Consider the following 144,179-nt stretch of genomic DNA (forward strand, 5'->3'; position numbering starts at 1 on the left):
TCTTCATTTTTTCCTGCCTCATTTTAGACCCCATTGCTTCCTTACAAATTATGAACTATTTTGTGTATACATAAGATAATATATCATATATGTAAGGTATACATAATAATAACAAAATCTTTGATACCCCTAACCCAGTTGAGAACTAGACCATGGTCAATGCTTATGAAGCCACCTGTGTCCTCCTGATTCATCCCCTCATTTCTTTCCAGAGGTAACAACCATCCTGAATTGTGTTAATAATAACATGTTTTTTATATGTACACTGCACAGGAATGTTCCTTTAACATATTATTTTGTAATTTTTTGGAATATATACTTGTTCACTTCTTCCTTTTCCCTCGCATTTTATGTTTATCCACATTGATGTGTGCAGCTGCAGTAATTTTCACTGCTGTATAGTTATAATCCTATAATATATATATTTTCCTGTTGATGAACTTGTGAGATTTTTCCAGTTTTATGCTTTTGTAAATTATGGTACTACAAATGTTATGATATTAAAATCTATTTGATGAGAAGATGGTATGACAGGATTCCCCTAGTTTGCAGCCGATCTTTTAAAAAATACACAATATGAGAAAGTCTGCTCTCATTTGTGACAACCTCATTCCAAAACTTTTTCACTTGACAAATTATCTGTGGTCCATATTAGTGGTTTTCAAATCTTGGCATACATAAAATTTACTTAAAAGGAAGGCTGCTAAACTCCAGAATATTTGGAGCCACCCTATTAATGGACATAGCAGGTGGAGAAAAATCTTCCTTTTTAGCAAGTACGCTAGAAGATTCTAATGCAGGTGTACCAGTGGCGCAGAAAACCAACGTTGCAATGCCTAATACATTTTCAGTTTTGGTTTAATAAAAACAAAATGTTTGGTCAACTTGGTTCTAAACTGAATTGGACTTCTGTCCTAGTTTCAGAGCACTTTGAGGTTTCCTATTCACTGATGCCATGATTTCTGAATCTCTGTCTTGGCCTCTTCCCTCTCCAGAGTAACCACCCTACCTGATTACTACAAATTGGTTCTCTCCTAGTCAGCTCCTTGACTCTCATTGTGGAGCAGGGGTGTCTAACTCATTTTCACTGGGGGCCACATCAGTCTCGATGTTGCCTTCAAAGAGTTGAGTGTAAATTTAGGACTGTGTAAATGTAACTATTCCTTAACTAGGGGCAAGGAGCTCGGCACTACCACTGGGTAGAAACAAGGTGCTGGGCCACATAAAACAAGGTAGAGGGCCGGATTTGGCCCATGGGCTTTGTGTTTGCCACCTGTGTTGAAGAGTATTTTATATTTATTCTCTCTGTGCAGAAAAGGGTTGTATCACCTTTTTTAAAAAGATGTATTTGTTTATTTTTAGATAGAGGGGAAGGGAGGGAGAAAAATAGTGAGAAAAGCATCGAAGTGTGGTTGCCACTAGTGAACCCCCTACTGGGGACCTGGCCCACAATCCAGGCATTTGCACTGACTGGGAATAGAACCAGAGACCCTTTGGTTGGCAGGTCAGCATTCAATCCACTGAGCCACACCAGCCAGGGCTGTATCTCCTTTTTTGAAAACTTGCAACCCAGAATGCATGGTGCTGAGCTGAATACACAACAGAGATTTGCAAAGTTCAGTGTTGCCCCTCAAATGACCTGATTCTCAAGGCCCCACTTTATTAATCCCCAGATAACCAGAAAGAACCAAACACATGTTTCTGTAGAAGAAAATCTCAGTAAGCTTGCAGAGCAAGTCATAAATCAGCCTTCTAATTGGTGCCAATGATGTAATGGAACCCACTGCAAACACATGTCTGGCTGTTCTTCACATTGATTGCTCACTTCTACCTCTTACTTATTTCTATTTACAATTGCAACAATATTCTTCAGAATTACCACCATTCTAAGATGATTTTATTTTTCAGTCCTTGGTGCTTTGCTTTCTAAAACTCCCTAAACATCTCAGCAGCATTCAAATATACCCAGTCTCTTCTATTTCTTCATCATCTTTCTGAATTTCTATGTACATTTTTATTTGTAGAGATCACTGCTATCTCCATGGATCCACTGGAAAAAAATGTGACAAGGTCGCTATCCTTATAGAACTTATATTTTTGTGGATAGAGACAGATGATGCACACAAAAATGAACAAAATGATCTCACAGAATGATGCATGAACTGCAGAAAGAAAACATAGATGGTAAACATAGAAACCAAAGTTTAGCAATTTTAGATTAGAAAGAGATGATTAGAGTGAAGTGAAAATTTGAGCCATCCATCTGGAGGAGGACTATTCCAGTTAGAGGGAGCAGTATACCCTACATCCATGGGTAGGATTGTCTAGGTGTGCTGGAAGAACAGCAAGAAGGGAAATAGAGTTTCAGCAAAGTGATCCAAGGCACAGTGGAAGAAATTTATGAGATTGGTTTTGATTTATTTTTAAATATATGTTATTGATTACACTACTACAGTGTTCCCAATTTTTGCCTCTTTTCCTTCCTCCACTTGCTAACCTACTTCCTTCTACAAATCCCCCCCCTTACTTCATGTCCATGGGTCATGCATATAAATTTTATGGCAAGGATACTACATTACCTATACTGTTCTTAACACCCCCTTGTCCATTTTGTACCTACCAATTTGTGCTTCTTAATCCCTGCAACTTTTCCCCTATTCTCCCCTTCCCTCTTCTAGCTGATAACCCTGCAAATGTTCTCCATATCTATGATTCTGTTTTTGTTCTGCTTGTTTGCTTAGTTTGTTATTTGGATTCAGTTATTGATAGTTGTGCATTTATTGCCATTTCAATATTCATCATATTGATCTTGTTTTTCTTATATAATTCCTTTTAGCATTTCCTATAATAATGGCTTGGTGATATGATCTTAAATTTTAACTTGCGTGGGAAGCACTTTATCTGCCCTTCCATTCTAAACAATAGCTTTGCTGAATAGAGTATTATTGGATGTAGGTCCATGCCTTTCATGACTTCAAATACTTCTTTCCAGCCCCTTCTTGACTCTAAGGTTTCTTTTGAGAAATCAGCTGAAAGTCTCATAGGAATTCCTTTGCATGTAACTGTCTCCTTTTCTAACCCTGCCTCTCTTCTTTCCTCTTGCTGATTTTAAGATTCTTCTTATATTAATCTTGTGTAACCTAATTATGTGTCTTGGTGTGTTTCTTCTTGGATCCAAATTATTTGGGACTCTCTGCACCTCCTGGTCTTACATGTCTAGTTGTTTCACCAGACTGGGGAAGTTTTCCTTTATTATTTTGTTCAAATAATATTTAAATATATTTAAAATATTTAAATAATCATTTGTTCAGTTTATTTTTTTCTTTTTTAAAGCTTTTATTTATTTTTAGAGAGAGGAGAAGGGAGGGAGAAAGAGAGGAAGAGAAACATCAATGTGTAGCTGCCTCTCATGCTCCCTGCACTGGGGACCTGGCTGACAACCCAGGCACATGCCCTGACTAGGAGTCAAACTGGCGACCCCCTGGCTAATACACCAGCATTCAATCCACTGAGCCACACCAGTCAGGCAAGTTTTCAATTTCTTGCTCTTCCTCTTTTCCTTCTGGCACTCCTATGATTCAGATGTTGGAACCTTTAAAGTCTCAGAGGTTGGTTCCTAAGCCTCTCATTTTTTTTTGAATTCTTGTTTCTCCATTCTGCTCTGGTTGGATATTTATTTCTTCTTTTTGTTCCAAATTGTTGATTTGAGTCCTGGTTTCCTTCCCTTCACTGTTGGTTCACTGTATATTTTCCTTTATTTCCCTTTGCATAGCCTTCATTTCTTCCCTCATTTTGTGACCAAACTCAGTCATTTCTGTGAGCATCCTGATTACCAGTGTTTTGAACTCTACATCTGATATGTTGCTTAGTTATTTTTCTGGAGTTTTGATATGTTCTTTCATTTGGGACATATTTCTTTGTCTTGGTGTATCTGTTACATTGCAAGTGGCTAAGCCTTAGATATTAGTAAGGGCAGGGCAAACCACTTTGCTTCCTTGTGGTGTTGTATGTGGGGGCGGTCAGAGAGGGAAAAATGGTGCTTGCTAGATCTTTCTGCTGTCACCCCACTTTCCATCACTTCCCTCACTTCCCACAAGCAGACTGTTCCCTTTCAGCTACTGCTTCCCAAGTGGGTGGGTTTGTCTATATTCCAGGGTCCCATGGCCCTCTCCAAACTACTGTCCTGTGAGACTGGGAGTTTGTCCTGTCACCACAACCCCCACAGGTTTTTACAGCCCTAGTTTTTGAGGCTTTATTTCCCCACACTGGAACCCTGGGTTGCAGTTTTTCTCCCTCCCCAGTTGTTCCTCCTGGATTATCCGCACACGAATGTGAGAAATTCTGTCTGCCAGCTGCTGCCTTGCCATGTGTCCTCTCTGCCCCTACTTCCCATCTCCACCCCTCCTAACAGTCAGGATGAATGTTTCTTTTTTAACTCCTTGGTTTTCAGACTTCCATGCAGTTTGGTTTTCTGACATGTCTGTTTTTTTTTTTAATTGGTTGTTATCCTTTTGGATGTTTGAGGAAGCAAAGTGTTTCCACCTCCTCCTCCATCTTGACTGGAACCTGAGTTTATTTTATTATCAAAATGACATGTATGCGGTGCTAAAGCAAGATGGCAGATGCCAACAGCAAGCAGTACAGCTGGTAGTGTGCTCTTAAATCAGACACAATACTATATAGAACAACACCTCTTCCCTCCACACAAATAGTCCCCTGGGTGATATTTACCCTCATCCATAGGCCAATTGCTCCAAAAAGACCTCAATTGGGCATAGAACCTCTATTTTTAGCATAGTGGTCTCAGTAAGATCTTTTGTGTCTGCATTTCTGTTGTTCGTAGTTCTTAGAATTATAATACTGAAGATAGAGAGGACTTCAATGGTCAGCGGGCAAAACCATTAGAAACCTCTACATGAACCTCTCACCAAGTAGCAATGTAGTCTGTCCTTGAATAGTCCCAGAGATGAGGACCTCATTCTATTTTTGGCTTGTTCTGAGTATTATTTCTCTTTATCAAACCATATCAAACTATCATTGTGTCCCTACTCTATTCTACTGTGCAACTAGTCTTAGTGTATTAACTAACCTGACTTCATTTAATCCTTGCAACATCTAATTTTACAGTTGGAGAATCTGAGGATCAGAGAACGTGACCTGTCCAAGGTCACTCAGCTGTTGAATGGCAAAGCTGGGATTTGAGTTCCTAAGTCCATTGGACTTGGATGCTCTCTCTATTAGAATTTAGTCAAAGCCAAAGTCAGTCTGCCTGTAAATCTCACCAACTGGCAGAGTTATAACATCCCTTCCTGAAAAGAGGGTGGCTGTTTTGAGGTACCCTAGATCTTTTAGATCTAGGAAATGCAGTTCTTTTAGATCTCTTTCATCATCAAAACACTTGAGAAATGTTGACAAAACTATCAAAATAAAAGGCAAAATAGTTCTCAGATTAAAACCTTTGGAAAGAGTGACTTCCCTTACCTTCTCTCAACTCCTTCATACATGGCACTTAACCTTCTGCATTCTCAGTGCTCACCAGTGAGCCTTCTGCTCAACAGATCTGATAGCTGCTTCCAAGTACTCATCTTCTATGAGTTCAAACTTCTTGATGTCTCCTCCAATTTTAGTCCAAAAATATGATATGTGGTGTTAAAGGAAGACTAGAAATGTGCTGTGCAGAGAAGGGATATATCTTGTATTTGACAAAAGGGATCACAAGAGTGCATAAGATGGTCACTGGGTGAAAAAGAGATATTTCCAGGGCTCTTTCATGTAGGAGCCTTATACAGTGTGGTACCAAAACCCACTGGTGAGTCCCTGATATAAGTTACAACTACATTGAGGTAACATACAAATGTAAGAGTGACAAGATTATGAAAGTTGAAATGTTTTATGTAAAAAAGTTGTGTCCTTTACCTGAATGTTTTATGAGAATGTATATCATGCCATATGGAGGAATGCTTCCTTATCTAGTATTGTAAAAACCAAAACTTGTTGATAAAGTCCTAATGGAGGTACAGTTAAGAATGTATGTGTTAATGAAATCCATGTAAAATATTGTAGGAAAATTGACATATTTGAATATGCTTTATGTAAAGTGGCTCCCTCTCTTTCACCTGATTGTATTATAGGGATAGACATTGTAGCTGACTGAAGAATGTTTCCCTTACCTAGAATTGTAAAACAGAAGGCATGTAAAGTTGTCCTTCAAGCAATGTTAATTGGCTATGCTAAGTGGGAACCAGGAAGGTTTCCTGAGTCCACACAGTGTAGACTAGAAGCTGGAGCTCTGGTATGGAAAATTTCACTATAACATGTGGCCACACAGGCTGTGCTCTGCACAACCCCAGGGGCTACTATTCACCATATGTATAGGACTCCAGATTCTCACCCTGTTGGAACACAAGCAGAGTCAGGGGTTGAGTAGAGGCCAATCAACAACAGCCTCACCAAAGGGCAGGGTAGGTAGTTGCAGCTAGGACTCTCATGTAGAAGTAGAGGTCTACCCATTCGTGGACTAAAACCTTCACCCTTAGTAGAGTCTCTTCTCTATGCTTATCCCCTTTGTTACATTAAGCTTCTAAAGAAGGTTTTATTTGTAAATGTTAGCCTGGCTTGCTTGAATTCAGGGAAACAATTAGATAAAGAATCACATTTTGCAATTAAATGGTGAGAACTGAGGACCTCAGGTAGCCAGAAGTGGTAGTGACAACAGCCCTTCCATGTGGGTGATTGAGAAACAAGAAGGGGCTAAGGGAGTTAGGGGGTAGAATCCCAGAGCCAGGAAGACTGGATAGACAGGAATTCTCTTCTGTCAGGGTGGTTCCATTAACAAATAGGCATTATAATCACCTGCAATTTCAGATGAGAAATCTAAGATTCATAGGCTCTTCAGAAGATTCATTAGATCTTCAGATTTGTAGTCCAATGTCCTTTTCAGTGCACAGGTCCCTGGGATAAAAACCTTAGATTAAGTGGAACATTTTCCCTGCATTGTAAGGAAGGCAGATACTGCTAGAATATGCTATAAATGCTGAAATATAGAATTCTACAGGCTTTGGGGAGAGACCTCTGATGTACACAAATTATGAATGTCCACTAAATATGAAGAGAAACACTGCACAATCACAATAAAAAATCTAGCAATATCTCCCCTTGTGACACTTGATTCAAAATTGTTGGTGACATATTGCATACCAGAAATAAAGACAGTTTAATCTTTTTACTGTTGGGTAGATTTCTGATTGTCTTGAAATTAAGTAATGGAGAAAGCTTTCCTGCAGTCCTTTCAGTATCTTCTCTTAGACAAACAGTATTCTGTGGGGGCTTGTTATTGGATTCCCCATGTTTTTCTTCGAGTCCACCTGCCTGTGTGCACTTGTCCAAAGAAAGGCACAAAAAGGAGTTTGAAGTATATAAAGAAAAATAGTTTAATATTGAATTGGCTAATCCAGAGACAGAGAGGTAATGCTAAAGATCCAACTCTCTGATGGCATGTAGATTACAGATTACAGATTAAAATCAAAAGACACTGTGGTTTAGAGGTTCAGGGAGCTAATTGGTCAGAAGTGAAGTAAGGCTAATAAATCATTTCTTCAGGTCTTGAGGGAAGCTCTGAGGTCTTCTCTGGCATCCTTCTGTCTAGTGCCATGGGAGAATAGCCAGAGGGACTTTCCATCTTAGGACTTAGGGACTTAAACATAATTTAGGTCAAGATGTTACCTTTAGCCTGCCAGAGGTCAGAACCATGTGACCATTAGTCAGATCCAGCTACAGACTGTCTTCTGCTACCTAAGGGGTTGCTTATTATCTGGAGGAAAAAGGTAGGTTTCTTCTCTCTCTCTCTCTCTCTCTCTCTCTCTAGAGAGAGAGAGAGAGAGAGATGATTTCTAGAGCTAAGATTTAAAGCCAAATTTAATCAAAGTCATAAGAACCCTCACTTTCAAGTTTGAGAGGTTCTTATGGGTACATAAGGATGATCCTCAAACAATCAATGAATGAAAGATTTTGAGCAAGACACTTGCAATTCTTCTTAGAAGACTTCATAGACTGTTGTTTTTAGTTTACTTTGTTGTCAGGAAATTTCAGAGGTTTAGGGTACCACAGAATCTCTGATATAATTTGCCATATGGGGTAATATTTCTTCTATTATGTTTTTGACAAGTAGCCACTCATTATTTATATGAAAAGCTCTAGTAACAGGTAAAGAGTTCACTCCCTTGGAAGATAGATAGCCTATTGCAATTTAGTCCTTTTACAAATATTTATAACCCCCTGCAGAATTCTATGCTGGCCAAGCATAAATAATCCAGTGAGTGAATGCCCATAATCAAGCCTAAATAAGACACCCTGTGGACCAAAAATTGTTCATTTTATATACTTTTCCTTAGAAAGTTGGGTGGGGGAGATAAGTAGAAAGAAGATATTATACATAGACTCACTTTGATTCTGCTTTTTCATAGAAAGTTGTATAAAAGCCATTTCTCATTGCTTCTAGCATTTCACTTCTATATTAGTCAAGGCTCTTCAGAGAAACCGAACCAAGAGAGTATGAATGTAGGTATGTCAGCATGTATGTCTGCATTTATTTATTTATTTATTTATCTATTTATTTTATAAATAGGCTCACATGATTATGGAGGCCAAGAAGTCCCACAATCTGCTGTCTGCAAGCTGGAGAACCAGGAAGCCAGTGGTGTAATTCGATCAGAGTTTGTGACTATTAGTGTATCTCCCAGTCTGTGTCTGAAAGCTGGAGAGCCAGGAGGGTCAGTTTCCAAAGGCAGGACAAGACAGATGTCTCTCAGCTCAAGCAGAGAAAACAAATTGACCCTTCTTCCATGATTTAATTCTATTTAGGCCCTTGATGGAATGGATCATGCCCACCTGCATTGATGAGGGTGACTCTCTTGACTTAGCCTATTTATCCAAAAGCTAATCTATTCTCCAGGGGCCCTCACAGATATGCCCACGAATAATGTTTCTATCAGCTGCTTGTGCATTTTTTAGCCCAGTCAAGTTATATAGGGAATAGTCACCCCATTCAGAGTCTATGAGATAAGGGACACATAGGATGATGGCCTTTCATGTATGACAAAGAAAATTGGGAATAGCTCCTAGGTGTCAAGTTGCTTCAACAAATAGATTTACTAAAACTGCATTTAATTAATTAGGAATGAAAAGGATAACATCTTTATAAAAGTCTTTCATGATAAGCTTGAGAAAAAGGCATTCTCAATGCCAGATTCTAAAGGCTTATCTCCTTCTCCTTAACCTGTTCTGTTCCTGCTGAAGTATAAAATGTCATTATCACTAACTTGTATCATTAACATAGCCTTCTTTCTCTTTGGTTTTCTGAACTTTCACTATGATATGTGTAGGAGTAGATTTCTTTTTATTTATCTTGCCTATTATTTCCTGGGTTTCTATAATCCGTACATCTCTTCTGAAAAATTTTTGGCCAGCATCTCCTTCCTAATTTCTCTCCTCTGTCCTTCTGGGACTTAAATTAAATGTATCTTAGCTCTTCCTTGTCTATTAATTATGTGTCCTACTGTACACTTTCTTTTTAAAATATTATTTGTTTCTCCAGACAGAATTCTGGATTATTTTTTCTGATTTTCAATTCAATAATTCCTTCTTAGGTTTATTTTTCTTCATTGCACTTATCATTATCTAGCAGTTGTGTTTATCTTTCTGTTAAACATATCCATTAAACTATCATATTTTTAGTTTTATATGTTCTACTTGATTACTTTTCAAACTGATTATTTTTTATGATTTTTATGTTCCCTGCAGACATTTTTAAGCTTATCTTTTATTTTTGACTCATAGTAAACTATACTGATTATAGTCTGTGTTTCATGTCTGATATCTGAAATCTTTGTGAATTTGTTTTCATTGTTTATTTTTTCCTTCTGGCTGTCATTTACAATGTATTTTCCTTGTGTGCCTACCTACCTTTGATGCTGTGATGATATAGTATTGAATAATATGTAAGTAAGACTAATTTCAGGCCTAGGAACACAGAACCTTTCTGAAGAGATTATTTTAACCTGCTTCTGACAGATGTGTGGAAATACTGCCTGTTCAAGACCACTTAATCCAAGTTCAGGAACTGAAGCTCCTTGGTTACTCCAATGATGGGTATTTAGGCTGCAAGCCCATGCAAGGACTTATTACTTCTGGTTCAACAGTATCCTGAAGGAGTAGCCACTTTGTTCCAGCTTAAAGTGTCTGGGGGGGCTTGTTAGGTCTTCCAGTTTGGGACCTGGGCTTCAACTTTTGTCCCCTTTGCCCATGAGGTTATCAAAACCACAGCTCAGATCACAACTCTTTTTTCTAGATTCAACAAATGTCCCCAGGCAAAAGGAGCTTTGAGTTCTGGGCTTCCCTATCAGGGTTTCTGTCTTTTAGATATTTGCCTCATCATTCCTTCCCTCTTAATAAAGGTACTTTCTTTTTATATTTCATCCTTTTTTGTTGCTGTTGTCCTCACTGGGATGGTTAGTCCAAATTACTTAGCCTGCCTCTACCAGACCAGAGATATAAAACACCCTCCTAACTCTCCTCCTTGAAGTCAGTCTCCCTTCCAGTTCATCCTTGACAAAGTAATTGAAAGTTTCTTCCTGATTGTGTCATCCCCCTGCACAAATTCTCCAAAAGCTTACTTTTGAATGTAAAATAGAAATCAAATTCCTTAGTTTAGTCAATCACATCTAAAACTCTCTTTCTTGTTTTACTTACTCACTGAGCAATTATGTACTGTGCCCTGTGTGGCCTTCACAAGGCCAGGTGCTGCCTATTCTTTTGACCCTTAGCACATTTTACCTCTTGTATTACCGCCCCCCCCCGCCCAACTCACCTTATGCTCTTGCCAAACTGGAATATTTAGTGTCATGTGGCATAACTGGGTCAGGACACAGATGAACAGACTCGTAAGTCAGTGCTACTTCCTCTGCACTATGACCCCATATTCAGGTGTAAGTCCATTCAATCTACAAATTTATGCATATTCTATCTAATAAACTAACTAGACAAAAGCTGAACAAGTATAAATGATATTGTCTGTTTCATATTTCTTGATGCTTTGTGGGCTACTTTTTATTTTTACACATGCAAATTTTCATTACACGAAATAAATGAATGGACTGTCTGATATAAGTTATTTCAGAAGACTGCCCTTTGAAGATATACGTACAGGTGCTACTGGCCTTTAAGAAAGCTCTTCTTTTGAATCAGAGAAAACCCTATTGTCCTCAAGATGGTAGGTTTTTATCCCCAGTAATCTTTTTACTCCTTCCTTGCAATTGAAGATGTAAGTCAATATGTTCCTTTATTATGCACTGATACACTCAGATTTTTATAAAAAGCAGTTGTTCTGAGATTGAAATATGAATTATATTGTTAAGAAGCATCCTTTTACTCATTTTTTTCTTCCTTGTCCTTCCTTGGCCCTTTAATCTATTTTCAGTTCCTTTGTTATTCACATATCTTTTCATAGATTTCTGTCCTTCATAAGATTATGGTCTTCCTACATTAAACCACTTAAATATGTTCTAAGGGAAATGCTTTTTTTTTTTTGTCGTTAAGAAGGACATTGCTCTTCACATGACTAAGTTCCCCCCATTCTTTCATGTCACCTTTATTTTCCCACTGTCCACATTTTCCCTCAAATGCCACTTTATGATTTGCTTTCATAATAACATAGCCAGTATTATAATACTTGTTATTTATGTGGTGTTTTACAGCTTTATAAAGCATTTTCATTTTTTTTGGTTTATTTATTACATTTGCCACTGTAGAAAAAACAATATGGAATTTCTTCAGAAAACTAAAAATGGAATTGCCTTTTGATCCAGCCATTCCGCTGCTGGGACTATATCCTAAGAACCTTGAAACACCAATCCAGAATAATCTAATCACCCCAACATACACAGCTGCACAATTTACAATAGTCAAGTGCTGGAAGCAACCTAAGTGCCCATCAGTAAATAAGTGAATAAAAAAACTGTTGTATATACACATAGCTTTTTGAGGAAGATGGCAGTGAGGTAGGATGGAGCAGATTCCACTTCCCCTTACACATGGGAGAAAAATCTAGCTGATCTACAAAGGGACAGAGCAAACAGCCAGCAGTACCCGAGCATATATGATCATAGAAGACAAAAAATTGTAGAGGACATTGAAAAACCAGATGGTAAGCCCTGGCTGGCGTAGCTCAGTGGATTGAGCGCGGGCTGGGAACCAAAGTGTCCCAGGTTCGATTCCCAGCCAGGGTACATTCCTGGGTTGCAGGCCATAACCCCCAGCAACCGCACATTGATCTCTCTCTCTCTCTCTCTCTCTCTCTCTCTCTCTCTCCCCCACACACCACTCCCTTCCTTCCCTCCCTAAAAATAAATAAATAAAATATTAAAAAAAAAAAAGAAAAACCAGATGGTAAGGAGAGTATTTCAGGACAACAAGGTCCCAGGGACCAGCACAGGGACTAGGGTGGCTGCAGCCCCAGGCCTGGTGCCCACTGAATCTGCCACAGTGTTCTTGGGAGAGAGCTGGGTCAACTGATCCCTCCCCGGCCAAACAAGGTTTGAGCAGCACCAGGAGAGACCTGGTTTCTTGAAGTCACAGAGAAGGGAATAAAGACTAAGTGGCAAACACACAGGGGCTGTGAGCACCCATGGAGTCTATGGATGCCAGCTGGGGAGAGTTGAGAGTAACACCATGAAGGGCCCTGACCCCCATAGTCCCGAGTCTGGCTGGAGAATTGGGCTGTTTGAGAGGCCAGGAGTGGCACCTTGAGTAGGAGGAATTTATCAAAAAGAAAGAGAGAAAAAAGAGACACTGTTTGGGGAATTCTCCTGCAGCAATCGCTCTGGCCTCTTCCCCACCCAGCCATGCAGCGCTCCTGAGGTGGCACAGGAAGCCCTGCACACTTCCATAGCACTGGGAAGGGCATGCAGCTGAACCCGTGGGGCCAGAGGCAACCTGGCTGAGCATGTGAGCCCACAACCCAGGGAGAGTGCACTCCGAGGAAGGCCTGGATCCCACACCCAAGGCCCCACAGAGAGACCCCAGGCTAATTCTGAGGAGAGTGCAGGCTAGCCTTTGGGAGAGTGGAAGCGAGGCTGACTGAGTGTGGATCGGGAAGGGAGAAAAGCCCCTCAGCCTGCTGCAGCCAGCAAGACCAGAAAAATCAATGTGCCCAGTTTGAAACCAGCAAGAGGTTTTATTTTTTTTTTGTTTTATTTTTTTAATTTTTAGTTTTTATTATTTTTATCTCTCAATTGCTTTCTCCTTCTTTCTTGTTTTATTCCATCTTCCTTTCTTTCCAATTTTATCTCTTCTTCCTTCCTTTTTCTGCTTTTTTTTTCTTAAATACCCACAAGTGAGATAAAAAAAAAACAAACATGGAACTGTGAAAAGACCAGAGTTGGATGCAAAGAGGGGGCATCACAAGAGCTAAGACAGTGAGACAAATTTCACTTTGCTATTACAGAGAACCTGTAAGTTATTCCATATTTGTATTATTATTTTTTTCATTATTCTTACATCTTTCATTTTAATACTATTATGTATTCCTCTTCTGTCTGTTTAGTCTTCTTTGCTTGACTGGTTATATTGTATCATTGGACAGGTTTCCCCTGTTCTCCCTTTCATAGTGTATTGCTAATTTACTGTCCTTCACTTCACTTATGTTCCATTAGCACACTACTCAAGGTCCTATAATCCCTATTCTTGTTATCCAGATCACATAGATTCTGTCATATGATTGTTGCTCTAATATTATTGTAGATAATAGCTGTTTTATACAATTGTAAATACTACACAACACCCCTCCCAGATCTTAGCCCACTTCACAGTTTCCTGAACTCTATTACCGTGGTGGTTAACTCTATTCTCTCACACACTACACCTATTTACTATCCTTTACTTTCACCTGACCTCAGAATCTGACCTCCCACAAGCTCCCTCCCTTCTAGATCCAACTCACAACCTTTCCTTTCCCAACAACAGTCTTAACTTCTTTCTAATCCTTCTAAAAAGTGGCTAGTTGGGTGGAAGATCACGGTTAACACTATACATAGCCAAGGGATTTCCTATCTCTTCTCTACCAGCTACTGCTATAAATATCATAGAATACTCTCTTGCTGTCTTAAACTATTTGGCCTCCCCCCTCCAACTGATCACCAAAAAAGAGTAGGTGGAAGCTGTGAACACCAGGATACCCACTGGAAGAGGAAACCCACCAACTAAGGAACCACCAACAGATAACAACAGAAGAAGGTGAAGGAGGGAGTGGGAACCACACTAACCTCATTCCAGGACCTATCTGGAAGTGCAATAAATAGTGGAGAAATTTCCAAGAACAAACAACTGAACAAGAGCAAGAGAGAAGCCTCAAAACCTTGTAATCACAGAAGAATCAGATTCAACACAACCTGCCCTCACCAGCACAACAAAATACAAGAGGTGGTGGAAAGAGTGACATTCAGTTACCCAGCTGGTGGGAAGGACCCACCAAAGAAAGACCCAACAACAGTCAAAACCCAAAAACAAATGCAGAGCCAAAATAAATGACAGCCCAACACCAGTGAGCTCGGGAGATCAAGGAGTCTGTACCACTTAATTACACAGGTATTCTACCACAGAAGTGCACACCATAAACCCAGGGAGACAGAATAGATCAATTTAAGAAGCTGAGGCTCACAAGAAGAGTCTCACAAACAATGGGAAGACAAAGAAACAATCCCCACATGAAAGAGGGGAAGCCTCAGAAAGAATGCTAAATGAAATAGAGGCAACTCAACTATCAGACATTGAGATTAAAGCAATGGTTCTCAGGAAGCTCAATGACCTCACAGTGAATTACCAGAAACTACAGGGAAACTACAATGAACACATTGTGAACTATATCAATATGCCAAAGGAAATAGAAACTATCACCAAAGGCCAAGAGGAAATGAAGAATACAATACCTGAGCTGAAGAACACAGTAGAATGAATCAGAAGCAGGCTAGATGAAGCCGAGAATCAAATCAGCAAGTGGGAGGACAAAGTAGAAAGAAACACCCAGAAAGAGCAAGAAAAGGAAAAGAAACTCAGAAAGAACAAAGAGGGGTTAAGACAAATGCAGGACAACATGAAACATAATAACATCCATATAATAGGGATACCAGAAGGAGAAACAGACCAAGGGGTAGAAAACCTATTTGAAAAAGTAATGATGGGAAACTTTCCTAATTTTTAAAAAATACTAAAAATAGTTTGTAATATAATTAATTTCATTTTTAAATGATTTTATTGATTTATTTTTAGAGAGGGAAGGGCAAGAGAGAGAAACATCAATGTGTGGTTGCTGGGGGCCGTGGCCTGCAACCCAGGCATGTGCCCTTACTGGGAATCGAACCTGCGACACTTTGGTTTGCAGCCTGCGCTCAATCCACTGAGCTACACCAGCCAGGGCTTAATTTCATTTTAAAAAATCATTTTATTGTTGTTCAATTACAGTTTTCTGCATTTACCCCCCACCACTCCCACCCACTCCAGCCAAACTCACCTATGTCCCTTGCTTCTACCCCACCTTGGTTTTGTCAATGTGTCCTTTATAGTTGTTTCTGGAAATGCTTCACCTCATTATCCCCTATCACTGCCACTCTGGTTACTGTCAGATTGTTCTGAATTTCAATGTGTCCAATTATATTTTGCTTTTTTTTTCTTTTGTTGGTTAGGTTCCTATTAAAGGTGAGATCATATTGTGCTTTTCCCCCACTGCCTGGCTGCTTTCACTTAGCATAATGCTCTCCAGTTCTGTCCATTTTGTCGCAAAGTGTAGGAGCTCCTTTTTTCTCTGTGCTATGTAGTATTCTGTTATGTAAATGTACCATAGTTTTTTGATCCACTTATTTACTGATGGGCGCTGAGGTTGCTTCCAATATTTGGCTATTATAGATTGTATTGTTATGAACATTGGGGTGCATAGGTTCTTTTGGATTAGTGTTTCAGGGTTCTTAGGGTGTAATGGTAGCAGTGAAACTGCTGGGTCAAAAGGTAGTTCCATTCTTAGGAAAACATCCCTAATTTGATGACAGAAAAAGTCACACATATCCAGGAAACACAGATAGTCCCAGTCAAGAGAAACCCAAAGAGGCTGACTTTAAGACACATCATAATTAAAACGGCAAAAGTCCAAGACAAAAAGAGAATGTTGAAGGCAGCAAGGGAGAAACAGAAGTAACATTTAAGTTAGCCCTGTTAAAGCTAGCAGCTGAATTCTCAGTGGAAACACTCCAAGCCATGTGGAGAGCCAAGCAGGATAATGCATGTCAAGTGCATTGGAGTGGGCCTCGGGTTCAGCACAGCTGCCCTAGGCCATGGATAACTGCCTGATAACTTGTTGTAAGAAAAAAATGGCTTGGCTGATTGCTATATCACTGTACCAAGAAGGAACAGCAAATGTTCTTAAAAAATAAAATGTACCTAGCCTTGCAGTTTGTCTTTTCACGTTCTGCTTCAAAGCTGGCTCAATATATACAGCCTGACTTCACCAACAAACAGTTCCTTCCTCTGCATTCCAGGGAAGGGACTCCACCTAACCTCGCTTTGACTCTGTCTTTTTATTCTTAACCTCCCATCACCTTCCTGCATGACCTGACCGATCCAGCCTTGCTGGTCACCACAGGTGGTGTCCAGAATAGGGACCCTAATACAAAGGAACACCTCAGCCAGAAGACAAGAGGACACTCCCAAGTTGCCATGGTGCAGGAAGTGGGAAGTGAAAAGGATTTATAGCAATCGGGTGTAAAATGGGGAATTCTAGGTCCACCAAACCATGGCTGTATATACAAATGCTGCACTCCGTATTTCTTGCATGGGGCACTAAAGTACCTGCCACACAGCTGGAACAATTCTTAACCTTTGTACAGCAAACTTGTCCTTGGTTTCCTGATGAAGGCATGGTAAATGAACATGCGTGGGCTCTGGTAGGCCTGAAAATTAGAGAGAGATATACAGCAGATGGGCTTGTGTGCATTCCAATCTTTGCTTTCACTTTGTGTATCCTGATTAGTGAAGCTCTAGATCCTGAAAAAGAGGAATGTAGGATGCAAAAACAGTAGTTAAAACCCTCGCTGCTACTATAAAGGGATTTACTACTTTGAAGGCAACTGTTCCCCTGCTAGAGCCAGGTGACAGCCACTGCCATCACAGTCTGAACAAGAACTGGAATGGGAAGCTGCTCGGGACCAGCAGCAGAGAATGCAAGAGGATGAGTCCCCTAATAATTCTGATGAGGAGGGTTCAGTAGTAGGATTAGTAAAGCAAGTGTCAATTATCCTCTCAACACTGAGCTAAGCTCACTGACTTTCTCCTACTAGCCCCTCATCTTCAAAAGCTCCTCCTCCTTATCATAGTCCAGTGGGACCACCAGAAACTACTCCCTTACAAAAGGCTTTACTAAAAGTTGTGGATCCGGGAGAGGACATACATGGATTTATGCTATTCCCTGTGTTTGAGAGGCCTGGTCTGCAAAATCTTAACAACAGACAAAGATATCGTGAGGTCCTCTCCTTTAAAACTTTTAAAAGACTTAAAAGCTGCTTGCAGTATGTATGGGCCAACGTCCCCTTTTCCCCTTGCTCTTCTTGATACCATTGGCTCTGTAAGCCATGGCACTGAAAGACTGGATTGTACTAGCCAAAGCATGCTTAGTGGCAGGGTGGGGGATTACTTAATGTGGAAGTCTGATTGGTATGAAAAGAGCTCACAACAGGCAGACAGGAATCGAAATCATAACATTCCTATTACATTTGAAATGCTTACTGGGTCTGGATTATATGAGAATTTTCAGAATCAGCTAGGGTATACCTTACAAGCTTACCAACAAATTACAGCATATGCCACCAAAGCTTGGCACCACCTTCCTTCCAAAAGAGAAAAATCTCAAGACCTCACCAAAATCCGACAGAGGCCAGAAGAGCCTTATCAGGATTTTGTTTCCCATCTTCTCTAGGCTACTGGATGGTGGATAGGGGATCCCAAGTTTGATAATATATTAGTCAAACAGCTAGCTTTTGGAAATGCAAATAAGGTCTGCCAAATCACCCTAAGGCCGTATAAGAAGAAGGAGAATCTTACTGATTTTATTAGAATCTGCAGATATTGGCCCCTCCTATATCCAAGAAATTACTTTTGCAGCCGCTCTCAAAGGAACTTTAGGGACAAAAAGTGCTTGCTTTAACTGCAAGCAGAGTGGATACTTCACCTGTGACTGTCCGCAAAAAATGGGAAAAGGCACTGAAAACACAGGGCAAAAGGGTAAAACTTCTGTTGCACCAGTCCTTTCTCCTTGCTGCTGCCAGGATAAGCATTGGGCTAATAAGTGCCACTCTAAAACTGACATTAATGGTTAGCCCATTGGGGGACCATCAGGAAACTCCTCATGGGGCCTGGCCCAGCCCCGGCAAACAATAGAGGCCATGATGCAGGAATTTCAATCTCACAACTGTCCAGAGCCACCTCAGGAAGTGCCAAATTGGACTTCTGTCCCACCATCCATCATGTACTAATGCTTGAGATGAGTCCTAAAGTCATCCCCACAGGGGTTTTGGAGCCATTACCCTCTAGCACAATAGGACTCATTTTAGGGTGAAGCAGTCTCACTGCTAAAGGTTTTCAAGTTCTCCCTGGAGTGATAGATAAGGACTATACAGGAGAGTTGAAAATAATAGCTAGGCCTCTGTCATTATTCAAATATTGCCAGAGACAAGGATAGCAAAGTTGCTACTCTTCCCTTATAAGGCCATGGGAAAGGTTATCACCAATGAACCTAGAGGGAACAAAGGCTTCGGTTACTCTGATCTCACCACTTGGATACAAACAGTTAAAAAGACGCAGCCTCAAATGAACCTTACCATAGAAGGAAAATTATTTAAAGGTCTCTTAGATACTGGAGCTGAAGTTTTGATTATCACTCAATTTCATTGGCCACAGGCATGGCCTTTTCAAGAGGTATCTACTGAATTACAGGGTGTAGGACAAATTCAGACTCCTCTGCAAAGCATAAGAATTCTCAAGTGGCAGGATGCTCAAGGGCATTCAGGATGGTTCCAACCCTATATCTTTCCTTTAATCTCTGTGAATTTATGGAGAAGAGATATAGTATCTGAAATGGGTATATATCTATACGCCCCTTCTAAAACTGTAACTCAGATCATGTTTAATCAAGGATTGCTGCCCCATCAAGGGCTTGGAGTTAACAACCAAGGTAGGACAATGCCTGTTGAGGCAGCCCCTCGACCAAAACATCTAGGACTAGGGATGCAAACTCAACATTCAAATTTAGGGTAGGGGCCCTGGTAAAAGCTCCTCCTCTGGCAATCATGGCTGACCCCATTACCTGGTTTTCAGACACCCCTGTGTGGGTGGACTGGTGGCCCCTCATGGAGGAGAAATTAATAGCAGCTCAACAACTAGTAGAAGCACAACTGAAAGCCCACCATATTCAGCCCTACTATGAGTCCTTGGAATACTCTTATATTTGTCATAAAAAAGAAATCAGAGAGATGCAAATTAAAACCACAATGAGATAGTACTTCACACCAGTCATAATGGCCATCACAAACAAAGCAACAAACAACAAGTGTTGGAGAGGTTGTGGAGAAAAGGAAACCCTAGTGCACTGTTGGTGGGATTGCAGACTGGTACAACTACTATGGAAAACAGTATGGAATTTTCTCAGAGAACTAAAAATGGGTCTGCTTTTTGACCCAGCAATTCCACTGCTAGGATTATATCCTAAGAACCCTGAAACACCAATCCAAAGGTGTTCCTTTGATCCAAAGAACCTATGCAGTCCAATGTTTATAGCAGCACAATTTACAACAGCCAAGTGCTGGAAGCAACCCAGATGCCCATCAGTAAATGAACAGATCAAAAAACTATGGTACATTTACACAATGGAATTCTATGCAGCAGAAAGAAAGAAGGAGCTCCTACCATTTGGCACAGCATGGATGGAACTGGAAACTATTATGCAAAACAAAATAATCCAGGAGGTGAAAGACAAATGCCATATGATCTCACCTTTAACAGAAACCTAAACAACAAAACAAACAAACAAGCAAAATATAACCAAAGACACTGAAATTGAAAACAGGCTGACAGTGGGTAGAGGGGAGGGAATTTCAGGGGATGAGGGGAAGGGTTTGCAGGAACAAGTATAAAGGACACATGGACAAAAACTAGGGGGGGCAGAAATGGGAGGGAAGTGAGGAGGGCTGGGTGGGTGGGCTGGGATGTGAGTAAAAGACAGAAGACTGTACTTGAACAACAATTAAATTAAAATAAAATAATAAAATAAAATAAAATAAAATAAAATAAAATCAGGAGAGTGGCAATTGTTGCAGGATTTGTGCAAAGTCAATGAGACCATGCAAATTATTGGACCTTTACAGCCTGGTTTGCCCTCTCCTACAGCAATCCCTTGGGACTATCATTTCATAATCATTGATTTGCAGGATGCGTTTTTTACTATCCCGCTTTCGCCTGAAGACTGTCAGCAGTTTGCCTTTTCCATTCCTTCCATCAATCAACAGACACCCATGCAACGTTACTTTTGGAGGGTACTACCCCAAGGCAAGCTCTTTGTTAAAAGTTTGTGGCACGAGCCCTCCAACCTGTTCATGACAAATATCCCAAGGCTTATATTATCCACTATATGGATGATATTTTACTGTCTCATCAAAGTGAGGAGTTACTCCTCTCCCTGTTCCAAGAAGTAGTTCCACAACTAGAAAAGTGGGGCTTAAAAATAGCCCTGGAAAAAGTGCAAAAACAACACCCATTTTCCTACCTAAGTTACATTATTGAAGGGCAATGCATTTGTCCCCAAAAGCTACAAATGAAATGAGATTCTCTCAAAAACCTCAATGGTTTCCAAAAATTACTAGATGATATTAATTGGATCTGACAAACATTAAAATTAAGTACAGGACAACTCAGTCCACTGTTTAATATTCTTAAAGAAAGCCCTGACCCTTCCTCCCTGTGACAACTTGAAGCTGCCCTATAGGATCTGCAATTAGTAGAGCAAGCTATTCAAGACTCTCAGGTCACCTGGGTTGACCTGACTCAAGAAGTTTGGGTCCTTATCTTACCCACAACTTATCTTCCCACTGGGACTATTTGGAAAACTCAGGGCATTCTAGATTGGCTCCATTCCTCCCACCTCCCCACAAAATCTTTACTCCCTTACCTGGAAGCTGTCTGCTGGTTAATCAATAAAGGATGACAACAATGATGCAAACAGTTGTTAGGGCTGGAGCCAAATAAAATTAGTCTCCTATTCTGCTGCCCAACAACTACAGCTGTGGGAAACTGCAGATTATTGGCAAGTAGCCCTAACTGCTTATCTCAGATAAATAGATAATCATTATCCTGCTGATAAACTCCTTCAGGTTTTCTCAGAGACATCCCTTTATCTTTCCTAGGATTGTAACTTCAACTCCCACTTCAGGGGCAGCGGTCGTATTCACTGATGGGTCAAGTTCAGGAAAAGCTGAGGTTTATACCCCTCAGCAAACTTTGCTTGAAACTACCCCCTATTCACCTGCTCAGTATGTTGAACTCTACACTGTCTGTATGGCCTTAACTCATTTTGTTGCAGAACCTGTCAATATTTATAGTGACAGTCACTATGTCATCCATACTGTATGACATATTGAGTCAGCAGTCTTTGGACTCATTTGCTCTGAGGAATTGTTCCACCTCTTTACCAAATTACAATCTTTAGTCCACAAGAGAGCCTTTCCCTTTTTCATTGAACATATTTGCTCTCATAATCAAATACTTGGACCCTTAGGAGGAGGGCATTCATAATGCTGACCTACTAGTCTCTGCTCTTGTGCATACCCCTTTGCAACAAGCCACAGACATGCATGCCCAATTTCATGTCAATGCCACAGCCCTTCAAAAAATGTTCCCTATTACTAGGAAACAGGCTCAACAGGTTGTCAAAAAATGCCCTCGCTGCATTGTTCACTTCCCCTCACCTGTCATCAGGGTCAATCCTCACAGACTTTGACCCAACCATTTATGGCAAATGGATGTTAATGAATTCCTGTGTTTGGCTGATTGGCACAGGTTCACGTAACCATAGATACCTTTTCTCATTTTACATGGAGAAAGCGTTACACTGGAGAAAGCGTTAAAAATGTCATCTCTCACTGTCTCCAGATGTACTCTGTTATGGGATGCCCTACACAGCTCAAAACTGATAATTCACTTGCATACTGTAGCAGGACATTTCAACAGTTTTGTACATACTTTCAAATCGCTCATGTCACTGGCATCCCTTACAATTCTCAGAGACAAGCCATTGTAGAGTAAGTTAACAGATCTCTTAAAATCTATACTGAAAAACAAAAGGGGGAGGCTATACTAATACCTCCCAAAGATAGCTAGGACTAGCATTATATACTCTTAATTTTTTAAATTGTGATGAACAAGGGGTTACTCCTGCAGCAAAACACCAGTTATTTTCAGTTACCAAGGATCTAGTTTCTGCCAAGTGGAAGGATCTTGCCACAGGACAATGGCAGGGTCCTGACCCTATATTAACAAGGGGAAGGGAATATGTGTGTTTATTTCCTAGATTTGCATACCAACCTGTTTGGGTCCCGGAGAGACTGGTCTACATCTGTGATGAAACCCTACGAACTTCCACTCCTGAATACCATGGAGAAAAAGATGAAACGGCTCAGGATAAGTCCCACTGTGGGAAGCCACTCTGCATGGTGTGGGCCCAGCTCCCACTGGGAGATGCACAGGACCCTCACCCATGGATAGGTTCTCCCATGGAGAATCAGGCCTGCAATGTACTTAGGCCGCTATGAGTCTTGCTTCTTGCTAAAACTCCCTCACCCTGAATTGAGGATGTTTACTGCAAAGCAACTTCCTAAAAAACATGCTAAACCTTCCAAGGATGAGTGTAACCATCCAACTACTTTTGCCTTTTCATTTGCAAATATCTCTCTTCTGTGATGTGATTATCAGCATCCTTTCCTTTGTTTTCTGTATAAGGTAACCACCTAAAGCGAGCCTGTGCATAGTTAATGAGGACCATCTTGTAGTATGCCAAGTAAGACAATAAAAGTTCATTGGAGTGAGGGCCAAGGCTTTTGCTCCCCTTGAGAGAAAAGCCATGCCATCCCTTTTCCTCCACCGGATTCGGTAATCTGTGTGAATGTCTCACTTTCATCCATAATGACACGGATCCCACAAGCCAGGGTCTGCATCATTCCAGAAGACCCAGGGAGAGGGTGCCAAGGCTGCTGGCCCATAGCACCAGTCAAGCTGAACCTCCAACATGGGGACAACTGAAGAAACTGACCAAGCAAACACAAGGCTTGGTCAATCAGCAATCTGCCCCCTGTGATGCTTCTATCTTGTTTGTAGCCATGTTGTCTATCATTGCTACACAGGTGGTTATGGGAGTCACTGATCCTTTTTGGGCTTACCTTCCAGAGCCCCCTGGAAGGACCCTTGGTCCTGGTGTTTATAAATGACATGCATCTTGTGGGGGGTTCTAACTCTAAACATATTGTGCCACAGATCTCTGGGAATTATTAGTATGAGGGGCAAGCTACCAAGCCCCTTCTTTGCTTGTCCTCTGGCATACGCCCAGGGTGTATTTACCTACAACAGGAATGTAAAATGGCTTATGTGGGGGCAGACATTGCTAATATAACAGGCCCATGGGATGTTGCCAAATATATTATGACTGTGTCAAAATGGGGTTTTCCTAATACAACTTGAACTGTGAATGTTTCTCATCCACTGTTTCCTTATTGCCCTAATGGCTCTCATGTTACATGGAGTGGATTTCCTCCATGGATTGATTGTGCCAGCATCCTGCCTACGATGAATAATGTTTCTGGAACTGGATTCATACTCTATGATTGGAGCCACCCCTTGGATCTGGCTCATCCTAACATTCGGTACTGGACCCCCAGCAGTTTCATCTCCAATATCCTGACCACAGCAAAGGGATTTTCCAAAAGGACATTTGGCATCTTGGAGCAGACCTCTGCAGGAAGTGTTTCTGACTTGGGGATCCATTGGGCATATGGGTTGCAAGTCTGTGTCCAACTGCCTTATGTTATCATAGTATGGAATAAAATATTACTTTGCAGTACCAAACTTTCTTGGTCCAGTATCATAGTTGCATTCTTACTAATTGTGAATCTCATTACAATTAAAATAAGGCTTTATTGATTCTGCATCAACCCTCTTTCATTATGCTCCCTGTAAATCCGACTGGCCCTTTGTATGCAGACACAGAGCTTCAAGTCCAAGAAGAAATGGAAACAGCTTTAACCCACATGTGACAAGCCATTGGGCTCATCATTACAGGAATCATTGCTCTAATAACACTCATAGCCACTACTAGCACTGCAGCAGTTGCACTGATGCAAAGTATTCATAATACTGATCTTATTAACAATTTAGCTCATAATGTGTCAATAGCATTAGAGAATCAGGAAAATATAGATTTAAAATTGGAGGCCAAACTTAATGCCTTAGAGGCTGTAGTCATTGACTTAGGAGATAGGATAGAAGCCTTGACTCTCTGTTCCAAGCTGCAATGCCCTCCTCAATACACATATGTCTGCACAACTCCCGTCTCCTATAATACTTCTGTATGGGACTGGGACAAAGTGAAAAACCATCTAATAGGAATTTGGAGTCATGAAAACATAAGTTTAGACATAAAGCAATTACATTCTGAAATACTGCAAATATAGAATGCACATCTTTCTGTAATTGGTCCCACTCAAATAGCCCATAATCTGCTATGAGAATTGCAGGAATTTAACCCCTTTAATTTATTAAAGCATTCCTTATGGTATCTCATTGGCTTAGGTGGATTATTGCTAAATATGTTCTGTGCTTTTTCCCTAGTCTGCCAAAAACTGCGAGCCCAACTATTCCATACATGAGTAAAGCTGCATCAGGTGCAATTAGAAAAAAGAAAAGGGAGAGATGTGAAGAGCCAAGCAGGATAATGCATGCCAAGGGAGCTGGAAGAAAGCCTTAGGCTCAGCACAGCTGCTCTAGGCCATGGATGACTGCCTGATAGATTGTTGTAAGAAAATAATGGCTTGGCTGCTTGCTATATCACTGTACCAAGAAGGAACAACAAATGTTCCTAAAAAATAAAATGTACCTAGCCTTGTGGTTTGCCCTTCTCATGCTCTGCTTCAAAGCTTACTCAATATATATGGCCTGACTTTACCAACAAGCACCTCCCTCCTCTGCATCCCAGAGAAGGGACTTCACCTGACCCTGCTTTGACTCTGTCTCTTTATTTCTTAATCCCCCATCACCTTCCTGTAGGACCTGCCCGATCCAGCTGCACTGGTTGTAGCAAAGCCAGAAGGGATTGGCTAGGAATATTCCAAGTAATGAAAACCAAAGTCCTGCAACCAAGACTACTCTATTCAGCAAGGCTTTCAATTAAAATAGAAGGAGACATAAAGAGTTTCAAAAGACAAATGAAGCCTCAAAGAACACATTTCCTGCAAACCAGCTCTGCAAGAGATGCTAAAGGGTCTTCTTAAAAAAAAAGGCATAAAAACAATGAGAGAGAGAGGAACACAGGTGTGAAAAACTGGCAGTGAATAAGTACCTATCAATAATAACCTTAAATTTAAATGGGTTGAATGTCCCAATCAAAAGACATACAATAGGCAAATAGATAAGAAATCATGAACCACAAATATGCTGCCCACAAGAGACATACCTCAGACAAAAGACTTACCCAGACTGAAAGTGAAGGGCTGGAAAAAATATTCCAAACAAATGGACAGGAAAAAAAGCTGGGGTAGCAATATTTATACCAGTCAAAATAGACTTCAAAAACATGTCATGAAAAGAGACCCAGAAGGTCACTTCATAATACTCAAGAGAAGAGTCCATCAAGGAGACATAAACATTATAAATATGTATGCACCCAACATAGGAGCACACAAATACATCAAGAAAATCTTGGTGGCCTTCAAAAAAGAAAGTGACAGCAACAAAATTATACTAGAGGATGTTAACACCCCACTGTCAAAAATGGATAGATCTTCCAAGCAAAATAGCAACAAAGATATTGTGGCATCGAACAATGCCCTAGATGAAATGGACATAACCAATATATGTATATACAGCCCTTCATCCCAAAGAAGCTAAATACACATTCTTTTCAAATGCACATGGAACATTTTCAAAGATAGACCACATGAGAGGACACAAAAGAAGCCTCAAAAAAATTCAAGAAAATTGAAATCATACCAAGCATCTTCTCTGACCAGAAGGGACTGGAATTAGAAACAAATCTCAAGGAAAAACCCCAAAACACTCAAACTCATGGAGATTGAATAGCATGCTATTAAACAATTAGTGGGTCAAGAATGACATCAAGGGAGAAATCAAAAGTTTCTGGAAGCAAATTAAAATGAACTCACAACAACCCAAAACTTATGGGACTCAATGAAGGCAGTCCTGAGAGGAAAGTTCATAGCAATATAGGCCTACCTAAAAAAGATAGAAACATTTGAAACAAACAACCTAACCCTACATTTATAAGAACTGGAGGAACAACAACAAGGACACCCCAGAGCAACTAGAAAAAAAAGAAATAACCAAGATCAGAGCAGAATTAAATGATATAGAGACTAAAAGCACAATTCTAAAGATTGATAAATACAGAAGCTGTTTTTTTAAATATAAACAAATTTGACAAGTCTTTAAGCAGGCTCATCAATAAAACAAAGAGAGAGGACCCAAATAAACACAATCAGAAATGAAAGAGGAGAGACTACAACTGATACCACAGAAATACAAAAAATTGTAAGAAAGTACTACAAAGAACTATATGCCAAGAAATTTGAAAACCTAGGTGAAATGGACAAGTTTCTAGAATAATACAATCTTCCAAAAGTCAATGAAGAACATGCAGAAAGCCTGAACAGACCAATAACAGCTGATGAAATTGAAGCGGTAATCAAAAAGCTCCTGACACACAAAAGCCCTGGACCAGATGGTTTCACAGGAGAATTTTCCAAAGCATTTAAGGAAGAGCTAACCCTATCCTTTACAGACTATTCAAAAAAATCCAAGAAGGTAAGATTCCAAAACTCTTTTTATGGAGCCAGCATCATCCTAACCCCAAATCCAGATAAAGACACAACAAAGAAAGAAAACTTCAGACCAATATCACTGATTAATGCAGATGCTAAAATCTTGAACAATATGCAAAATCCAGCAATATGCAAAAAAGATCATACACCATGATCAAGTAGGATTCATCCCAAGGATGGAAGGATGGTACAATATTCACAAATCAATAAATGCAATACATCACATAAACAAAATGAAAGACAAAAATCACATGATCATATCCATAGGTGCATAAAAAGTATTTGATGAGGTACAGCACCCATTAATGATAAAAACACTCAATGAAGTGGGAATAGAGGAAGCATTCCTCAACATAATGAAGGCCATAAACTAGAGACCTACATCCAACATCATATTCAATGGGAAAAAACATTGAGCTTCCCCACTAAGATTGAGAACAAGACAAGGATGCCCACTTTCCTTACTTCTATTCAAAACAGTATTGAAAATCCTAGCAACATCAATCAGACAACAAAATAAAGTAAAAAGCATCCAAACTGGGAAAGAGGAAGCACAACTGTCATTGTTTGCAGATGACATGATAGTGTACATAGAAAATCCAATAGACTCTAACAAAAAAATTCTAGACCTAATAAGTGAATTTGGCAAAACAGTGGGCTAAAAAATCAATATTCAGAAGTCAAAGGCATTTTTATACACCAAGATTGAAATATCAGAAACAGAAATCAGAAAAAAAAATCCCATTTGATATAGTAAGAAGAAAAATAACGTACCTAGGAATAAACCTAACCAAGGATGTAAAAGACCTATACTCAGAAAACTAGACAATACTGAAGAAAGAAATCAAGGAAGACACAAACAAATGGAAACATATACAGTGTTCATGGGCCTGAAAAATTAACATCATCAAAATGTCCATACTACTCAGAGTAATTTATAGATTCAATGCAATCCCTTTTTAAGCACCAATGACATATTTCACAGATATAGAACAAACATTTCAGAAATTTATATGGAACCATAAATGACCCAGAATAGCTGCAGTAATTTTGAGAAAGAAGAACACAGTAGGAGGGATCACAAAACCTGATATCAATCTTTATTAGAAGGCCACTGCAGTCAAAAAAGCTTGTACTGGTATAAGAACAGACATATAGACCAATGGAAAAGAAGAGGGACCCAAAAATAAACCCAAGTATCTATGGTCAATTAATATTTTGCAAAGGTGGCAGCAGCATAAATTGGAGAAAAAATAGCCTCTTCAACAAATGGTGTTGGGAGAACTGGACAGCTACGTGCAAAAAAAAAAAAAAATTAAGCTCTAGCACCAACTTACACCATACACAAAAATAAATTCAAGGTGGATAAAAGACTTATATATAAGTAGTGACAGCATAAAAGTCCTAGAGGTAAACAGTGGCAGGAAAATCTGACATCCCATGCAGTAAAGTCTTCACTGATATGACCCCTAAAGCAATAGACATAAAGGAAAGAATAAACAAATGAGACCACATCAAATTAAAAACGTTTGCATGGCTAAAGAAAACAGCACTAAAATGAAAAGAGAACCACCTATATGGGAAAACATATTTGCCAAGATACGTTGGACAAGTACTTGATCTCCAAAATATATAAAGAACTCAGATGACTCCACTCTTGGAAGACAAGCAAACCAATTAAAAATGGACAAAAGACTTGAATAGACACTTGTCCAAGGTGGACAGCCAGATGGCCCAGAGGAATATGAAAATTTGTTCAGCATCACTAGCCATCAGAGAGATGCATATTAAAATCAAAATGAGATACCACTTCACACCCATCAGAATGGCCATCACAAACAAATCAACAAACAAGTGTTGGAGAGGATGTGAAGAAAAGGAAACCCTAGTGCACTGTTTGTGGGAATGCAGACTGGTGTAACCACTGTGGAAAACAGTATTGAATTTCCTCAGAAAACTAAAAATGGAACTGCCTTTTGACCCAGCAATTCCAGTGTTGCAATTATATCCTAAGAACCCTGAAGCACCAATCCAAAAGAACCTATGCACCCTAATGTTCATAGCTGCACAATTTACAATAGCCAAGTGCTGGAAGAAACCTAAGTGCCTATCAGCAAATGAGTGGATCAAAAACTATGGTGCATTTACACAATGTAATTATATGCAGCAGAGAGAAAGAAGGAGCTCTTACCCTTTAGGACAGCGTGGATAGAATTGGGCAGCATTACGCTAAGTGAAGTAAACCAGGCAGTGAGGGAAAAGTACCATATGATCTCACCTTTAACTGGAACATAATCAACAAAAGAAAAAAGGAAGCAAAATATAACTGGAGACATTGAAATTAAGAACAATATAACAGTAACCAGAGGGGAGGTGGTAGGGGATAATGAGGTGAAGGGTTTTCAGGAACAACTTCAGGACACATGGACAAAACCAAGGAGGGGTTGAAACAAGGGAGGGAGGTGGGTTTGGCTGGGATAGGGGGAGTAATTCAGACAACTGTAATTGTACAACAGTAAATTAATTATTTTTTTAAAAAAGAATCCTTATTTCAACTCTGCATCCTTTAGCTATGGGAGTAGGTGGCTCCTGGAGCTCAGTTTCTCTCTTGATGAAGAGTTACTCCTGTTGTGGCCAGAACTCTGTCATAAAACCCATCATTTAATCCCTCCTCCACCCATTCAGAGGTGAGGCCTTGGGGTTCATTGGAGGTTCACGGGTGTGGAAATGATCAGAAGCTGATTACCTCCTGATTCCCCACAGGTGTCCAGCTCTTCCAGAATGCAGATTCAGCCAGAATGGTCAAATCACTGCACTCTCTTCACCACAAAAAGCTATTTCTTGGGTATATGCTGTTGCAAGAGAAAAACACATATTTCATGTTTGCAGAGCTGAAGTGCAGGGTGTGGTACACTAAACAGCTGACCCCCAGCCCAGCTCTCTAGCAGCCATGGAGCTGGAGCTGGCTCAGGAATTATTGCAGAGGCTGGAGGAAGGACGGTGCTGGGCAGTACGCTGTCTGCAATATGAGGCAGGATCATACAACGTTTTTTCTTTTATTTAATTTTAATTGTTGTTCAAGTACAGTTTTCTGCCTTTTCACCCCACCCCTCCCTACCTTCCCAGACAATCCCACCCCCTTCCCGTGTGTCCACCCCCACCTTGTTATGGTCCATGTGTCCTTTATACTTGTTCCTGCAAACCCTTCCCCTTTCCTCCTGAACTTCCCTCCCCTGTTCCCTCTGGTCACTGTCAGCCTGTCCTCTATTTCAGTGTCTTTGGTTATATTTTGCTTGTTTGTTTGTTTTGTTGTTTAGGTTCCTGTTAAAGGTGGGATCATATGGTATTTGTCTTTCACCTCCTGGCTTATTTCACTTACCATAATGCTTTCCATTTCCATCCATGTTGTTGCAAAGGATAGGAGCTCCTTCTTTCTTTCTGCTGCATAGAATTGTGTTGTGTAAATGTACCATGTTTTTCTGATCCATTCATTTACTCATGGGCACCTAGGTTGCTTCCAGCACTTGGCTATTAATAGTAAATTGTGCAGCTATGAACATTGGGGTACATAGGTTCTTTTGGATTGATGTTTCAGGGTTCTTAGGATATAATCCTAGCAGTGGAATTGCTGGGTCAAAAGGCAGATCCATTTTTAGGATTCTAAGGAAATTCTATACTGTTTTCTATAGTGGTTGTACCAGTCTGCAATCCTCCCAACAGTGCACTAGGGTTCCCTTTTCTCCACAACCTTTCAAACACTTGTTGTTTGTTGCTTGGTTTATGATGGTCATTGTCAATGGTGTGAAGTGCTATATCATTGTGGTTTTAGTTTGCATCTCTCTGATAGCTAGTGATACTGAGCTTCTTTTGATGTGTTTCTGGATCCTCTGTATGTCCTCCTTGGAGAAGGGACTATTCAAGCCCTTTGCCCATTTTTAATTGGGTTGCTTGTCTTCTTAGAGTGGAGTTGTGTGAGTTATTTACATATTTTGGAAATTAAACCCTTCTCGAGGTATTATTGGCAAATATGTTTTCACATACAGTTGGCTCCCTTTTTATTTTAATACTGTTTTCTTTAGCCATGCAGAAGCTTTTTATTTTGATGCAATTCCATTTATTTATTCTTTTCTTTATGTCCCTTGTTCTACGGGGCATATCAGTGAAAATATTGATGCATGAAATATCTGAGATTTTCCTGCTTATGTTCTCTAGGACTTTAATGGTGAAACAGCTTATATTTAAATCTTTTATCCACCTTGAATTTATTTTTGTATATTGTGTAAGTTGGTGCTTGAGTTTCTTTTTTTTTCTTTTTTTGGCAAAACAGCTGGATACAAAGTCAATATCCAGAAATCAAAGGCATTTTTTATACCAACAATGAAACAGCAGAAGCAGAAATCAAGAAAAAATCCCATTTAATGTAGCAACAAGAAGAATAAAATGCCTAGTAATAAACCTAACCAAGGAGGTAAAAGACCTCTACTCAGAAAAGTACACAACATTGAAGAAAGAAATCAATGAATACACAAAACAAATGGAAATATATACTGTGTTCATGGATCAGAAGAATTAGCATCATCAAAATGTCCATACTACCCAAAGCAATTTACAGATTCAATGCAATACCTATTAAAGTATCAATGGCATATTTCGCAGACATAGAACAAAGACTTTTAAAATTTATGTGGAACCATAAATGACCCCAAATAGCTGCTGTAATTTTGAGAAAGAAGAACAAAGTATGAAGGATCACAATACCTGATACCAAACTGTATTACAAGGCCACTGTAATCAAAACAGCCTGACACTGGGATAAAAACAGACAGACCAATGGGGACAAAACAGAGGGCCCAGAAAGAAGCCCAAGTCTCTATGGTCAATTAATATTTGACAAAGGGGGCAGCAACAGGAGATGGACTAAAAATAGCCTCTTCAACAAATGGTGTTGGGGGAGCTGGACAGCTATATGCAAAAAAAAAAAAAAAAGGATCACGCAAATTTTTGCATGGCTTCTGGATTGACTGTATTGGCTAGGCTCTGTGGTGTGATTGGCTGAGCCAGCCATGCACCTGGTTTAGTGCCCTTCCAGTAAGCTGCTGTAAGTGGCTGCAGACCATGTGAACTTTCAAGCTCAGGATGCATCCTGGGTGTGCAGTGAAACCTGTAGAGCTGCTGGGTTGCTTCTCTTATCGCAGCCCCCAGACACCAGGCTCCTGTCCTACCCCCACCCATTGCTGTCTCATTAGAGGTGACTTTGTGGAAGAGAAAGCACTTCCTACCTAGCTTCCTCTATCCTTGCCTAGTGCTTTCCCACTCTCCTTTCCCCACTCCCTCATTCTCTTCCCTGTCCCTAGACATCTCCAATGTTCTCAGTCCTACAGAGCTACTATATCCACTACTGTTCATATGGATGTGACTCTTGAAGGACAATGACTTGAATCCCACCTCAAAATTGCACTTTGACCTCTCACTTCTCCTCTGACATTCCTGACATTGTTCTGGACCTCTTATTGGTAAATAGAGTCACTCAGCTGCCTTGAGGAGGGAGAGTAAGGAGAATGGTCGCCCTTTGAAAAGGAACTGGCTAGAGATTGTGGATGATACTGGCCAGCAGTATCCATCTCTGCTGTGGATGCTCACTGAAACACGATAAAAACATACACAGAGACAACCAGGTCCTGTGGGAAAATAGGGACAGAAGGGCCACTCTCTCCAGTGGAGAGCGCCATGGACACTCTAGTGGAGAGCACACCGTCTCCATTTCCAAGCAGATTTTTATTGAGGATACAGACTTAGTTTGTGGATTCAGTCTGGCAGAAAGGATCAAAAGAAGTAGGTGACTTACAAAGGTGCAGACAGAACCCCCACTGTCATTCGGGGCAAAGTTTGGGGTTTTAACATATGGAAGGATTACAGGCTCCAAAGGTTTCTTGTATGTGCCTTTAAATTCCAAGTTAATAACATCCTTCAGCAAACAGATCTCACAGGATCTTGCATATTCTATGTTCCAGGCCTGATTACCCTGGGGGTCCACAGTTTTTGGTCTGGGCTGCACTGCCCCTGCTATGTCCACAGGCCTGAGTTAACAGAGAAGACAAAAGGCAGCCAGGAGACTTGGATTTCTCACAAGGACTCAGGCTTTGACAAAACCGAGGGGGCAGGGTTTGATGCCATCACTCCTTCATATCCACAGCCCCAAATCTTTTCCCTTAGGGCATTCCCACGTGACCACTTCTGTCTTAGATTCATTCTCTTTCTTAGAGAATTGTTACCTGTCATTGACTGCCAATCATGCAATGAGAGCCAGGCATGAGAACAGGCAGTGTTCATGCCAGGGAAATAAGTTTTGTCTCCTTAGTGGCTTCTGGTCCGGAGGTCTTTCACTTAGCCTAAGTCATGGGGGGGTTATAGCTTCCTGAGACCAGGCAGGGCAGTCCCCAACAAGAGATGACATTGACCTGGATTTCAGGACTCCAGCAAACATGCTCTTCTTGCTTACATCTGGACAGGTTTGGGTTAGAAATGGAGGTGGTCAGTCAAAATGGAGTCCTGTGCCTCAGACTATATAGATTATGAGCAGTCCTGATGTCACCTGGTGTGTGCCCAAATCACAGGCGGTGAGGATGCCACCAACCCAGAGTCCATCCACCTATCTATAGACACTATGGTTCCAGACAGTTCTCAGTCATGTTTTCTGAACCCTGGGGGGTGGAGTATTGTGAGGTGAGGGCTTAAATTAATATTTTGTGCTGCCTCAATATCTGGTAAAATTGGGAGGGCCTTGAACAGCCTAATGGCAAGTCCCTCACCCCATTCTGTTCCTCCTGATAGACCACTAGCCAAACAACCCTCCTTTTCAAATGGGCCAAGTACATGCCTGCTTATTATCCCTGAGTAGTGATTTCATTTCCCTACTGACCAGCAGGAATATTTAAACAAACTAATCACATCCTCCCTCTGGGACCAGGGGGTACCTCATCCTCTTTAAACTTAAAAAAATATCCCCAGAGAATATGTTTTTTTAATGATTTTAGAGACAGAAGAAGGGGGAGAGAGAGAGAGACATCAATGTGAGAAACATTGATCAGTTGCCTCCTGTGCACCCCAACCAAAGATCAAACTTCAATGTAGATTTGTGCCCTGACTGGAATTGAACCTGCAAACTTTTGGTGCACAGGACAACACACCAACCAACTGAGCACCCGGCCAGGCTGCTCACCCTCTTAATTTAGGTCATCACATAATGTTATTTCATTTGATGTCATTTCATTTAACACCGTATCATTATAAAGTTGATGAGATGATGTAGGAACTGAATTCTTGTTTATATCAATTAGCCTATGGTAAAATTGATTTCATTATGTGTCATTTTGCTTACAGTCCCAGAACTTATCCACAAGGTTAAGTGAAGACTTGCTGTACTAAAACACCTGGGACCCACAGACTCTTCTGGTTCATTCTGTTCCAGAATACATCCCTCTGTGTTCTGCATGGCATGTGATGTCCTTGTCTCCTGGGTTGTGAGTGTATGTGAATGATAAACTATTGTCAATCTTTTTTGTCCAGTGTTAGGTTTTGTGGGTTCAGCCATCTCCACAACCCTAGGGTGGGACCCTTCACCAATGGTGTAAAGAGGTGTTGATTAAAACAATTTTCATCCCACATGGTGGCCAAACCACAATCTAAGACAGCTGGTCAACTTTTAACTAGCTGCTCCTCGGCAAACTAATAGTTCCATGATACAGAGAAGGCTGCCTGGGACAGTACCACCAATTGTTTGTGGGCTTGTGCTTGGCCAATGAGGCACTGTATTATCTCTTTGTGTATTACCATCTTTTCTACTCTAAAACATTATAATCCCCAAGAAAGAATTGTAGTTAATTGATTGTACTCCAGTGTAATGTGCCATTGAGTTTGTTTTGTGTGTGGGAGGTAGTCTCTGTGGCTCCCACTCATAAAAGTGGCAACAATACAGTGCTATAACTGGTCAGTGCTTGAGTCCCTCTTACTGGGGATTGGTTTGTTGACTTGTCATGCAGGGACCACTGCATCTAACCTGGTGACCATTACTGGTTGCTTGGGGAAGCCATATGGACACTGTGACTGTGTATTCCAGGGATGGCCCTTTATAAGGTTTGCTGAAAGGAAGGAGATCACTACCACAGGGAGAATTCAAGCATGACAGTCTGATTGTTTTAATAGTCATTGTTCAGGTCAGGGTATCAAACTTGCACATCTCCTGTGCTGCTGCTTCTCTTGCTGCTGTCCTGCACACTCTCTTAATAGCCAAGGTTATTGAAGTATACAGCCATGTTGGCCTGTGGTTGAGGAATTGATGAAAAAAGGGAAAGAAGCATTTGGTATTGAAATGTTCTCCCAATGCAAAACTGCTAGCAGTATTCCTTGACTTTGCTTATTGCTGGTACTTACCAACATACCACTGGGCTAATATTGTGATCACAAATCTTTATACTCCCCACCCAGGCCATAGACAAAATGACCTTACTGGTTGTGAAACCCAAAACTAGAAGAGGAGACAGTTGCATAAATGGTGGGTTACTGGATCACTGAACCTTTCCTCATAACTACTCATAAGGTTTGAACTACTCATGATTGGATGGAGACAAAACACAAAGATGAACATTTACACAGCTAGAAATGTAAAATATTCTGAGGGAAGTTTTACAGAGATAAAAGACCAAGCAAACAAAAAAAATTGAATACAATGTGGTGGGAATGGTGGAGGCTGCAGCAGAAGATGGTTCCAGTCCATTGGCCTTTGGACTGGGGGTCCCTTGATTTTTCACTGTGCTTCCCTGTTGGCCATGCCTCTGTTACAACAAAAGTCATGGTCATTATAGTTATAGGGAGAAATGCTCATGACACTCCTGTGGCACAGTGATGAAGTTAATTCAAACTTGACTTAAGCCCAAATTTCTTAAAGCTATAAAACAATCACTGCCATAGGGGAGCACCCTGATCCTAATGATACTGATTTGAGGCTCTCTATTGGAATAAATTTATAAATATAAGCAGAATAGAGAGGACTCCACACCAATAAAATATATCCAGTGACAAACAAAGAGAAGTAAAGAAAGAGAGAAAACAACAAACCTGAATACAGAGGGAAGAAACAAATTACATTGAAACAAAGGTCCATGATTTAATCCAATTGGAAATATAAAATGTACTGAAATAATTTATACAACAAAACAATAAAAGCCTCCAATAAAAATTTCTGGAATCTGTTCAGTTACAAATAAATGGACAATCACATTAGTATCTTGAGAGATTCCTTCATTGTGGAGGCTTTAGTAACCTCTTCTCATGACCTCTGGAGTCTTCGGATCACCCAAGATGGCTATAAGTTACCCATTGGATTCTGATGCAAGAAACTGCCCTTTTTGGCTTTCTACTATATACCCTTAAAGTGGCAATTGCTGTTCACATACAGAGATAACCTCAAAATAGAGGCTGTCACAGACCCTGAACCTGTGACCCTCTGTACCAAATTGCCCAATATTCCTTGGGTCATGGAATAAGTACCCCACAACTTCAGCATGGTAACTGAAGCCTACTTGATGCAGGATAGAGACAAATATGAGCCCTCTAGCATATCTCTCTCACTGGAGGGCACGGCTTTACCTGTCCTTAGTCCCTTGCCATATGCCATGGTAGTGGAAGAGTCCACCTTTCCCCCAGACCGCTTGACTACCTGTAGGCCCCGTGGGATTAACTGAATGAACACCACTGGGAGTTTGTACACTACAGGTTTTATTGTCAACATTACACAAATTCCTGTTTTCCATCCCTGAACCAGAATGTCCATGATAAAGGACAGGGCCAAAGGGTAAGCACAATTGACAAAACTTCAGGCAGTCATCTTAGCACCAAACCCTATGACCAATAAATGACTCTATTTTTACATTTTATAAATCCTTGGGTGATTGCCTAAGACCTTCACCTTTGGAGTAAAGAACTCTGGGAATCACTTTCCTCACAGATACCCAGAATGTTATGGATTAAATTGTGTAACCCCAAAATTCATGTGTTCAAACTCTAACCCCCAGTGTGACTATATTTGGAGATAAGGTCTTTAAGGAGGTAATTAAGCCTAAATGAGGTCTTAATGGTAGGGTCCTAATCCAATAGGACTAGTATCCTGATAAGAAGAAGACATGACACCAGAGTGCACTCTCTCTCTACATGTATATGAAGGACCACATGAGGTCACAGCAAGAAAATTACTATCTGCAAAGAACAGAGGTCTCACCAGAAAGCAACCTTAATGGCACCTTGATCTTGGGCTTCTAGCCATCAGAACTGAGAAAATGAATTTCTGTTTTCTAAGTCACTCTGTCTGTGCTTATTTTATTGTGGCAGCTCTAGCTGCCACACTAATAAATAGCATAACACATGTCTCTACTTACACAGTTAATTCTTGTTATTTGTGATAGTTATGTTCTATAAAGTCAGCATGAGCGCTGAATTTGTGAGTAATAAGGTATTGCTCCTAGGGGAAATATAGTTATGTTTCTTGAGCCTCTGGTCACAACAACATTTTCATCAATCAGTTAATGTTGAACTTGTCTTATGTGTATTTTTTTAAAAAACACCTTGTTTGATGTGTATTTTTATTCATTTACATTGATATTTAACATATATTGTTGATTCATTTACATTTAACTCATTTACAATCACTGTAACTCATGCCTGAAACATGTGTAAAACAAGTGACAGCCTTCTTGTGCTTAGGAACACTAGACAGGAATTTGGCACTACAGTTGGGGGCCATTTTAAACAGTAAAATCACTAAAAAAGCCCAGAAATTTAAACAGCATGACACTAAATATACTGCTGAAAAGTCCCTTGTTAACAGCACGACAGCTGAAAACAAGAAGGCAGACATCACCTGAGAATGTGTTCATAAGGTGATGCAAAATATTTGCAACTCTATACATGTTTGTAAATGATCACAAAAGCACCATGAACATTAATTTTGGGGTTCCCAATAAGTTTTAGTAGGCAGGAAAATTTGAAAATGCAGAATCTGCAGATAGAGGGTTAATTCTATTAAGTCCACAGTATAATGGGCTGTGATCTTATCTGCCCAGTGTCCAATTTTGCGTGTTTGGCCAAGAACCCCTCTCTCATCAATGTAGTAAATAGGAGGTGAGCAAAACAGAGCTATAGAGTGACAGGTAAGATACAAAATATAGACATGAGAGACGCCTGTTTTATCTGGATTTTAGCCCATTTTCAGGGCATGTGTTTGAGGGGTGTGGGTGCCCATTTTGATGTCACCAATAGAATTATTGACTCAGCTTCATTGGGGGCCCAGACAATGCAATCTATGGCTGCATATACATGTGGCCTAATATAAGTGTACTTTTCTACTTACTCTTGTGAAATTTTGGAAGACACAAGCTTTTATCTAACTTTGTTTTTAAGTGTGGGTTTGTGAATAGCTGAAGAGATGTTAGTCATCCATTTGCATGCAGATCGCATAGAAATATGTATTTGCAGTGGATACAAGATCCTGAGCACATGGATAACATGTGGTAGGAAACAGAAGTGGAGGAAATGCATTGCTTTAATTCAAGAATAGTTCATGTACACACTTTGTAATATTGTGAAGTGAAATCTTACTAAAGATAACCAGGAATAAGTTTTCAAAAGGCAAACCAGAAATGAATATGTACCCAGGGAGAAGGACATGGGCAAGGTTCTAGGCAGACAGCTCCACAATATCTATAACTCTGCATATCAAACCATGGCAGCAAACACATTCAAGTGTGGGCACATGCACAGATTTGCAAGGACTAATGTTCCTTGACCAATGTGTTAGAAAACCCAAGAGTCACAGGGATGTCCAGGACTTGTTTTTATTCACATACCCCTCTGCAGGGAAAAGGTCTTGCTGTAGGTCTCAGGTGTCTTGTATGAGTACATTAGAAACTTTTGGAAAGGCTTGCTGTCTGAGGGGTTATGGGTTGACACTTACATGTTCTTACCTAAGACATCACCTCCAAGATGTAAGCACATGATTAGTGGGAGAAATGACAACTTGCAGAATGAATGTCTTTGAGAATATAGTCCCTGAGGTCCAAGAATCTGAAATAGCTTTGTTGGGTGAAGGTCAAAAATGTCTGCTATATGAGCAAGGTTCTGTCTCTGCATCATATGACATACACTCAGCCTTAAAACAGAGGTGTACAAGAGCAAGATTGACATGACTTTTGACAACAAAATGCCTGGTCCCAGCCCAGGTAGGCAAAATGTAACTTTGAGCTAGGTAATGTAGAGTGGTTAGTTCAGGTCAGTAGGGCAATGAGGGTGAAAGATTACTTTTCCTGTGCAATCAGGCACCCTGGAAGGAGGATCCCCTACTAATCTCAAAGCTGTGTCCATGATGATTGTCATGCAGGGCTCTTTAGGGGGTGGAATTAATGGATTTTTTTCTGAGGGCTTCCACCTGCCTGAGTCTTACCCCTTGCCACTTAACAGAATACTCTCCACTACCCCTTCATCCTTCCTTGTAACATGGGCCCAGTCTTCATACCCCACTGTGGATAAAAACTAGTGGGGAAACAGTCTGCCTTACTCCTGTGCTTCTAGCTGATTCATTGTGGGGGCGGGTGGAGGAGAGATTGTGTAAATATATAATTATACATGTCTGCATGTTTGCAGGAGAAGGGAGGGCTTTTGAAAATTTCCATCTGGGGTGATCTTTGCTATTTGTTTTCTGAGAAACAATGTATCATTTACTGTTAAGCAGAAACTTCTCTGTTTCAACAAAAACTATGAGTGAAATTGGTTCAAAAAGTTTTGGACAGGGTGTTGATCAGATATGTCCATGTGAGTGCAAATTTTGGAGGTAAGGAGCTTCTAGACACTTGAGGTCTTTGCGTTAAGTTGACTAGAACTGAGACACAGAAAGCCAGCCTCACTGGGTAAGCTGACTGGTGGGACTTGCCAAGGTTCTATATGTCTGCTTTTCCAGATCCCACCTTCCTGACCTGCGAAGACTTACAGTGGAGCATAAGAGTGCTTCGAACCCCCAGGCCTTTTGCTTTCACCCTGGAGTTTCTCCAGCCCTTCTGGCTTTATTTGCAAGAGGACTTCTGCTCTCTCCACACTCCCTTGTGATGGCACCAAACCTTAAGTGCACTCCCTGGTGTGACTGCAGGAGCACTACCTACAGAAATGGGGGTGCAGGCAACAGGGTGTTGTGCTTCTCAAGCTAGAATTTTTTGCTCCATCTGTCATGCTGTATAGGGAGGGCTCTTGAGCACACATTCTGTGCACTCTGGTCACTCATCATATTCAGTTGGTTCAAAACTGAACACATGATCTTCTCTGTCCAGTTAACCTCAGGCCCCAGGTCCTTGCTACTCTCCCTCCCAAGACTTCAACTCCCCAAAAGTTTTATTGTCTCTGTGTCCAGAAAACATTGTAACTCTGTTTTTATTTTTCTGTTGATCATGTTTCCCCAAGATCCGGCTTTGGGCATCTTGCTACTGAATTACTGCAACAACATCCCAACCTCTGGTTTCCCTAATGCAGGTAATGGCCCATTCAGCTCATTTAACACACTGAAGTCAGTGTGATCTTTATAAATCTAGTCTGATTACTTCATAAACTACTGATGGCTTAATTTAACTGTCAAATAAAATCCAAACTTTTTGGCATAGTATTCAAATCTCTGGAGCAGAAATGGGAAGTGGAAAGGAAACTAAAGCACAAACCACTAGGAAACCAATAAGCTACTTTCTTTTGATATTTTTTCTAAGCCTTTCCATTAGAAAGGACAACTAACCAGGACCATGCAGCTTTAAATGACAGGAAACCTATCCTGAGCCCACAGAATAGAAATAATATTCTCTGGCCCAGAGGATGCTCAGGAAATCTAAATCAATGAAAGACAAAAGAAAGGGTATATTAAATAGAAGTTTTACAAAAGTTTGAAGTAGATACCAATTCTAAAGGATTAATGAGTGCTAATGGTTCACACTTGTGCAAATGAATATAGGTCTTCTGAACTCCCAGTGGCTCGACACTAAATAGCTCACAACAGTGAGCTTTTGGAACCTGAGGGTAGATACATAGGGCCCCCATGTCTGGCCTTGGAGGCACCTTAAAAACCAAGGCCATAGCCCTGAGCCCTGATCTTTGTGGGTGGCTCACCTGATGGTTGATTTCCCTTTGCTCCATTTCTCTCTGAAGAATGTGAGAGAATAAGGTGCACAGGTTACAATGTGAGTGTGTACATGGGAACTGGGAAACTGGAGTTGAGAAGGCAGGAGACAGGTTCTTTTAATAACTACTCTACAAGTAAAGCAGTGCCTCATCTAGCTGGGCACCCTAGGAAGGCCAAGACTCTTGCAGGAGTGAGGACTGAGTAGATGGGAATTCACGTTAGAGCACAACTAGTTCTTCCTTGTATGATACCAATGTTTAGATCAATTGGGCCAGACACTGGTGGGTGTCAAAGGAGTATCTACCTCATTTTCTCCTTTTCTTGTTTTTATGTATCTCAGCAAAGGCTAACCAACAACCATTTAAGTACACCAAGCACATTCTTCCACTGTTTCCAGACAATGTAGCCATCTCAACAGGCATCCAGGGTCAGGAGGAGAGAACAGTGGCAAAAGCCGACTTCTAGGGATGGTACAGTATGAATAGTCTGCATTAACTCTGAGGCATGTTACCAAAATCTTTAATGACTTTGAACTGTTTGTACCTGATACCTAAGGTGGGTTATGTTAAGCATTTTTTTTTTTGCAAGCAGACACCTGGGGTGTATGAGAAAAGTTGGGTCCCTGGATTGATTTGGCCAAAAAGTAGATGAAAGGGGAAGTGCAAGAACAACTGAGGACTTCTTTAGTCAGAAGGGAGCCCTTCAGGCTCTAAGTCTGGGGCTGTTGTGTGTGTATGTAGGGGATTCAGAACTGGAAGCAGCTGCAGTCTAAATGGAGTGGGTGGCAGGGATGATGGAAAGAGAACAAAGCAGAACACCATTTTTCAAGGTGTTCCTCTTATGAGATAGCTTGTCCACCCCACTTGGTCAACAACCATAGCATGCTCTAGAGAGGAAGCTCAGCTCAGGAGCAGAAGAGGAAGGTTAACACCTGGCAATAGCCTGTAGGTTCCACAGAGGCAATGTTAAAATTGCTGGGGGTGTTTTGGTGGGAGAAAAGAGGAAGTAGGTAGAGATTTACAACATGATTCTGGAATAGAGAGAGACTGCATGAATTAAGGAATGAATGTACAGATTTCATTTTGAACTGAATTTAACTGAAGAAGAAAAGATTCAGCAAGAAAATGAGGGCACAACAGAGATGAGTAGAGAAGCTGGGAAGGAGAAAAGAGGGATGAAGGCAAAGAAAAATAGTGAGGATAAGAAGGAAAACACTTTCCACAAGTAAGTAGTAGTTCATGTATCAACAGTACTTAAAACCCATTCAAATAATCTCTTGCTCCACAGGAAATTTGAGCCCAAGCCCACCTTAGGTATGTCAGGTCATTCTGGCAAGAAGGATACAGGCAGTGGTACCCCATGAGAGTTACTTGCCCCCATACCTATTTCTCTTTTCAAGCAGGAAATCAGGTAAAGGGTTTCAGAGTTTAGGGACCCCTACATGTCTCTATGAGGCCTTCCACCAGATTCAGAATTAAATTTCTCTTCATGTCTGAGTTGGAGTAGAATTTCAGTGCTCAACCCATTTTTTGTCCTCCCCTACAAGTTCACAGGCAAAGGCCTTAGCAACTATGTTCTGTTCAGGTTCAAAAAAGAGCTACATTTCTTCCTCGAGAAGGAAGGAGGAAGTGAGAAGAGAAAGAGGAAGAGGAGCCTGGGAAAACTACCAGAGCTGCTTCCCTCTGGGCAAGAGAAACCAGAGCCACAGTGTTGTGTAAAGCTGCTTTCTTAGGGCTTCACCCAGCTTAGCACCCACATATTGTAGAGTAAAGCAATGAATAAGACATTTTTATTTCTTCATTCATCTCTTCCTTGAGCACTGCAACTGTGGTACATACTAGGGAGGTAGAGGAGTTGGAGCAATGAAGTTTCTAAGAAGGAAGGAAGTGGTTACTTCCACTTTTCTTGCCTTCCTGAGCTGACTGGGTAGGGCAGTGAACAGTACATGGGGCTGAGACTATCACTCCAAATATGGATTTAGGCACCTTATCTGGAGGCTTATTGTCATAGTTATGGCTACTATACCAAATACCATAGATTGGGTGACAACAACAGACATGTATTTCTTATACTTCTGGTGGCTTGGAATTCCAAAATCAAGCTGTTGTCCATGTTGGTTCTTCATGAGAACTACCTTCCTGGTTTGTATATGTGCTTACACAATGAAGAGAGAGTTCTGGTGTTTTTTTCCTCTTCTTATAAAGGTACTAATTTCATCATGGGGAGCCCACCATCATGACGTCATTTAAGTTTAATTATTTCCCCAATACCTCACCTCCAAATACCATCACATTGGAAGTTAGGCCTTCAACATATGAATTTGCAGGGGACACAAACATACAGTCCATAAACATTTTTTTTCAGTATCATTTTAGAGATGTGAGGATACTTTAGCTAAGTTCTCATACCGATCATTGCTAGCACATAAGATGACCCCTCTGGACAGATAAATTAGAAAAACTTTTCCTTCTTCTGGGCCACATCTCTGTGCCAGGGCACATGGCATGGTGATTCCATTTCTGCTCCCACTTGATCTTTCACCTTGGGTACTTTGAAAAAGGCTCTGTGCTGACCTTTTATGATCTCTAGGATTCCACCAAAAGGGACAGAATTGGGTTAGTGGCACTGAATGGTCTAGAATGGGAAGTATGACCATGGGATTGGTGGAAGACCCAGACTGTCTTGTCCTGCTACATGTTGTTAACTGCCTAACAAAGGTTCCATCCTCTAAAGCTACTGGGGATCCTGAAAGGCTATAATAAAGAATTGTGTTATACAATTCTCTGTCACCACATTACCACTTGCTGGGGCTTATTCACAATATCCCTGAATACTAGAGGCTTTGCTATACCTTAACATGAAGACCATTTACATCTCAGTTGCCATTCAGGTAATTACTGCCAATAATAACTTGTTTTCTGAAACATTCAGGTTGGAGTAACACTTTTCTCTCTTTGCAGCTTCTGGGCGTTCATCCTGCAGTGAAGGCAGCAAGCTGAATCAGGAGGATCACACATGTTCCCAAAGCAGCTATGTGATATAATATACAAAGAATAATGTGGCTTTGTTACAGAGCTGGTTATAGGCAACTTTGACCCAATAAGGAATAAGTGTTTATATGTACATAGCACCTTACAGTTTAGTATTTATTGTTTTTAAATCCATGATCATATTTGAATCCCACCAGTGGACATGAGGGCCTTCTTTTCACAAATTTAGCTGCTCACATGCTCCCATATTCACTCATTCACATTAATACACTTAAGATTTACTCACTCAAAAAATAAATTGGTAAGGTTATCATGCATAAACACTCATATACATCCACATTTGTATGTTCACACATTCACTCTTTGAAACAAATATAGCACTGCACCACTTAATGACAGGGTATGTTCTGAGAAGTGCATTCGTTGTTAAGTGATTTCATCATTGTGCAAACATGAAAGAGTGCACTTACAAAAACCTAAATAGTGTAGCCTACTATACTCCTCGGCTATATGGTATAGACTATTGCTCCTAGGCTACAAACCTGTATAGCATGTTACTGTACTAAATACTATAGGCAACTGTAACACAATGGGGAGTTTTTGTGTATCTAAATATAACTAAACACAGACAAGGTACAGGAAAAACATGATATAAAATAATTTTAGAAATGATACACTTATGTGTAAGGCATTCACTATGAATGGAGCTTTCAGAACTGAAAGTTGCTCTGGGTGAATCAGTGAATGCACGGTGAATGAGTGTTAGGCCTAGGACATTACTGTGCACTACTATAGACTTTTAAAAACACTGTACATTTATGCTATACTAAAATTATAAAACAGCATGAGATTAAATCAAGCACAAGAAAAAATTATTAAATAAAGAGATACCATAAACATAAGATATCTGAAGCTACTGCCAGTGTTAAGATAGTATACTGTTTTACAGGAAATGTTTAAAAAAGGAGTAGAGTACACTCTAGAATAATGATAAAAGGTGTAGTATAGTAAATATATGAATCAGTAACAGTCATTTATTATTTTCAAGTATTATAAAATCTACATAACTGTATGAAATATACTTTTATACAACTGGCAATACAGTAGGTTTATATATATTAGAATGATCACAAACATGCCACGTTACTAATCTATGATGTTGCAATGTTACAACATCACTAAGTGATAGGAAATTTTCAGCAATATTATAATCTTTTTTTATTGTTGTTGAAGTACAGTTGTCTCAGTTTTCACCCCACCATGCCTCCTCCATACCTATCCCCACCTCCTTCCTGGACCTACCCCTGTTTAGCTTTGTCCATATGTCCTTTTTACATGTCCCTTGATGGCCTTTCCCTTTTTATCCCCTATTATCCTTCTACCCCCTCCTCTCTGGTTACTGTCAGTTTGTTCATTTTAATGTCTCTGGTTGTATTTTGCTTTCTTGTTTGTTTTGTTGATTAATTCCACTTAGAGGTGAGATAATATGGTATTTGTCTTTCACTGCCTGGCTTATTTCACTTAGCATTATGCTCTCCAGTTCCATCCATGCTGTTGTGGGATGCCCCATCCCACGGAGCTCTCCTGGCCGTCATGGATGAGAATAAGTTGTCTCAGATACAATCTGTTGTTCAGGAGGGAAAAGGGGCAGTGATTCCCTCTAGTGGAGAATGCTCTGAGCCCTTCTCTGAAACTGCTTTTATTGGGCTCAGTAAGTTCAGGGTTATACAGCATATAGGCAAAGCTCATCAAACAATGTCCAAAAGCTATGGTTATAAAAAACACATATTATTTATAGATGACAATTGAAGAAATAGAGATAGTCTCAGATCAGGATCTGTGAGACATGCTAATGCCAGATGGTTGCAAAGGCGTATTTCATCACACAAGGAGTTCACTCCTTATGCTTTGAACTTAAACATCTGGTTTATATAAACAAGACTATACTAAAGCAAAGCAAGCGTCAAAGGATACAATGTATACTTTAGGCCTGATTTCCCACGGGAACCTTTGGTGTTAGTATTGGGTCATGCCTGCCACCTGCTTCCTGACTTTCCAGGAGAGACTTACCGGCCTCTTTCAAGGCCTGCTGGTGCAAGGCTAAAGTCTCCAAAACCACACAAAGTCATCCCCAACAAGTTGTCACCAGGGTAGGAGTTCTTTCTTTCTTCTGTGTAGTCATCCATTGTGTAACATACCACAGTTTTTTGATCCACTCATTTACTGATAGGCACTAAGGCTGCTTCCAGCACTTGGCTATTGTAAATTGTCCTCCTATGAACATTGGGGTGCATAGGTTCTTTTGAATTGATGTTTCAGGATCCTTGGGGTATAACACCAGCTGTGCAATTGCTGGGTCAAAGGCAGTTCCATCTTCAGTTTTTTGAGGAATTTCCACACTGTTTTTCACAGTGACTGCACCAGTCTACATTCCCACCAACGCTGCACTAGGGTTCGCTTTTCCCCACAACCTTCCAACATTTGTTGTTTGTTGATTTGTTTATGATGGCCATTCTGACTGGTGTGTAGTGGTATTTCATTGTGTTTTTAATTTGCATCTTCCTGATGGTTAGTGATGCTGAGCATCTTTTCATATGTCTCTGGGCCCTCTGTATATCCTCATTGGAGAAGTGTCTGTCCATGTCCTTTGCCCATTTTTTAATTGGGTTATTTGTCTTCCTGGAGTGGAATCATGTGAGTTCTTTATATATTTTGGAGATCAAACCCTTGTCTGAGATATTATTTGCAAATATGTTTCCCCATAGGGTTGATTCTCTTTTCATTTTAATGCTGTTTTCTTTAGCCATGCAGAAGCTTTTTATTTAGATGAGGTCCATTTGTTTATTCTTGCCTTTATGTCCCTTTCTCTAGGGGACATATCGGTGAAAATATTGCTGTGTGGGATAGCTGAGATTTTTCTGCCTATGCTCTCCTCTAGGACTCTTATGGTGTGATGATTTATTTTTAAATCTTTTATCCACCTTGAGTTTATTTTTGTGTGTGGTGTAGGTTGGTGATTGAGGTTCATTTTTTTTTTTTTTTTTTTGCATGTAGCTATCCGGGTCTCCCAACACCATTTGTTGAAGAGGCTATATTTACTCCATTTTATGCTGCTTCCCCATTTTTAAAATATTATTAACCATAGAGACTTGGGTTTATTTCTAGGGCCTCTATTCTGTTCCATTGATTTATGCGTATGTCCTTATGCTAGTAGCAGATGGTTTTGATTACAGTGGCCTTGTAATAGAGTTTTACATGCAGTATTGCAATCCGTTTAACTTTGTTCTTCTTTCTCAACATTGCTGCAGCTATTAGGGGTTATTTACATTTCCATGTAAATTTTTGAAATGTTTGTTCTATGTTTAAAAGGGATTGCATTGAATCTATAAATTGCTTTGGGTAATATGGACATTTTGATGATGTTAATTCTTCCAAACCATGACATGATATATGCTTCCATTTATTTGTGTCTTCTTTAATTTCTTTATTCAGTGTTGTGTAATTTTCTGAGTACAGGTCTTTCATGTCCTGGGTAAGCTTTATTCCTAATTATGTTATTTTTCTTGCTATGACAAATGTAATTTTTTTCCTGATTTCTAATTCTGATCTTTCATTGTTGGTGTATAAAAATGCCTTTGATTTCTGGATATTGACTTTGAACCCCACTGTGAGGCCAAATTTGCTTATTAGGTCGAATTGTTTTTTGTGGAGTCTACAGGGTGTTCTATGTACACTATCATATCATCTGCAAACAGTGACAGTTTTGCTTCCTCCTTTCCAATTTGGATCCCTTTTTTCCTCTTTCTTGTCTGATCACTGCGGTTTGTACTCCCAATACTATATTCAATAGAAATGGTAAAGGCAGCCTTGCCTTGTTCCTGACCTTAGTGGGAAAGCTTTTAGTTTTTGCCCATTGAGTATGATGTTGACTGTAGATTTCTCATATATAGCCTTTATCATGTTGAGGAATGCTCCCTCTTTCTGACTTTGTGAGCGTTTTTATCATAAATGGGTGCTATACCTTATCAAATACATTTTCTAAATCTATTGATATGAGTATGTAATTTTTCTCTTTTCTTTTTATTTGATGGATTACATTAATTGATTTGCAAATATTGTACTGATCTTGCATCCTGAAGATTAATCTTACTTGTTCTTGGTGTATTATCCTTTTAATGTGTTTGCTGGATGTGGTTTTCCAATATTTTGTTGAGGATTTTGTTTAGCATGGTGTTCCCTGGCACAAGGCCCAACAACTTTCCAGTCTGCCTACAGAATTTCCTTACTGTCCATATTCTAATATTTTCTGCAATTTTTGACTTCCAAACTTCATGTAAGCTGGGATTCTGTTTGCTGTTCTTCCAGTTCTTTTAGTGTCTGTGTTCATCAGTGATATAGACCTGTAGTTTTCTTTCTTTGTTGTGTCTTTATTTTGTTTTGGAATTAGGATGATGCTGGCTTCATAAAAAGAGATTGTGAGTCTTCCTTCTTGAATTTTTTTGAATAGTCTGTGAAAGGTAGGGGTTAACTCTTCCTCAAGTGCTTTGTAAAATTCTCTTGTGAGATGATCTGGTCCAGGGCTTTTACGTGTTGTGAGTTTTTTGATTACTGCTTCAATTTTGTCTGCTCTTATTGGTCTGTTCAGGTTTTCTGCTTCTTCATCGAGTTTTAGAAGATTATATTTTTCCAGACATTTGTCCACTTCACCTAGGTTTTCAAATTTTTGGCATATAGTTCTTCATAGTAATTTCTTACAATCCTTTATATATCTGTGGCATCAGTTGTAATCTCTCCTCTTTCATTTCTGATTGTGTTTATTTGGTTCCTCTGTCTTTTTTTTTTCTTGATGAGTCTGGTTAAAGGCTTGTTGATTTTGTTTATCTTTCAAAGAAACAGCTTCTGGATTTATTGATTCTTAGCATTGAGCTTTTAGTGTCTATGGCATTTAGTTCTGCTCTTTTCTTGGTTATTTCCTTCCTTCTACTCACTCTTGGCTCTGTTTGTTGTTGTGCCTCACATCTTGCAAGGGCAGCATTAGGTTGTTTGTTTGAAATGTTTCTATCTTTTTTAAGTAGGCCTGTATTGTTATGAACTTCCCTCTCAGTACTGCCTTAGCTGTGTCCCAAAAGTTTTGGAGTGTTGTGTGTTCATTTTCATTTGTTTCCAGAAACTTTTTGATTTCTTTCATGATCTCATTCTTAACCTGTTAATGGTTTAATAGCATGCTACTCAATCTCCAAGAATTTTGAGTGTTTTTGAGTTTTTTCCTTGAGGTTGGTTTCCACTTTCAGGCCCTTATGGTTTGACGGAATGATCAATATGATTTCAATTTTCTTGAATTTGTTGAGGCTTGTTTTGTGTCCTATCATGTGGTTTATCTTTGAAAATGTTCTATGTGCATTTGAAAATAATGTGTATTTTACTTCTTTGGGTACCACCTTTTTTTTTTAATCCATCCTTATAATATTGGTCACTTTGGCTGTTTCAAGATTCACTATTGTAAATAATGCTTCATTGAACACAGTGGTGCATGTATATTGTTTGGAAGAACTATTCATTTTTGACAATGGGGTGTTACAATCCCCTAGTATAAGTGTGTTGCTGTCTCTGTCCTTCTTGAAGTCCTCCAAGATATTCCTTATATATTTAGTTGCTCTTATGTTGGGTTAATATATGTTCACAAGTTTATGTCTTCTTGATAGATTCTTCCCTTGAGTATTATGAAGTGTCCTTCAGTGTCTCTTTTTATGGTCTTTGTTTTGAAGTCTATTTCCTCTGATATAAATATTGCTACCCAAGCTTTTTTTTTCCTATCCATTTGTTGTAATATTTTTTCCATCCCTTCACTTTCAGTCTGTGTAGGTCTTTTGTTCTCAGGTGGGTCTCTTGTCAGCAGCATATTTGTGGCTCATGTTTTCTTATCTGTTCAGCTACCCTATGTCTTTTGGTTGGACCATTTAGTCCATTAACATTTAAGGTTGCTATTGATAGGTGTTAGTTCAATTTTCTCCCTTTGTGCCTGTGTTCCTCTCTCTCTCACTCTTTTTCTTCTTATAGCAGTCCCTTTAGCATATCTTGTAGTGCTGGTTTGGTGGGGGTGTATTCTTTCAGCCTTCTTTTGTCTGGAAAACTCCTTATTTTGCTTTCCATTTTATTTGAGAGCCTCGCTGGTTAGCTTAGCCTTGGTTGCAGGTCTTTGCTTTTGATTACTTGTAATATTTTTTTGCTACTCCCTGCTGGCATGCAGTGTTTCTGCTGAGAAATCAGCTGCTGGCTTTATCAGAGCTCCCTTGTGTGTTACTTTTTGTTTCTCCATTGCTGATTTTGATTCTCTCTTTGTCTTTAAAACTTGGCATTTTAATTCTGACACGTCTTGGAGTAGGCCTCTTTGTGTCCATATTCATTGGTACCCTCTGTGATTCCTGAACTTGAATGGCTTTTCCCTCTCCAGGTTTGAGAAGTCTTCTGTTGTTGTTGTTGTTGTTGTTGTTATTATTACTATTATTATTATTTTATTTATTTGTTTGTTTATCTATTTATTTATTTATTTATTTAGTCAAACAGGGTTTCCATCCCTTTCTCCTTTTCTTTCTTCATGGTATTCTTATGATTTGAATGTTGTTGCATTTCATGTTATCTTTAACTTCTCTTAAGGTGTCTTCATATTTTCTTAGCCTTGTTTCATGCAGTTGCTCTAGCTGGGTGTTTATTTCTATTTTGTCTTCCAGCTAACAATTTGGGCCTCTGTTTCATCCAGCCTGCTTATAATTCCTTCTAGTGTGTTTTTTATTTCAGAAATTGTATTCTTGATTTCTTTCTGGCTCTTGTAATTTCTATTTATTTTTTCATACTATTGTAGTTCTCACTCAGTTCCTTGTAGTTGTCTGTGAGTTCCTTGAGCATTCTTATAACCATTATTTTGAATTCTATATCTGATAGTTTGTATGACTGCATTTCATTTAGCTCTATTAGTGGGAAGTCTTCTAGTTCTTTTGATTGTAGACTTTTTTCTTTGTCTCCTCATTTTAGATGACTCTTTTTGTTTCTTTCTACATTTCATGATTCCATGCTTTGCTACCTTTTTTTGTAGGATGAACCTCTATGGTAGGAGTTCTATGGGATTCAGTGGCGTAGTCTCTTTGATCTCCTTGTGTGGATGCTCTAGGGTTGCCCTTTCTTCCATTTGTGTGGGCTCTTTTGTTGTACTTGGACTTTACCTTTTGGTGGTTTCTTTGTTCCTGAGTTCTCTCCTCCAGGAAGTTTACTGGGGTTCACAACTCCCACCTTACTTTGTATGTGATCAGTGGCAAGGTGAAGGCAGAATAGAATAAGAAAGCAGGAGAATGTTCTATTGGATGTATAGTACCAATAAGTAGAGAACAGAGAGGAGATCCTTTGGAGAAATACAGCAATAACTATGATATTTCACCCAACTAGCCACTTTTTATAAAAGTTGAAAAAGAGATAAGATTCTTGTTAGAGGGGGAAAACAATGTGAGCTGACTCCAGAAAGCAGAGTGCTTGTGCGAGGTTAGATGGTGAGATATAGTGAGAGTAAGATATAGAAACTTGGTGAGGTGTGTGAGAGAATGTGATTAACCACAACAGTAATAAAGCTCAGGAAAATAGTAAACTGGGTGAAGATCAGGGAAGGGTGTTGTGTTGGAATGGGAACAACAATAATGTGAAAAAAAAATCTATGATCTGAATTAAGATAATTAAAAATAGAAGACCAAGATAGTGTTTTATTGGAATACATGTGAAAGATGACAAATTAAAATGCAATATGAAAGGGAGAACAAAGAAAAGCAGTGATAACAATGAAATCAAACAAATGAAACAAAGAAAACTAAACATAAAGAAGAGAAATCAAAGTAATAAAAAATAGTACTAACAAAAATGAAAAGGAAAATCAAGTTCTGTGAGATAACAAGATGAATTTTGTCTCAGTTGTTGGCGTTAGTCTTCTGATCTCTCTCTGGAGCTGTCTTTGGTCCTTTCACAGCTCCAGGTCTTATTGTCTTACACTTAGAATTAAAACAAAAAAAAAGCATCCTGCTGACTTTAAACCCACCAAGTGGCTTCTGCTGGTCTTCCTGGAGGCTGCAGGCAGGGGGGTGTTAGGCTCTATTTTTTTTCCTTTCCTGTTGCTCTTCATTGTGGATTTGGTCTGGGCTACAATATTCACAGGTGTCCAGCCTCCAGCCCAAGCCCTTAGTGTGATGCACAGCCCCTACTGTCCATTTGCACCAGGCCAGTGCCTTTACTTCACCTGATTGTGCCACTCTTGATTAGTCTGGGAGGTGCACTGACTGGGAGCAACTCACACACCTCCTCGCTCTTTTTTGGGCTGGGTGCTGTTCAGTCTGAAAGTCCCTTCAGGGCATTTTAGTTCCCCTATTAAACTAAGACTCTCTGAGGACTGCTACCCCTCTGAGCCTCTGCTTCCCCAGTTTGATCAGTCCATGAGGTGTCCTGATTTGGAGCAAACATGGCCCTCTTTCTTCCTCTTAGCTGGCCAGGCCAGAGCTCACAAGAGTCCCTTAAACAGTGGCTGAGAGTCTTTTTTTTTTTTTTTTTTTAGCAAATTCCCCTTGTTTGCAGGCGTTTTTAAGAAGAGCCCCGCTTTTCACACAACCCAGCTCCTCTGACCACTCCTGAGACTCTCTGGGTTACTGTCAGTCACAGCCCAACTCTTCTCCCATGTCCAGGCATCTCTCTGCTTCCTGATTTCTCTTGTGCTGTCGAAACAGGGACCATGGACCAAACTGAGGAATACTCTCTGCTGTGTGTCTCCCACTGCATCTTCATTCCTCCAGAGACTTCAAGCATCCAGGCCTCTCCTGGGCTGTACTGGTTTCCCTACTTTAGGAGAGGAGGGAGCTGTGTAGTTAGAATTGCTGACCTGGCTCTCCTCCAAAACTCCTATGGCATTAGGGACCAGGACTTCAGCTGCCATGCAACACAGTGGTCCCTGGCTCAGGGCCTGGTGACTTTCCAGTCTGCCTACAAAATTTCCTTACTGTCCATTTTTTAACATCCTCTGCAATTTTTGACTTCCAAACTTCATATAAGCTGGGGTTCTGTTTATTGTTCACTCTTTCCTTCAGAAGATCAGCTAGGTGTCACAGTTGGGTGCAGGAGCAAGTGGGGTAAGCTCCCACTTACCTCGCCACCATCTTCCAATCTCAGCAATATTATAATCTTGTGGGACCATGTTCATACATGTGGTCCATCATTTACTGAAACATTGTTATGTAGTTCATAACTGTATGCTCACACCTCAATGTACTCACATTAGCATGATCACACGTTCATTTACTAGCATGAAGATGCTCACAAATTTATTCCAAACCATAGATATGTGTCAGATATACTCACACACTCACACTGACAAATTCATTACATTACACAAACATGTTGATATATTCACCCAATCAAATGATCATGGTCATTATTTCACTCATGCAGGGAAACAAATACCTGCACTCAGATGCTTCCACTCTGGCACTCAACTTATGTACATTTTGTTCACAAACAGGAACATGTTCACATTTGCAGAGAAACACACTCACACTCACCAAGAAGCTCAGACATTAATTATCACGAGATATATTTACATGTCCACATTTAAATATAATCACACATTAACCTTCTTACACAAATACATTACACATTTACTCACTGAAATGAACGTGCTCATATCCTTACACATGTGTACAATAATAGGCATACTCTTGAACATACTTCTGATATATTTACTTCAATATTCAAATATTGTTACTCTCATACACTCAAATATGTGCAAGTTTATGTAGTCACTTTTATCACTTTCATGGATGTACATACACACACATGTATATGCACACATACACACAGAGTAGGTGCTTAGTAGGAGTAATGACCATTTGTTGTTTGGGTTGCAAAGAATAGTGCCTGTGTGCTCCCTGAACTGAGTCTTCTGCTCAGCAAGGCCACCCTCATGGCCAGGGAGGCAGCCAGGTCCTGTTAGGCACCCCGACCCCTGCATCACCCATCATCCATATGTGTATGTGGGTATGTGAGCATGTCTGTTGGTAACTGAGTATACATGAATACACACAAATATCCACTTAAACTCAGATTTACACGCAATAAAATACTCTCACCCATGAACAGGCTAACACACACGCTGTCACACACAGGTAGATGTGTATGCTCACATGAATGCACATGATCACACTTTCCCTCATTCATAAAACAGGATCATACATTAATTAATACAAACATGCTTACAAATTTATTTACACACATAGATATAGAAACACTCATATGCACATATTTACATATTCACTAGTTTGCACAAACATGTTCTAGTATTACCTCAATCACATAAACATGCTCATGAATGGACACACAAAAGCATAATCATATTTATTCAGATGTTCACAGTAATACATTAATTTATATATGTGCAACAACATGCCCACAACTGGAACATGTTCACCTGTTAACTCATACACAGACATGTTCACACTCACCACAAAGCTCATTTACTCCCAAACATAAATTCAATCACACACTGACAATTCCCTTACACAGATATAACACACAAAAAAGCTCACACAAATGGATATGATTTGATCACATCTATACACATGATCACAATTCAAGCATACACTTTTACACATAAAATTTACTTAATTAGTGTACAGAAACATACTTTAAGATATGAACAAATTCAGATATTTACTTTATTTTACTTTACTACAAATGACTTGTTCACTGACAATTCATTTACTGATACTGACTGACTCTCACATTATCTCATTCACATGAACATGCTCACATATTCTCATACACAAGATACAGTCACATATGTTCACATACATACTTACCTATTTCTTCATGAACATATATTAGTACACTCCCAAATGGGAACATGTTCAGACATTCCCTTGAAACAAACATGTTCACAATTGCCATGATCTCATACATTTTTTCACATACATATATACACATAACCACATATACATCCACATATAAATACACTAACATATTAACAAGATCACACAAAGAAACATACTTATATATCCACTCTCACAAGAGACATGCTCACATGCATTCACATCCTCACATAATTTCTCACTCACATGGCTGTACTCAGAAATTACATTCATAGACACAGTTGTATACACTTAATTACAAAGAACCACACACTAAAATACACAAATCTAGTCAAATAACATGCTGTTTACATGAAAATGATCACACATTCTCTCACACGTTTGAATATACTAACACATTTACCCACATATATCAACACATCCACAATTCACTTACATACAAGAGTACTTGACATTAATATACTCACATATGCACTGATTCTACATTTACCCACACACATGCTCACCTGCATGTACTTTGGTCTTATATAAACACACTCACAAATTTATTCACTCACAAAATAATGGACATACACCTTCATTCACACCCACATTAACATGTGTGTGTGTATGTTAACATATTTACTCTCACACACATATATACTCTAACTTGTTCATATACATGCTCACTATGTACTCATACTTTAACACACACATTATTGGTAATTCACCCAAACACAAAAACATGTTCACATACCTGAAAACACAAATTCCATGACTCACATCACATTGCTCATGCTGTCACATATTTACAAGATTGTGCTGACAAATTTACTAATGCACATAGGTATACATGTGATCAAATCCATATGCTAACACATTCAATCACACCAACATGCTCACACATTATTTTCTGTTTTTAAAATATTTTATTTATTTATTTTTAGAGAGGGAAGGGAGGGAGATAGAGAGAGAGAGAGAAACATCAATGTGCGGTTGCTGGGGGTTATGGCCTGCAACCCAGGTATGTACCCTGGCTGGGAATCGAACCTGGGACACTTTGGTTCCCAGCCCATGCTCAATCCACTGAGCTACACCAGCCAGGGCTTTATTTTCTTATATGAAGATGCTCTAGAAATCACTCATGTGAACTTTCATTTACTTATATATTTACAGTCTCATACACCATAATTCACATAGGCATGCACAAATATTAACACACACATATTCTTATATGCATACACTCACATATTCCTTCACATGCATGTTACTCACTGATGGAGACATTTTCACAGTTCCACCACAAATAACATACTCATATTTACCATGAAGCTCTCACATTCACTCACACACATATATACACTCACATGAACCTGCTTATATATTTTTACTCTTTCAAATATATTTGTACATTAGCAAACTGGATAAGTGGTCACACTTATACATTCATACACACAAACATGCTAACATCATTACATATGCTCAGAAATTTAGTCATTCACATGAAAATGCTGATTCACTTAAAATACAAATAAATTGACATTGATACATTTCACATATGAAAAGGCTCACATATTCAGTCTCCCACAAACATACTGATAAACATGCATGTGCTCATACATTCATTTACATGAACCTTCTCACAAATTTACTCACACTTGGATACACTAACATATACATATACATATACATATACATATACTCACACTTTCACTCTCACACACAAATATACTCAAACTAACCTGCTCACACACATTACATATATAAGAAAATGTTCAAGTATTCATTCACACACTTAAATATGCTCAAGTAAATGAAATCATTCATGCATTTACTCATACATACTAATATATTGAGACATGCACTCACCAACACAAGTATACTCATTGTTAACTTGCTTATACACTCACATTTATTTACTCACACCAACATGATTACAGATTTACTTAAACACCAAGACTGCTCCACATATCATTTACCCACACTCACACAGTCACATTTACATGTTAATATGTCCATATATATAAACATATTAACTGTTTACTAACACCCACATACATTCTCACACATATGAACATGCTCACAAATTCACTAAGAATTTTTGTATAATATTTCTATAGAAAAAACATATCTGAGATATGTATAGGAATTTCATTAACCTATGGCTCATATCAAGAACTGACATCTTTTTTATGTTTAGTCTTCCATTTCATGAACCAGGATACATGTTTTTCCATTTATTTAGGACTTTTAAATTTCTTTCATAAGAATTTTGTAACTTTCGACTTCCGGCAAGATGGAGGAATAGGTGGATGCACCGTACCTCCTCGCACAACCAAGATTAGAACAACAATAATTTACAACAATAATTTACAGTCAGAATAACGCCCAGATCCAGCAGAGGATTTATCTGAATGGAAGTTGGGCAGCCAAGAAGTTGAAGTAGACGTGTTCATCCAGACTGGTAGGAGAAGATGAGCCAGGTGGGCACGGGGCTGGCGCGGGTCGGCAGCGCACGGACAGCGGGGAAAGTTTGGTGCGAAATTGGCGCGACAGCCATCCGGGGCGCAAGAATGCAGCAGTGATCCCTGAGTACGCAAGCTGCGGCTGGCAGACCCAGAGGGGTAGCGATTGTGGACCAGGGCAGAACTCATAGCCCGGGAGCCCAGAGAAGGGTCTGAGTCCAGAAGAACAGAACTACCACCATTGTTTTCTCCTGTTCCCGCTCCTGCTCCCACCCTGCCCCCACATACAACGTCACAATCTAGCGACTGGGGTGCCCAGCCCAGGGTGTGTGAGAGGCAAGTGATCAATGTTTTTCTCACACATTGATGTTTCTGTCCCTCTCTCTTTCTAAAATTAAAATATTAAATTATCGTACAGTTGGTGAGATAATACACTAGATGGGATTAATGGCAGATAAGACATTGCAAAAGAAAGATTAATGAATAGAAAGCAATAGGAATGAAACACACAAAAAAAGAACACAAATGTGAAAACAGCTTCAGCAAGCTCTAGAATGATTTCAAGTGACCTCAGATGGATAATTTGAGTCCCTGAAGAAGAGAAACAAGAGAGTGGAAAGAAAATTGGAAAAAATAATTACCAAAAATAAATAAATAAAATAAAAAATAAGATGTATTCTATATATTCCCTTTGTAGTTTGTGATACATTTTGCCACCACAGGCTCAGGTACCAAAGAGATACTGTACTCTGTTATAATTTTTTTCTTTCGATTTTACTTTGTATGGTTTCAGGTATACAGTTTAGTGGTTACACAATCTTATACTTTACATAGTGTTCCCCTCGGTATTTCTAGTACCCACCAGGCACAATATATAGTTATCACAATATTGTTGATTATATTCACTATTCTCTACTTTATATCCCTGTGAATTTTTGTAACTACCAATTTATACTTTTTTTGTTGTTCAAGTACAGTTGTTTCCTTTTCCCCACCACCACATACGCCTTGCCTCATCACCCATTTCCCATCCTCAATCCATCCCCCCTTTGGCTTTGTTCATGGGTCTTTTATACATGTTCTTTGACAATCCATCTTTTTCTTTCCCCCACATAACAGCTTTGTTCTTAGTTGCCAAGATGGCTTTTAATAGATGAATGGGTAAACACTGTTGTATATCCCTATAATTCTGTATTACTCAATGATAGAAATTAGCTATGAAGCCATGATAAGATGTGGAATAACCTTAAAATATTCCTACAGACAAAACCAAATGCTGGTGAGGATGGGGAACAATAAAATCTCTCATTCACTGCTGGGAATGAACTGTCATTCATTCAATTGGGAATGAAAAATGGTACAGTCATTTTGGAAAACATTTTGACAGCTAATTAATAAAATTAAACATATTCTTATTATGCAACTGAGCAATCAAGATCTTTTGAATTTGAGTAAAGAAGTTGAAAACTTATGACATCACTCTGTAATTGTTTTCTGATATATTTTAATGATGGCTGCATTAACAATCTTTTTTTAATTTTATTTTAATCATTGTTCAAATACAGTTTTCTCCTCTTTACTCCCAGTCCAGCCCCCCTCCCACCCCTCCTCACTTCCCTCCCATTACCACCCTCCCCCTAGTTTTTGTCCATGTGTCCTTTAAGTTTGTTCCTGTAAACCCTTCCCAACTTCCCCTGAAATTCGCTCTACTCTCCCCTGTGGTCACTGTCAGCCTGTCCTCCATTTTATTGTCTTTGGTTATATTTTGCATGCTTCTTTGTTTTGTTGTTTAGATTCCTGTTAAAGGTGAGATCATATGGTATTTGTCTTTTACTGCCTGGCTTCTTTTGCTTAGCATAATGTTTTCCAGCTCCATCCAAGCTGTTGCAAAGGGTAGGAGCTCCTTCTTTCTTTCTGCTGCATAGAATTCCATTGTGTAAATGTACCATAGTTTTTTCATCCATTCATGTACTGATGGGCATCTTGGTTGCTTCCAGCATCTAGCTATTGGAAATTGTGCTGCTATGAACATTGGGATGCACAGGTTCTTTTGGATTGGTGTTTTAGTGTTCTTAGGATAGAGTCCCAGCAGTGGAATTGCAGGGTCAAAAGGCAGATCCATTTTTAGTTTTCTGAAGAAGTTCCACACTGCTTTCCATAATGGTTGAACCAGTCTGCAGTCCCACCAGCAGTGTACTAGGGTCCCCTTTTCACCACAACCTCTCCAACACTTGTTTGTTGCTTTGTTTATGATGGCCATTCTCACTGGTGTGAAGTGGTATCTCATTGTGGTTTTAATTTGCATCTCTGTGATAGCTAGTGATATTGAACATCATTTCATGTGTCTTTGGATTTTCTGTATGTCCTTGGAGAAGTGTCTGTTCAAGTCCTTTGCCCACTTTTTAATTGGATTTCTTGTCTTCTTAGAGTGCAATCGTGTAAGTTCTTTATATATTTTGGAGATTAAACTCTTGTCTGAGATATCATTGGCAAATATGTTTTCCCATACAGTTGGTTCTCTTTTAATTTTGATACTGTTTTCTTTAGCTGTGCAGAAGCTTTTAATCTTGATGAGGTCCCATTTGTTTATTCTTTCCTGTATGTCCCTTGCTCTAGGGGAAAAGTCAGTAAAAAACTTCTTCCTGAAATATCTGAGATTTTCCTACCTACATTCTCCTCTAGGACTTTAATGGTGTCAGGTTTTATATTTAAGTCTTTTATCCACCTTGAATTTATTTTTGTATAAGGTGTAAGTTGGTGCTCGAGTTTTATTGTTTTGCACGTGGATGTCCAGTTCTCCCAACACCATTTGTTGAAAAGGCTATTTTTGTGCCATTTTATGTTGCTGCCTCCTTTGCCAATATTAATTGACCATAGAGACTTGGGCTTATTTCTGGGCTCTCTGTTGTGTTCCATTGGTCTATGTGCCTGTTTTTATGCCAGTACCAGGCTGCCTTGATTACAGTGGCCTTGTAGTAGAGTTTAGTGTCAGATAATGTGATCCCTCCTACTTTACCCTTGTTTCTCAAAATTGCAGCAGCCATTCAGGGTCGTATATGATTCCATATAAATTTTTGAAGTGTTTGTTCTATGTCTGTGAAATATGTCATTGGTACTTTAATAGGAATTGCATTGAATGTGTAAATTGCATTGGGTACTAGGGACATTTTGATGATATTAATTCTTCCAATCCATGAACACGGTATACGTTTCCATTTGTTTGTGCCTTCCTTGATTTCTTTCCTGAGTGTTATGTAGTTTTCTGAATACAGGTCTTTTACCTCTTTGGTTAGGTTAATTCCTAGATATTTTATTTTTCTTTTTGCTATTTCAAATGGAGTTTTTTCCTTGATCTCTGTTTCTGCTGTTTCATTGTTGGTGTACAGAAATGCCTTTGATTCTGTATATTGACTTTGTATCCTGCTGTTTTGCCAAATTCATTTATTAGGTCAAGCAGTTTTTAGTAGAATCTACAGGATTTTCCATGTACACTAACATATCATCTGCAAACAGTGACAGTTTTGCTTCCTCCTTTCCAATTTGGATGCCCATTATTTCTTTTTCTTGTCTGATTGCTGTGGCTAAAACTTCCAGTACTATGTTGAACAGAAGTGGTGAAAGTGGACAGCCTTGTCTTGTTCCTGATCTTCGTGGAAAAGATTTTAATTTTTGCCCATTGAGTATGATGTTGGCTGTAGGTCTCTCATATATGGCCTTTATTATGTTGAGGATTGCTCCCTCTACTCCCACTTTGCTGAGTGTTTTTATCATGAATGGGTGCTGTGCCTTATCAAATGCTTTTTCTGCATCAATTGATATCATCATGTGGTTTTTGTCTTTGCCTTTTTTTATGTGATGTACTACATTTAATGACTTCTGAATATTGAACCATCCTTGTATTCCTGGAGTGAATCCCACTTGGTCATGGTGTATTATCTTTTTAATGTATTGTTGGATGTGGTTTCCCAGTATTTTGTTGAGGATTTTAGCGTCAATGTTCATCAGCGATATTGGCCAGAAGTTTTCTTTCTTTGTTGTGTCTTTATTTGGTTTTGGAATTAGGATGATGTTGGCCTCATAAAAAGAGTTTGGGAGACTCCCACCTTTTTGGATTTTTTGGAATAGTCTGTGAAGGATAGGGGTTAGCTCTTCCTTAAATGCTTTGTAGAATTCTCCTGTGAAACCATCTGGTCCAGGGCTTTTGTGTGTTGGGAGTTTTTGATTATTGCTTCAATCTCTTTCGTTGTTATTGGACTGTTCATGTTTCCTACTTCTTTTTCATTGAATTTTGGAAGATTATATTTTTCTAGAAATTTGTCCATTTCACCCAGGTTTTCAAATTTCTTGGCATACATTTCTTTGTAGTAATTTCTTACAATCCTTTGTATTTCTGTGGTATCTGTTATAATCTCTCCTCTTTCATTTCTGATTGTGTTTATTTAGGTATTCTCTCTTTTTCCTTGATGAGTCTGCTTAAAGGATGGCCGATTTTGTTTATCTTTTCATAGAAACATGTGTTGGACTTATTAATCCTTAGAATTGTGCTTTTAGTATCTATGTCATTTAATTCTGCTCTGATCTTGGTTATTTCCTTCCATCAGCTTACTCTGGGCTGTCTTTGTTGTTGTTCCTTGAGTTCTTGTAGATGTAGGGTTGGGTTGTTTGTTTGGAATGTTTCTAACTTTTTTGGTGGGCCTGTATCGCTATGAACTTCCCTCTCGGGACTGCCCTTGCTATGTCCGATAAGTTTTGGGTTGTTGTGAGTTCATTTTCATTTGTTTCCAGAAACTTTTTGGTTGCTTCCCTAATATCATTCTTGACCCATTCATTGTTTAATAGCATGCTATTTAATCTCCATGATTTTGAGTGTTTTGGGTTTTTTTCCTTGGGGTTGGTTTCTAGCTTCAGTCCCTTGTGGTCTGCGTAAATGCTTGGTATGATTTCAATTTTCTGGAAATTCTTGAGGCTTGTTTTGTGTCCTATCATGTGGTCTATCTTTGAAAATATTCCGTGTACATTTGGAAAGAATGTGTATTTATCTTCTTTTGGATGGAGGGCTCTGTATATATCAGTAAAGTCCATTTCATCAAGGGCATTTTTCAATGCCACAATATCTTTGTTGATATTTTGTTTGGAAGATCTGTCCATTTTTGATAGTGGGATGTGAAAATCTCCCACTATAATTGTGTTGCTGTCCCTATCTTCCTTGAAGTGCTCTAAGATTTTCTTTATGTATTTGGGTGCTCCTATGGTGGGTGCATATATATTTACAATATTTATGTCTCCATGGTCGATTCTTCCCTTGAGTATTGTGAAGTGACCTTCTGGGTCTCTGTTTATGGACCCTTTTGGAAGTCTATTTTGTCTGATATGAGTATTGCTACCCCGGCTTTTTTTTCCTGTCAATTTGCTTGGAAGATTTGTTTCTAGCCCTTCTCTTTCAGCCTGTGTAAGTCTTTTAACCTGAGGTGGGTCTCTTGTAGGCAGCATATATGTGGGCCATTTTTTTCTTATCTATTCAGCTATTCTATGTATTTTGAATGGAGCATTTAATCCATTTACATTTAAGGTTATTATCGATAGGTACTTATTCATTGTCTTTTATGTACATGTGTTCCTCCCTCTCTCTCTCTTTTTCTTCCCTTCCTTAAAGCAGTCCCTTTAGAATCTCTTGCAGAGCTGCTTTGGTGGAGGTGTATTCTTTTAGACTTCTTTTGTCTGGGAAGTTTCTTATTTTGCCTTCTATCTTGATTGAGAGCCTTGCTGGATAAAGTAGCCTTGGTTGGAGACCTCTGGTTCTCATTACCTGGAGTATTTCTTGCCATTCTCCTTTGGCTTGAAGTGTTTCCATTGAGAAGTCAGCTGTTAGACTTATTGGAGCTCCCTTATATGTAACTTCCTTTTTATCCCTTGCTGCCTTTTAGATTGTCTCTTTCACTTGAAATTTTGCCATTTTAATTATGATGTGTCTTGAGGTGGGCCTCTTTGGGTTCCTCTTGATTGGGACTCTCTCTGTTTTCTAGATTTGTGTGACTTTTTCTCTCATCAAATTAGGGAAGTTCTCTTTCATTACTTTTTCGACTAGGTTTTCGATCCTTTGTTCTTCTTCTTCTCCTTCTGGTATCCCTATTATACGGATATTATTACATTTCATATTGTCTTGCATTTCTCTTAATCACTTTTTATTCTTTCTGAGCCTCTTTTACTTTTCTTGCTCTTTCTGGATGTTGTTTTCTGCTTTGTCCTCTAGCTTGCTAATCCGATCTTCTGCTTCATCGTTCCTGATTTTCATTCCTTCTAATGTTGTCTTCATTTCAGAAATTGTATTCTTCATTTCCTCTTGGCCTTCGTTGAGAGTTTCTATTTCCTTTTTCATGTTTATATAGTTTGCAGTGAGATTGTTGTAGTTTCCCTCTAATTTCTGATAGCTCATTGTGAGTTCATTGAACTTCCTGATAATCATTGTTTTGAACTCACTATCTGATAGTTGAGTTGCCTCTATTTCATTTAGCATTTTTCCTGAAGCTTCCTCTTTTCCCTTCAATTGGGGGTTGTTTCTTTGTTTTCTCATTGTTTGTGGGTTTCTTCTTGTTAGCCTCTGTTTCTTAAATTGATCTGTTCTGCTTCCCTGCAATTATGGTTCGAACTTTTGTGGTAGAATACTTGTGAGATTCAGTGGTGCAATCTCCTTCGTGTATCCTGGTGTTCACGGCTTCCCCCTACTCTTTTTTTGTGATCAGTTGGAGGAGTAAGGCGAAATGGTTTATGACAGCAAGACAGTGAACTATGATATTTACATTAGCAGCCAGTAGAGAAGAGATGGCTTATCCTTTGGCTCCTTATAGTGTTAACTGTGATCCTCCACCCCACTATCCACGTTTTAGAGAGGATGGAAAGAGTGTAAGACTCTTATTGGGGACGAGAGGATTGATAGTTGGATGTAGAAAGCTGTGAGGCTGTGGGAGGTCAGATTCTAAGGTAGGGTTGGATTAAAGATTAGTATATAGGAGTAATGTGTAAAAGAATAGAGAGAACCCTCACAATAGTACAGTTCAGGAAATTTCAAAGTGGGCTGAGATCAGGTAGGGGTATTGAGTAGTATTTACAATTGTATGGACTAGGTCTTATTAACAGTAATAGTAAAGTGACAGTCTCATGGCAGAATTGATGAGATCTAGATAACAAGAATAAAGAGTGTAGAACCTTTAGAGGTGTATTAATGGAACACAGATGAAGGATAGTAAATTATCAATACACTGTGACTGAGATACCAGGGGGAACCTATCAAATGACAGTATAACCAGCCAAGCAAAGAAGATTATACAAAAAGAAAAAGAATACCAAAATATTATTAAAATAAAAAATATCAGGAAGGTGAGAAAAAGATAATACAAATTTACAATAACTTGCAAGATTAAAAAAATAGGAAAAAATGCAGAAGGTGGAGTGCAGGAGAGATAAATTTGGAGTGAAAAGAATATCATTAGGATGAATGGAAGAGAAACATAAGGGATTGTGAGATATAAAAATAGTAAGAATTGAAAAATAAAATGTCACTTAAAACACAAGATAAAATCAATCAACCAACAACAGCCACAAAAACCAAACTAAACCACAGCAAACCAAACAAAATAAAAAAAACCTCTTGTTGGTTTCTAACTGGCCAGACCAGTTTTTCTGATCTTGCTGGCTTCAGCTGGCTGAGGGACCTTTGAAATGCTTCCCTCTCTTCCCAGCCAGATCTCTGCAAGTCTCTCAGAAACCCTGGGCACTCCCGAGCACACTCACTCTCCGGAGCTCACTGCCCCGTTCTTCCAGACTCCGGTGTCCCTGCAGGGTTCCAGCTGTATGATCTCAGGAGGCACCTGTGATGTTTTGGGATTCACTGGGCCCTCCCTGGGAGTGGTAAAAGGACGTACCCATCCACCAAACTTTTCACTTCTGGGCTACAGGAAGGCACTAAGCACCACGTCCCTTCTGGGATCACAGCGTGCAAGTCAAGATTCCCGATGGGGCGCACACCTCCCCAGAGCAGAACTGCTGGCTCCCGAGACCTGAAAACGCCCGAGTCCTTCTGATTCTGGGTCTTCCACAGATCCATACTCCCACCAGGCTATGGGTGTGGGAGCATTTCCCGGTTGCCCCTGGTCATGCCGGCTGGAGGCCCTCACTTCTCCCAGGTCTCTGGGTGGGTGTTCATAGTCCCTGGGTGATTTTTTCCCAGTCCAACTGGTCAATCTGTGCCTTCAAGCAACAAGTTCTCCCCTGGAGTTGCTCAACCCCCATACTCAGGGGAGGGAGCAGTGACTCCCCTCTCCCGGGAGCCCTGAGGCAGACCCGGGAGCACTAGGCCTGGGGATTGCACACCCCTAGTCCCCGCGCTGATCCCTGGATCCCTTTTGTCCTGAAGCAGTCTCCTTACCATCTGGTTTTTCAATGATCGCAATAATTTTTGACATCCTGCTTTCAAAAGTGATTTGGTAACCTAGTCCACTTGCTCTGTTTCTCCACCGAATCGCGAGTTTCCCTCCTCTTCACAGAAGCCAAGAAACACGCTGCCTAGAGTAAAGCCGCCATCTTCGAATCTGCATTAAAATTCTTATCAGATAAATTCAATATCTGATTCCTTTGTTGGTGGCATCAATTGACTACATTTATTAAATCATGTGATATTCTGGGTTCTTGGTATAAGGAGTGATATTATCTTGGCCCTGACTGGTGTGGGTCAATGGGTTGGTCATAATCCTTCAAATCAAAAAGTCACTGGTTCAATTCCCAGTTAGGGCACCTTTGGGCCAGGGCCCTGGTTGGGGGCATACAAGAGAGAACTGATTGATGTTTTGATTCCTCTCTTTCTCCCTCCTTTCTCTTCTCTCTAAAATTAAAAGAATCCTGGCTGGTGTGGTTCAGTGGCTTAAGCATCAGCCTGAGAACCAAAGGGTTGCCTGTTCAATTCCAAGTCAGGGCACATGCCTGGGTTGTGGGCCTGGTCCCTGGTTGGGGTCACTGGAGAGGCAAACACACATTGATGTTTCTCTCCCTCTCCTTCTCCCTCCCTTACCTTCTCTAAAAATAAATAAATAAAATCTTTAAAATAATTAAAATAAAAAAAATACTGTCCTGGATACCCTAGATTTTGTGAGATGTTTATCCTTTTTAAAATCCTGTTTAAATTTTGTAGTATTTGAGTTGGGTAATAAGCACATTTCCCCACTGGCCCCTGCTAACAAATGAGAGAAGAAAGGCAACATGATGACTCGTAAATGTCTGTTGCTGTAGGATTGGGGAAGAGTAGCTCTAACTGGGCCCTTCTGACACCAGGAATGGAAGAACAGATCTTATTTCACACTGCTCCATTTAGTATCCATGATGCTAAGTGGATGTGGAGGATCAGGAGCCCACTGGATCATACTGATGCTAGAGGCTTGGGAATATTGAGTGTCAATTGCTTTTTCTTCATGTCATCTTGATTCTCATTCCTGCCAGGTGAGGGTGGTGGGTCATACCTCCACCAAGCCCCTTTGAATCAGAGTTGTGGGGGTTGAACTTGAGAGCTGCCTGGCTCTGCTTCTTACCACCATATTTTAAGTTGTATTCCTTTCAAGCAGAGGTGTGGAGCATGTCATTGGACTCCTATGATTGCAAGTGAATTAATGCATCACCTGCTTTCTCCAGGGTAGAAGATCAGCTTCACATTCAGTGCTGCTAACAGTACCCATTGGCAAGGGAATCAAAGCCCCACAACTTCCTTCCTCTGGGCAGGGATGGAAGATTTACTCCCTACTTTCCACATGGTCACCATCTGGTAAAGGAATTTAAATGCTATGTTTTCTGCCTGGTAGGAAATGGAAAAGTAGATCTCTGCTGGATCTCACTAATACCAACACTTGCTTTGTAAGTCATGAAGAAGGGGTTGATAGTCAGATCTCCATTCAGCACTGCTAAAACCATAGAGTACATATCAATTTTTCATTAGTTGTCTTAAATAAGTTGGATATTGTTAAAAAGGTTTTCTATTGTTAGGTCACCTTTTCCAAATCATTTCTTTTATTGGCAGCCATCTTCTTGGAGGTTTTTGTCAGTGCTTGTTGGGGTTTCAAGGTTAGATGCCTCTGTGGTGCCCTGAGGTAATAAGAAACCCACGGGAGCTCACTGCTGTGTCGTTTTTCATGTCCTGAGATCTTGGCCAGTTCATTTTCTTTCAACATTTCAGAGTTTTGTTTGCTTGTTTTACTGATTATGTCCAGGTTTTTAAAAATTAATTTTTACTGATTGATTTGAGAGAGAAAGAGAGAGAGAGAGAGAGAGAGAGAGAGAGAGAGAGAGAGAGAGAATTGTTATTCCACTTAGTTATGCATTCATTGGTTGATTCTTGTATGTACCCTAACTGGGCCTGCAAACCAAAGGGTCACAGGGTGATTTCCAGGTACATGCCTGGGTTGCAGGCCAGGACTCCAGTAGGGGGCATGAGAGAGGCAACCACACAGTGATGTTTCTCCCTCATTTCCCCTCTGTCTAAAAATAAATATTTTTTTAAAAAAATTCAAAAATAAAGTTAATACCCTGCTTAGCTAAGATATGAAGAAGGAGCATTTTGTCAGTCATGTTATACATTACTGCAATGATTTTGGAATAAATGTCTATTGATATTTGTAGGGTAAATGGAGTCAGTCTGTCTTCCTCACCCAGGTGTCTTGGTAACTAAGGGAAGCAGTTTCCCACAACTTTGAATGGGGTTGATAGGTAGTGTTTTCATAGCTTTGAGACTGGGTCCAATAAATGGTTTCCGTAACATGAAATGGGCTCTTATGCACGGAAGCATAGTATGTTATACACTTCTTTGACTCTCTGCTGGCTTTGTTTGTTTCTAGACTTAAGAAGACAGGGGTTTTCCACTACTAGACATGCATCTTGTGGAGTGTGTGGTTCACCTACCCATGAATAAAGGCATGTCAAGCATCCCACATTTCCGTACATTTTCTTCCATCTCCCTGAATCTAGAGTGTACTGGCCAGGCCTTGACTGGATGCAAGACAACGTTTAAGGGTAAATGTAATCTTATTACTATTATAATGTTTTTCTCCCACCAATGATATTACAAATGATTACTTCCCCCTACATTCCATTTTGTAATATAAAATAACATTTTCATAATCATACTTTTTCAAAATTCTGAAAAAATAGGACCATTAGCTATAGTATTATTCAATGTTTCATTACTGTCAATACATTTGTATATTGCCTTCAATTCTATTTTGTATTACATTTTTTTAAAAAAATAATGTAATATTTTATCTGCTGATTGACCCATATACATATATATACTGTTTAAGTTTTAAATCAGCAATTTAAATTTTGTCTTTTAAATTTTCTTTTTAAAGAGATTTTCTTGATTTATTTTTAGACAGAGGGGAAGGTAGGGAGACAGAAAGGGAGAGAAACATCAATGTGTGGTTGCCTTTCGAGCACCCCCTACTGGGGACTGGACTCACAACCAAGGCATGTGCCCTGACTTGGAATCCAACAAGCTAACGCTCAATCCACTGAGTCACAGCAGCCAGGGCTGAATTTTCTTTTAATTTTGTTGATGTCCACTTTTCATAGACTAAAATTATAAATATTATTTGTACAGCTCATTATCATATCACATGTATATAGTCTGCTATAACAACTATTCAGATTTAGATATACAATTGTTCTCACATCCCTGATAGTTTTCTTTTCTACTTTTCCAGTCAGTAATAACCGCCCCAGAGGTAACAAATTTTATAACCTACATCACTATACATAAGTTTTACATGTTTTTGAACTTTATATATCTAAAATTGTATAACATGCACCATTTGTCTGATTTCTTTTGCTTAATATTTGTGAGATTCATCCATATTCATTTCATCAATAATTTCTTCTTTATTAGTGCTGTATAGTATTTCATGTTGTGAAATTAAAACTTACTTTTAGGAATTCTATTTTAAGAGAATTTTAGTTGTTTCCATTTCGAAGTTATTATGAATAAAGCTTCTTATTGATATTCATTTATATATCCTATTTATATCCAAGGAAAATGAGTATACATATATAAGTAAGTATATATACTCATTTTTCTTGGATATAAATAGGGATGTTGGGATGGTGTATGTTTCTCTTCATTAAAATTTTCCATAAAGCTTATATCTAATTTCACACTATAATTCACAATATATGATTAGTTCTTTGTTCTATAATTTAACCAACACTTTGTATTGTGACTTTATTTCAAGTTGATTTGGTGCATGTGTAGCGGTATCTTCTTGTAATATAAAATTGATTTTCTCTGATGAGGTATGATGTTTTATACCTTTACATGTGTTTACTGGTCACTTCATAATATTTTGTGAAAGCTGATTTTCTCATTTTTAAATTGGCTTATTTCTTTTTCCTCTTTGATTTGTAGATTTCATTCTTTATGAATTTTGGATACACTTCACATAAAGAAATTGAAAACATTTTACCCAATCAGAGGTTTCCATTTTCACTTTCTTAATAGTTTATTTTCATCAGACTTCCCCTCCAAATTTTGATGGAGTCCAATATATCGTTATTTTCTTTTTCTGTGTATTGACTTTTGTATAAGAAATTTCATTATTTTATAATTCATTTTCATTTATTTTTTATTTTAATCATTGTTCAAGTGCAGTTTTCTGCATTTTACTCCCATTCCAGTGCACCCACCCATCGCTCTCCACCTCCCTCCCATTTCCAACACCCTAGTTTTTGTCCATGTGTCCTTTATATTTGTTCCTGTAAACCCTTCCCATTCTCCCCTGAAATTCCCTCCGCTCTCCCCTCTGGTCACAGTAAGCCTGTCCTCTATTTCAGTGTCTTTGACTATATTTTGCTTCTTTCTTTGTTTTGTTGTTTTGGTTCCTGTTAAAGGTGAGATTATATGGTATTTGTTTTTCAATGGCTGAATTATTTCACTTAGCATAATGCTTTCCAGCTCCATCCATGCTGTTGCAAAAGGTAGGAGCTCCTTCATTCTTTCTGTGGCATAGAATTCCATTGTGTAAATGTACCATAGATTTTTGATCCATTCATTTACTGATGGGCACCTAGGTCACTTCCAGCACTTAGCTATTGTAAATTGTGCTGCTATGAATATTGGGGTGCATAGGTTCTTTTGGATTGGTGTTTCAGGGTTCTTAAGATATAATCCTAGCAGTGGAATTGCTGGGTTAAAAGGTAGATCCATTTTTAGTTTTTTGAGGAAGTTCCATACTGTTTTCTATAGTGCACCAGGGTCCTCTCTTCTCCACAACCTCTCCAACACTTGTTTGTTGCTTTGATTATGATGACCATACTAACTGATGTGAAGTGGTATCTCATTGTGGTATTAATTTGCATCTCTCTGATAGCTAATGATACGGAGCATCTTTTCATGTGCCTCTGGATCCTCTGTATGTCCTCCTTGGAGAAGTGTCTCTTCAAGTCCTTTGCCCATTTTCTAATTGGGTTGCTTGTCTTCTTAGAGTGGAGTCGTGTAAGTTCTTTATATATTTTGGAGATTAAACCCTTCTCTGAGGTATCATTGGCAAATATGTTTCCCCATACACTTGGTTCTCTTTTTATTTTAATACTGTTTTATTTAGGCGTGCAGAAGCTTTTTATATTGATGAGATCTCATTTGTTTATTCTTTCCTTTATGTCCCTTGCACTGGGGGTAAAGTCAGTAAAAATGTTTGTATGAAATAACTGAGATTTTCCTACCTATGTTCTCCTCTAGGACTTTAATTTTGTCATGGTTTATATTAAATCTTTTATCCACCTTGAATTTATGTTTGTGTATGGTGCAAGTTGGTGCTCGAGTTTCATTTTGTTGCACGTAGCTGTCCAGTTCTCACAATACCGTTTGTTGAAAAGGCTATTTTTACTCCATTTTATGTTGCTGCCTCCGTTATCAAATATTAATTGACCATAGAGACTTGGGTTTATTTCTGGGTCTCTGTTCTGTTTGATTGGTCATGTTCTTGTTTTTATGCCAGTACCAGGCTCTTTTGATTACAGTGGCCTTGTAATATAGTTTAGTATCAGGTATTGTGATCCCGCCTACTTTACTCTTCTTTCTCAAAATTGCAGTAGGTATTCGGGGTCATTTATAGTTCCATATAAATTTTTGAAGTGTTTGTTCTATGTCTGTTACATATGCCATTGGTACTTTAATAGGTATTACATTGAATGTGTAAATTGCTTTGGGTAGTATGGATATTTTGATGATGATAATTGTTCCAATCTATGAACACGGTATATGTTTCCATTTGTTTGTGTCTTCCTTGATTTCTTTCCTCAATGTTATGTAGTTTTCTCAATATAGGTCTTTTACCTCTTCAGTTAGGGTTATTCCTAGGTATTTTATTTTTCATTTTGCTATATCAAATGGGATTTTTTTTCTTGATTTCTGCTTCTGCCGTTTCATCGATGGTGTAGAGAAATGCCTTTGATTTCTGGATATTGACTTTGTATCCCGCTGTTTTGCCAAATTCATTTATTAGGTCAAGCAGTTTTTTGGTAGAGTCTATAGGATTTTCTACGTACACCAACATGTCATCTGCAAACAGTGACTGTTTTGTTTCCTCCTTTTCTATTTGGATGCCTTTTATTTCTTTTTCTTGTCTGATTGCTGTGGCTGTAGGTCTCTCATATATGGCCTTTATTATGTTGAGGATTGCTTCCTCTACTCCCACTTTGCTGAGTGTTTTTATCATAAATGGGTGCTGCACCTTATCAAATGCTTTTTTCCACATCTGTTAATGTGATCATGTGATTTTTGTTTTTGCTTTTGTTTATGTGATGTATTACATTTACTGATTTGCGAATATGCTACCATCCTTGCATCCCTAGAAAGAATCCTGCTTGGTCATGGTGTATGACCTTTTTAATGTAATGTTGGATGCAGTTTGCCAGTATTTTGCTGAGGATTTTAGCATCAATGTTCATTAGAGATATTGGCCTGAAGTTTTCTTTCTTTGTTGTGTCTTTATATGGTTTGGGGATTAGGATGATGTTGGCCTCATAAAAAGAGTTTGGGAGTCTTCCATCTTTTTGGATTTTTTGGAATAGTCTGTGAAGGATAGGGCTTAGCTCTTCCTTAAATGCTTTGTAGAATTGTCCTCTGAAACCGTCTGGAGCCAGGCTTTTTTTTTTTGTCGGGAGTTTTTTGATTACTGCTTCAATTACTTCTTCTGTTATTGGTCTGTTCAGGCTTTCTTCTTTTTCATTCAGTTTTGGAAGATTATATTTTTCTAGAAATTTGTCAATTTTACCTAGGTTCTCAGATTTCTTGGAATACATTTCTTCATAGTAATTTCTTACAATCCTTTGTATTTCTGTGGTATCAGTTGTAATCTCTCCTCTTTCATTTCTGATTGTGTTTATTTGGGTCTTCTCACTTTTTTTCTTGGTAAGTCTGTTTAAAGGCTTGTTGATTGTGTTTATCTTTTCAAGGAATCAGCTCCTGGATTCATTGATCCTTAGAATTATGCTTTTAGTCTCTATGTCATTTTATTCTGCTCTGATTTTGGTTCTTTCCTTCCTTCTGCTTGCTCTGGGCTGTCTTTGTTGTTGTTCCTTGAGTTCTTGTAGATGTAGGGTTAGGTTGTTTGTTTGCAATGTTTCTATCTTTTTTAGGTATGCCTGTATCTCCATGAACTTCCCTCTCAGGACTGCCTTAGCTGTGTCCCATATGTTTTAGGTTGTTGTGAGTTCATTTTCATTTGTTTTCAGAAACATTTTGATTGCTTCCCTAATTTCATTCTTGACCCATTCATTGTTTAACAGTATGCAATTTAATCTCCATGATTTTGAGTGTTTCGAATTTTTTCCTTGAGGTTGATTCCTATTTTCAGTCTCTTCTGATCTGAAAGAATGCTTGGTATGATTTAAATTTTGCTTGAATTTGTTGAGGCTTGTTTTGTGTCCTATCATGTGGTCTATCTTTGAAAATGTTTCATGTGCATTTGAAAAGAATGTGCATTTAGCTTCTTTGGTGTGGAGGACTCTGTGTATATCAGTTAAGTCCATTTCATGTAGATGCTTTGTTCAATGCCTCAATGTCTTTGTTCATATTTTGTTTGGAAAATCTGCCCATTTTTGACAGTGAGATGTTAAAATTCCCCACTATAATTGTGCTGCTGTCAATATCTTTTTAAAAGTCCTCTAAGATTTTCTTTATGCATTTGGGTGCTCCTATGATGGGTGCATATATATTTACAATATTTATGTCTTCTTGGTGGATTCTTCCCTTGAGTATTATGAAGTGACCTTCTGGGTCTCTCTTTATGGAGTTTTCTTTGAAGTCCATTTTGTCTGATATCAGTGTTGCTACCCCTGCTTTTTTTTTCCTGTCTGCTTCCTTAGAAAATTTGTTTCCAACCCTTCACTTTCAGCCTGTGTAGGTTTTTAACCTGAGGTGGGTCTCTTGTATGCACCATAGGTGTGTGTCATGCTTTTTTATCCATTCAGCTATTCTATGTCTTTTGGTTGGAGCATTTAATCCATTTACAATTAAAGTTATTGTTGATAGGTACTTATTCATTGCCATTTACATACCTGTACTCCTCTCTCTCTCTCTCTCCCTTCCTTTCTTTAAAGCAGTCCCTTTAGCATCTCTTGCCAAGCTGGTTTGGTGGAGGTGTGTTGTTTTAGACTCCTTTCATCTGGGAAGCTTCTTATTTGGTCTTCTATCTTGATTGAAAGCCTTGCCGAGTAAAGTAGCCTTGGTTGCAGGCCTCTGGTTCCCATTACTTGGAATATTTCTTGCCATTCTCTTCTGGCTTGGAGTGTTTCCATTGAAAAGTCAGCTGCTAGCCTTATTGGAGCTCCCTTGTATGTTACTTCCTGTTTCTTCCTTGCTGCCTTTAAGATTCTCTCCTTGTCTTGAAATTTTGCCATTTTAATTATGATGTGTCTTGAAGTGGGCCTCTTTGTGTTCCTCTTGATTGGGACTCTCTGTGTTTCCTGGATTTGTGTGACGTTTTCTCTCATCAAATCAGGGAAGTTTTCCTTCATTACTTTTTCAAATAGGTTTTCTATCCTTTGCTCTTCTTCTCTTTCTTGTATCCCTATTACACAGATATCATTGCATTTCATATTGTCTTGCATTTCTCTTAATTCTTCTTCATTCTCTCTGATCGTCTTTTCCTTTTCTTCCTTTTTCTGGGTGTTTTTTCCTGGTTTGTCCTCAAATTCACTGATCTGATCTTTTGCTTCATTGATCCTGCTTTTCATTCCTTCTACTGTGTTCTTCAGTTCAGAAATTGTATTCTTCTTTTCCTCTTGGCCCTTGGTGATAGTTTCTATTTCCTTTTTCATGTTGATATAGTTTGCAGTGAGTTCATTGTAGCTTCCCTGTAGTTTCTGGTAGCTCATTGTGAGCTTGTTGATCTTCCTGATAATCATTTCTTTGAACTCAACATCTCATAGTTGAGTTGCCTCTATTTCATTTAGCATTCTTTCTGAGGTTTCCTCCTTTCACTTCATTTGACGATTGTTTCTTTGTCTTCTCCTCTTTCATGAGACTCTTCTTGTTAGCCTCTGTTTCTTAACATCATCTGTTTTGGTTCCCTGGGTTTATGGTGTGAACTTCTGTTGTAGAATACCTGTGATATTCAGTGTTGCAGTCTCCTTCTGGTATCCTGGTGTTCACAGCTTCCCCTTACTCTTTTTTGTGATCAGTTGGAGGAGTAAGGCAAAATTTTTTAAGACAGCAAGAAAGTGTTCTATGATATTTACAGTAGCAGACAGTAGAGAAGAGATAGGAGATCCTTTGGCTACGTATAGCATTGACCGTGATGTTCCACCCCACTAGCCACATTTTAGAAATGATGGAAAGAAGATAAGACTCTTATTGGTGAGTAAAATATTGTGTGTTGGATCTAGAAAGCAGTGAGGCTGTGGGAGATCAGATTCTGAGGTAGGGTGGGAGTAAAGAATAGTAAATAGGAGTAGTGTGTAAGAGAATAGAGTTAATCACTACTATAATAGAGTTCGGGAAACCACTAAGTAGGCTGATATCTGAGAGGGGGTGAAGTGTGCTCACCAACCTGCAGTGAGTGCAGAACGCTGAGGATGGCTCATCGAAACACGAGAAAGACATACACAGAGACAAGCAATTTCTGTGGGGAAGTAAAAAAGGAATGGCCACTCTCTCCAGAGGGGAGAGCACCTTGTTTCCATTCCCAAGAAGATTTTTATTCTTGAATACCCATACCCTTTGCAAATTACAAGTAGTTAGCTTTGAAAGGTGCTGGCTGATCTCCTGCTGGGAACCTAAGCCAAAGTTTTGGGGGTTTTACCATTTAAAAAGACTACAGGACTTAAAAACTTAGTTTGTTTCCTCCCTGTGCCTTCATATTTTAATTAGAGTATCCTCCAGCAAGCAGATCTCACAGGGTCTTTCATATTCTATGTCTCAGGTCTGATCACCCTGGGTGTCCGCTGTTTCTGGTCTGGGCTGCACCACCCCTGCTATTTCCGCAGGCCTGAGTTAACATAGAAGACAAAGGTAGCCAGGAGACTTGGATTTCTCACAAGGACTCAGGCTTTGACAAAGCCGGGGGGGCAGAGGTTGATGCCATCACCCCTTCTTATCCAGGGACCTGAATCTCTTCCCTTCGGGCATTCCCACGTGATCGCTTCTGTCTTAGATTCATTCTCTTTCTTAGAGAATTGTTACCCATCATTGACTGCTGATCATGCAATGAGAGCCAGGCATGAGAAGAGGCAGTGTTCATGCCAGGGAAATAAGTTTTGTCTCCTTAGTGGCTCCTGGTCCGGAGGTCTTTCACTCAGCCTAAGTCACGGGGGATTATAGCTTCCTGAGACCAGGCAGGATGGTCCCCAGCAGAGGGGTGTTGTGTATTGTTTATAATTGTATGGAATAGGTCTTATTTACAATAATATTAGAGCAACAGTCATATGACAGAATCTATGAGATCTAGATAACAAGAATAGGGAGTATAGAACCTTGACTAGTGTACTAATGAAACACAAATGAAGGACAGTAAATTTGCAGTACACTATGAATGAGATAACAGGGGAAACATACAAATGATACAGTATAACCAGCCAAGCAAAGAAGACTATACAGAAAGAGGAGGAGTACCAAAATACTATTAAAATAAAAAATGTAAGAATAATGAAAAAAATATAATACAAATTTGCAGTAACTTGCAGGTTCAAAAGAAAGGAAAAAAAGCAGAAGATGGAATGAAGGAGAGATAAATTTGGAAAGAAAGGAATAACACTAGGATGAAAGGAAGAGAAACATAAGGAATTGAGAAATATAAAAATAATGAGTTAAAAAATAAAAAGTTAATTAAAAAAAGAGAAAGTCAAACAATCAATCAATCAAACAAACAAACAAACAAAAAACACCTTTTGCTGGTTTCTAACTGGCCAAACCAGTTTTTCTGGTCTTGCTGGCTTCAGCAGGCTTAGGGGCTATCCGAATGCTTTTCAACATTCCCAGTCAGAACTCAGTCAGTCTGTCACATATTGTCCCCAAGGCTAGCTGCGCACTCTCCCCAGAGCTGGTCAGGTGTCTCTCCGCAGGGCCCTGAGTGTGGGTCTGGGGGCTCCCAAGCACACTCTCTGGACCTCACCGCCACGGGTTCCCGGGCTCGGGATCCCGCAGAGCACTGGTGTCTTTTCCGGGTTCACGGTGTAAGCCCCGGGGATCCGAGGGGGTGCACCCTTCCCCCAAGTTCACTGTCGTGGTCTCTAGGTTCTTATGAGTACCCATGCCCTTTCCTTGTTCAGGGTTGTGGGGTCTGGGTCTTCCACAAAACCACCCTATCTCCAGGTTGGGGGTGTGGGTGGATGGCCAGGCTTCCCTTGGTCGCACAGGGTGGGGCACTCACTCTTCCCAGGGCTATGCGTGGTTGCTCACAGCCCCTGTGTTATTGTCTCTCAGTCCTCACTCTCTTCTCTGTGCCTTTACGCAAGAAGGCCTCCCCTGGTATTGGTGAATCCTTGTTCAGCTGGGGAAGGAGTAGTTGACCCAGCTCTCTCCCAAGTACCCTGAGGCAGACCCAGAGGCACCAGGCCTGGGAGCTGCAACCTCCCTGGTCCCTGCATTGATCCCTGGGCCCTTATTATCCTGAAGCAGTCTCCTTACCATCTGGGCTTTTAATGTCCACTATAATTTTTGATGTCCTATTTTCATAAACATTGTGATATTGTTGGCCTCTTGCTCTGTTCCTCTGCAGATTGGCCAATTTCTCTCCCATGCATAGGGAGAAGGGAAATCCACTCCCTCCTACCATGCCACCATCTTCCTCTCCCCCATTTTCATTTATTATTCAACTTAAATTAACTTTTTTATATGTGGATTATGGGACAATGTTATTTTACTCCATTTATATATTGAATTGCTCCAGTAGCACTTATTGAAAAGACCCCATTTTCTACCTAGAATTGCACTTGACACTTTTAAAAAAGATTTTATTGATTTATTTTTAGAGAGGGGGGAAAGAGGGAGAAAAAGAGGGAGAGAAACATCAATGTGTGGTTGCCTCCTGAGTGCCCTCTACTGGGGACCTGGCCCATAACCCAGACATGTGCCCCGATTGGGAAATGAACCAGTGCCTCTTTGCTTTGCGGGCAGGTTCTCAATCCACTGATCCACACCAGCCAAGGCACATTTGACACTTTTTATAAAATAAAATAATGATATATGTGTTTTTCTATTTGGGCTCTCAAGTAAGTCCATTGATCAATTTTTCTACCCTTTTGCAAATGATACATTCTCTTACTGTATTTTTTATAAATTTGCTGTCTGCTAGTGTAAATTCAGCAATGTTTGCATCTTCTTCAAAATCAGTTGTCCCTTCAAGCTCATTTGAATTTCCATATAAAGTTTAGAAATTATTTGTCAATTTCTACAGAAAATTATGAAATAATTTTTATTTATATTGCATTCAGCATGTTGTACATCCAGTATACTGCCGAATAGAAATGGTAAGAGAAGACATCCTTGCTTACCTGAACTTAGAGAGAAAGCATTCAATATTTAAACAATAATTTTCCAATTGAGAAAGATCCCTTATATTCTTTGTTGAAAGTTTTTATCATGAATAGTGGTGAGTTTTGTCTAATTAAATTTCTCAATCTGATAAAATTATTTTTATAATCATTTTGAGGTATAGTTAGCACACAGTGTATTTTTGCACATAATTGAAATGTATATTTTCATTGGATGTAAGATATGTGTTCATGTCTAAAACCATCACCAATATCAACATTACCAACATTTCCACCACTTCAAACTTAAGTGCCTTATCAACCCAGCCCTCTTTCCAAACTCATCCCCAAGTAACTACTGATCTACTTGATGTCAATCTATACATTTTCCATTCTCTAGACCTTCCTTTAAATGGAATACAGTATGAACAACTAAAAATACAACTAATGCTTATGAACATGTCTCTTGGTTAAATGCTCAGCAGAGTAATGGATGGGACATATGGAAAATGAAATTTTAAGCATTTAAGAAACTGCCCAGCCCTGGCTGGTGTATCTCAGTGGATTGAGCACTGGCCTGTGAACCAAAGGGTTGCCAGTTTGATTCCCAGTCAGGTCACATGCCTGGGTTGTGGGCCAGGTCCCCCATGGGGGGCCCATGAGGAGCAACCACACATTGATGTTTCTCTCCCTCTCTTTCTCTCCCTCCTCCTCTGTTTAAAAATAAAATAAATAGATAAAAATTTAAAAGAAACTGCCCAAATATATTCCAAAACAGCTACTTTTATTTTTCATTTCCATTATCATTGGATGAGAATTCCATTTGGTGCCCAACTTTGCCACAATTTAGTATTATCGATTTTTCTATTTTATTTTTATTTATTTTTATTTTTTTAATCTATTGCAGTAACATTGGTTAATAAAATTATATAGGTTTCAGGAGTACAGTCCTGTATCATCCGTATATTGTATTGTGTGTTCACCATCCTAAGTCAAATTTCCTTCCATTACCATTTCTTTCCCCTTTACCTTCTTCTACCCCTCCCTACCCCTCTTTCCCTACGGTAATCATCATATTGTTGTCTGTATCTATGAGTTTTTTCTTAATCCCTTTACCTTTTTCACCCTGCCCCCCAATACCCTCCCCTTTGACATCTCTCAAACTGTTCTCTGTATCTATGAATATGTTTCTATTTTGTTTGATAGTTTATTTTATTCACCAGATTCCACATATCAGTGAAATAATATGGTACTTGTCTTTCCATGACTGGCTTATTTTGCTTAGCAAAATACTCTCCAGCTCCATCCATGCTGTCCCAAGGACTAAGATTTTCCTCTTTTTCATGGCTGAGTTGTATTCCATTGTGCAAATGTGCCACTGCTTTTTTAAAAGATTTTATTTATTTATTTTTAGGGACGGAAGGAGGGGGGAGAGGGAGAGAGACATCAATGTGCGGTTGCTAGGGGCCATGGCCTGCAACCTAGGCATGTGCCCTGACTGGGAATTGAACCTGCGATGCCTGGTTTGTAGCCCGTGCTCAATCCACTGAGCTACACCAGCCAGGGCACCACTGCTTTTTAAAAATTATTTTATTGTTGTTCAAGTACAGTTGCTCGCATTTACCCCCCACCACTTCCCCCAACCCAGCCATCCCATCTTCCTCTCCTGCTTCCATTTCCCTTGGTTTTGTCTGTGTGTTCCTGAAAGCCCTTCCCCTCTCCCCCTCTCCATTATCCCTCCTCACCTCCCCTCTGGTTACTGTCAAATTGTTCTTAATTTCACTGTCTCTGGTAATATTTTGCTTGCTTGTTTGTTTTGTTGATTAGGTTCCTGTTAAAGGTGAGTTCATATGGTATTTGTTTTTCACAGCCTGGCTTATTTCACTTACCATAAGGCTCCTCAGTTCCACCCATGTTGTCACAAAGCGTAGGGGCTCCTTTTTTCTTTCTGCTGTATAGTATTCCATTGTGTAAATGTCCCATAGTTTTTTGATCCATTCATTTACTGATGGGCATCTAGGTTCATTCCAGCACTTGGCTATTGGAAATTGTACTGCTATGAACATTGGGGTGCATAGGTTCTTCTGGATTGGTGTTTCAGGGTTCTTAGTATAAAATCCCAGCAGTGAAATTGCCAGGTCAAAAGTCAGTTCCATTTTTAGTTTTCTGAGGAAATTCAATGCTGTTTTCCATAGTGGCTACAGGAGTCTGCAATCCCATCAACACTGCGAAAGAGTTCCCTTTTTTCCACATTCTCACCAGCACTTGTTTGTTGATTATTTGATGATAGCCATTCTGACAGGTGTGAGATGGTATCTCATTATGGTTTTAATTTGCATTTCTCTAATGATTGGTGTTGTTGAGCATCTTTTCATATGTCTATTGGCCATCTTTGTGTTCTCTTGGGAGAACTGTCTATTTAGGTCCTTTACCCATTTTTATTGGGTTGTTTGTTTTTTTTATTTTTGAAGTTGAGTTTTGTAAACACTTTTTGTTTGTTGACTTATGAATGATAGTCATTCTGAAAGGTGTGAAGTGATATCTTAATTTGTATTTCTCTGATGATCAGTGACATTGAGCATCTTTTCATATAGCTATTGAATATCTGTATGTCCTCTTTGAAGAATTGTGTATTCAGGACCTTTGCCCATTTTTTAAATTGGATTGTTTGGTGTTGAGTTTTATAAGTTCTCTGTAAATTTTGGATATTTACCCCTTATCAGATATATCTTTGGTGAGTATGTTCTCCGACTCAGTGGGCGTCTTTTCATTTTGTTTTTGGTTTCCTTTGTTGTGAAAAACTTATTTTGATACAGTCCCATCTGTTTATTTTTTCTTTTGTTTCCTGTGCCTGAGTAGTTACATCAGAGAAAATATTGCTATGAGAAATGTCTGAGATTTTACTAAGTTTTCTTCTAGGATTTTTATTTTTTCAAGTCTCACATTTAACTCTTTAATCCATTTGAGTTTAACTTGGGACATTTTAATTGGTTAATGATATCTCATTATGTTTTTATTTGTAGCTGCTTACCAACTAAGCATGTTGAGGATCTGCTACCCGAATAACATGTATTTTGTCTTATGGATGAGGTGTTTGTTTAAATGTTTTGCACATTATTAATATGTTGTTTTATTTTTGAGATTCTAGGTTATGTATATATTGTAATATCGGGCCTTTATTGAATATGTATATTGCAAATATTTTCTCAGTATTTGGTTTATCTTTCATACTCTTAACAATGTATTTTGAAGAACAAAAAGTTTTCATTTTGATGAAGTCTAACTAATTAATGTTTTTATTATATGGATCTTTTTGTTTTGTACCTAAGAAACCCATGATTAATACCAGGTCGCAATGTTTTTCTACTAAATGGCTTATAAGAAATTTTATAGTTTCAGTTATCACCTTTATGTGTTTTTTTTTGTTTGTTTGTTTTAATCCACACCAGAGGACTTATTTGAGAGAGAGAGGAATGGAGAGAGAGAGACAGAGAGAAAGAGAGAGGAACATTGGTTTGAGAAACATTGATTGGTTGCCCTCTGTCTGTACTCCATCTGGGGATGGAATCTGCCCCTCAGAATGTGCCCTGACCAGAAATCAAACCCCCAGCCTTCCTGGTGTATGGGACAATGCTGCAATCAATTTAGCCACCCTGCCAAGGCAATTATCAACTTTCCATTTAATTATTTTTTTCAAATTACATATTGTATATCATCTGTGAGGTTAGTGTTGATTATAATTTTTTTCCACCAATATGTCTGGCTGATCCAGAATACATGAAAGACTTTTTTTTTCCCATTGAATTTACTTAGCAACATGGTAGAAAATCCATTGACCATATATGTGTGGATTTCTGAATTTTTTTTTACTGATCTGTATGCCTTTTTGCCAAAACCACACTGTCTTGATGACTGTAGATTTGTATAAAGTCCTGAAATCAGGTAAGGTAAATTCTTCACATTTGTTCTTTTTATAATTGATTTTGTTTTTGAAAGTACTTTGCATATAAGTTTGAATTGGAGAATCAGATTTTCAATTCTATTTTATGAAAATAGTCTGGTAATATTCAGATTAGTTTTCAATCAATCTGAAATTAATTTGTGCATAATTGACTTTAACCATACTGTTTTTGCCAATCCATAGTCATGGTATTTCACTCCATTTATTTAGTTCTGTAATTATATTAGCAATAGACAAAAAATTTTAGTATAGAGTTATTTCTTGGGTGTTGTAGAGAATTTAGCTAAAATACACCATGGTATTGCTACCTTGGCATCCATTTTGTTTGATCAAATGCCTTGTGATGTATTAAATTCATACTAGGCCCTGCATGCAAGTTCACATCCTAGATTAAAGCATGCAGAGTCACAAGTAAATATATGCCTGATATAAGTTCCCCAATAGCCTTTATAAAAACAGTCTTTCCCACCTCCCAGGGCCTTCCTATTGTGCACCCCTTAGATAAGACCCTATGTAGCTTACCAAAGTTCTGTTTTTGTGGTTTGATGTTACTAGTCCAGCCTTAGCTCAGGAACTGCAAAGCACTCCAACCCAAACTAATAACATGTGCCCCGGATCCTGTTGCTCTCTCTGTCTGAATTCTTCCTCAATCTCCTATTATGGTACCTCAAGGCATGCTGTATACTATCTTTAGGACCTGTGAACAATAAACATCACTATTTCAATTTCTCTCATGGTCTTTTGTTGAACCATATTTCATCATTCACACCCTGTGTTAATTAATGTTAATTAAAAATAAAGCCATAACAGGCACATTTTGGTAGATGTATTCCTAAGTAATTCTGAAGCTATTATAAATGGATTTTAAAATTTTCATATGTTGATTTGTATGTACTAACCTTCTATATTATTTAAAACTTCCAAATCTCTGTTTATATTGCCCACCTCTGCATGCTGCTTACTTTACCAATTATAGACTTTATATAAATTTTAAGCATAGAAGTTTTTAAGCTGGGAAAGGTTTTTATTTATTGAACAATAGCTTCTACAGTGTATTTTAAAAAGCATGTACAGAGGTTTACTATAAAAAGTAGTAATTTTATTGCATTAAGAGTTTCCATTTCCTATGCCCTATCATTCAATTAAGTGAAATATGGCTGATACAGAACCTATAAGCCTGTGTGAAAGTAAACGTGTCTGTTTTCATTCCCACAGTATTCCCAAGCACTAGTTCAGCACTTGAAATATATTTGAGTTCAATAAATACATGTTCAATTAATTAGTACTTCAAATCCTGCTATGGTTAACTTAAAAGGGAATATTCAAATTCTTTTTTCATTTAATTACTTTTATTGTGTTAATTACTTTTTATTGTTTATACTATTACAGTTTTCCCAAGATTTGCCCCCCTCCCAGTTTTCCCAAACCTTCCATAGTCATTCCCTACACTATTATCTATGTTCATGGGTCCTTCAGATATGTTCTTTGACTAATCCCTTCACCTTCTTTCAAACAGTCGCTAACTATTTCCACCACTCTTCTAGCTATCAGTCAGTTCCATGATTATGCCTCTAGTTTTATTTTTCTCATTAGTTTATGTTGTTCATTAGATTCCTCTTATAACTGAAATCATATGGTATTTATCTTTTACCAACTGGCTTATTTCACTTAGCATAATAGTCTCCAGTTACATCCATGCTGTTGCAAAAGGTAGGCATTCCTTCTTTTCTTCTTTTGTGTAGTATTCTATTGTATAAATGTATCAAAGCTTTTTTGATCCACTCATCTACTGACGGGCACTTAGGTGGTTCCAAATCTTGGCTATTGTAAATAGCACTACTATGAACATAGGGATACATACATTCTTTAGAATTGGTGTTTCAGGATTCCTAGAGTATATTCCTAGCAGGGTGATCACTGACTCAAAAAGCAGTTCCATTTTTGATTTTTGAGGAAACTCCATACTATTTTCCACAGTGGCTGCACTAGTCAATATTTCAACCAACAGTGCACTAGGGTTCCCTTTTCTCTGTATCCTCACCAGCACTTGTTTGCTGATTTATTAATGATAGCCATTTTGGGAGGTATGAGGTGATATCTCATTGTGGTTTTAATCTGCATATCTCTGATGGCTAGTGGAGCTGAGCATCTTTTCATATGTCTACTGATCCCTCTCTAGGTCCTCCTTAGAGAAAAATCTCTTCAACTCATTCACCCATGTTTTAATTGGACTGATTGTCTTCCTGGTGTTGAGTCATATGAGTTCTTTATATATTTTGGAGATTAAACTCTTGTCTGATGTATCTTTGCCAAACGTGTTCTTACATACAGTCAGTTCCCTTTTGATTTTGATGATGGTTTCTTCAGTTTCTCAGAATCTTTTTAATGTGGTATAATCCCCCTTATTAAATTTTTCCTTTATTTCCCTTGCCCTAAGATATATATCAGTAAAAATATTGCTACATGTGATGTCTGAAATTTTACTATGTTTTATGCTAAGATTTATATAGTATTATGACTTATATTTAAGTCTTTTATCCATTTTGAATTTATTTTGGTTTATGGCATAAGTTGGTTGTCTAGTTTCATTGTTCGCATATAGTTTTCCAGTTCCCCCAACACTATTCACTGAGCATACTATCTTTATTCCATTGTATGCTCATGCTCACTTTGTCAAATATTAATTGACCATAGAGACCTGGGTTTGTTTCTGGTCTCTATTCTTTTGACTTGCTTTGGGGTATCTTTGTTGTTCTTCCTCGAGTTCTTGTAAATGTAGAGTCAGGTTGTTTGTTTGAAATGTTTCTATCTTTTTTAGGTAACCCTGTATCACTATCAACTTCCCTCTCAGGACTGCCTTAGCTGTGTCCCATAAATTTTGGGTTGTTGTGAGTTTATTTTCATTTGTTTCCAGAAACTTTTTGATTTCTTCTCTAATTTCATTCTTGACCCCTTCATTGCTTAATAGCATGCTATGCAATTTCCATGATTTTGAGTTTTTTGGGTTTTTTTTCCTCATTGGGGTGGGTTTCTAGTTTCAGTATCTTATGGTCAGAGAAAATGCTTGGTATGATTTCAATTTTCTTGAATTTTTTGAGGCTTCTTTTGTGTCCTATCATGTGGTCTATCTTTGAAAATATTCCATGTGCATTTGAAAAGAATGAGTATTTAGCTTCTTTGGGATGAAGGTCTCTGTATATGTCAGTTAAGTCCATTTCATTTGGTTATTGTTCAATGCCACAGTATCTTTGTGGATATTTTGTTTGCAAAATCTGTCCATTTTTGACAGTGGGGTGTTAAAATCCCCCACTATGATTGTGTTGCTGTCAATATATTTCTTGAAGTCCTCTAAGATTTTCTTTATGTATTTGTGTGCTCCTATATTGGGTGCTTATATATTTACAATGTTTGTATCTTCTTGGTGGATTCTTCTCTTGAATATTTTGAATTGTCCTTCTGGTTCTCTCTTTATGGCACTTTTTTTAAAGTCTATTTTGTCTTATATGAGTATTCCTACCCTGGCCTTTTTTTCTTGTTGTTTTTGTATGTTTGTTTGTTTGTTTGTTTGTTTTTGTTTTTTGCTTGGAAAATTTGTTCCCAGCCCTTCACTTGCAGCTTGTGTAGGTCTTTTGTCCTGAGGTGTGCCTCTTATAGGAAGCATATGTATGGGTCATGCTTTCTTATCCATTCAGCTATTCTATGTGTTTTTATTGTAAAATTCACTGCATTTATGTTGAGGTTATTAATATAGGTACTTATCCATTGCCATTTTCATACCTGTGTTCCTCTCTCTTTCTCTTTACCTTCCTTTCCTTAAAGTAGTCCCTTTAGCGTGTCTTGCAGAGCTGGTTTGGTGGAGGTGTATTCTTTTAGACTTCTTTTGTCTGGGAAGCTCCTTATTTGGCCTTCTATCTTCATTGAGAGCCTTCCTGAGTAAAGTATCCTTGGTTGCAGGCCTCTAGTTCTCATTACTTGGGATGTTTCTTGCCATTCTCTTCTGGCTTGGAGTGTTTCCATTGAGAAGTCAACTGCTAACCTTAATGGAGCTCCCTTGTATGTTACTTCCTGTTTATCCCTTGCTGCCTTTAAGATTCTCTCTTTACCTTGGACTTTTGCCATTTTAATTATGACATATCTTGAAGTGGGCTTCTTTGGGTTCCTCTTGATTTGGACTCTGTGTTTCCTGGATTTGTGTGACCTTTTCTCTCATCAAATCAGGGAAGTTTTCCATCTTTACTTTTTCAAATAGGTTTTCTATCCCTTTCTCTTCTGCTTATCCTTCTGGTATCCCTATTATACAGATATTTTACATTTCATGTTGTCTTGCATTTCACTTCATCCCTCTCCATTCTTTCTGAGCCTCTTTTACTTTTCTTCATCTTTCTTGTTGCTTTTTTCTACTTTGTCCTTGAGCTCACTTATCTCATCTTCTACCTCATCAATCCTGCTTTTCATTCTTTCTACTGTGTTCTTCAGTTCAGGTATCGTATTCTTCATTTCCTCTTGGCCCTTGGTAATAGTTTCTATTTCCTTTTTCATGTTGATAGAGTTTGCAGTGAGTTCATTGTAGTTTCCCTGTAGTTTCTGGGAGTTCATTGTGAGCTCATTGAGCTTCTTCATAACCATTGCTTTGAACTCAATATCTGATAGTTGAGTTGTGTTTATTTCATTTAACCTTCTTTCTGAGGCTTCTTCCTTTCCTTTCATTTGGGGATTGTTTCTTTGTCTTCCCATTGTTTATGAGACTCTTCTTGTTAGCCTCAGCTTCTTAAATTGATCTCTTCTTGCTCTCTGGGTTTATGGTGTGAACTTCTGTCATGGAATACCTGTGAGATTCAGTGGTGTAGCTCCTTCAGCTGTCCTAGTGTTTACAGCTTGCACCTACTCTTTTTTTTTTTTGATCAGTTGGAGGAGTAAGGCAAAATGGTTTAAGACAGCAAGAGAGTGTTCTATGATATTTACAGTAGCAGCTGGTGGAGAAGAGATAGGAGATCCTTTGTCTATGTATAGTGTTAACCATGATCTTCCACCCAACTAGCCACTTTTTAGAAAGGATGGAATAAAGATAAGACTCTTGTAGGGGAGGGAAGGATTATGAGTTGGATCTAGAAAGCAATGAGGTTGTGGGAGGTCAGAATCTGAGGTAAGGTGAGAATAAAGGATAGTAAATAGGTGTAGTGTGTGAGAAAATAGTCAACTGCCACAATAATAGAGTTCAGGAAATCCTGAGGTGGGCTAAGATCTGGGAGGGGTGTTGTGTAGTATTTACAATTGTATGGAACAGCTGTTATTTACAATGATATTAGAGCAACAATCATATGACAGAATCTCTGATATCTAGAGAACAAGGATAGGGAGTGTAGGACCTTGAGTAGTGTGCTAATGGAACACAAGTGAAGTGAAGAACAGTAAATGAGGAATATGCTATGAATGAGAGAACAGGGGAAACCTGTCCAATGATTCAATATAATCAGCCAAGCAAAGAAGACTAAATAAAAAGAAGAGGAATACAAAAATACTATTCAAATAAAAGATGTAAGAATAATAAAAAATAATAATACAAATATGTAATAATTTTAAGGTTCTCTGTAATAGCTAAGTGAAATTTGTCTCTCTGTCTCAGTTGTTGGGGTGCCCACTCATTGGGTCCAACTATGGTCTGTCCACAGTTCTGAGTTTTTTGTCTCACTTGTGGATATTTAAAATGAAAATATAAAATTTTAAAAAAGGAAGAAGAAGGGAGGAAAAAGAGATGAAATTGGAAAGAAAGGGAGAAAGAATATTACAAGAAAGAAGGAAAGAGAAGCAAAAGGAATTGAGAGATATAAAAATAATAAGAATTAAAAAGTACTTTAAAAAATCAAACAAACAAACAAATAAAAACTTCTTGCTGGTTTCAAACTGGCCAGACCAATTTTTCTGGTCTTGCTTGCTGCAGCAAGCTGAGGGGCTATTGGTTTTGCTTTTTCTCTCTTCCTGTTCAGCACTCAGTCATCTTCATGCATACTCTCCCCAGAGCTAGGCATGCATTCTCCCCAGAGCTAGTGTGGTGCCTCTCTGCAGGGTCTTGGGTGTAGGATTGGGTCTTCCTAAGTGCACACTCTTCCCAGGTTTATGGTTGTGGGTTCCAGGGCTCCTTAGGTGCATGTGCTTTTCCTGGACTTACGAGTTTGAACTCCAGGTCTCCTGCAGAGTGTGCTCACTCCCCAGGTTTAAGGGTGTGGGCTCCAGGTGTTCCACAAAGCACTCTCTCCCTGGATTGTGGGCATGGGTGCTTGGCCAGGCTGCCTTTGGTAGTACGGGTTCAGGAGTGCACTCTTCCCATGGCTATGAATGGATGCTCACAGCTTCTGTGTGTTTGCCACTTAGTCTTTATTTCCCTCTCTGCTACTTCAATCAACCTGGTCTCTACTGGTGCTGCTCAAACCTTGTCTGGCCAGGGAGGGAGTGGTTGACCCCACTCTCATCCAAGAACTCTGTATAAGATCCTGTGAGTGCCGGGCCTGGGGCTGTAGCCTCCCTGGTCCCTGTGCTGATCCCTAGGCCTTTATTGTCCTGAAGCACTCTCCTTACCATCTGGTTTTTCAATGTCCGCTACAATTTTTTTATCTCCTATTTTTATATATGCTGTGGTACTGTTGTCTGTTTATTCCTCCGTAGATCAGCTAGGCTTTTCTCCCGTGTATAGGGGGAATTGCAGCCTGCTCCCTCCTACCTCATCACCATCTTCCTCCTCTCCAGAAGAATATAGTTTAAAAATAGAATGGCAATAAATAAATACCTATCAATGAAAACCTTAAATATAAATGGATTATATGCTCCAATAAAAAATATGGTGCTTAATGGATAATACAACAAGATCCATATATATGCTGTCTACAGGAGACCCTTCTCAGAACAAAAAATACACAGATACTGAAAGTGAAGCAGCATAAAAAAATATTCCATGTAAATGGAAACAAAAAAGCTGGGATGACAATACTTATAACAGACAAAATAGACCTCCAAACAAAGCCATAAAAGAGACAAAGAATGTCACTACATAATACTAAAGGGATCAATCTAACAAGAGGATACAAATAGCCCTTGTAAATATGTGTGTGTGTGTGTGTGTGTGTAAACACCTAAATATATAAAGAAAATCTTGATGGACTTTAAGGAAGAGATCATCAGCAATACAGCCACAGTAGGGGATTTTAACACCCTACTTTCAATAATGGATAGATCTTCCAGATTAAAAAAAAAAAAAGATTAACAAGGCAACAGTGACGTTAAATGGCTCACTGGATCAGACAGATTTAATTGATATTTACAGAATTTTTCGTCCAAATGTAGAAGAATATGCATTCTTCTCAAGTGCCCATGAAACATTCTCATAGACCACATGGTAGGAAACAAAATTCTTTAAGAGCTTACCAAACTCAGGGTGGTGGTCACCAGTTGGCCCAAGACATTCCCTGGGTAGGGCATGGGAAGTTGCGGCTCCCGCAGGGACGGCATGGAACTTCCGCATCAGACTTGTGCGGAGAGCCGTATCCATGATTGCAGACTAGAGGCTCCCTCCCCACCCAGGGTGAGAAAAAATGCAGACCTGCCCAGAGAGGCTTGAGCACATAGTTTCTGGGGCACAAACAGAAGGTACACAGGGTGTACAGGCACACGTGCAACTGGCTTTGTAGCCAAGACCAGGTGGTTGTCGCTGTCTTGTCCAGGGTAGTGCCAGAGAGTGGTCAAGACCTAGATCTGGGAGAAGAGGAGAACTGCAACTGGCTTGAGATAGACCCAGGACTTGCCTCACAGATTGATCAACAGGGTGCAAAGTGAGGTGGTTTATACACATGCAAAGGTGCAAAGTGGAGAGTACAGGTCTTCAGAACTCTGAGGTTGTGGGCTGAAAACTGGGTACCTGTAATTATTATAGCCCAGAGTGAACCCACTTCCCTGCACAACCACTGCGAAGTAAAAAAGATCCCAACCCACACTGCCTGCAGGAGCCAGGAGGACCTGCAAAACAGGCCAAGCATATTTAGCAACTACCAGCAGGGGAGCTCTCTTTTTTCTTTTCTTTTTTCCTTTCCTTTCCTTTTTCTTTTTTTTTTATTCAAAAATAACACAATAATTCCTGGAGCTGAGGAAAAACCAGACAGATCCAGAACAAAGTCAGAAAGCAAAAAACACCACCTGAGACAAAGTTCACCTTGCCCTTCATTAGAACATGCATTTAAAAAAAAATAATTTCTCTTTCTTTTCATTTATATAGGTTATTCTTATTTATTTATTTGCTTTTTTCTGATTAGTTGTAGCTTGTTTTTCTCCTCATCACACTGTATCTTTTCTTCTTTCACTTCACTTATATTCCAAATAACTCACTACTCGGTCTTTTAATTTTATTCCTTTTATTCACATTATGTATTTTTTATCATATTATTGTTATTCCAAAGACCACACTTCAACCCTCCCCAGTCTTAATCCATTCCACCATCTTCCTGAGCTTTATAACTTTTGTGGTAAACTTATTTGCTCTCACACTAAGCTGACTTCCTATCCTTTACTCTCACTAATGCTCCTCCATCTAAACTCGCATAAATGGTCCTCTTTCTTAAGTCAGTACACATTCTTCTCCCCCTCTGACAAGAGCCTTGTTTCTTTTCCTCCTTATGTAAACAGTGACTAGTTAGATAAAATATCACAATTACTGCTGTATTGCTCCAATGGAAATCATACTTGTTCACTGTTGGTTCTTTAAGCCCTATAGAAAACCCTTCCCCTCTCTTACTCCATTTTGCCTTCCCCTTGCCTCTGATCAGTGGAGTGAGGAATCTTATTTCATTTTTTAAGTTATTTTTACTTATTTTGTTTCCCTTTCTCTCAACCTGGGATTTACTCCTTATGCTTCTTAGTTTTCTTACCCTATCCTATTAAAATCATTTACTTTATGACAGATATTTCATATTCAATTTTTGCTTTAAAATTATAACTTTATTCCAGTTCCACTTTTATCAAACTTCTTTCAGCTATTGTTTCTATTGACCCTACTGTGGTTTTTCTCCAATTTTGTTCCCATTGGTCCAATACCTTTTTCATTGTACCTCAGGCATCACAGTATACTTTTCCCTTTTCTTAACTTATTGTTCCTATCATCCTTATGTGTTTTACTTACACTTAAAATTTTATACTTTCCCTATCTTCTCCTCATTTCTATCTACACTCATCAATTCTCCTTCCTCTTACTGATCAATAAATTTCCCCACTTTTGATCATTTCATATTCTCTTTGTCATATCTTTTAATATCCTAATCTCTCTTCATGTTTATCAATATTGTTCAAGTGCAGCTGAGATTGCTGACATAGTAGGGCAGTCCTATTTGCTGGCATAGGTTCAGTTGCTTGGTAATACCATTTGTTAACCAACACATATACAACAGCATACAAAACAAGGTTGGAAGTGTGACCACCAGTAAACCTCTAGAGGGGAGAACACATCAGCATAGAAGGCACCAGCAAGTAAAGCCCAAGTACAACAAGAGAACCAAAACAAAAAGAAGAAAGGACACTCCTAGACTATCCATAGAAGATCACAGACACTACACAAACAAGTCATACAGAACTTATACCACAGAAGACCACCTTATGAAGATAGTTGACAAAGTAGATCATCCTGGTTTGCAGAAATAACCAAAAAGAGCCAACAAAAATGGGGAGACACAGAAAGAACCCCCAATCAAAGGAATGGAATAACCCCCCCCCCAAAAGAGCTAAATTAATTTGGGGCAAAAATCTATCTGACATAGAATTTTTAAAAAGTGGTTATAAGGAAGCTCAAGGAACTCACAAACAACTTCAGGGAAATAAGTGGGAATTACAACAATATAAAAAAGGAAATAGAAACTATAAACAAGAGCTGGGAAGAAATGAAGAGTACAATTTCTGAAGTAAAAAACACACTAGAAGGAATTACAAGCAGGCTGGATGAAGCAGAGTACCAAATTAGTGAGCTGGAAGACAAGGTAGAAAGGAACACCCAGGCAGAGCAGCAGCATGAAAAAAAAAAAAAAAACCCAAAAACTACAAGGAGAGCTTAAGAGAACTGCAAGATAACATGAAATATAAGAACATTTGAATCATAGGGATACCAGAAGGAGAAGAAAAGGAGCAACGGATAGAAAATCTGTTGGAAAAAATAAAGACAGAAAACTTACTTAAAAGGGAAAGAGGAAAAGCCATGCAAGTCCGGGAAGCACAGAAGGCCCCGATCAAGATGAACCCAAAGAGGCCTACTCCAAGACACATCATGACTAAAAGTGCCAAATCTTAAAGACAATGAGAGAATCTTTAAAGTAAAAAGAGAGAAACAGGTAATAACATACAAGGGAGATCTGATGAATCTAGCAGCTGACTTCTCCAACAGAAACACTACAAGCCAGAAAGGAATGGCAAGAAATATTCCAAGTAATGAAAAATAAAGGCCTGCAACCAGGACTGCTCAACCCAGCAAGGATATCATTTATAATGAAATGAAAATTAGGAGTTTCCCAGACAAAAGAAGGTTAAAAGAATAGACTACAAAACCAGCACAGAAATACGTGCTAAAGGGACTGCTTTAAGAAGAGGAAGAAAAAGAGTGAGAGACAGGAATAAAAGTACAATGGGAAAATGGTAATAAATAAAAAAAAACTATCCGTAATACTCTTGAATGTTAAAGGAATAAATGTTCAATTCAAAAGACACGGGATAGCTGAATGGATAAAAAAAAAGTGAACCACACATATGCTGCCGACAAGAGACTCACCTCAGAACAAAAGACCTACACAGACTGAAAGTGAATGATTGGAAAAAATATTCCAAGCAAATGGACAGGAAAAAAACCTACTGGGGTAGCAATACTTATATCAGACAAGTAGACTTCAAAATAAGGGCCAAAAAAAGAGACACATAAAGATACTACATAATACACAAGGGAAGAATCCACCAAGAAGACATAAACATTGTAAACATGTATGCACCCAACATAGGAGCACCCGCATCTATAAAGAAAATCTTGGAAGACTTCCAGAAAGATATATACACCAACACAATTATAGTAGGGGATTTTAGCACCCCACTGTCAAGAATGGACAGAACTTCCAAACAAAATATCAACAAGGGTATTGTGGCATTGAACGATGCCCTAGATCAAATGGATTTAACAGGTATACATAGACCTTTCATTGCAAAGAAGCAAAATACACTCTTTTCAAATATACATGGAACAGTTTCAAAGAAGGCCACATGAGAGGACACAAAACAAGCCTGAACAAATTGAAAAAAAAATTGAGATCATACTAAGCATTCTCTTGCAACAAAAGTGTTTGAAACTAGAAACCAACCTCAAGGATAAAACTAAAAAACACTCAAATTCATGGAGACTGAATAGCCTGCTATTAAACAATGAATAGGTTAATAATGATATGGAGGAAGAAATAAAAAAGTTTCTGGAAACAAATGAAAATGAACACACAACATTCCAAAGCCAATGGGATACAGCAAAGACAGTACTGAGAAAGAAGTTCATAACAATAGAAGCCTACCTAAAAAAGACAGAAACATTTCAAATAAAAACCTAACCCTATTTGACAAGAACTGGAGAAATAACAACAAAGCCCAAAGCAAGAAGAAGGAAAGAAGTTATCAAAATCAGAGCAGAATTAAATGACATGGAGATTAAAATAACAATCCAAAGGATCAATAAATCTAGGAGCTTGTTCTTTTAAAAGATTAAAAAAAATCTATATGCCTTTATCCAGGCTCATCAAGAAAAAGAGAGAAGACCCAAATACACAAAATTGGAAATGAAAGAGAAGAAATTACAACTGATAAAACAAAAATACAAAGGACTGTAAGAAATTACTATGAAAAACTATGTATCACGAATTTGAAAACCTGGATGAAATGGACACATTTGTAGAAACACATAATTTTCTGAAACTGAATGAAGAAGACACAAAAATCCCTGGATAGACCGATAATAGCAAATGAAATTGAAGCAGTAAACAAAGAACTCCCAACATTCAAAAGCCCTGGGTTGGACAGTTTCACAGGAGAATTTTAGAAAACATATAAGGAAGAGCTAACCCTTCTAAAATTATTACAAAAAATTCAAGAAGAGGGGACTCCCAAACACTTTTCTTGAGGCCTGCATCATCCTAATCCCCAAAGCAGATAAAGGCACAACAAAGAAATAAAACCACAGGCCAATGTCGCTGATGAACATAGATGCAAAAATCCTCACCAAAATATTGTCAAACCATATCCATCAATACATTGAAAATGTCATACACCATGATGAAGTGGGATTCATCCCAGGATGCAAGGATGGTAAAATATTCACAAATCAATAAATGAAGTACACACATAAACAAAAGGAAAGACAAAAATCACATGATCATATCATTAGATGTGGAAAACATGCCCTGACTTGTGTGGCTCAGTGGACTGAGTGTTGGCCTGCGAACCAAAGTGTCGCTGGTCTGATTCCCAGTCATGGCACATGCCTGGGTTGCAGGCCATGTCCCCAGTGGGGGTTGCATGAGAAGCAACCATACATTGATGTTTTTCTCCCTCTGTTTCTCCTTCCTTTTCACTCTTTCTAAAAATAAATAAATACATCTTTAAGAGAAATAAATGCAGAGAAACCATTTGATAAGGTACAGTACCCATTTATGATCAAAACACTCAGTAAAATGGCATACCTAAACATAATAAAAATAAAAGGAAGCATACCTAAACATAACAGAAGCCATATATGAGAAAACGGCAGCCAATGTCATACTCAATAGGCAAAAAGTCAAAATATCTCATTAATCTCAGGAACAAGACAAGGGTGTCTGCTTTCCCCACTGTTATTGAATATAGTATTGTAAGTTCTAGCTAAAGCCATAAGACAACAAAAAGAAATGAAAGGCATCCAAGTTGCTAAAGAGGAAGTAAAACTGTCATTGTGTGCAGGTGACATTATAGTGCACAGAGAAAACCCTATAGACTCCACCAAAATACATTTCCACCTAATGAATGAATTTGGCAGAACAATGGGATACAAAGTCAATATTCAGAAATCAAAAGCATTTTTATACACTAACAATAAAATATCAGAAACAAAAATTAGGGGAAAATTCCATTTTCTATAGCAACAAGAAAAGTAAAATAATGAGGAATAAACCTAACCAAGGAGGTTAAAAACCTGTGCTCAATAAAGTAGGTTAAAGACCTGTACTCACAAAACTACACAATACTGAAGAAAGAAATTAAGAAAGACATAAATAAATGGAAGCATATACCTTGTTCATGGATTGTAAGAATTAACATAATCAAAATGCCCATTCTACCCAAAGTAATTTATAGATTCAATGCAATCTTTATTAAAATACCAATAACATATTTCACAGATATTGAGCAAACATTTCAAACTTTTATATGGAAGTTTGAACCTGAATAGCCTCAGCAAGTTTGAGAAAGAATAACAAAATCTCTTTGATAAAGAGATCACAATTCCTTATATCAAACTGTATCACAAGGCCACAGTAGTCAAAAGAGTCTGGAACTGGCATAAGAAGAGTCATATAGCTCAATGGAAAAGAATAGAGAGCCCAGAAATAAACCCTTGTCTCCCAGGGAAATTAATACTCAAAAAAGTGGGCAGGCACATAAAATGGTATAAAAATAGCCTCTTCAACAAATGGTGTTGGGAGGCCTGGAAAGCTACATGAAAAAAATGAAAGTCGACCACCAACTTACACCATACACAGAAACAAATTTGAGATGGATGAAAGACTTAAATGTAAGTCACAACACAAGAGTCCTAGAGGAGAACATAAGCAGAATTTGAGGTATTCCATGCAGCAATATTTTCACCACCACCCCTAGGGCAAGTGATATAAATGAAATAATAAACAAATGGGACTACATTAAATTGAAAAACTGCACAGCTAAGGAAAACATCGGCAAAATCAAAAGGGAAACATCTGTATGGGAATGTATATTTACCAATGATACCTCAAAAAAGGTTTGCTCTCCAAAACATACAAAGAACTCAGGCAACTCCACACCAGGAAGACAAACAATCCAATTTAAAAAAGTGGGCAAAGGACCTGAGCAGACACTTCTCCAAGGAAGACATATAGAGGACCTGGAGACATATGAAAGGATGCTTAGCATCACTAGCCATTACAGAGATGCAAATTAAAATGACAATGAGATACCACTACACACAGGTCAGAGTGGCCATCATAAACAAATCAACAAACAACAAGTGCTGGAGAAATTGTCGAGAAAAGGGAACCCTAGTACACTGTTGGTGGGAATGCATAGTTGTGCAGCCACCGTGGAAAATTGTATGGGATTTCCTCAACAAACTAAAATAGAATTGCTTTTCAACCAAAGAATTACACTGCTGGGATTATACCCTAAGAATCCAGAAATACCAACTCAAAGAACCTATGCATTCCAATATTCATAGCAGCACAATTTACAATAGCCAAATGCTGGAAGCAACCTAAATGCCCATCAGTAAATGCCTGGACAAAAAACTGTGGTACATTTACACAATGGAATGCTATGCAGCAGAAAGAAAAGAGTTCTTACCATTTGCAGATTCTTTCTTTTTTGGTGTTATTTTTCTTGCTTTTTTAAAAAATTTACTTTAATCAGCCCTGGCTGGCATAGCTCAGTGGATTGAGCGCGGACTGGGAACCAAAGTGTCCCAGGTTCGATTCCCAGCCAGGGTACATGCCTGGGTTGCAGGCCATAACCCCCAGCAACCGCACATTGATGTTTCTCTGTCTATCTCCCTCCCTTCCCTCTCTAAAAAAAAAAAAATAAATAAACAAAAAATCTAAAAAATTTACTTTAATCATTGTTCAAATACAGTTTTCTCCCTTTTAATCCCAATCCAGCCCCCCTCCCACCCCGCTCCACTTCCCTCCCATTACCATCCTCCCCCTAGTTTTTGTCCATGTGTCCTTTAAGTTTGTTCCCGTGAACCCTTCCCAATGTTCCCTGAAATTCCCTCTTCTCTCCCCTCTGGTCACTGTGAGCCTGTCCTCTATTTCAGTGTCTTTGGTTATATTTTGTTTATTTTTTTGTTTTGTTATTTAGGTTCCTGTTAAAGGTGAGATCATATGGTATTTGTCTTTCACTGCCTGGCTTGTTTCGCTAAGCATAAAGTTTTCCAGCTCCATCCACGCTGTTGCAAAGGGTAGGAGTTCCTTATTTCTTTCTGCTGCATAGAATTCCATTGTGTAAATGTACCATAGTTTTTTGATCCATTCATTTACTGATGGGCATCTAGGTTGTTTCCAGCACCTAGCTATTGTAAATTGTGCTGCTATGAACATTGGGATGCATAGGTTCTTTTGAATTGCTGTTTTAGTATTCTTAGGATAGAGTCCCAGCAGTGGAATTGCAGGGTCAAAAGGCAGATCCACTTTTAGTTTTCTGAGAAAGTTCCATACTGCTTTCCATAGTGGTTGTACCAGTCTGCAGTCTCACCAACAGTGCACTAGGGACCCCTTTTCTCCACAACCTCTCCAACACTTGTGGTTTGTTGCGTTATGATGGCCATTCTGACTGGTGTGAAGTGGTATCTCATCATGGTTTTAATTTGCATCTCTCTGATATCTTAGCGATATTGAACATCGTTTAATGTGTCTTTGGATTTTCTGTATGTCCTCCTTGGAGAAGTGTCTGTTCAAGTCCTTTGCCCATTTTTTAATTGGGTTGCTTGTCTTCTTAGAGGGGAGTCATGTAAGTTCTTTTTATATTTTGGAGATTAAACCCTTGTCTGAGGGATCATTGGCAAATATGTTTTCCCATATAGTTGGTTCTCTTTTAATTTTGATACTGTTTTCTTTAGCCATGCAGAAGCTTTTAATTTTGATGGGATCCCATTTGTTTATTCTTTTTTTATGTCTTTTGCTCTAGGGGACAAGTTAGTAAATAAGTTTCTGCGTCAAATATCTGAGATTTTCCTACCTATGTACTCCTCTAGGACTTTAATGGTGTCACATTTTATATTTAAGTCTTTATCTACCTTGAATTTATTTTTGTATATGGTGTAAGTTGGTGCTCAAGTTTCATTTTTTTGCACGTGGCTGTCCAGTTCTCCCAACACCATTTGTTGAAGAGGCTATTTTTACTCCATTTTATGTTGGTGCCTCCTTTGTCAAATATTAATTGACCATAGAGACTTGGGTTTATTTCTGGGCTCTCTGTTTTGTTCCATTGGTCTATGTGCCTGTTTTTATGCCAGTACCAGGTTGTTTTGATTACAGTCGCCTTGTAGTAGAGTTTAGTGTCAGATAATGTGATCCCTCCTACTTTACTCTTCTTTCTCAAAATTGCAGCAGCTATTCGGGGTCATTTATGATTCCATATAAATTTTTGAAGTGTTTGTTCTGTGCCTGTGAAATATGCCATTGGTACTTGAATAGGTATTGCATTGAATGTGTAAATTGCTTTGGGTAGTATGGACATTTTGATGATATTAATTCTTCCAATCCATGAACATGGTATATGTTTCCATTTGTTTGTGCCTTCCTTGATTTCTTTCCTGAATGTTATGTAGTTTTCTGAATACAGGTCTTTTACCTCTTTGGTTAGGTTTATTCCTAGATATTTTATTTTTCTTTTTGCTATTTCAAATGGAGTTTTTTCCTTGATCTTTGATTCTGCTGTTTCACTGTTGGTGTACAGAAATGCCTTTGATTTCTGGATATTGACTTTGTATCCCGCTGTTTTGGCAAATTCATTTATTAGGTCAAGCAGATTTTTTTGCGGAGTCTGTAGGATTTTCTATGTACAATATCATGTCATCTGCAAATAGTGACAGTTTTGTTTCCTCCTTTCCGATTTGAATGCCTTTTATTTCTTTTTCTTGTCTGATTGCTGTGGCTCAGACTTCCAGTACTATATTGAATAGAAGTGGTGAAAGTGGACAGCCTTGTCTTGTTCCTGATCTTAGTGGAAAAGACTTTAATTTTTGCCCAATGAGTATGATTTTGGCTGTAGGTCTTTCATATATGGCCTTTATTATATTGAGTAATGCTTCCTCTATTCCCACTTTGCTGAGTGCTTTTATAATGAATGGGTACTGTACCTTATCAAATGCTTTTTCTGCATCTATTGATATGATCATGTGGTTTTTGTCTTTGCTTTTGTTTATGTGATGTATTACATTTACTCATTTGCGAATATTGTACCATCCTTGCATCCCTGGAATGAATCCGACTTGGCTATGGTGTATGATCTTTTGAATGTATTATTGGATGCGGTTTGCCAGTATTTTGTTGAGGATTTTAGCATCAATGTTCATCAGTGATATTGGCCTGAAGTTTTCTTTCTTTGTTGTGTTTTTATCTGGTTTTGGAATTACGATGATGTTGGCCTCATAAGAAGAGTTTGGGAGTCTCCCATCTTTTTGGATTTTTTGAAATAGTCTGTGAAGGATAGGGGTTAGCTCTTCCTTAAAAGCTTTGTAGAATTCTCCTGTGAAACCATCTGGCCCAGGGCTTTTGTGTGTTGGGAGTGTTTTTATTATTGCTTCAATTTCTTTTGTTGTTATTGGTCTCTTCAGGCTTTCTGCTCCTTTTTCATTGAGTTTTGGAAGATTATATTTTTCTAGAAATTTGTCCATTTCACCTAGGTTTTCAAATTTCTTGGCATACAGTTCTTTGTAGTAATTTCTTACACTCCTTTGTATTTCTGTGGTATCTGTTGTAATCTCTCTTCTTTCATTTCTGATTGTGTTTATTTGGGTCTTCTCATTTTTTTTCTTGATGACTCTGCTTAAAGGCTTATCGATTTTGTTTATCTTTTCAAAGAACTAGCTCTTGGATTCATTGATCCTTAGAATTGTCCTTTTAGTCTCTATGTCATTTAATTCTGCTCTGATCCTGGTTATTTCCTTCCTTCTGCTTGCTCTGGGCTGCCTTTGTTGTTGTTCCTCGAGTTCTTGTAGACGTAGCGATAGGTTGTTTGTTTGAAATGTTTCTAACTTTTTTAGGTGGGCCTATATTGCTATGAACTTCCCTCTCAGGACTGCCTGGGCTGTGTCCTATAAGTTTTGGATTGTTGTGAGTTCATTTTCATTTGTTTTCAGAAACTTTTTGATTTCTTCCCTAATATCATTCTTGACCCATTCATTGCTTAATAGCCTGTTGTTTAATCTCCATGATGTTGAGTGTTTTAGATTTTTTTCCTTGGATTTGGTTTCTAGCTTCAGTCCTTTGTGGACCGAGAAAATACTTGGTATGATTTTAATTTTCTTGAAGTTCTTGAGGCTAGTTTTGTGTCCTATTATGCGGTCAATCTTTGAAAATGTTCCATGTAAATTTGAAAAGAATGTATATTTAGCTTCTTTTGAATGGAGGGCTCTGTATATATCAGTAAAGTCGATTTCATCAAGGGTATTGTTCAATGCCACAATATCTTTGTTGATATTTTGTTTGGAAGATATGTCCGTTTTTTTATAGTGGGGTGTTAAAATCTCCCACAATAATTGTGTTGCTGTCAATATCTTCCTTGAAGTCTTCTAATATTTTCTTTATGTATTTGGGTGCTCCTTTGGTGGGTGCATATATATTTACAATATTTATGTCTTCTTGATGGATTCTTCCCTTGAGTATTTTGAAGTTACCTTCAGGGTCTCTCTTTATGGCCCTTTTTTGGAAGTCTATTTTGTCTCATATGAGTATTGCTACCCTGGCTTTGTTTTTCCTGTCCATTTGCTTGGAAGCTTTGTTTCCAGCCTTTCACTTGCAGCCTGTGCAGGTCTTTTATCCTGAGGTGGTTCTCTTGTAGGCAGCATATATGTGGGCCATTTTTTCTTATCCATCCAGCTGTTCTCTCTCTTTTGATTGGAGCATTTAATCCATTTACGTTTAAGGTTATTATTGGTAGGCACTTATTAATTGTCTTTTATGTACGTGTGTTCCTTGCTCTCTCTCTCTTTTCCTTTTCTTCCTTAAAGCAGTCCCTTTAGAATGTGTTGCAGAAATGGTTTGGTGGAGGTCTATTCTTTTAGACTTCTTTTGTCAGGGAAGCTTCTTATTTGACCTTCTGTCTTTATTGAGAGGCTTGCTGGATGAAGTAGCCTTGGTTGCAGACCGCTGGTTGTCATTACTTGGAGTATTTCTTGCCATTCTCCTCTGGCTTGAAGTGTTTCCATTGAGAAGTCACCTGTTAGCCTTATTGGGGCTCCCTCGGAAGTTCCCTCCTGTTTCTCCCTTCCTGCCTTTAAGATTCTCTCTTTGTCTTGAAATTTTGCCATTTTAATTATGATGTGTCTTGAGGTGGGCCTCTTTGGGTTACTCTTGATTAGGACTCTCTGTGTTTCCTGGATTTGTGTGACTTTTTCTCTCATCAAATTAGGGAAGTTTAACTTCATTACTTTTTCAAATAAGTTTTCCATCCCTTGCTCTTCTTCTTCTCCTTCTGGTATCCCTATTATATGGATATTATTATGTTTCATATTGTCTTGCATTCTCTTAATCCCTCTTCATTCTTTCTGAGCCTCTTTTCCTTTTCTTGCTCTTTCTGAGTGTTGTTTTCTACTTTGTCCTCTAGCTCCCTAATCTGATCTTCTGCCTCATCAATCCTGCTTTTCATTCCTTCTACTGTGTTCTTCAGTTCAGAAATTGTATTTTTCATTTCCTCTTGTCCCTTGTTGAGAGTTTCTATTTCTTTTTTTCATGTTTATATAGTTTGCAGTTAGATTGTTGTAGTTTCCCTCTAGTTTCTGATAGCTCATTGTGAGTTTATTGAACTTCCTGATAATCATTATTTTGAAGTCACTATCTGGTAGTTGAGCTGTCTCTATTTCATTTAGCATTTTCCCTGAGGCTTCCTCGTTTTCCTTCAATTGGGGATTGTTTCTTTCCTTTCTCCTTGTTCGTGGGTTTCTTCTTGTTAGCCTCTGTTTCTTAAATTGATCTGTTCTGTTTCCCTGTAATTATGGTGTGAACTTCTGTGGTAGAACACCTGTGAGATTCAGTGGTGCAGTCTTTTTTGTGTATCTTGGTGTTCACAACTTCCCCTTATTCTTTTTTGTGATCAGTTGGAGGAGTAAGGTGAAATGGTTTAAGACAGCAAGACAGTATCCTATGATATTTACATTAGCAGCCAGTAGAGAAGAGATGGGTTATCCTTTGGCTCCTTATCATGTTATCTGTGATCCTCCACCTCTCTATCAATGTTTTAGAAGGGATGGAAAGAAGGTAAGACTCTTATTGGTGACGAGAGGATTGTTAGTTGGATCTATAAAGCTGTGAGGCTGTGGGAGGTCAGATTCTAAAGTAGGGTTGTAATAAAGATTATTAAATAGGAGTAGTGTGTAAAAGAATAGAGACAACCCCCACAATAGTATAGTTCAGTATAATTTCAAAGTGGACTGAGATCAGGTAGGGGTATTGAGTAGTATTTACAGTTGTGTGAACTATGTCTTATTAATAGTAATAGTAAAGTGACAGTCTTGTGCCAGAATCGATGAGATCTAGATAACAAAAATAAAGAGTATAGAACCTTGAGAGGTGTGTTAATGGAACACAGATGAAGAATAGTAAATTATCAACACATTGTGAATGAGATACCATGGGAAACCTATCAAATGACATTATAACCAGCCAAGCAAAGAATATTATGCAGAAGGAAAAAGAATACCAAAATACTATTAAAATAAAAAAAATCAGAAAAGTGAGAAAAAGGTAATACAAATTTACAGTAACTTGCAAGATTTAAAAAAAGGGAAAAAAAGGAGAAGATGGAGTGCAGGAGAGATAAATTTGGAGTGGAAGGAATAATACTAGGATGAATGGAAGGGACATATAAGGGATTGAGAGATATAAAATAATAATTGAAAAATAAAATGTCACTTAAAACACAAGATAAAATCAGTCAACCAACAACAGCCACAAAAACAAAATAAAACCAAACCAAACAAAACAAAACTGAACAACAACAACAAAAAGACTATTGTTGGTTTCTAATTGGCCAGACCAGTTTTTTGGATCTTGCTGGCTTCAGCTGGCTGAGGGACCTTTGAAATGCTTATCACTCTTCCCAGCCAAATCTCAGCAAGTCTCTCAGGTATACCCTGGGCACTCCCGAGCACACTTACTCTCTGGAGCTCACTTCCACATTCTTCTTGACTCTGGGGTCCCTTCAGGGTTCCCGCTCTATGGTCTCAGGAGGCACCCACAATGTTTTGGGATTCACTGTGCCCTCCCTGGGAATTATAAAAGGGCATGCCCATCCACCAAATTTTTGAGTTTCAGGCTCTAGGAATGCCTTAAGCGCAGTGTCCCTTCCGGGTTCACAGTGGCAGAGTCAGGATTCCCAATGGGGCAGGGGTTTCCACAGTTCAGCACCGCAGGCTCCAGAAACCTGAGAACACCCACGCCCTTTCCTGGATTGGGGATGCGATCTCTGGGTTTTCCACTGATCCACACTCTTACCATGCTAGGGGTGCGGGCACTATTCCAGGCCGCCCCTGGTTGTACTGGCTGTAACACTCACTTCTCCCATGGCTCTGGGTGGGTGTTCACAGACCCTGGGTGATTTTTCCCCCCATTCCAACTGGCCTCTCCGTGCCTTCAAGCAACAAGTTCTCCCCTGGTGTTGCTCAACCCCTGTATTTGGGGGAGGGAGCAGCGACTCCCCTTTCCTGGAAGCCCTGAGGCAGACCTGGGAGCACCGGACCTGGGGACTGCAAACCCCTGGTCCCCGCACTGATCCCTGGGTCCTTTTTGTCCTGAAGCAGTCTCTCCTTACCATCTGGTTTTTCAATGATCACAATAATTTTTGATGTCCTGCTTTCAAAAGTGATTCGGTAACCTAGGCCACTTGCTCTGTTTCTCCATCGATCCGTGAGTTTCCCTCCTCTTCACAGAAGCCGAGAAACACTCTGCCCAGAGTAAAGCCACCATCTTTTCTCCACCATTTGCAGTTTCATTGAGGCAACTAGAGAATATTATGCTAAATGAAACAAGCCAGGCAGTGAAAGGCAAATACCATATGATCTCACTTATATGTGGAATCTAATCAACAAAACACATATGCAAGCAAAATAGAAACAGAAACATGGAAATAAAGAACAAACTGACAGTGACCAGAGGGGAGGTGGGAGGGATCAATGTGGAGAGTAGGGGAAGTTTCATGGAATATGTATAAGGAACACAAGGACAAAGATAATGGGGAGGAAGAGGATTGAATGTAGAAGATGGGGGAGGGGAGGGTGGAGGAGTGTAATTGGGAAACATGAGGACAACTGTAACTCAAAATCAATTCATAAAAAATGTCTTAACAAATTCAAGAAGATTGAAATCATATCAAGCATCAGTGGACTACAATAGTATGAAACTAGAAAACAGATACAATAAAGAAAACTGAAAATAATTTAAACAATGGAGGCTAAGCAATGAAAGGGTAAACAATGAGATCAAGGAAGAAATAAAAAGTTACCTGTAAATAAATGAAAACGAACTCCCAATAACCTGAAATATATTGGTCACAGCAAAAGCAGTCCTGAGAGGTATGCAGTAGAGGCATACCTCAAGAACCAAGAAAAGTCTCAAATAAATGATCTAACCCTACACCTAAACAAGCTAGAATAAGAACAACAAAGCCAAAAATAAATAGAAAATAGAAAATAATAAAGATCAGAACAGAAATCAATGTCACAGAGACAAAAATAAACAAAAGATCAATGAAAGGAAGAGCTTGTTCTTTGAAAAGATAAACAAGATCAATGAACCATTAGCCAGAATCATCAAGCAAAAAAATGGGAGTACCCAAATAAAATCAGAAATGAAAGAGAAGTAACAACATACACCACAGAAAACAAATGGTTATAAAAAACTACTATGAAGAAATATATGCCAAAAAATTGGAAAGCCTGGGTGAAATGGGTAAATTGCTAGGAACATACAATCTTCCAAAACTAAATCAGGAAGAACCAGAAATTCTGAATGGACCAATTAAAACTAATGACATTGCAGCACTAATCAAAATACTTGCAGCAAACCAAATTCCTGGACTGGACTGCATCATAGGTGAATTTTAGCAAATATTCAAAGAGCTATCAGTTATCCTTCCCAAACTACTCAAAAAAATTCAAGGGGAGGGAAAACTCCCAAACTCATTTTATGAGGCAAGTATTATCTTAATTCCAAAACCATATAAAGACACCACAGGAAAGAAAATTATAGGCCAATGTCCATGATGACTTGGACACTAAAATTCATAACAAAAATATTAGCAAACCAGATCCACAAATACATTAAAAAGATCATTCACCATGATGAAGTAAGATTATTCTGATGATGCAATACTGGTGCAATATTTGCAAATCAACAAATACGATACATCACATAAACAAAATGAAAGCTAAAAAGCACATGATTATAACAACAGATGCAGAAAAATCATTTGGTAAAAAATCCAGGACCATTTATGATAAAAACTTTCAGCAATGTGAAAATAGAGGGATCGTATTTCAACATAATAAAGGCCATACATGCCAAACCCACTGCCAACATCATACTTAATCAGCCCAAACTAAAGCATTTCCCTTAAGATCAAGAATGAGACAGGGATGTCTACATTCAGCACTCTTATTCAGCACAGTAGTGGAAGAATTAGCCACTGCCATCAGACAAGAAATCAAAATAAAAGGCATCCAAATGAGAAAGTAGGAAGTAAAGCTGTCATTATTTACATATAATATGATATTGTACATAGAAAATCCTAAAGACTCCACCAAAAAACCCCAAAAACATGAGTTCTAATTAATAAATTCAGCAAAGTAGCAGGGTACAGAATTAACCATCAGAAATCAGTGGCATTTTTATATACCAATAATAAATACTCAGGAAGAGAAATGAAGAAAACAATCCTATTTGCTATTGCAATAAGAACAGGTATCTAGGAATAAATTTAACCAATAAGGTAAAAGACCTGTACACAAAAAATGACACCCTGTACACCCATTCAATAGACAATTGAAGAAAGTAATTGAGGAAGATACAAATAAGTGGAAGCATATATTGTGTTCATGGTTTGGAAAAATTATCATTAAATTTCCCATACTACTCAAAGCAATCTCTATATTTAACACTTATTCTAAAAATGTATATGCAATTAAAAATACTCTGAGTAACTTCAGCAACCTTGAGAAAGAAGAATATAATTGGAGGTATCATGGTACCTGACACCAAAGTATACTACAAGTTATAGTAATCAGAACAGCCTGGTACTGGCATAAAACAGATGTATAGATCAATGGAACAGAAAGGACAACCCAGAAAGAAACCCATGCCTGTATAGTTAAATAGAATTTGACAAAAAAGACAAGTGCACACAAGAGAGTAGACAGTCAGTTCAATAAATGGTGTTGGTACAACTACACACAAACAAATGAAACTAGACCACCAATTTATACCATACATAAGAAGAGGCTCCAAATGGATAAAGCTTTAAGTTGAAAGACCACAAAATTCCTAGAAGAAAATATAGGCAGTAAAATCTCAGATGTTGTGGTGATATTTTTGCTAATATACCTTTTTTAGGAAAATAAATAAAAGATAAACAAATGGGACTGCAAACTGAAAAACTTTTGCATAGCAAAAGGAATAATCAGTAAAATGAAAAGGCAACCAACTACATGGGAGAAAATTTTCACCAATGGAATATCCGATAAAGGGGTAATCTCTAAAATATATAATGAAACTATACATCTTAACACCAGGAAGACAAATAACTGCTTTACAAAATAGGCAAAGGACATGAATGTATACTTGTTCAAAAAGAATATACAGATGGTTAATAGACATGGGGGAAAATGATCAATGTCACTTATTGTCAGAGAAATGCAAATTAAAACTGCAAGGAGATATCACCTCACACCTGTCAAAATTGTTATCATCAATAAAGCAGCAAATATCCCTCACCAGTGAGGCTCAGGTGTTTGGACATCATCCTGCAAAGCATAAAGTTCACTGGTTCAATTTTCAGTCAGGTCACATACCTAGGCTGTAGTTCATTCCCAAGTTGGGGTGCATGCAAGAGGCGACCAACTGATGTTTCTTTCTTACATAGATGTTTCTTTCCTTTTGTTTCACCCTCCCTTGCCTGTATCTAAATTAAATAATATCTTAAAAAATAATTCAGCAAATAACAAGTGCTGAGGATGATGTGGAGAAAAGGAAACTCATGAATTATTAATGTAAATACAGACTAGTGCAATCAATGTGGAAAACAGTATGGAATTTCTTCAGAAAATTAAAAATGATCCTGGCAAAGTAGCTCAGCATGTTGTAGCATTGTCCCATACACCAAAATATTCTGTGAGTTTTATTCCAAGTCAGGACACTTGCTTAGGTTGTAGGTTCAATGCCCAGTCATCATGTATGCAGGAGGCAACTAATCTGTTTCTCCTTTTCTCTCTCCCCTCCTCTATTGCTAAAATCAATAAGCATATCCTTGGGTGAACATTAAAAAATTAAAATTGGAAATGCCTTTTGACCCAGAGATCCCACTACAGGGAATATACCTTAAGAAAATGAGAACACTAATTCAAAAGAATATATGCACCACTGTGTTCAATGCAGCATTATTTACAATAGACAATCTTGAAACAGGCAAAGTGCCCAACATTATAAGGGTAGATAAAAAAAGATGTGGCACCCAAAGAAGCAAAATGCACATTATTTTCAAGTGCACATGGAACATTTTCAAAGATAGAACGACCACATGATAGGACCCAAAGCCAGCCTCAGCAAATTCAAGAAAACTGAAATCATATCAAGTATTGTCTCAAACCACAAAGGATTGAAACTAGAAAAAAAAAAAAACCTCAAGGGAAAAAAAAAACTGAAAAACACTCAAACTCATGGAGATTGAATAGCATGCTATTAAACAATGAATGGGTCAAGAATGAGATCAAGTAAAGAATCAAAAGTCTCTGGAAACAAAAAAAAAAAAAAATGAACTCACACCAACCCAAAACTTATGGGACACAGCTAAGGCAGTATTGAGAGGGAAGTTCATAGTGATACAGGCCTACCTAAAAAAAAATAATAGAAGTATTTCAAATAAACAACCTAACCCTACAACTACAAGAACTGCAGGAACAACAAAGACAGCCCAGAGCATGTAGAAGAAAGAAAATAACCAAGACCAAAGCGGAATTAAATGGCATAGAAATTAAAAGCTTAATTCTAAGGATCAATGAATCCAGGAGGCGGTTCTTTGAAAACATAAACAAAATACACAAGTTTTTAAGCAGACTCACTAAGAAAGAAAGAGGACCTAAATAAACATAATCATACATGAAAGAGACATTACAGATGATACCACAGAAATACGAAGGATTGTAAGAAATTACTATGAAGAACTACATGCCAGCCCTGGCTGGCGTAGCTCAGTGGATGGAGCATGGCCTGGGAACCAAAGTGTCCCAGGTTCGATTCCCAGCCAGGGTACATTCCTGGGTTGCAGGCCATAACCCCCAGCAACCGCACATTGATGTTTCTCTCCCTCCCTCTCTCTCTCTCTCTCTCTCTCTCTCTCTCTCTCTCTCTACCTCTACCTCTATCTCCCTCCCTTCCCTCTCTAAAAATAAATAAATAAAATATTTTTAAAAAAGAACTACATGCCAAGAAATTTGAAAACCTAGGTAAAATGGACAAATTTGTAGAAACATATTCTCTTCCAAAATTCAGTGAAAAATAAGCAGAAAACCTGAACAGATGAATATGAGCTGATGAAATTGAAGCAGTAATCAGAAAACTTCCAACACATGAAAGCCTTGCACCAGACAGTTCCATAGGAGAATTTTACAAAGAAGCTAAGGAACCACTAACCCCTGTCTTTGACAGAATACTCCAAAAAGTTGAAGAAGATGGAAGACTCCTAACCCCTTCTTATGAAGCCAGCATCATCCTAATCCCAAAACCAAATAAAGACACAACAAACAAAGAAAATTTCAAGCCAATATTGCTGATAAACATAGATACCAAAATCCTCAACCAAATATTGCAAAACCACATTCAGCAATACAGGGGAAATATCATTCACCGTGATCAAATAGGATTCATCCCAAGGATGCAAGGATGCTACAATATTCACAAATTGATAAATGTAATACATCACATAAACAACTGGAAAGACAAAAATCACATGATCATATCAACAGACCTGGAAAAAGCATTTGATGAGGTACAGCACCCATTTATGATAAAGGCACTCACCAAAATGGGAGTAGAGTGAGCACTCCTCAACATAATAAAGGCCATATACCATAAACCTACAGCCAACATCATACTCAATGGGAAAAAACTAAAAACTTCCCCACTAAGATCAGGAAAAAGACAAGGTTGTCTACTTTCACCACTTCTATTCTACATAGTATTGGAAGTCCTAGGCACAGTAATCAGACAAGATAAGGAAATGAAAGGCATCCAAATTGAAAAAGAGGAAATAAAACTGTCATTGTTTTCAGATGGCATGATAGTATACATGAACAACCCTATAGATTCCACCAAAAACCTGCTTGACCTAATAAATGAATTTAGAAAAACAGCAGGATACAAAGTCAATATTCCGGAATCAAAAGCATTTTTGTATACCGAGACTGAAATATAAGAAACAGAAATCAGGGGGAAAAATCCCATTTCATATACAAAGAAGAAAAATAAAGTACCTAGGAATAAACCTAACCAAGGATGTAAAAGACCTGTACTCAGAAAACTACACAATACTGAAGAAAGTAATCAAGGAAGACACCAACAAATGGAAATATATACCGTGTTCATGGATGAGAAGAATTAACATCATCAAAATGTCCATACTACCCAAAGCAATTTATAGTTTCAATGCAATACCTATTAAAGCACCAATAGAATATTTCACACACATAGAACAAACACTTCAAAAATGTATATGGAACCATAAACGACCCTGAATAGTGGCAGCAATTTTGAGAAAGAAGAGCAAAGTAGTAGGGATTGCAATACCTGATATCAAACTGTACTACAAGGCCACTGTAATCAAAATAGCCTGGTTCTGGCATAAGAACAGACATATAGACCAATGGAACAGAATAGAGAGCCCAGAAATAAACCTAAGGCTCTATGGTCAATTAACATTTGACAAAGGGGGCGACAGTATAAAATGGAGGAAAAATTGCCTTTTCAAAAAATGGTGTTAGGAGAGCTGGACAGATACATGCAAAAAAATGAAACTCGAGCACCAACTTACATCATCCACAGAAATAAATTCAGGGTGAATAAAAGATATAAATATAAGTTGTGACACCATAAAAATCCTAGAGGAGAACATAGGAAGGAAAATCTCAGATATTTCACTTTTATGCAGCAATATTTTCACTGATATGGTTCCTTATGCAAGACTAAAGAAAACAGCATTAAAATGAAATGAGAACCACCTATATGGGAAAATATATTTGCCAGTGATACCTTGGACAAGGGGTTGTTTTCCAAAATATATACAGAGCTTACATGGCTCCACTCAAGGAAGACAAAAAACCTAATGTAAAAATGGTCCAAAAACTTGAACAGACACTTGTCCAAGGAGGACAGACAGATGGCTCAGAGGCATATGAAAAGTTGATCAGCATCTCTAAGCCATCAGAGAGATGCACATTAAAATCACAATGAAATACAACTTCACACTGGTCAGAATGGCCATCATAAACAAAGCAACACACAGCAAGTGTTGGACAGGTCATGGAGAAAAAGGAACCCTAGTGCACTGTTGCACACTGGTACAACCACTATGGAAAACAGTACAGATTTCCTCAGAAAGTTAAAAATGGATCTGCCTTTTGATCTGGCAATTCCACTGTTAGGATTATATCCTAAGAACCCTGAAACACCAATCCAAAAGAACCTATGCACCCCAATGTTCATAGCAGCACAATTTACATTAGCCAAGTGTTGGAAGCAACTTAGGTGCCCATCAGTAAATGAATGGATCAAAAAGCAATGGTACATTTGCACAATGGAATTCTACTCAGCATGAAGAAACTTCTTCCCACCCTTTGTAACAGCATGGATGGAACTAGATAGAATTATGCTAAGTGAAATAAGCCAGGTGATGAAAGACAAATACCATATGATCTCACCTTTAGCTGTAACCTAATCAACAAAATGAACAAGCAAGCCAAATATAATAAAAGACATTGAAATTGAGAACAGTCCCGGAGAGGAGACAGGAGGGGATAATGAGGGAAAAGGATGATGGGTATACAGGAACAATTATAAAGGACACATGGGCAATAACAAGGGGGATGGAAACAGGGGAAGGAGGTGGGGAGGTCTGGGGTGGTAGGGAGGTTTTGGGGGGAAAGGCAGAAAACTGTTCTTGAACAACAATAAAAAATGGGTGGTACGTTTACACCATAGAGTAATACTTGGCCATAAAAAATGAAATCATTACTTTTGCAACAGCCTGGATATATGTGGAAATTATTATGATAAATTAAATAAGCCACTCAGAGAAAGACAAATACTATATGATCTCATTTATATGTGGAATCTAATGAACAAAATAAAATGACAAACCAAATAGAAACAGAGGTGTGAACACAAGAAACTGACTGATAGCTATCAGAGTGGAGGGGGTTTTAGGGATGGGATCAAGAAGGAGAAGAGTGTAAGCTATATATAGATATTGATTAGATGACAACATATATATAGATATAGATAAATACAGATACAGATATTCATGTATCGATATGTACTCACACATAAATATACACATAGATATGTAACACAAAGACATAGACAACAGACTAGTAATAGTCAGAGGAAAGGGAGGTGGGAGTAGGTGAATGTGTGAAAAAGTTGGAAAATGTGAACTGAAAGTCACTTTGTTTGGGATGATATTTTATTGAGTTATAAATGTGAAACCTCTATGATTTTGCAAACCAATGTCACCTTGATAAATTCAATAAAAAAGAATAAGAAAATAGCAATAAATATACACCTATCAGTAATCAATTTCAATATAAAAGGCTTCAATGCTCCAGTCAAAAGCCATAGGGCAGTTAAATGGTTAAGAAAACAAGATACATATAGTCTTCAAGAGATACACCTCAGAATGAAAAATACACACAAAATACAAATAAAGGAATGGAAACAGTTATTTCATGCAAATTTAAAAGAAAAGCTGGGATAGCAATACTTATATCTGACAAAATACACTGTAAAACAAAGGCTATAGTAATAGACAAAGAAGGACACCACATAATGGCAAAGGGGAAAATCACAGAGGATATAACCACTGTAAACAACTATGCATCCAACATAGTAACAAGCAAATACATAAAGCAAATCTTGATGGACATATAGGGAAAAACTGACAGTAATACAATCATAGTAGGTGATTTTAACACCCCACTGACATCAATGGATAGATCTTTCAGAAAGAAAATCAACATGGAAATGGTGTCATTAAATGACACACTAGATCAGATATTTAAATGATATCTTCAAGGCACTTCACCACAAAGAAGTAAAATATACATTCTCTCAATTTCACATAGAACATTTTTTAGGATAGACCACATGTTAGGACATGAAACAAATCTCAATAAATCCACAAAGACTGAAATCATATCAAATAACTTTTCTGACCATAATGTTATGAAACTAGAAATCAATAAAAAAAAAAGAAAATGAAAACAAATATGGTGGCTAAATAATGTTTATTAAACTATGAATTTGTTAACAATGAGATCAAGGAAAACATCAAAAGTTACCTAGAAACAAATGAAAATGACAACACAATCAATGAGACACAACAAGAGATGTCCTAAAAGAAAATTGATAGCTTTATGGGGCTATCTCAAGAAACAAAGGCAGAAAACTATATTTGAACAATGATTAAAATAAAATAAAAAAAACATAGTAAAAAAAAGAAACAAGAAAAGTCTCAAATAACCAATCTAACTTTACACTTAAAGTATCTTGAAAAAGAACAACAAGGTGTTAAAATCCTCAAGAGAATATTGGCAAACTGCATCCCTCAATACATTAAAAAGATCATACACAATGATCAAGGGGGATTCACCCCAGGGAATCAAGGATGGTATAATATTCAGAAATCAATAAATGTAATATATCACATAAAAAAGAAAATACAAAAATCACATGATCATATCAATAGGCATGAAAAGAAGCATTTGATAAGGCACAGCACCCATTTATGATAAAAGCACTCAGCAAAGTGGGAGTAGAGAGAGCATTCCTCAACATAATAAAGGCCATGTGAGAGACCTACAGACAACATCATAGTCAATGGACAAGAAATACGAGCTTTCCTCTTAAGATCAGGAACAAGACAAGAAGTCAAATTTCATGACTTTTATTCAACAAAATATTGGAGGTCCTAGCCACAGCAATCAGAGAAAAAAAATAAAAGGCATCCAAATTGGATAAAAGCAAGGAAAACTGTAGTTATTTGTAGATGACATGATAGTGTACAGAGAAAACCCTATAGACTTCACCAAAAAATTACTTGACTTAATCAGTGAATTTGTCAAAACAATGGGATACAAAGTCAATATTCATAAATCAAAGGCACTTTTGTACACCAACAATGAAATATCAGAAATAGAAACTAGAAAAAATCCCATTTACTATAGCAACAAGTACAATAAAGTACCTAAGAATAAACTTAACCAAGGAGATAAAATACCTACACTCAGAAAAATACAAAACACTGCATAAAGAAATTAAGGAAGATACAAACAAATGGAAGCATATACCATGTTCATGTATCGGAAGAATAAACAGCATTAAAATGTCTATACTACCCAGTAATCTATAGATAAAATATAATTCTCATTAAAATATCAATGACATATTTCACAAACTTAAAACAAATATTTCAAAAATTTCGATGGATCTAAAAATAACACTGAGTAGCCACAGCAATTTTGAGAAAAAAGAACAAAGTAGGAGGGATCACCACACCTGAAATAAAACTATATTACAAGGTCACTGTAATCAAAATAGTCTGGTACTAGCATAAGAACAGTCACATAGATCAATGGAACACAGTAGGAAGTTCAGAAATAAACCTAACTCTCTACAGTCAATAAATATTAAACAAAGGGGGAAGAAGCATAGAATGGAGCAAAAATAGCCTCTTCAACACATGGTGTTGGGAGATCTGGACAGCTACATGCAAAAAAAAAAAAAAGAAAAAGTAAAAGAAACTCAAACACTAACTTACACCATACAGCAGAATAAACTCAAAACTGGTAACAGACTTAAATATAAGCTACAACACCATGAAAGTCCTAAAGGAGAACATAGGCAGAAAATCTCAGGTATTCCATGTAGCAATATTTTTCCCCGATATATTCCCTACAACAAGGGACATAAAGGAGAGAATTCACCAATGGAACTTCATCAAAATAAAAAGTTTCTGCATGGTTAAAGAAAACATCAGCAAAATGGAAAGGGAATCACCTATATGGGAAGATATATTTGTCAGTGATATCGGGGACAAGGGTTTGATCTCCAAAATATATAAAGAACTCACATGACTCCACACCAGGAAGACAACCAATCCAATGAAAGAATGGACAAAGGACCTGACCAGGCACTTCTCAAAGGAAGACACACAGTGGGCCCAAAGACATATGAAAGGATACTCAACATCACTGGCCATCAGAGAGATGCAAATTAAAACCACAATGAGATATCACTTCATACTGGTCAGAATGGCTGTCATAAGTAAATATAAAAAAAAAAAAAAACAGTAAGTGTTGGCAAGGTTGTGGAGAAAAGGGAAACCTAGTGCACTGTTGGAGAGAATGCAGACTGGTGCAGCCACTGTGGAAAACAGTATGGAATTTCCTAAAAAAAAATAAAAACAGAACTTTATTTTGACCTGGCAAATCCACAGCTGGTATTATACCCTAAGAGTCCTGTAACACTAATTCAAAAGAACCTATGCACCCCAATGTTCATAGCAGCATTATTTACAATAGGCAACTGCTGGAAACAGCCTAAGTGACCATCAGTAAATGAATGGATCAAAAAACTGTGGTACATTTACCCAATGGAATACTATGCAGCAGAAAGAAAGGAGTCCCTACCCTTTGCGACAGCATGGATAGAACTGGAGAGCATTATGATAAGTGAATTTGGTTAGGCAGTGAAATACAAATACTATATGATGTCAGCTATAAGTGGGGCCTAATCAACAAAACAAACAAATGAAATGGAACCAGAGACATGGAAATAAAGAACAAACTTCCAGTAACCAGAGGGGAGGGGGAAGGGAGATAATGGAGGAAAGAAGGGGAAGGGTTATCAAGGAACATGTCAAGGACACATGGACAAAGCCAAAGTGGGGTAGGATTGAGGTTGGAAAGTGGGGGTGGGTGGAGTGGGGGAAAGTGGTGGTGGAAAAATGGAGACAACTGTATTTGAACAATAAAAAAATGATTAAGAAAAAAGCATTTAAAAAGAGACATCCAGACATTGTGTGCCTCCTGATGAAAGAATATGGAACCTACACTCTTCCCAAAGGAATAAACCCAAATTTGGTCAATACTGTGAGTCTAACACCCAATTTGCAAGAAACAGAAAGGACAGTGAAATTTCTTGAATGTACCATTAGGCTGCAATCAGCAAAATCATAACTGTGGAAAATTCCACAGTTCAGTGATTCTCAAATTATGGTCCTACACCAGCCACACCTACACCATTTGGGACCTTGCTAGAAATGCATATTCTCAGGCCCCAACCTGACCTACCAAATTAGAAACTCTAGAAGTGAGGTTCAGTATCTGCATTTTGAACTCCACAGGTGACTTTGATGCAGGCTGATGCTTGAGAACCCCTGCTATAGGTCAAATGTTCAGGGTTCTTCACTGCAACTGTAAGAAAAAGGAAGAATGGAAGAGAGACTATAGATGAAAATGTATATATGAAATTTTTAACAATGGGCTATACTACATCATAGTATCTAAGGATATGCACTCAGGGAAAAAAAGGCCTTAAAGAAACAAGGAAATTATTGGTCCAAAGTCAAGAGTGTGGTTACTCTTCAATAAGTATAGAGGTTATGACTTTGCTTAAGTCGGAGCACATGGAAAGATATCTGGAGTGCTCAAGATCTTCTGTTTTTTTACCTAGGTAGTGATCATAAAGATGTTTGGCTGATAATACTTCACTAAGCTATATATTGGTTTTGTATTGTTTTCTGTATTTTTTGTTTTATTTCACAATTAAAAGTTATGAAAAATTTAAAAAACACTTTTATTCTGAACTATTCAACCAATTATTAAAATATTTAATTAAAATTCTTATAATGAGGGAATAAAAGGTGGAAATAATGTATGCAATTGGCTTTGAGTGGAAAATTCACAGGTATACAAGCTAACCTTGTCATTAGATGATGGTAAAATAGTCCATAGGCTGGAGAGTCTTGCCTGTAAAACTTGTCTCTAGTTACCTTAGTGTCCTGGATGTGTTTCCCTTTCATTCCCTACTTAGGTGCAGAATACCAGCTCTGGTCAGCATGTGGCACTTACCTATGTTCCTGTGACTCCTCAGAGCAGAGAGCTTTTATATTTAATTTTTGAAATGGATGTTTATGATACAACATAGGGTACAATACAAATATACATAAATGCATAAAGATAATGGAATTATCACACAGCTTATACAAAGTGAGGTAGAATGCTATGTAATGATATGGAATAATGTTAAGTTGCTTGAAAAGAGAACAGTAGAATGATATGTATTGAATGACAACATTTGAGGGGAAAATGCCGCTGAGCATTCATGTAGGTTGCACACAGACATAAGAATGTTGTAGACCTTCTGAACCTTCTGATTTCTCAGCACCTTGCATTGCAGGGAGGATTTTGTATTCTGACTTATTACTGTGCTGGACTTTTTGGAAGTAAATGGTGAGTGTTGGTGTTTTAAAAGTCAGCTCATGAAGCTGTATGCAGATTTATGGTCACATTCCTGAATTCTACAAGAAAGGTTGTTCTCAAACGTTTGCTCTGAAGACCCCAAAAAGCTTTTCTTAAGGGTGCTTATGTCTTCCAGTATTTGAAAATTGGGAAAAAATGCTAAGCGTTTTTTAAAAATTTCTTTATTTTTCATTTTTGATGGTTTATCATTTGTGCTATTTCAGATGTCCTGGTTTTCCCACTTCACCTCCCTCCACTCTGCCCATCCCCCACTTTTATAGTTAATCCATACACCATTATCCATGTCAATGGGTCTTTCAAGTATGTTATTTATCCTTTCATATTTTTTCAATCTGTCCCCACTTCATATTTACACCTGTCAGTCTATTCCTTATTTCCATGTCTCTGGTTCTATTTTGCTCATTAGTTTATTTTGTTCATTAGAATTCTCTTGTAAGTGAGATTACATATCTCTCTTTCACCAACTGACTTATTTCACTTAGCATAATAGTTTCCAGTTCTATCCACATTGTTGCAAAAAGGTAGAAATTCCTAATTTTTTTTTATTCTGCATAGTATTCCATTGTATAAATGTACCACAGTTTTTTTTTTTTTTTTGATCCACTCATCCAGTGATTGGCACTTAAGCTGTTTCCAAATCTTGGCTATCATAAATAGCTCTACTATAAACATAGTAGTGCATAAATCCTTTTGAATTGCTGTTTCATGATTCTTACAACGTATTCTCAGCAGTGGAATTGCTGGGTCAAAAGGCAGTTTCTTTTTAATTTTTTTCAGAATCCTCCACGCTGTTTTCCATAATGGCAACACCAATCAGAATTCCCACTAACAATGCATTCCCACTAACAATGCATGAGGGTTGCCTTTTTTAAACATTTTCACTTACACTAGGTGTTAGTGGATTTGTTATTTTTTATGAATATTCCTAGTTTTCTTTACTGATGAACAGTTCTCTCTCTCTCTCTCTCTCTCTCTCTCTCTCTCTCTCTCTCTCTCCTCTCTCTCTCCTCTCTCTCTCTCTCTCTTTCATTGTTCTTTAAGCACAGTTGTCTCTATTTTACCTCCACCACTCCTCAAACCCTAGCCATTGCCACCACCTCCCACCCTTGATCCTACTCCACTTTGGCTTTGTCCATGTGGCCTTCATACATCTTCATTGGTGACCTTTCCCCTTTTTTTTCCCCTCTTATCCCCTCCCACATCCCCTCTGGTTACTGTTAGTTTGTTCTTTATTTCAATGACTCTGGTTATCTTTGACTTGCTTGTTTGTTTTGTTGGTTAAGTTCCACTTATGGAAGATCATGTAATATTTTTCTTTAACTACTTGGCTTCTTTCACTTAGCATAATGCTCTCCAGATCCATCCATGCTGTCACAAAGGGTAGGAGCTCCTTCTTTCTTTCTGCTGCCTAGTATTCCGTTAGGTAAATGTACCATAGTTTTTTAATCCACTCATTTACTGATGGACATTTAGGTGCTTCCAACACTTGGCTATTGTAAATTGTGCTGCTATGAACATTGGGGCACATAGGTTCCTTTGAATTGGTGTTTCAATATTCTTAGGGTATAACCCCAGCAATGGAATTGCTGGGTCAAAAGGCAGTTCTATTTTTAGTTTTTTTTTTTGTTTTTTTTTTTTTTTTCAGGAAATTCCATACTATTTTTCACAGTGGCTGCATCAGTCTGCATTCTCAACAAGAGTGCACTAGGGTTCCCTTTTCTCTTACATCCTTGCTAGCACTTGTTGTTTGTTGATTTGTTAATGACAGCCATTTTGGGTGGTGTGAGGTGATATATTTTTGTGGTTTTAATTTACACCTCTCTGTTGGATAGTGATGTTGAGCATCCATTCATCTGCCTATGTGTTCTCTGTATGTCCTCCTTGTAGAATTGTACTTGATTCTTTTTCCATTTTTTAATTGGATTGTTTGTCTTCTTGGTGTGGAGTCATGTGAGTCCTTTATATTTTGGAGATCAAACCCTTGTTTGAGGTATGATTGGCAAATATGTTTTCCCATACATATGGTTCCCTTTACATCTTGTTGATATTTTCTTTAGCCATGCACAAACTTTAAAACAAGATTTTATTTATTTATTTTTAGAGAGAGGAAAAGGGAGGGAGAAAGAGAGGGAGAGAACCATTAATGTGTGGTTGCCTCTTGCTCATCCCACACTGGGGACCTGGCCCACAACCCAGGCATGTGCCCTCACTGGGAATCAATTTGGCAGCACTTTGCTCTGCAGTCCAGTGCTCAGCTCACTAAGCTACACCATACAGGGCTATACACAAACCTTTTAGTATGATTTAGTCCCATTTGTTTATTCTTTTCTTTATTTCCCTTGCCCTAGGAAATATATCAGCAAAAATATTGCTGTGTGAGATATCTGAACTTTTATTGCCTGTGTTTTCAGCTAGGATTTTTATGGTATCCTGACTTATATTAAGTCTTTTATGTATTTTGAGTTTATTTGATATATGGTGTATGTTGGTGGTCTAGTTTCATTTTTGGCATTTACCAATCCAGTTCTCCCAACACCATTTATTGAAGCCACTATCTTTACTTCATTATTTTCTCATGCATTGATTGCCCATAAAAACATGAGTTTATTTCTGGGCTTTTTATTCTGTTCCATTAATGTACGTGTTTGTTATTTTGCCAGTACCAGGCTGTGTTGATTACCGTGACCTTGTAATATAGTTTGATGTTAGTTATTATGATCCCTCCTACTTTGTTCTTCTTTCTGAAAATTATTGAGATTATTCAGTGTATTTTTTTGGTTCCATAGGAATTTTTGGAATATTTTTTCTTGACCTGTCAAGTATGTCATTAGCATTTTAATAAGATTTGTGTTGAGTCTATAGATTGCTTTGGGTAGTATGGGCATTTTAATGATGTTAATTCTTTTAATCCATGAATATTTTACAAATTGATGGCTTTTTTGTACACCAACAATGGACTATCAGAAAGAGACACTAAGAAAAAGTTCCCATTTACTATATCAATAAATAAAATAAAGTACCTAGGGATGCTATGCACTTTTAAATGTATTCATCTCTTCATTTAAAATAACTATGTTAAGCCTATTTCATGCTTAAATAAAAGGCACATGCTTTAAGAAAACTTACTATATTTTTAAAACAAAAGTTTCCATTTAATTTAGTAATCTTTGATCAACTTTTTGGAGGTATAAAATTACTACTTTATTTCACCAAAGTGGAAACTAGGCATTAGAGTGCTTAAGTAGCATGCTGAAAGTCACATAGTTGATGAGTGGCAGAGCTGAGACTCAAAGTCTCATCTGTCTTTCTGAAAGTGTCTGATTTAAAACTAGTGACTATGGCTCTGGCTGACATGGCTCAGTGGATTGAGTGCTGGACTGCAATGTGAGGGGTAGCCAGTTCAATTCCTAGTCAGGGCACATTCCTGGGTTGTGTGTCTGATCCCCAATAGGGGGCTTCTGAGAGGCAATCGCACATTGATATTTCTCTTGCTCTCTTTCTCCCCCTTCCCCTCTCTCTAAAAATAAATAACTAAATAACTGGTGGCTATAAAAACATCCCACTCTTTGTCTTCCCTGAGAAAGTACATAGGCTATGGGTCTTCATAACTACCTCCATTTCCTGTGCCCAAAGAACTTGTTGAAATCCTTTATATCATTTGCATACTGGTGTTGTCTCTAATCCAACATGGCACTTCTCTTGTGGATCCCACATACAGTGAGATGACTTTGTTTTGCAATAATAGTGTGCACAGATCCAGCAGTGTGCTAGACATAGCTTGGAGCAGAACATGAGAGCTGGTTTCTCTGCATCACTTGCCAATTCAGTATTCTGATACATCATGTTGGTGGTTAAAAATGAAGGCCACTGTATGGGATAGAAGTTAAACCAAAGAATCTGGAAACCAGAACTGCAAGCCTACTCACCTGAAGGCCTATTTCATGCATGTTACTACCCAGGACTGATCACACAGGTATCACCTCTAAGCTTATTATAGAAGAAAGTACTGCACCATAGTACTGTCTCTCTAATATGAATGACAGTGTGTGATAAAAGTTTTACATGCTTGTGCAATGCTGATAATAACTTTGTGCAGTACTTATTGTTACTGATTTTTTTAAAAATCTTAACATTGTTGTAAGAAATCTACCCTTAAAGATAATATTCAATGGCAGTGTGGTTTCAGCATCACCTGGGCAGAGCAGATTCCCATATTTAAGATACTTTGCTTTATTGCCATGTTGCCATGGATATTTTGTGGGAGTTGTTTCTTTTCTCAGGAACCATTTTATCCTTGCAACTCTAATAATACACATTTGCCAAAACATACACCCGGCTTTCTTTCACTCTGGCAAAACCTGATTTTCTAGTTTGCCTTTCTCTGACTCCCAAATGTTTTATCATCTGTAGGTCATTTAAAAGTGTCCAATAATCCACAGGCTTCAATCTGCACAAGTGCATCTGGCTTCTTATGTTATGGGAGGCTGAAAGGTGTTTGTCACGCAAACTAGAACATGATCTGTGTTTCTAAGAGGAAAAATGTATTTCTTACACCCTGTTTACTTTTTCAATAACCCATTATATAAAAAGCTCCTATCTATAAATGCCCACTCCATGGAGAATTTCATGTATTGTCTCTAATAAATATATTTTATTTATTTATTTATTTTTAATTTTTAACTTTTTAATTTTTTATTGTTCAAATATATTTGTCTCCATTCTCACCCTACCATGCTCCCCCATGCCCACATCCCCACCCTCAAACACATAACCCTTTATTTTTGTCCATGTGTCCTATAAACATGCTCCTTGATGCCCCCCTTATTATCCCTCTCCCTCTTCTGATTACTGTCAGATTGTTCTTTATTTCAATATCTCTGGTTGTATGTTGCTTACTTATTTATTTTGTCAATTAGTTCTACTTATGGAGGAGATCATATGGTACTTCCTTTACACAAATTGGCTTGATTCACTTAGGTTAATGGTCTTCAGATCCATCCATGCTGTCACCAAGGACAGGAGCTCCTTCTTTATTTCTGCTGCATAATATTCCATTGTGTAAAAGTACCATAGTTTTGATCCACTCATTTACTGACGGTCACTTAGGTTGCTTCCAGGACTTGGCTATTGTGAATTGTCCTGCTATGAACATTGGGATGCATAGGCTCTTTTGACTTGGTGTCTCAGGATCCTTAAGGTGTAATCCCAACATTGGTATTGCTGGGTCAAAAGGCAATTCCATTTCTTGTTTTCTGAGGAAATTCGAATACTGTTTTCCACAGTGCCTGCATCGGTCTCCATTCTGACTAACAGAGCACTAAAGTTTCCTTTTCTCCACAACCTTTACACTTGTTGTTTGTTGATTTGTTTTTGATGGCCATTCTGACCACTGTGAAGTGGTATCTCATTATGGTTTTAATTTGCATCTCTGATGGCTATTGATATTGAACATATTTTCACATGTCTCTGGGCCCTCTGTAAGTACTCCTTGGGGAAGTGTCTCTTCAAGTCCTTTGCCCATTTTTTATTTGAGTTGTTTGCCTTCCTGGAGTGGAGTTGTGTGAGATCTTTATATATTTTAGAGATTAAAGCCTTGTCTGAGGTATCAGTTGCAAATATGTTTTCCCATACTGTTGGTTCCCTCCTCATTTTAATGCAGTTTTCCTTAGCCATGCAGAAGCTTTTTATTTTGATGAGATCCCATTTGTTTATTTTTCCTTTTATGTCTCTTGCTCTAGGGAACATATCAGTGAAAATATTGTTGCATGAAATATCTGATATTTCCCTGCCTTTGTTCTCCTCTAGGACTTCCACTGTGTCACAACTTATATTTAAGTCTTTTATCCACCTTGAATTTATTTTTGTATATGGTGTAAGTTATTGGCCAAGTTTTATTTTTGTGCATATAGCTGTCCAGATCTCCCAACACCATTTAAGAGGCTATTTTTACTACATTTTATGCTTCTGACACCTTTGTCAAATATTAATTAAAAATAAACTTGGGTTTACTTCTGGGCTCTCTACTCTGTTCCATTGGTCAGTGTGTTTGTTCTTATACCAGTACCATACTGTTTTGATTATTGTGGCCTTGTAATATAGGTTCGTGCCAGGTATGGTGAAACCATCTTCTTTGTTCTTCTTTCTCAAAATGGCTGCAGCTAATCGTGCTCATTTATAGTTCCATATAAATTTTTGAAATATTCATTCTATATCTGTGAAATAAGTCATTGATAATTTAATAGAGATTGCACTGAATCTATAAATTGCTTTGGGTAATATGGATATTTTGATGATGTTAATTCTTCCAATCCATGAACATGGTATCTGCTTCCACTTGTTTGTGTCTTCCTTAATTTCTTTCTTCAGTCTAGTGTAATATTCTGAGTACAGATGTGTCACCTCCTTGGTGAGGTTTACTCCTAGGTACTTTATTTTTCTGGTTGCTATAGAAAATGGGATTTTTTCTTTATTTCTGATTCTGGCCTTTCATTGTTTGTGTATAAAAATGCCTTTGAGCTTGTGAATATTGACTTCAAACTTTTCTGTTTTATCAATTTTGCTTATGTCAAGTAGTTTTTGGGTGGGGTCTTTAGGGTTTTCTAAGTACACCATCATGTCATCTGCAAACAGTGATAGTTTTACTTCCCCCTTTTAAATGTGGGTGTCTTTTATTTGTCTTTGCTGTCTGATTGCTGTGGCTAGGACTTACAATAATATGTTGAAAGAAGTGGTGAAAGCAGACATCGTTGTCTTGTTTCTAATCATAGTGATAAAGCTTTTAATCTTTGCCAGTTGAGTGTGATGCTGGCTGTAAATTTCTCATATATGGCCTTTATCATGTTGAGGAATGCACCCTATACTCTCACTTTGCTGAGTATTTTTTATCATAAGTGGGTGTTCTACTTTATCAAATGCTTTTTCTCTATCTATTGATGTGGTCATATGAATTTTTGTTTGTTTTTATTTGTTTTTATTGATTTTATTTTTCACATTTTTTTCTGTTGTTGTTCAAGTACAGTTGTTTTCATTCCCCCCCACACTCACCCCACCACAGCCATCTCCCTCCCTCAATCCCATTCCCCACTTTGTTTTGCCCATGTGTCCTTTATACATGTTCCTGAAAAGCCCTCCCCTTTCCCCTCCTTTATCCTCTCCTACCACCCCTCTGATTATTTTCAGATTGTCCTGAAACACCAATTCAAAAGGACCTAGGCACTCCAACATTCATAGCAGCACAATTTACAAATGCCAAGTTCTGGAAGCAACCTAAATGCCCATCAGTGAATGAATGCATCAAAATCTATGGTACATTTACATGATGGAGTAATACAAAACAGAAAGAAAGAAGGGGCTCCTACCCTTTGCAACAGCATGAATGCATCTGGAGAGCATTATGTTACATAAAACAACCTAGGCCATGAAGGACAAATACCATATGATTATGTGATTTTTGTTTTTCCTTTTGTTTATGTGATGTATTACATTTATTGATTTGCAAATATTGTAACATCCTTTCATTCCTAGGATGTGTCCCACTTGATTATGGTGTATGATATTTTTAATGTATTGCTGGATGCAGCCTGCCAATATTTTGTTGAGGATTTTAGTGTCTATGTTGATCAGTGATATTGGCCTATAGTTTTCCTTCTTTTTGTGTCTTTATCTGGTTTTGGAATTAGGGTGATGTTAGCTTCATAAAAAGCATTTGGGAGTCTTCCCTCTTCTTGGATTTTTTGGAATAGTCTGAGAGCAATAGGGGTTAGCTCTTCCTTAAATATTTTGTGAAAATCTTCTGTGAAACCATCTGGTCCAGGGCTTTTGTGTGCCAGGGATTTTTTGATTACTGCTTTGTTTTCATCAGGTGTTTTTGGTCTATTCAGGCTTTCTACTTCTTCATTCACTTTTGGAAGATTACATTTTTCTAAACATTTGTCCATTTCACTCTGTTGTCAAATTTCTTGTCATATAGTTGTTCATAGTAATTTCTTACAATCATTTGTATCTCTGTGATATCAGCTGCAATCTTTCCTTTTCATTTCTTATTTTGTTTATTTGGGCCCTCTCTCTTTTTTCCTTGATGAGTCTGCTTAAAGGCTTGTCAAACTTGTTTATCTTTTTGAAGAACCATCTCTTCAATTTATTTTTCCTATGGTTATTTTAGTCTCTATGTCATTTAAATCTGCTCTGATGTTAGTCATCTTTCTTTCCTTCTACTCCCTCTGGGCTTTGTTTGTTGTTTTCCCCCCAGTTCTGGTATTTGTAGGTGGTTTATTTGGAATGTTTCTATCTCTTTTAGGTAGGCCAGTATCTCTATGATACAGGACTTTCCTTTCCGGACTGCCTTTGCTGTATTCCAGAAGCTGTGAACTGCTGTGTGTTCATTTTCATTTGTTTCCACAAACTTTTTAATTTCTTCCTTGATATCATTTTAACCCACTCACTGTTTAGTAGCATGCTATTCAATCTCCATGAATTTGAGTGTTTTTGAGTTTTTTCCTTGAGGTTGATTTCTAGTTTCAGTCCCTTGTGATGTGAGAAAATGTTTGATATGATTTCAATTTTCTTGAATTTGTTGAGGCTTGTTTTGTGACCTATCATGTGGTCTATCTTTGAAAATGTTCAATGTGCATTAGAAAAGAATGTGTAATTTGCTTCTTTGGGATGTAAGGTTCCACATATATCTGTTAAGTCCATTTTATCTAGTGCATTGCTCTATGTCATAATATTCTTGTGGATATTTTGTTTGGAAGATCTATCAATTTTTGGCAGCAGGGTGTAAAATCCCCTAGTATAAGTGTATTGCTGTCTATGTCTTTCTTGAATTCCTCCCAGATTTTCTTTATATTTTTGGGTGCTTCTATGTTGGGTGCGTATATTGAAATGTCTATGTCTTCTTGATGGATTCTTTTCTTGAGTATTATGAAGTGTTCTTCATTGTCTCTTTTTATGGCTTTTGTTTTGAAATATATATTGTCTGATATAAGTATTGCTACTCCTGCTTTTTTTTTTCTGTCCATTTGCTTAGAATATTTTTTCCAACCCTTCACTTTCAGTCTGTGTAGGTCTTTTTTTCTGTTGTGGGTCTCTTGTAGGCAGCATATATGTGGGTCATGTTTTCTTATCCATTCAGCTACCCTATGTCTTCTGATTGGACCATTTACTCCATCAGCATTTAAGGTTGTTATTGATAGGTGTTTATTCATTTTTCCCTTTTGTACCTGTTTTCCTCTCTCTTTCACTCTTTTCATTTCTCTTCTTATGCTAGTCCCTTTAGCATATCTTGTAATGTTGGTTTGGTGGAGGTGTATTTTTTCAGCTGTCTTTTGTCTGAGAAACTCCTTATTTTGCCTCCCATTTTAATTGAGAGTCTTGCTGAGTAGGGTAGTCCTGGTAACAAGCCTTTGTTTTTCATTACTTTGAATATTTCTTGCCATTCTCTCCTAGATTGTAGTGTTTCTTTTGAGAAATAAGCTCCTAGCCTTATCAGAACCCCTTTTTATGTTACTTCTTGTTTCTCCCTCACTGCTTTTAAGATTCTTTCTTTGTCTTTAAACTTGGCATTTTAATTATGATGTGTCTTGGAGTAGGCTTCTTTGGGTTCATCTTGATGGGGACCCTCTATGCTTCCTGAACTTGTGTGGTTTTTCTCCCTCTCCTGGTTCAGATAGTTTTCTCTCATTTTTTTCCCAAACAGGGTTCCATCCATTGTTCTTTTTCTTCTACTCTGGTATTCCTGTGGTTTTAATGTTGTTGAATTTCATGTTATCTTGGAGTTCTCTTAAGCTTTCTTCATATTTTTTTACCCATTTTTCATGTAGCTGCTTTACTTGGGTGTTTCTTTCTATCTTGTCTTCCAGCTCACTAATTCAGTCCTGTGCTTCATCCAGCCTGCCTGTAATTCCTTCTAGTGTGTATGATTTTTTAAAAGATTTATTTAGTTTTAGAGAGAGGGGAAGGGAGGGAGAAAGAAAAGGAGAGAAACATCAATGTGTGGTTCCCTCTCACGTGCCCCCTACTGGGGATCTGGCCTGCAACCCAGGCATATGACCTGACTGGTAATCGAACTGGTGACTCTTTGGTTTGCAGCCCATACTCAATCCACTGAGCTACCCCAGCCAGGGTTATAATGTGTTTTTTATTTCAAAAATTGTTTTTTCACTTCTTTCTATTTTTTGTTTATAGTTTCTATATCATTTTTTCATACTATTGTAGTTTTCACTTAGTTCCTTGTAGTTGTCTGTGAGTTCCTTGAGCATCCTTATGACCATTATTTTGAATTCTATATCTGATAGTTTGCTTACCTCCATTTCCTTTAGCTTTTTTAGTGAGGAGTCTTCTATTCCTTTTGATCACATGTTCTTTTTTTTGTCTCCCAATTTTAGGTGACTCTTTTTGTTTGTTTCTTAGCTTCTTGATTATTTACTTTTCTACCTTTGTTGGGTGAAGTTCTCTTGTAGGAGTTCTATGGAAATCAGTGGTGTGATCTCTTTGATTTCATTGTCTGGATGCTCTAGGTTTGCCCTTTCTTCTGTTTGTGTGGGCTGTCTTATTGTACTTGTGTTTTTACCTGTTGGTTGTACTTTTGTTGGTGAGTTCTCTCCTTTAGCAGGTATATTGGTCTGCACAACACCTACCTTATCTTGTATTTGATCAGTGGCAAGGGGGAGGCAAAATGGAATAAGACAGCATGAGAGTATTCTATGGGATTTAAAGTACCAAAAAACAGAGAAGAGATAGAATATCCTTTGTATAAGTGTAGCATTAACCATAACATTTCACACAACTGGCCACTTTTTATAAAAAGTGAATAAGAGATAAGACTCTTGTCAGAGGGGAGAAAGACTATGATCTGAATCCCCAAAACAGAGCATTGTATGAAGTTAGATGATGAGATATAGTGAGAGTAAAGGATAGAAATGAGGCATAGTGTGTGAAAGAATAGAGTTAACCACAACAGTAGTAAATCTCAGGAAGAGAGTGAAATGAGCTAAGACCAGGGAGGGGTGCTGTGTACTATTTATAATTATATGAAACAATAATTATTTACAATAATACTGGAAGAAAAATAATATGACAAGAAATATATGATGTGAATATCAAGAAAAGAAAGTACAGCATCAAGAGTAGTGTGTTATTGGGGCAGGAGGAAGATGGCAGTGTGGTAGGAGGGAGCAGATTCCACTTCCCCCTACACATGGGAGAAAAACTAACTGATCTATGGAGGAACAGAGCAAGAAGCCAACAACATCACAACATTTATGAAAATAGGATATCAAAAATTATAGCAGACATTGAAAAACCAGAGAGTAAGGAGACTGCTTCAGGATAATAAGGGCCCAGGGATCATCAGCACAGGGACCAAGGAGGTTGAAACCCCCAGGCCCGGTGCTCCCTGGTCTACCTCAGGGCACTTGGGGGAGACCTGGGTAAACCTCTCCCTCCCCAGCCAAACAAGGATTCAGCAGCACCGGTGGGGAGGCCTCATTGCTTGAAGGCACAGAGAGGGGATTGAGGACTGAGAGACAATCACACAGGGGCTGTGAGCACCCAAGCATAGCCCTGGGAAGAGTGTGTGCCCCAGCCTGTGTGACCAAGGGAGGCCTGGCCATGCACCTATGCCCCCAACCTGGAGAGAGTGTGGTTTTGTGGAAGACCCAGACCCCACAGCACTGAGCACGGAAGAGGCACAGATGCTCAGCAGGATCCTGGAGCCTGTGGTGTTGAACTCAGGGGAAGTGTGCACCCCCTTGGGATCCCCAGAGCTTACACCTTGAACCCAGAAAAGGCAAGAGTGCTCTGAGGGATCCCAGAGCCTATGGTGCTGAGCTCCTGAGAGCTTGCTTGGAAGCACCCAGACCCATACCCAGGGCCTGGTGAAGAGGCACCAGACTGGTTCTGGGGAGAGCATACATCAGGCCCTGGGGACAGTATGTGAGAGGCTGACTGAGATGTGACTGGGAAGGGAGAAAAGCATTCCAATTGCCCCTCAGCCTACTGAAGCCAGCAAGACCAGAAAAACTGGTTTGGCCAGTTAGAAACAAACAAGAGGTTTGTTGTTGTTGTTGCTGTTGTTGTTGTTTGTTTGATTGCACCTTTTTTAAAGTAACTTTTTATTTTTTAATTCTTATTATTTTTTTATCTCTCAATTCCTTATGCTTCTCTTCCTTTCACCCTAGTGTTATTCCTACCTTTCCAAAATTATCTCTTCTTCATTCCATCTTCTGCTTTTCTTTCTTTGTTTTTTGAACCTGCAAGTTATTGCAAATTTTTATTATCTTCTTTTCATTACTCTTACATTTTTTATTTTAATAATATTTTGGTATTCCTCTTCTTTATGTATAGCCTTCTTTGCTTGGCTGATTATACTGTATCGTTTCATAGGTTTCCCCTGTTATCTCATTCATAGTGTACTGCTAATTTACTGTCCTTCAATTGTGTTCCATTGGTACACTAGTCAAGGTTCTATACTCTCTATTCTTGTTATCTATTCTCATAGATTCTGCCATACAATTGTTGCTGTAGTATCACTGTTAAATAAGACCTATTTCCTACAATTGTATATACTACACAACACCACTCTCAGATCTCAGCCCACTTCACGGTTTCCCGAACTGTATTACTGTAGTGGTTAACTCTATTCTCTCATACACTATACCTATTTAATATGCTTTACTCTCACCCCACATCAAATCTGAACTCCTACAGCCTCACTGCTTTCTAGATCCAACTCACAATATTTTCACCAATAAGAGTCTTATCTTCTCCCCATCCTTCCTAAAATGTGGCTAGTGGGATGAAAGATCATGGTTACCTCTATACATAGCCGAAGCATCTCCTATTTTTCTCCACTGGCTGCCACTGTAAATAACATAGAATACTCTCTTGCTGTCTTAAACCATTTTGCCTTATTCCCCCAAGTGATCACAAAAAACAGTAGGGGGAAGTTGTGAACACCAGGATACCCAAAGGAGACTGAACCACTGAATCTCACAGGTATTCTACTACAGGAGTTCACACCATAAACCCAGGGAAGCAGAACAGATCAATTTAAGGAACAGGGGCTAAAAAGAAGAGTCTCACGGACAATGAGAAGACAAAGAAACAACTCCCAAATAAAGGGAAAGGAGGAAGCCTCAGAAAGAATGCTAAATGAAATAGAGGGAACTCAACTATCAGATATTGAGTTGAAAGAAATGATTATCAGGAAGCTCAACAAGCTCACAATGAGCTACCAGAAACTACAGGGAAGCTACAATGAACTCACTGAAAACTATATTAACATGAAAAAGGAAATAAAAACTATCACCAAGGGCCAAGAGGAAATGAAGAATACAATTTCTGAACTGAAGAACACAGTAGAAGGAATGAAAAGCAGGATCAGTGAAGCAGAAGATCGAATCAGCGAATTGGAGGAAAAAGTAGAAAAAAAAAACACCTAGAAAGAGCAAGAAAAGGAAAAGAGGCTCAGAAAGAATGAAGAGAGATTAAGAGAAAAGCAAGACAGTATGAAATGTAATAATATCCGTATAATAGGGATACCAGACGGAGAAGAAGAAGAGCAAGGGATAGAAACCTATTTGAAAAAGTAATGATGGAAAACTTTCCTAATTTGATGAGAAACAAAGTCACACAAATCCAGGAAACACAGAGTCCCAATCAAGAGGAACCTGAAGAGGACCACTTCAAGACACATCATAATTAAAATGGCAAAATTCCAAGACAAAGAGAGAATCTTAAAGGCAGCAATGGAGGAACAGAAAGTAACATGCAAGGGAGCCCCAATAAGGCTAACAGCTGACTTCTCAATGGAAACACTCCAAGCCAGAAGAGAATGGCAAGAAATATTCCAAGTAATGAGAACCAGAGGTGTGCAACCAAGGCTATTTTACCAGCAAGGCTCTCAATCAAGGCAGAAGCCCAAGTAAGAAGCTTCCCAGACAAAAGAAGTCCAAAGAAATACACTTGCACCAAACCAGCTCTGCAAGACATGCTAAAGGGATTGCGTTAAGAAAAGGAAGGAAAAGAAAAAGAGACTGAGGAACACTGGTATGTAAATGGCAATGGATAAGTACCTATGAATAACAACCTTCTATGTAAATGGATTAAATGCTCTAATCAAAAGACATAAAATAGCTGAATGAATAAGAAAGCATAACCCACACTTATGCTGCCTACAAGAGACCCACCTAAGGTAAAAGACCTACACAAGCTGCAAACAAAGGGCTGGAAACAAGTTTTCCAAACAGACAGGGAAAAAGAGCCAGGGTAGCAATACTCATACCAGACAAATCAGCCTTCCAAGAAAGGACCATAAACAGAGACCCTGAAGGTCACTTCATAATACTCAAGGGAAGAATCTACCAAGAAGACATAAACATTGTAAATATATATGCATCCGACAGAGGAGCATACAAATACATAAAGAAAATCTTGGAGGACTTCAAGGAAGATATTGACAGCAAAACAATCATAGTGGGGGATTTTAACACCCCACTGTCAAAAATGGACAGATTTTCCAAACAAAAAAATCCACAAGGACACAGTGGCATTGAGGAATGCCCTGGATGAAATGGACTTAACTGATATATATGGAGGCCTCTATCCAAAAGAAGCTAAATGCACATTCTTTTCAAAAGTACATGGAACATTTTCAAAGACAGACAACATGACAGGACACAAAACAAGCCTCAACAAATTCAAGAAAATTGAAATCATACCAAGCATTTTCTCGGATCACAAGGGAATGAATCTAGAAACCAATCCCCAGGAAAAAAACCCAAAACACTCAAAACCATGGAGATTAAATATTATGCTATTAAAGAATGAACGGGTCAAGAATAAAATTAGGGAAGAAATCAAAAGGTTTCTGGAAACAAATGAATATGAACTCACAATAACCGAAAACTTATGGAACACAGCTAAGGCAGTCCTGAGAGGGAAGTTAATAGAGATACAGGCATACCTAAAAAACATAGAAACATTTCAAACAAATAACCTAACCCTACATCCACAAGGACTTGAGGAACAACAACAAAGACAGCCCAGAGCAAGCAGAAGGAAGGAAAGAACCAAGATCAGAGCAGAATTAAATGACATAGAGGCTAAAAGAACAATTCTAAGGATCAAAAAATCCAGGAGCTGGTGCTTTGAAAAGATAAACAAAATTGATAAGCCTTTAAGCAGACTCACCAAGACAATAAGAGAGAAGACCCAAATAAACACAATCAGGAATGAAAGAGGAGAGATTACAACTGATACCACAGAAATACAAAGGATTGTAAGAAATTACTACAAAGAACTGTATGCCAAGAAATTTGAAAACCTAGGTGAAATGGACAAATTTCTAGAATAATACAATCTTCCAAAACTCAATGAAAAAGAAGCAGAAAGCCTGAATAGACCAATTACAGCAAATTAAATTGAAGCAGTAATAAAAAACACTCCCAACACACAAAAGCCCTGGACCAGATGGTTTCACAGGAGAATTCTACAAAGCATTTAAGGAAGAGCTAACCCCTATCCTTCACAGACAATTTCAAAAAATCCAAGAAAGAAGACTCCCAAACTCTTTTTATGAAGCCAGAATCATCCTAATCCCCAAACCAGATAAAGACACAACAAAGAAGGAAAACTTCAAGCCAATATCACTGATGAACATAGACTCTAAAATCCTCAGCAAAATATTGGCAAACCATATTCAACAACACATTAAAAGGATCATACACCATGACCAAGTGGGATTCATTCCAGGGATGCAAGGATGGTAGAATATTTGCAAATCAGTAAATGCACGACATCACAAAAACAAAAGGAAGAACAAAAATCACCTGATCATATCAATAGATGCAGAAAAAGCATTTAATAAGGCACAGCACTCATTTATGATAAAAACAGTCAGCAAAATGGGAATAAATGGAACATTCCTCACCATAGTAAAGATCATACATGAGAGACCTACAGCCAACATCATACTCAATGGGCAAAAACTAAAATCTTTTCCACTAAGATCAGGAACAAGACAAGGCTGTCCACTTTCACCACTTTTATTCAGTATAGTACTGTAAGTTTTAGCCACAGCAATCAGACAAGAAAAAGAAATAAAAGGCATCCAAATTGGAAAGGAGGAAACAAAACATTCATTGTTTGCAGATGACATGTAGTGTACCTACAAAACCCTACAGACTCTGCCAAAAAAAAACTGCTTGACCTAATAAACGAATTTGGCAAAACAGTGGGATACAAAGTCAATATCCAGAAATCAAAGGCATTTCTGTACACCAACAATGAAACAGCAGAAGCAGAAATCAGGAAAAAAATCCCATTTCATATAGCAACAAGAAAAATAAAATACCTAGGAACAACCCTAAACAAGAGGTAAAAGACCTGTATTCAGAAAACTACATAACATTCAGGAAAGAAATCAAGGAAGATACAAACAAATGGAAACATACTGTGTTCATGAGTTGGAAGAATTAACATTATCAAAATGTCCTTACTACCAAAAGGTGTTTACACATTCAGTGCAATACCTATTAAAGTACCAATGGCATATTTCACAGACATAGAACAAACAATTCAAAAATGTGTATGGAACCATAAAGAATCCTGAATAGCTGTTGCAATTTTGAGAAAGAAGAGTAAAGTAGGAGGGATCACAATACCTGATACTAAACTATATTACAAGGTCGTTGCAATCAAAACAGCCTGTTACTCGCATAAAAACAGGCACAGGGACCAATGGAACCAAACAGAGGGCCCAGAAATAAACCCAAGTCTCTATTGTTAATTAATATTTGACAAAGGAGGCAACAAGATAAAATGGAGTAAAAATTGCCTCTTCAACAAATGGTATTGTAAGAACTGGACAGCTACATGAAACTCGAGCACCAACTTACACCTTACACAAAAATAAATTGAAGGTGGAAAAAAGACTTAAATATTAACTATGACACCATTAAACTCTCAGATATTTCACACAGCAACATTTTTACTGATATGTCCCCTAGAGCAAAGGACATAAAGGAAAGAATAAACAAATGGGACCTCATCAAAATGAGAAACTTCTGCACAGCTAAAGAAAACAGTATCAAAATAAAAAGAGAACCAAGTGTATGGGAAAACATATTTGCCAATGATACCTCAGAGAAGGGTTTAATCTCCAAAATACATAAAGAACTTACACAACTCCACTCTAAGAAGATAAGCAACCCAATTAGAAAATGGGCAAAGGACTTGAAGAGACACTTCTCCAAGAAGGGCATTACAGAGCATCCAGAGACACATGAAAGAATGTTCAATATCATTAGCTATCAGAGAGATGCAAATTAATACCACATTGAGATACCACTTCACAGTTGTCAGAATGTCCATCATAAACAAATCAAAAAACAACAAGTGTTGGAGAGGTTGTGGAGAAAATGGGACCCTGGTGCACTGTTGGTGGGATTGCAGACTGGTACAACCACTATAGAAAACAGTATGGAACTTCTTCAGAAAACTAAAAGTGGATCCGCCTTTTTACCCAGCAATTGCACTGCTGGGACTATATCCTAAAAACCTGAAACACCAATCCAAAAGAACCTAGGCACTCCAATGTTCATAGCAGCACAATTTACAATAGCCAAGTGCTGGAAGCAACCTATGTGCCCATCAGTAAATGAATGGATCAAAAATCTATGGTACATTTAAACAATGGAATTCTACACAGCAGAAAGAAAAAAGGAGCTCCTACCCTTTGCAACAGCATGGATGGAGCTGGAAAGCATTATGCTAAATGAAATAAGCCTGGCAGTGAAAATCAAATACCATATTATCTCACCTTTAACAGGAACCTAAAAAACAAAACAAAGAAACAAGTAAAATGTAGTCAAAGACACTGCAATTGAGGACAGGCTGACAGTGGCCAGAGGGGAGAGAAGAGGGAATTTCAGGGGAGAATGGGAAGGGTTTACAGGAGCAAATATAAAGGACACATGGACAAAACTGGGGGGGGGGGAATGGGATGGAGGTGGGGAGGGATGGGTGGGTGGGCTGGAATGGGAGTAAAGGGCAGAAAACTGTACTTGAGCAATGATTAAAATAAAATTTTTTTAAAAAGTAGTGTGTTATTGGAACACCAGTGAAGTGAAAGAAGGAAAACTAAAATATAATATGAACGAGAGAATAAAGAAAACCAGTCAAATAGTACTATATATATATATATATATATATATATATATATATATCTTTTTAAATTACACTTGTCACTGAATATTAGTGTCATGTATAGCACAGCTGTTAGACATTTATATAATTTATGATATAATTCCCAATAATTCTAATATTTAATTTATTCATTGAATTGGACATAGTATAAGTTACTGAAATTAAAAACAACTTTTGACTTCTGCGGATATATGTTTATTTCCTGGTGTCCTTAAAAACCTAATATCAATAGGAATGTTTGGATGACATTCTGGTTTCTATGGCAACTGAGATATGCCATTTTATCTAGGAAGGGTAAACATTTAACAAAGCTATTTACAGGGTCAATGAATGGGCCAGAGGAGAAAAATATTCAGTCTAGTAGTTGTGTACTGTCACTTTGAGATAGTGTGTATATATTTTTTTGTATGTGCGTTTTTGAAAAGTAAAGTATTTAGTTGGAGATTAGGGTTTACAAGCCCTCCTGTTTTATTGGAAAAGCTGCAACTTCCTACTGAAGAGACTCTGAGGTGATGAGTCACCTTCCTGTGTTTCAATGTTCTAAGATCACACCTATTGTATGGGTCATTGGGTCTAGGTTATTTAAAGCAGAGGTCTCCAAATATTTGTAAACTTTCACCTCTGTTTTAAAAAGATTTTTGGTGGTACCCTAAAATGTGTACTTTACTTATTTTGTGTCTGCTTCTAGTGAGATATTATTATGTGTAAATTATGAGAGAGAATAGTTGAAGTTAACATGAAATAAAATATACAGTATTGGAAGCTCTAATATGTCTTTGTGGAATTTTGGATAGATACGGTGCTCACCTTGAGTAGCTGACCCATGAATTAAGGAATATCTTCTCTTTAAAAGACAAATGTACTGTCATTATACCACTAATGAAAATTTGTAAATGGCTGCCCATTTAGCATATAAGGTTAAAGTATGATCTTCTTAACAAAGGTTCTGATTTTTGTTTTTATGTCTTGGGAAGTAGATGTTGCTGATATTTTATCATTTCTGTATTTATTATGTTTCCAAAGGAAGTCATAGCATCTAAAAGACTGCTGCATTTGCCCCTGGGGTATGTGGATTAGAAAGTAGTATGTATTAGGTGAAGGATAGCTAAATCTCTCTTGGCACCAAATCTTGTACATGGCTCTGTGATCCTGAGACTCTGATGATATCATTAAATGAACACTTATCCAAGTTATTATTTATCTCAATAGTTAATAAGGGTACCAGTAAAAAAAATGAATGCACTTTTTAAGTAAGAATTGATTGTGAGGGGAAGTGGTTGGAGGTAGAAGTGGGTGTAAGTAGGATAAATGGTAATGGAAAATATGATAAAAGGAATTAAGCCAAATCAGTTTTAGATCTTAATAATTCTATAGGACAACATATATGTGTTGGTAAGAAAAGGAATCATTTGCATTTCTGTGGGCAGGAAACAGTGGCATAACTCAGGTTTCTACATGTCAGCTTCTATTGCTTAAAGATTGGCAAAGTAGTCTGAGCAATCATCAGAGACAATAAAAAGTTCATATATATACAGAATGATCTAATATTTGGAGGCCCCATTTGCTAAGCCCAGTATTCCACTTTAAGGTGCCAGTGATTTCTTAGGCTTATTTCTGAGTCTATGACATGATTTTCAGGTAGAGTAGTATTAAGATAAGTGCCAACACCTTAAAATAAGTCCTCGCTAGAAGTGTTTTTTCTCTTTTATTTCACTGAAGAAATGTTCAAATCCACCATTCTGGTTAACAGGTAGTACTTATGATACTGTACTCTCATGTGGTAACATACAAATTAATAAAGTCTCAATAAACATTCTCTTTATTTATTCTTAGTGAAGGAAATAAATGGAATTTCTGCCAGACATCAATAACTGAAATCTGTAAATGACTTTTTATTTAATATATAAATGTAATGTATGGGATTCTTAACAAAGTTTCTTATTTTGGGGTTTGCATTTTAGAAAATGAATTTTGCTGAATTTATAGTTCTGTATTTGTTATGTTTCTAAAGAAATGCATAGCATCTAAGAGACTTGCTGTTGCATTCTCTGTTAAAATATGTGCTTTAGAAAAAAGCAGGTGATAATTAAAGAATATCAAAGACTTTTGTTCTATGTCTTGTACTCTATTCCATGATGCTGGGACTGACAATCTGATAAGCCCATTTTGCCTTTTCTAACATGCCCTCTGGTAGGATCTACCAACAAGGTTCACCAAAGGGAGACAAGAAGTGTGGAGGAAGGAAAAACTGAGCATGTGTTATTTGTTCCTATTCCTCCTATTACCAAACCCAACCAGTAGGAGGGTCCTACCTCTTGCTGCCTACTAGGCAAATCTCCAAAGATGGAGTTTGGTGGAAAAGAAAGGAATCTTTTATTTAGTGGCAGGTTTCTGCCTAAAATGTCTGGAGAACAGAAGTAAGGGGAAAGAAAAAGTCAGAGTATGACATCAAAAATAGCTACTTAAATATTTGTCATTATAACTATTTAGATTCAGGAACTGAAAATAACATAAGAACAAAAATGAGTTCACAATGCTATTATCACAAAAGTTTTTGGAAATAATGGCAAGTTTCTACCTCAAAGCCTGTTACCTCTAATACACCCAAAGAAAAAATCACCTTGTCACCCTCTGCCAGTTCAGTTCAAGACTGCTCCAGGAACCTCTTCTCACACCCCAAAGTATTATGAATGTAGGTAGCTTAGGTGGCCTCTGGTCATTGTCCAGCTCCAGGCATCTTTTGGAGTCTGTGCCCCAGGCCTCCACTCACAGGTCTGCACTGTCCACTGTGAGAAGGCCTGCTGATGACCATTGACACACCATCGGCCTGGGAGGTGAAAGAACCAACTGACTTTTCACTTCCCTGTATGATCCATTTCAAAAGTCCTCTCCCGGAATCCATGTGTGCTGAAAATCAGTGGGAGTGTCCAGCTTTCCAAATGATGAGGGCCAATATTGGCCCCTCTTCTGGCCACCATGCTTAACAAGGGGGCAGAGTCTCCTGTCACACATGTGATGCTCAAACCCCTCCCACATTTCTAGGGGTGTTCCCCCCTTAAATTCCCAGTGTCACCTGAATAAACATCCTACACCAAAACAAGGCCATATTATTTCAGTAGGAGCAGAATGTCTAAAATACAGTTTGAGTACAAACTTTAAGAACTCTGCATATCAGATCTCACTAGAAAGCCCAGCACCAGCAAACTGGTGGACTCTATCTTTCTCTCCCTTGACCTCTGGGTCTCATATTTGAAGGTGTCCTTCTCTGAGAACCTGATGCTCTGGTATGAGCAGAGGCTGGGTCACCATGATCAGAGGTAGGTATCTGGTTTCAGGAGTCCTTCTTATAATATTCCTTAGAAACCACTTCTAGCTGGTCAGCCAGCTCCTTTTCTTTGGAATTTGTATCCTGGCTCTGCAAGACCCCTCCTCTCAGCTTGAGTCCTAGCTCTTTCCTACTATTGCTATCTGTATATTAATTAACTCATGCTTTATGCCTTTTTCAGCCTAAAAACAATTATGTCAAGTTCACTGTGATTTAAAAAATGATGCCCTCTGCTTATTAATCATGTTAACTTTTGTTTTTGTCTTTTATAAGTTTTTTCCTTAAGCTTTGTTTTCTATACTCATTAAGGCTGTGTGCATGTCTGTGTTTATGTCTGTCAGTCTATTTGTGTGTATGTGAATGTTATGTTTGAGTGTTTTTAAGATTTTATTTATTTATTTTTAGAGAGGGGGGAAGGGAAGGAGAAACAGAGGGAGAGAAACATCAATGTGTGGTTGCCTCTCATGTGGCACCTACTGGGGACCTGGCCCACAACCCAGGCATGTGCCCTGACTGGGAATCCAACTGGCAACCCTTTGGTTTTCAGGCCCAGGCTCAATCTACTTAGCTATACCAGCCAAGGCTGTTTGAGTTTTTATTATCACATCTTGAATATTCCACTTGATATTGTCCATTCTTTTGTAAAATTCTCAGCTATTATATTATTCCTTACAATGTTCTTGCTTTTCCAGGCTCTCTCCTGGTACCCCTTATATATCTCTATGTGGTTAGGTATATTAATTTTAATAATAAATATTTTCTTTGATCAATATAAGATGTCAGCCTAAGAACTTTTCAACACATTTTTCTTACATTCTTTGTTTGGTACTATTTTGCTATGTTTGTTTTCTTTTTGTTCACATATATGTGATATTTCACATCTACTTAAAGTCTCTATAAAGTTTTATATACATGTATAAAACTTTTATATATATAAATGCATCCTATGTACAAGTTTTTACAATTTGATGGGGGAAAATCAAGTTTCTGTTACATGTACTTCCATCCTTGTTTCATGTATACCATATTATCAGATTTCTGTTTACTGTTCAAAACATTGTCTAATATTTATTTTAAGATAAGCATATATAACATTGTTCTCCATGTACATGTTTGTTTCACATCACCTGGATCTGTGCTTCACTGGCCTTTAACCTTATTATCTTAACATAAATTTTTCTTCTATGTCAGTACATTTGGATCTGCATTGGTCTTTGTAGTGGACAAATAATATATCCTTGTTGGTTTAGACTACCATTTTTTTAGTCTCTCTGATGGACAGACTTTGCTTATATCTAATTTTGCCACTGTTATTATAGTAAACTGCAACAAAATTACTTATCTTGAACATAAGCAATTTCTTATCCTTGCATACAATACAGGGAAATCAATAGATTCTAAAACACATACCTTGTTCCCTCATCTGGATTATGAAATTCTCATCTTCAGGAAAAGAAGATGCTACCCTTGATTTTTTAACTCAAAATACAATGCTTCATATTGTTAGAATTACAGAAGAACTGGATATCTTTTATGTGACAAGGTAAGTGACTAAAGTGCTAAAAGAGCACTTTGAAAAAAAGTTGGCTTACTGAACTTGAAAAAGAACCTGAGTTTTGTAAAGGAATCAGTTTTGAAAGGAAAATAATTCACTCTAGCCTTAAAATAATGCCCTAAAGATAAATCATGGATTTTGTATCTTTTTTTTTCCCTGAAGTGTTCATTCTTTTCTTTTTCCAAGTAGAAGATGGTCTTCTAAGGTATGTACCTGAAAATTAGGTTTTGTGACTGGTCATTTGTTTAGGGAAATACCAGAAGCCAGAGATTCAGTATTGAAAGCTTGGTAAGTTGAATGTTTATATATAAAATTATGGTCATATGGTGTAACTTGGAGAATGAGAAATAAGTCTAACATTTATTCCTAATTAGCAAACTGAGGGCAATTTCAGAGTCCTCAGTTTGTTAGAGTTGCCATTTAAATGCTATATACAAAAAACAACTCTCCTAAAATTGGTCATGACCCACTGAAGAAATATATGAACTAGTGAACAACATAAAAGAAAATAGTAAAAATAGAAACTTTTACCCAAATGCTCTAAAAAATGCACTGCTAACCTAATTGAATATTAAGAACATTTACAAAAAGATTATGTGAAAAATTATATTAAAATTAATCTGGAGATGAAAAAGTACAATAATAAACAAGAATGTATTTTCGTTATAAAAAACTTTATAGAATATGCCTTTATGCTGATATAGGGAACTTCCAATGCATATTTTGTTAAATTACTTCTGCAGGGGTTATAACATCTTAAAGCCTGGAGCTCATGAGAATCTCTAATAAATAGCTTATAATTGTAGGGAGGGCTCATTGGGGTAGAGATCAGAGAAAACAAATGGTTGCCTCCAAATAATGGTGTGGTGGGGTTTATATCAATAAAGGCCTTCTCATTTTGAGAAAATTACTTGCTGAAGATTATCATTTTGCCAGAGAAGTTATTTAAGCTGTCACTTGAGAAAAGAGTTATCAAAACAGAGCATTCAAGCTAATCTTTCCAGAAACTATGACTGTTCATTGGCAAAATAAAGTTATTTTGCATCTGAAGAGTAAATGTCAAAGGACAGAAGATAGAGCATGGGAGTTACTTGTTTGGACATGGGTTATTCCGATTTTGTGGGGAAAGCCTTACAAGTCCTGCTGAGGGGAAACTGAAGTGAGTGAGTCACCAGTTTTTCCTCTCCCTCTTTTTCTGTGTCCTCATGTGATACCTGTGATTTGAGAGGCCATTAGTCTCTAAGTTCTCTGAAACAGAAGCCTCCAAACCTGTATGATTATCCCATCCAAGAAAAATACTTGTGCAGGTTATTGTAAATATGTTTATATTTAAATACCATCATATATTGTATATGTGAGTATGTGTAAATAAACATGCATCTACATGTATTTGTTATGGAAATAATTTTATATTATGAAACATAAAATCTGAAATCAGTAACATATGGGCTAAAATACACAAGTGAATTGTAATACATATTTCTACAATGTATACAGAAAACTGAAGAAATATGTGCCAATCTATTAATGCAGAATTATCTGAGAAGGAAGGTGGCAAGGAAGAGATTGAGAAAACAATTTCATCTTTCACATTATTCATTTCCGTATTGCATGACATTTAAAAATTTGACAACATTGACAAAAATTTAAACTATATGTACAAAAAGTGACACTTAAAATATTTACATGAAATATTAGGTAGGATTGAGGGTGGGTGGTGGGTTTGGCTGGGGTGGGGGGAAAATGGAGACAACTGCACTTGAACAACAATAAAAATTATTTACATGAAAAGGTGTTTAAATATGCTGTTTAATGAAAAAAGACAATTTTTTGTAATATGTACATATATGTATATATGAATGCATAGAAAACATCTTTGAAGCACATGTGTATCATAGTAACAGTGGACATCTATTATTTGCAGTCTTCTCTATATGTCTTTCTACATATTTTATAGTCTCTGTAAGCTCTTTCAATGTTGTTTTAAAATAAAAATACATTAACATCCACCATGGCTGGTGTGCCTCAGTGGATTGAATGCCAGCCTGTCAACCAAAGGGTTACTGGTTTGATTCCCAGTCAGGGAACATGACTATGTTGCCAGCCAGACCCCCATTTGAGTACATAGAAGAGGCAACCACACATTGATGTTTTTCTCCCTCTCTTCCTCTTGCTCTAAAAATAAATAAAATCTTTAAAAAAAGAAAAATACATTAACATCAAAGACCCTAGTTTGGTTACATAAACTCAAGCACATAGTCACACACACAACACACACAGAACTATGAAATCTGTTTCTAAAAAGGATGCTATCATGAAAGCAGTAGTTCACATTGTTCTGAAACAGGAATGGACTAGCACAAATTAAGTAAATTAACATGGGATTTTTTTTTAAATTTAAGTATAGTTGGTATATAATATTATATTAGTTTCAGGTGTACAATATAGTTATTTGATATTTATATACCTTACATTGTGGTCACCTCACTAAGTCTAGTAATTATCTGTTATTGTAAAAACATCACAATATTATTGACTGCATTTCCCTTAATTTTTAATATATAATCTTTATTATATTTTTACATTATCATTAAGTCCCCTTATACCTCCATCACCCCAGCAATCACCACCCTGTAGTCCATGTCCATGAGTCTTTTTTGCCTTTTTGGTCAATCCCTCCAACCCCTTTCCTCCCCTCCAACTAGCTGTTATCCTGCTCTCCATATATGAGTCTGTTCACATTCTCCCTGTTAATTTAGTTTCTTTTTTATATTCCACTTGTGAGTGAAATCATATGGTATTTTTCTTTCTCTGATTAGCTTGTTTCACTTAGCATAATGTTCTCCATGTCAATCCCTACTGGCACAAAGAGTAAAATTTTCTTCTTTTTTATGGCCAAGTAGTACTCCATTGTGTAAATATCCCATAGTTGTTTTATCTACTCATCTGTTGATGGACACTTGGGCTGCTTCTGTATCTTGGCGATTGCAAAGAATGCTGCAATGAACATAGGGGTGCTTATGTTCTTTTGAATTAGTGTTTTGAGTTCCTTCAGATATATTCCCAGAAGTGGGATCCTTGGGTCAAAAGGCAGATACATTTTTAATTTTTGGAGGTATCTCCACTGCTTTCCACAGTGGTCTCACCAGTCTGCATTTCCACCAACAGTGCAAAAGGATTCCCCTTTATCCATATCCTCACCAGGGTTTGTTTGTTGTTCATTGATGATAGCCATTCTGACAGGTGTGAGGTGGTATCCCACTGAGATTTTTATCTGCATTTCTCTGATTAGTGACATTCAGCATCTTTTCATGTCTCTATTGGCCATCTTTATGGCCTCTTCAAGGAAGTGCCTACTCAGGTCCTTTGCCCATTTTTTAATTGGGTTATTTGGGTTACTGGTATTGAATTTTGTAAGTAC

Source organism: Phyllostomus discolor, chromosome X (genome assembly GCF_004126475.2).
Source record: "Phyllostomus discolor isolate MPI-MPIP mPhyDis1 chromosome X, mPhyDis1.pri.v3, whole genome shotgun sequence".
NCBI lineage: Eukaryota > Metazoa > Chordata > Mammalia > Chiroptera > Phyllostomidae > Phyllostomus > Phyllostomus discolor.